Raw genomic sequence first — 144,179 nt, 5'->3', positions numbered from 1 at the left:
TTTTTTTGGGGGGAGCGGTGGGGGGTTACTTGTTAAGTGGTGTAGTTTTTATTTTGTTTAAAAAAAGAGCTAAATTGCTTGAGGGCAATGCCCTACAAAAAAGTCTATTGCTGTAGTTTAGTGTCGGTATAGGTTTTTTATTTTGGGTGGGGTTTGGAAGAGGCATAACATTTCTTTTATTTTTGGTAATTTGATATTTTTTGTAATAAAAGTTTTTTGTTTTTTTTTGTAATGGTAGGTTTTTTTTCCAGTAATGTTTTTTTATTTTTCAAGTAAGGAAAAGGGCACAATTACATATGCGGCGTCGCCCGCAAAAGCTGGCGTCTGCAGTTTTTAGTCGGGTATTGCTATCACATATATCACGTATATTTCACCCATCGTCCGCTAATTTTACTCCCATAAACTAACATAGAACCTTGTCGCAAATCGGTATCACATATTCAGCCCCCTAACACCACCTAAATTAACCCCAATTACAAGTTACAATTAAAATAAAGTACCTAACATTACTTAAAAAAAATAAAAATCTAAAATTACAAAAAATAAAAAAGTCTAACATCACTGAAAATAATAAACCAAATTATCAAAAAAAAATTAAACCTAATCCGTATGAAAATAAAAAAGTCCCCCCAAAGTAAAAACACCCCCTTATCTAAACTAAATTACCAATAGCCCTTAAAAGGGCTTTTTGTAGGGCATTGCCCTAAGTTAAACAGCTCTTTTACATTTAAAAAATACTAAGTCCCCCCTAACAGTAAACCCCCAAAATAACAAAACCTAACACTAAAAAACCTAAACTACCCAATGCCCCTAAAGGGGCATTTGTATGGACATTGCCCTCAAAAGGGCATTCAGCTCTTTGACTGCCCTTAAAAGGGCATTCAGCTCTTTTACAAGCCCATTAACCCCTTAATGACCAAGGACGTACGCCACACGTCCTCAAAAAAAATACAGTTAATGACGAGGACGTGTGGCGTACGTCCTTGGTCTGGAAAGCAGCTGGAAGCGATCCTGCTCGCTTACAGCTGCTTTCCGGTTATTGCAGTGATGCCTCGATATCGAGGCATCCTGCAATAACCCCCCTTGGCCATCCGATGCAGAGAGAGCCACTCTGTGGCCCTCTCTGCACCGGACATCGGTGGCCGGTATCGTTGGTGGGTGGGAGCAAGTCTGGGAGGCGGGTGGGCGGCCATCGATGTGCCGAGTGGAGTGGAGGGGGGAGGGATGGGGGGCGGGACGGGCGGGAGCGCGCATGGGAGCGCGCGCGTGCACGGGGGGTGGCGGGCAGGCGCGTGCACGGGGCGGGAGCGGGAGGGAACCGCTACACTACAGAAAAATTAACTGTGAAAAGTAAAAAAATAAAAAGTTTTTAAAGCTGTAAATAAACAGCTAAGGGATCTGGAAGGGGTGGGGGGTTGATCTTGGGGGGGGGGAGCTACACTACAGAAAAGGACATTTTTTTTAAAAAAAAGGCACATTTTTTTACTAAACTGGGTACTGGCAGACAGCTGCCAGTACCCAAGATGGCGCCTATTAAGGCAGAGGGGGAGGGTTAGAGAGCTGTTTGGTGGGGGATCAGTGAGGCTGGGAGCTAAGGGGGGATCCTACACAGCAGCATATGTAAATATGCTAAAAAAACACACACAAAAAGCCCAAATATAGCTTTTATTTTAGTACTGGCAGAGTTTCTGCCAGTACTTAAGATGGCGGGGACAATTGTGGGGTGGGGGAGGGAAGAGAGCTGTTTGGGAGGGATCAGGGGGTCTCATGTTTCAGGTGGGAGGCTGAGCTCTACACTAAAGCTAAAATTAACCCTGCAAGCTCCCTACAAGCTACATAATTAACCCCTTCACTGCTAGCCATAATACACGTGTTAAATGCAGCGGCATTTGGCGGCCTTCTAATTACCAAAAAGCAACGCCAAAGCCATATATGTCTGCTATTTCTGAACAAAGGGGATCCCAGAGAAGCATTTACAACCATTTGTGCCATAATTGCACAAGCTGTTTGTAAATGATTTCAGTGAGTAACCTAAAATTGTGAAAAATTTAACGTTTTTTTTAATTTGATCGCATTTGGCGGTGAAATGGTGGCATGAAATATTCCAAAATTGGCCTAGATCAATACTTGGGGTTAAACTCACAAGGATGAACAGTGGCACTACTTGGACTTTTCCTCTAATGGTAATTCCAATCCGGAGGTGAGAGTTTAATTAATTATACTGTGTATTAGAGGAAATGGTGCTTGTACACAAATATAAATATGAACATCAAGGAAGAATGGTATAAAGGATACCAGACTTCCCAAAGTATGCACTTACAGCACTCTGGGTCTAAACTAAGGGTTGGGATTCCTCAACAGGATATTAAAATATAACTTTTATTGGTATTAGAATTAAAAACCAAAATTGTTTGGTTAATACATACACAATTAAAATGTGCTCCAGTGCCCAAATCAGTGTAATAAATTCCACGTTAGATCACAATTTATGATAATTCGGCCTGAATAAATTCACCAGTAATAGTGATCTAAATAATCCAGTAAATCAAGTAGGTAATGGTTACCACTATAGTATTAATCTAGATAATAGAGCTAATGTAGAAGTTCTAATCCAGGTAGTGTAATCTCAGCTTAATAGACTTATGCTATCATTGTTAAGTGTACAGTATAATGGGTGATATCAAAGTTATGAGTATTTTATATTAATAATAACTATCAAAGAATAGGGGTAATAGTGAATTAAATATTCACAAAAAAGGGTTTGATCAGTTATAACCTGGGCTATAAATTTAGCCTGTGTATTTGTATAAATAGCGATGTGTGCGTGCTTGGTGCTACTATAGTTTTCTATATTTCATTAGGCGCATATTCCTAGAAGTTGGAATACGGTTATTGTCAAGATAAACATAGTTCTGTGTCGCCCAGACCTCCAATCTAGCCAATTATGTTCAGTTAGAGTTATTGAATAATTTAACCCTGGTTAGTCAATACAGCAAATGCTGCAAAAATACTATGGCTCATATTAATCGGTCTTCCTAAATTTTGGGCATACACTCCATAGAAAACTTGGTCTGCAATTATTCTGGCGCCTCCCAGATTATATTGATTGATAAATGTCCTAAGGTTTATTCACAGTACCATAGGTTATTAGGGGTTAATGTACAGCAAAATTGCCAGTGTGTGGGAGTTCAAATTATGTGCCTTGTGGCACAGCCAATGTTATGATTCACAAGTATTACAATTCTCATTCATTGGTCTGTAAAATCTTGTGGTACACGTTCATTCATATACTGGGTTTATAATTCTAGTTAAGTTTGGCACATCCCACTTTCAATAAATGCTTTCTATGATTCAGTTTGTGTTAGGTATCAGCGGTATAACATCTAGTCATATCGAAAGCTCTGAAAGCTGTGTTTGTAGTTAAAGTTAGGTCTGGCACAACCCAGATTATATGAAAAAAGCTAACTGTCCATTAGTTTCTAATACGAATCACCATTGTAACACACATTCATTCCCAACATTCGATTTGACAATAAAAGTAAATATAGTCTGGCACAACCCAGGTTTTATAAATAATGATTATCTTACAGTTTATGGTTAATTCGCAACTGTGTTGCAAGTTAATATATAAGTTTCAGTTTGAGCGCCGTGTGGCACAGCAAACGCTGTGACTATCAGGCAGTATCAATCACACTCATAAGTCTGTAAGGTCTTACAATGCACGCTCATTCATACAACGGTTTGGTAGTTTAAGTTAAAACTGGCACAACCCAGTTACTATAACAGTATCAACCGCGTAGCATATAATTATTGAAAAGACTTAGTTAGCAATTAATGAAATAAAGTCTGGCACAACCCAGGCTGTATGAATATAACTTGTTATTGTATATAAAGTAAGAAAGGTATATTAACTATAAGCACCGTGTAAAAAGTCCCTATTCGGTACACTGACCCAGATAGCTCAAATGTCTATGATTAGCTCTGTAGTTGCGGTAACCCTACACTCCACATGATTTAGCGGTACTGGGCTTGTTTAAAATACATAAGAAAATGGAGCGTGAACAAGTTCAACACTCTCCCCTGACGCGTTTCGCCCGATTGGGCTTTATCAAAGTACTTGGGGTTGTCTACTACAATACACTAAAGCTAAAATTATCCCTAAAAGCTCCCTACATGCTCCATAATTAACCCCTTCACTGCTGGGCATAATACACGTGTAGTGCGCAGTGGCATTTAGCAGCCTTCTAATTACTAAAAAGCAACGCCAAAGCCATATATGTCTGCTATTTCTGAACAAAGGGGATCCCAGAGAAGAATTTACAACCATTTAAGCCATAATTGCACCAGCTGTTTGTAAATAATTTCAGTGAGAAACCAAAAGTTTGTGAAAAAATTAGTAAAAAAGTGAACGATTTTTTGTATTTAATCGCATTTGGCGGTGAAATGGTGGCATGAAATATACCAAAATGGGCCTAGATGAATACTTTGGGATGTCTACTAAAAAAAAATATATACATGTCAATGGATATTCAGACATTCCTGAAAGATATTAGTGTTCTAATGTAACTAGCACTAATTTTGAAAAATAATGGTTTGGAAATAGCAAAGTGCTACTTGTATTTATGGCCCTATAACTTACAAAAAAAGCAAAGAACATGTAAACATTGGGTATTTCTAAACTCAGGACAAAATTTAGAAACTATTTAGCATGGGTGTTTTTTGGTGGTTGTAAATGTGTAACAGATTTTGGGGGTCATAGTTAGAAAAAGTGTGTTTTTTTCAATTTTTTCCTCATATTTTATAATTTTTTTTATAGTAAATTATAAGATATGATGAAAATAATGGTATATTTAGAAAGTCCATTTAATGGCGAGAAAAACGGTATATAATATGTGTGGGTACAGTAAATGAGTAAGAGGAAAATTACAGCTAAAAACAAACACCGCAGAAATGTAAAAATAGCCTTGGTCCCAAACGGACAGAAAATGGAAAAGTGCTGTGGTCATTAAGGGGTTAAATCCTTAAAGGGATAGAAAAGTAAAAATGTAACTTGCATGATTCAGATAGAACATGTAATTTTAAGACACTTTTAAATTGACTTCTATTTTAAAATGTGCTTTGTTTTCTTGATATCTCTTGTTGAAAATGAATACGCACATATCATACACTAGTGGGAGCTGCTGCTGATTGGTGCCTGCACACATTTGTCTCTTGTGATTGGCTAACTAGATGTGTTCAGCTAACCACCAAATAGGTACTCACCGCTCCTGAAGTCCGGCAGAGAAGGTCTTCCAGGCGGTGAAGTCTTCTTGGAGGCGGCAATATCTTCTTTCTGTGCGGCGACCTCTTCTATCTTCATCTTCATCCAGCGTGGAGATCCTCTTCGTAGGATCGTTGCCACACACTGAGGATTGAATGCAAGGTACCCGTTTAAATATGGGGTACCTTGCATTCATATTGGCTGAAAATTCAAATCAGCCAATAGGATGAGAGCTACTGAAATCCTATTAGCTAATTCAAATCAGCCAATAGGATTTCAGTAGCTCTCATTATATTAGCTGATTGTTGGTGTGTTGGTTTAGGGGTAAATATAATAGTTTAGTGCAACTGTTGCTCCAGCCAAACTCTGAGCGTTAAATGAGATTGCATTTGAGCGATCGTATTTACTTTCAACTTGTTATATGAGCGGACATTGCTGCTCAACATTGTCCATAGAAAATATGGGGAGTGTAATTTACCACAAGTTCGCACAAACTAATTTGTGGTAATTTAAACAGCGCGCCACTTGTTATATGGATTAGAGCGTAAAGAACACTGTGATCTAGTGAACCTGTTTACGCTCCTCACACTAATGATAACGTTCCACTCATAATCATGTGTATATCACTCACCAAATCACTCTGTAGCTTATAGTAAGCTCATGGTTGGTGTACTTTTTATTATTCCTTTTAAAATTCCTCTATAAGTAATTTTAGTTTGCTGGGGTCCATAATGGACCCATAGAGGAATTAAATATATGGAAACAGAAGTCATATCCCACTATACCCAATATACCTTAGTTCTGTGCAACGAGAGCATGGGTGTTATCATTATTATGATGCTTAACTCCTTTATTTTGCAGTACATCTGAAAAAACTGTAAGTCTATAGGCCCTTGTGTGAGACCATTTAATTTAACGTCAGCATGATCCGATTTCAGAGCGTATATATATATATATATATATACATAACTCCTACCGCTACATACATACATACATACACATTGGATTCTGTAATATCCCTATATAACTCGCTCTATTCATAAGAGAGCTAGCTTTGGTGTTTAAATTTATAATATATGACCCGTACGTAGCCTAAAGAAGACTCACAGTATTACATTGTTCAGCTTATCTACAACTATGTCTTTCCACGCATGCTCCTACCAGCCCAAGGCCCTTTAAATCCTCTATAAGCCTAAGTCTATATGCAGGGAGTAAACTACTTCACATGTCCAATGACTAACATGAACACAGACACACTAGCGTAACTCATGTGAGACATAAGCATTGCTATTCGTATGCATTGGCATGCCCCTCTTAATTATGATAAGGTCTAAGATTTCTATATACCCTGAACTAGCCCTGGCCATTTTACTTACTGGAAAATATCTACTTTGGAACTAGGACACGCCCTCCTCCCCTACACCCCTAATACATAAGCGGCTCTTGTCCGCTGTACCCCTTCCCTTAATATTCCACACAACATTCAGCTTATCATACACTTGTATATTCATATATTTGCCCTAAGTAACTACCATTTGTCATAACATTCACAATAACACTGGTCCAAGACTGGCCAACGCACTAGTTACTTTACATTTCTGTTTTAAAAGAAAAATGAGGTTTCATCTATGTTTGTCTAGTTTCCTTTTCTATTGTTACTTACGTTTCAGACATCTAGTGTTGTAAAGAAGGTCTAATTTAATCATTTTCATATACAGGTAGACACTGTTACTTAGTCGCTTCTAATGTAATAGAGTTTTGTACAGCCTGTAAGTTATATATATTCAATTGCATACCTGTCTAATGGCCAGATTACGAGTTTTGCGTTAGAGGCTATGCGGTGCTAACGAGCAGTTTTCTCTCACCGCTCACTTACCTACAGCGCTGGTATTACAGGTTTTTACAAACCCGGCGTTAAAAGGCAAGAAGTGAGCGTTAAGCAAAATTGTGCTCCTTACCGCACTCCAATACCAGCGCTGCTTAAATCAGCGGTGAGCTGGTTGTACGTGCTCGTGCATGATTTCTCCATAGGAATCAACGGGGAGAGCCGGGTGAGAAAAAGTCTAACACCTGCAAAAAAGCAGCGTAAAATTCAGTAACGCAGCCCCATTGATTCCTATGGGGAACCCCAATCCCGAGTCTAAACACCACTAATCTTACACTTATTAACCCCCAATCTGCCGCCCCTGACATCGCCGCCACCTGCATTATACTTATTAACCCCTAATCTGCCGCTCCGGACACCGCCGCCACCTACATTATATGTATTAACCCCTAATCTGCTGCCCCCAACATCGCCGACACCTACATTATATTTATTAACTCCTAATCTGCTGCCCCCAATGTCGCAGCAACCTACCTACACTTATTAATCCCTAATCTGCCGTCCCCAACGTCGCCGCCACTATAATAAACATATTAACCACTAAACCACCGCACTCCCGCCTCGCAAACAATAGTTAAATATTATTAACCCCTAATCTGCCGTCCCTAACATCGTCGCCACCTAGCTACATTTATTAACCCCTAATCTGCCGCCCCCAACATTGCCGCCAGTATACTAAATGTATTAACCCCTAAACTAGGCTGACCATATTGCCGCTTTAAAAAGGGACACATATGAAAAATACATATGTCAGGGTTCTTATACAAAACATTTCTTTAAACAGCCCTGAAAAGAGCCCTGACATATGTGTTTTTCATATGTCCCTTTTTAAAGTGGCAATATGGTCACCCTACCCTAAACCTAAGTCTAACCCTAACCCTAACACCCCCTAACTTAAATATAATTACAATAAATCTAAATAAAAATTAATATTATTACCTAAATAATTCCAATTTAAAACGAAATACTTACCTATAAAATAAACCCTAAGCTAGCTACAATATAACTAATAATTACATTGTAGCTATCTTAGGGTTATTTTTATTTTACAGGCAAGTTTGTATTTATTTTAACTAGGTACAATAGTTATTAAATAGTTAACTATTTAATAACTACCTAGCTAAAATAAATACAAAAGTACCTGTAAAATAAAACCTAACCTAAGTTACAATAACACCTAACACTACACTATAATTAAATAATTTTACTAAATTAACAACAATTAAATAAATTAAATTAAATTAGCTAAAGTACAAAAAACCCCATTAAATTAAATTTAACTAGTGTTTGCGAGGAGGGAGTGCGGCGGTTTAGGGGTTAATATGTTTATTATAGTTGCGGCGATGTCCAGAGCGGCAGATTAGGGGTTAAAAAATGTATTTTAGTGTTTGCGATGCAGGAGGGCCTCGGTTTTGGGGTTAATAGGTAGTTTATGGGTGTTAGTGTACTTTTTAGCACTTTAGTTATGAGTTTTATGTTACGGTGTACCATAAAACTCTTAACTACTGACTTTTAAATGCGTTAGGGATCTTGGAGGCAGAGGGTGTACCGCTCACTTTTTGGCCTCCCAGGACAGACTTGTGATATCAGCGCTATGGAAGTCTCATAGAAAAAAAGACTTTACGAAGTTTGCGTAAGTTGTTTTGCGGTAAGGCCAAAGAAGTGGGCGGTGCCCCTAAACTTGCAAGACTTGTAATACCAGCGGTAGTAAAAAAGCAGCGTTAGGACCTGTTAACGCTGCTTTTTCAGCCTAACGCACAACTCGTAGTCTAGCTGTTATATTTTACCTTTATACTGTTATGCACAAAGCACACATATACCTGTGAGCTTTAATAATTTCTGCCTGAAAAGTTATTATATGTTCCTTTATTGTCTGGGCGGAAAATATTGTATACTTTTTTTTTTATGTACCATACAAAAACCTCAATAAAAAAATATTTATTAAAAAAAAAAAAAAAGAAAACAGTAATGCAAAATAATAAAAAAATAAAAATGAGAAAAGCTTTAAAGTAGTGAGACTCAACTGCAAGACAGGATACTTCACAAGCTTGATAGAAAATTAATTATTGCTTTTCCACATTGCAAGTGGTTCTCATTTGATTCACAAGATACCATGTATTGCACACAACAATATACAGGGCCAGATATACAGCCCAGGTGCCTGTAGGCACCAAAATCTAAAGCGCCCCCCACGCGCTCCTGGTTCACATGTATGAACCTATAGATACAGCCTTATAGAATTCTGATTTTCTTTTACAGTAGCTGCTAATTTTGCCACATAAATTGCAGTCTATGATCTATAACAAAACACAGTATTTACCAGTATGATGAGATTCCAGTCAGATCAGTATTTGTTTTTATATAATTTATACAAGAAAAGTTTTAGAAACTTTGCTGACCAAGCCTGCAATGTGCACAATCAACCAAGGGTCAGTTGTTTTATAAAAGTGTGTTTATCCTGTGCAACAGCCCTTGTATTTTGTATTTTAGCAATAATATTCATACCTATGGTATTTTATATGAAAGATTACACTCTGACTGTACAATCTGTCATTTTGATTTTGACAGCTGCTGCTGCAGCTGATACATGCCCACTGTGCACTCAGAGCACACTGTAATAGTGCACAAATAGTGTGCACTTAGAGCGCTCTGTGATAGCGCACATATAGTCACTCACTGTTACTCCCCATAAAAAAACCAACCCCCACACACTTACTCTCAGGCCGCTGTCTGCATTCACTGGAGAAACAGATCGGACCGTCCAGCATGGCGGCCATCTTTGTTTAGGGCAAAGTTACTATCTACTATGGTGAGTGAGGGTAGAGGTGTGCAGAAAAGGCATATGGAGCAGAGAGACAGGCACCCCTCTATGGAAGGCGCCTGTAGGCACATGCCTACTCTGCCTAGTGGTAAATCCAGCCTTGACTATATATGTTAATGGCTGAAAAATATAACTATTGGAAAGATGAAATGAGCCTCAATTAATATCGAATATGATCTTACCTTATTAGGCCTCGCAGTAACCGAACAGGAGTTTATGAATCTAGCACAAAGATTGGAATTAATTTATAAAAAAAAATTACTCAAGCTGCTTTCCAATAAAGGCACAAATCCCCAAATCCAAATTTTAAAATTCAGAATTATTCTGAAATCTAGACTTTTTCATTAATATTTTTTTTAAATGCAAATATTAAAAATTACCATTTCTCCCTGCCAGTAAGTCACAATCTCCTCTTTCTGCTTTTTTTATTCTAAAATGCAAACAATAAACTATATTTAAAAAGAACAACTATTACCTTTCTGATTACAGTACTACTTTATATACAAAGCTATAATAATGATATAAACCTAACTTTAGATTGCATATGTATAAGCTGTGTTATGAAATGTAAATATTGCCTAAATAACATATTATTAATTTATATTCAGCTAGATTACGAGTTTGGCGTTATGATTGAAAAAGCATTGTTATGGCCCATAACATTGCTTTTTCCCTAACGCCGGTATTAAGTCTTGTAGGTATAGGTTTACCGCACACCTTTTTGGCCGTCACGCAAATGTCAGTATCGCATGTTTTAAAAAGTCCTTTTCAATGGGACTTCCATAGCGCCAGTATTACGAGTTTTCCTGGGAGGCTAAAAAGTGAGCGGTACACCCTATAACGACAAGATCTGTACCGCCATCTAAAGTCAGTAGTTATGAGTTTTACGTTACAAAGCTGTACCACAAAACTCATAACTAAAGTATTAAAAAGTACACTAACACCCATAAACTACCTATTAACCCCTAAACCGAGGCTCTACCGCATCGCAAACACTATAATAAATGTATTAACCCCTAATCTGCCGCTCCGGACCTCGCTGCCACTATAATAAACTTATTAACCCCTAAACCGCCGCCCTCCCGCATCGCAAACACTATTTAAATATTATTAACCCCTAATCTGCCGTCCTCCCACACCGCCGCTAACTCTACATAAATATATTATCCCCTAATCCTAACCCTAACGTAACCCTAAGCCTACTAATGATATGCAATTTAAACATACATGTATGAGATGCCTAGTACTCGACCTACCTCCAAATTCACATATGAGACCACTCTTGGGCCCCAAGCAAAAATATATCAAGTTTAGGAGGCTATTGTTATCTGGAGAGACCACTTACGGACCTCAATGACAAACCTCTTTTTATATTTAAGATAGATTTACATGAATTTAAACGTATAGCAATTTTCATCAAGTAGATGAGATAATTAGAGTATAACCAATATATATAATGCTATGTAAAATATAGAATAATGTTCACTTCCTATATTGATAAGCAGAGTTTGAAGTAGGGTATTTAAGTTCAACATTTGCTTCCTGTAGTGATAAATGAAATCGGGAGTGGTATGTTTGATCTAGTGCCTTGATAGGGGCTACTATACACTGTGATAGAATCATATATACAGCTGAGATGCAATAAAGATCAGACCTGCTGATCTGGATGGTCAAACAGAATTTTTCTCTTGAATGTTATGTGGGAATTAAAGCTTAGGAAGTGAGGGATGTGATAATTAGGTTGCGGTATAAACGAGACAAACCGCGTATTAAGCCCCTCTAAAATAGAGGGTACATTATTATGGATGTGGGGGGGGAGGTCATTGAAATGTATGAAGTGATCCATATTTTCAATATTCTATATATTGACCTCAAGATGATTGTGGTTTATGTGGGTTGTCCCAACTTCTTCATCCTAGGGCTAAGGGAATGAGTGTGCAAACACCCAGCATAGCCTTTCAAACATAGAGACAGTTGTGAGCAACCGAAATTACAAAGAGACGCTCTTACTCGTGCCACTGCTGAAGAGAGTTAAGAGTACAGTTAAGGGCGGGCTGCAGGGTAAATATATATGGTAGAATGTGGTAGGGACTGTAGTATCGGTATGTATGCTAACTAATATATTGATGAAATAACAAACATAGGATAGGAAGCAATGTTACTCCACGCTGAAATTAGTATCTATTCGAGTCTAGGGGAGGAGTTATAAGCTTGCAATAGGCAGGCACAAACCTATTAGGTATTGCTATTAGTAGCTAGTTATCTAAAGGGGTCTTGCCTTTGAGAATATATAAACAGGGGAGCTTCTCCTCACACCTATGAGGTACAGAGTACACACTTGGACATAAAAGATATTTGAGTTTGCAGAAAGGTGTAAAATACATTTGCTATGAGTGGGTAGTTCCTATAGGGAGAACAAACGCTGAAGCAGCTAAAAAACAAAAACAAAAACCTTAGTATGCTCTGCTGCCTAGGCATGGGCCCTATACCCAGCAACAGGCACATACTTTATTGAGACTGACACCCACACCTTATGGGGTATAAGAACTGCTATAGGCGGAGTACTTAATTGAAGGTGTAAATGTTCCTGCTGGGAGGGTGTTAGGTTTTAACATTACTTTTTCTTTTCCCCATAGACATCAATGGGGCTGCATTACGGAGCTTTTCATTCCGCGATAGCAGGTGTTAGGCTTTTTTTTGCCGGCTCTCCCCATTGATGTTCATGGGGAAATCGTGCACAAGCACGTCAAAGCAGTGCTTTATTTTGGTGTGGTATGGAGCTCAACGCCACCATATTGCCCGCACAAGCCTGCTTTTTGTAAACCTGTAATAGCAGAGCTATAGGGAGGTGAAATAACGCCACTTAAAGTGATTGTCAATTTTCCTCTTTCTCATCATAAATTTTGATTGTCAATACGCTTGCACTATAAACCGCAATCTTTATTTTTTTTTAAATCATGCTGTTATCTTTTATTTTTAAATAATACTTAGCTGCGATTTCAGGTTCAACTCCTCCCATCCATGATTTCCGGCTTGAAAGGTCCTTTCGTTATAGACCATTCTCATCACGCTCGATTACGTATTACAGGAGCGCGCTCCCGCGGGGAAATCAATCTGCGCATGTGTTTCAACTCTGATTGCAATATGCGCTTGCGTGGCTTGTTCTGTTACTGTAAATCAAAGAGTAGGGACCAAAGCGCATGCGCTAAACACGAACGAGCACGGAATGTGGATGACACTGAGTTATGAGACGCATGCGCAGTTGCATCGGTTTAATCGCGTGACGTAAATGAAAAAGGGGCAGGACGCCACGGGGTACGATCTCTAATTTGCACAGCGGTCTGTCAATCTAATGCAAAAAGAGGGACAAGATGGCGGTCGGAGGATTAGTGTAAGAGAAATCTGTTTATAAATGCTTCGTTACCTGAATAGAGCGATATTATAAAAAATTGATGAATGAAACTAACCTTTATTTTTATAGATGAAGACATTAAGCAAATACATAAAGCGTGACTTTACATACACTTTAATGCCGCTTTTGTGGTGGTCGTTAAAATCCCTATAGCGCTCAAAACTGGTAATCTAGCTGTATGTCACTTATAAACTATTTTAAAGTGCCACAAGTTTTTTAATGAAATAATCAAAGCACTTGTAAGAAAATAAGACACTCGAACAGAACCAAATTTTTCTTATTTTTTTTCATTATCTTCATTATTATTAGTCATCTTTTTTCAATATATCATTATAATTCTATCATTATTATTTATAAATTGCTAGCATATTCCATAGCACAAGACAATAGGTGCCTAGTTACAGAGTGACAAAGATAAAGCTATATGATTTATAAAAATATTATAGTAATATTGAGATTCTATTAGACGTGCATAGACAGATAAATTGCAAATTATGGAAACATTATTATTTTTTAATTTTCCTAATATTCATTAAAGAAATAGTTTAGTCAAAATTAAACTTTCATGATTCAGATAGAGCATGCAATTTTAAGCAACTTTCTTATTTACTCCTATTATCAATTTTTCTTCGTTCTCTTGCTATCTTTATTTGAAAAAGCAAGAATGTAAGCATAGGAGCCGGCCCATTTTTGGTTCAGAATCCTGGGTAGCACTTTCTGATTCAGCAAGCGCTACTCAGGTGCTGAACCAAAAATGGGCCGGCTCCTATGCTTACATTCAAATAAAGATTGCAAGAGAATAAAGTAATGGCTAGTGCTAATGCTACAAGCCAGCAAAAGCACATAAATATATTATTATTTTTTAATGGGGTCAGGACTGGCCAAGACAAAAGCGAAGCTTACATACTCATTGGTTGACACAAGAAACAATCAACTGACAAGGACTTTGTTAAATTAGTTGAATTGTGGAAACATTTATCGCCACAAACAAATCAATTACATTTTCTTTTTGCATGCATTTGTTTTTTTTATAATTTTCAGAAAAAAATTACAAATATAGAAACATGTGTCCTCTTCTACATTTATCAGAAAATAAATGCACATGTCTAGATACTAACATAGGTATATAAACAAGATCTTGGCTGTACAAACATAAGAGAAAAGGGACGATGGGCAAAGTTCAGTAAAGTCTAGTTACAATGAGTTATGTATAATGATATGCTAGTATGATTATTGCATCACACAACCTGACCACAGAGAGAAAGATTCTATAAAGTAGCAACTCTTTTTTAGAGTAAGATTATATTTATATTCCCTAGTGATTTTTTTCAATCTCACCTTTAGGTACAAGAGAAAACCACAGAAAAATATTTATCACATTTATTAGTGATTGCCTTATAGCAACATTAAAACATACAGGAGCAAAAAACAGTCAAAATCTTGCATTTCGGCATTCACTGTAGTCAAAACTGTGACCCCCATATCTGAATTCATGTTTTAAAAACAGTTCACTCTGATTGGCTACAAGTTAAAAACAATTATCCAATCATCACCTTAAAGGGACATTCAAGTCAAAACTAAACTTTCATTGTTTAGATAGAGCAGACAATTTTAAACAACTTTCCAATTTACTTCTATTAAGAAAATGTGCACAGTATTTTTATATTTAAAGGGCCAGCAAACCCACCAAATATTGTTATATAATTCTGCACATAGTGCAGAATTCTATAACATCTGCCTAGTGCCAGCTTTCTAAAGCAAAGGAAAGAAGAGATATTTGCCTACGAAAATTATTTTTACAGACCGCCGCTCCTTGCTCTATAGAGCGCGTCTGTTTTTTTCCTAAGTGCATCGGGCATGCTGCCTAGAATCCTCTAGAAGGTCTCTTCTTTCTAGGGTGTCTATCCTTGAATGAGTGCTGCTAATTAGATTTTTCAGGTATGCCCTTTGTTTAAAATGACTGGATAACTCATAGCTGTCTTCCAATGTGTTATTCTGTTTGTTTCTAATAAATTGGCCCCTGGCCACTGATCTAAACACACTTTTTGGATAGCAGCTACATGCATGCAGTAGCATATTTCCTGGCTCGATATGTACTTTACCATTAGTCATACCTCTCATCAAAGTTACATCCAGATAATTTATGGAGTATTGTCCAAATTCTCATGTGAACTGTATTCCTATCTTCTTATCATTCAGAAAGTGGACAAAAAGCTTAGCTTCCAGCTCACTTCCTCCCCATACAAATAACAAATAATCTATAAATCTTCGAAAATATATGATTTTGTTTTTGAGGGGGTGATTACATCCATAGATGTGGGACAGCTCCCACCAACCCATAAAAAGTTTAGTGTATGAGGGGGCAAACTTAGCCAACATTGCTGTCCCTCTCTGGAGATAAAGCACCCCCTCAAATTTTTAAACGTGTGTCAACAGAAAATTGGTCGCTTTTAATACTGCAAAACCCCTCATCATATTCAAGGACCCTTTTTAAGAAAAATTGTATATATTCTAGGCCGGCTGAATGTGGTATGGAGGAGTACAATGATCTAACATCAACTTTCACCCAGTGGTAAGATGTTTTAAAGATAGATTCAGATAGAGAATGCAATTTTACACAACTGTTTTATTTACTCCTATTATCAAATTTTTGTTCTCTTGCTATCTTTATTTGAAAAGCAAGAAAGTAAGCTTAGTATCCAGCCCATTTTTGTTTCAGCACTTGGGTTGCGCTTGCTGATTTGTGGCTAAATGTTGCCACCAATAAGCATGCCCTATCCAGGGTACTGAACCAAAATTGGGCCGGCTCCTTAGCTTAGATTCCTGCTTTTTCAAATAAAGATACCAAGAAAACAAATTGATAATAGAAGTAAATTAGAAAGTTGCTTAAAAATGTATGTTCTATCTGAATCATGAAAAAAAACGGGGCTTAGTATCTCTTTAAGTTGTTTCGTATAGCTCAAATAACTAGAGTCTGCAAAATGGCATCACGCCACTGTGACATATGCTCCAAAAGAGACCCAATTCCACATACAATGGGGCGGCCTACTACCTTTTTCAAGCCTCTATGCACTTTAGGCAGATAATTGAAAATGGGAATTATGGGTTTCTCTGCATATAGAAATAACCCTATTCCACACCATCATCCACGATCATCCAAGAGTTGCTTTATCTCCCTTTGGAACCTAGGGGTAGGATCGAAATCTAAAATCACATACTGAGATGAATTACTCAATTGTCGTAAAGCCTCCACAACAACCAAGTCCATCTGATTTAACACTACCACTGAGCCCCCCTTATCGACGGCCTTAAAGACCAGATCCTGATTTTCCCTTAGACTTTTCTATTTAAATTCATTCTGTCCTTAGATTTCACAGTACTGTCCCTACAGGAGCCAGTCAAATGCATTAAAGGGACAGTCAACACTTCCGTTAACATTATTTGATATTGAAAAATAAAAACCAAAGATCCACCTGCACTAAACCCCTTCTGCCTTGCAGACTTGCTTCTGTACTAATCAAATCAGAATCCAATCCTCGGTCAGAAATTGCAAGCGCTTGCAATTTCTGACCGAGGATTGGATTCTGATTTGCTGATCATTTGAAGAAGAAGGCAGCTACGTAACGGTGGGGGGAGTTCGGCTGCCATTTTTACCTGGTATTAGAGAAGATAGCGATGGTGATTAGTACAGAAGCAAGGCGGCAAGGCAGAAGGGGTATAGTGCAGGCGGATCTTCGGTTTTTATTTTTCAATATCAAATAATGTTAACGGAAGTGTTGACTGTCCCTTTAAGTCTTTCTTAACTATTTTTTTTTAATTTTTCCAAAATAGGACCTCTGCTAAGTATAGGGTAGAAAGATGACACCTTTTTAAATCTGAGAAAATAATTAGTTCCCAGTGATGACATAACAGGATCATCAATTCCCCCCTGTACCAGCAATTCATCTAAAAAGAGGTTAGAAGAGAAAAGAAGGCACCACCATAGTGCACAATCAGTGGTTCATTCACGCAGTTAGGGCAGATACTACAATACTTACAGGATGTAAGACACTTGAGAAGTGCCACAAATGCCTCCTGGGCTCTTACAAGTTGTCCCTTCAACTTTCTCCGGTAATATTGTCCAATATGTAGTATCCTAAAGAGCTGTAAGGATTTGTCGCTCCCTGTCAGATTTCAAAGCAGAGATCCTTAGAACCAAAATGATAGTCCAATTGCAGTACCCCCCGTGTGGTATAAAGGACTAGATCATCTGTATTATGACCAAATCTGTCTTTTTAATACCATTTTAAACAGACTGTGCTCCACGACTTTTTTAATATCCATCAAACAGATTTGGTCATAATACAGATGATCTAGTCCTTTATACCTCTTGGGGTATACACCACACGGATGGTACTGCAATTGGACTATCGATTTGGTTCTAAGGAACTCTCTGCTTTGAAATCTGACAGGGAGCGACAAATCCTTACAGCTCTTTAGGATACTACATATTGGACAACATTACCGGAGTAAGTTGTCTGGACAACTTGTATGAGCGCAGGAGGAATTTGTGGCACTTCTCAAGTGTCTTACAATCTGTAAGTATTGTAGTATCTGCGCAAACTGTGTGAATGAACCACTGACCGTGCACTATGGTGGCACCTTCTTCTTTTCTCTTCTAACCTCTTTGTAGATCTTCATCTTGAAATAATCAGCAAGATTCGGAAGAAGCTGCTTGACGCTAACACTTTGAGATCAATGGATCTTTATTATCTCTGATTTGGGACATTATCATTCTTTGATATAGATAAGTTGTCCAATTACCATTTTTATATGTTTGTGTATTAACTTTGTTATTCAACTCACATTATTTGCTAACACTTAGCACTGCAGTATATTGTATGATATCAGACATTTGAAGGGTGGTTGTTTTATCACATTACAATACCCTATACTGTAACAATTTTGTTACTTAACTCACCTCATTTGCTATCACTTAGCACTGTAGTTTATTGTATGATAATAGCAATTTAAAGGATTGTTGTATCATGACAATATAATACTCTTTACTTATTATTGGTATTAGGGATTTTGGCGCATCCAACTTATATATTGCACATATACATATATATTTTGATTTTAGCAATTCATCTAAGTATGATAAACTACAGGCCTCCCCAAACAAAAGGGAGCTCTTAAAAGGGGCAGTACAGTAGGTGTTAGTGGACGGAACCTTGTTGCAGATATCCATTGTACTATAACAAAATGTTTTTTTAGAGTTAAATCATGTACCAACCTATTTACATAACCCAACATCTAAAAGAGACTGAAATTCTGAGAAGGCACAAAAGTAAGTCCTAAACTCAAAACCCTAATTTCAGTCTCTGTCAGTTGGACAAATTGATGACTGTGTTTATCTGTTATTCGTTTGTGTTCTCAATAGGTTGATACATGTTCTTATTCTAAAAAAATATTTTGTTAATAGTAATAACTAGTATTTATATAGAGCCTTTCTCCCAGTGGGACTCAAAGCACTTGCTCTCGGAATTCACCAAATCGGCAGCTGAATAGTAATAGCTGTTATTTTTACCCAATTTAACGGTACTCATTTTATCGACCTCGGAAGGATGAAGGGCTGAGTCGGCCCTGCCGGGATTTGAACCTGTGACCTTGGATCTTTTAAAAAGGCTTTTGTTTGTTGTAGTCAGGGCATTTACTAACTGAGCTACCTCACCGGCAATGGATACCTGCAATGATTACCTAACAGAGACAATCAGTCTGGGTTGCAGATATGCGTATAGAAAGAGTAAATCTTTGGATAATCTTCTATCCCCTACACAACAGAGAAATCCATCTCCAAGTGATAGTTTATGGCTGCACTTTAAGGGTGTTTTCAGGTGCAGCTCTATAGGATGTAAAGCATGTAAATATGCCACACCAGGGAAAACATTTATGAGTATGGTTACTAGGGAGGTACCCCAACATAGGATTTGTGCCAGTTGTATGTCAACTTATGCCATATATCTACTGACATGCTTAGAACGTTAGGTTCAAAATATTGGTCTTACGACAAAGGAAGTGTGCACCAGGATACAGGAACACATCTCTAATATTTAAAAAGGATAATTTTCAGCCCCAATAATTTAACATTTTAAAAATATGAATAATAAGATGGCCGATACACTTAGATGGACCATTATAGATATAGTGAAAGCAAAATCTAGAGTGGGAGATGCATATAGAATTTTGGAAAAAAGAAGGAGGTGTTCTGGATTCATAGATTAAAAACTAGAAAACCATTTGTGTTTGAAGTCAGAATATGATGTCATAAATTTCTGGTATTAATACAAGTAAAACTATTAATTATGGGTTGTTAGGTTTTTTGACAGTGAATAGCTCAAGATTCAGTAGGATTTGATAGATAAAGATGGTTATAGGAATATTAGAATAAGTGAAATAAACAGTGAAATAAACAGTGAAATAGATAGTCACATTGATGCATAGATACGTTTGTGAAGACAATGATGCGCATAATAAATAATTAATGTATATATTGTCTAATATAGAAGCACAGTTGCCACAATTAATATATCTAGATGTGTATAGAGTATAACTAGTTGTCAATTTATTTCAAGTATATAGGTTACAGTTGTATATTAGGTTTATCTGTAGCTTTAAATAAGTAGTTTTACTCGTTAGGGGAGGTAACATGGACATTACATACATGGAGATAAGATAATGTGGAATTTAGATTACGGTGATGAATGGAGAATCATTTTTACCTTTTAGCCAATCAGAGTGAACTGTTTGTTTTTTTAAATCATGAAGTCAGATATTGGGTCACAGCTGTGACTATGGAGAATGCCGAAACGCATCAGCTGATCCCATCTGACTCCAAGATTCGGATTGCTTTTTGCATGTTTTAATGTTGCTATAATGCAATCACTAATAAATATTAAATTTTATATAAACTATCAGATGCTCCCCGTGTAGAATTTGGATACACACTATACACACAGACTATGTACATACATACTACACACATATACTGTATACAGACAGCATGTTCAAAGTTCTTTTTAAAAAAAATCTCCTGTGTGAGAAAACTTTGCAAATACAAGATTTATGTTGGTTTATAATTATATATATTTTAAATATTATTAATGGCAATTTAATATTATCTGTGATGCCGCAAATATGACACAATTTAATGGCATTTTTTTCCTTTTCCCAAAATGCAGGATTATAGTAAAGTGAATAGCGTGATCAGAGAGTTGTGATTTTCCAAAAACCCTGTGTCGCTCTTTTGAAAACAAATACAATAAAACACACAGCCACTGACAAGCAATCTTAGAAGAGGGAGCCCGTGCCTGGTTTGGGATACAGAATGTTGTGAAGAGTGGTTTTAGAACAGGTGAGTCACTGACTACCCATTGCAAATGTGCATATACTGCACAGCAATGGTAAAATATTAACAATGTTTACTGTCCCTTTAAAAAAGGATATGTGTTTTACAAATGTTATCATTTGCGAGAGTGCAAGTCCCAATAAATCTTTCTGGGACCTGTATCTAATCCAGAAAGCAGAGGAAACACAATAGTGTACCAGTGTTTCAGCTCTTAATTATAGAAGCAGGTGACAAAGTATGACTCACACACCCCAGGGCTTTGAAAAAAAACTCAAACAGGCAGTCCTCAACTTCCTCTGTCAGAATCAGAGAACAAACAAAGCAGCAGGATACTATTCACCATATAATTATGAAATGTATATATATATAAAAAAATCACAGTTATTCAATATACAGCAAAAGACAACCACACAGAGCTTAAAGCAAGTAAAGTTAGTTTGTATCAATATAGTTACTTGTAACAACAGATGGAAACACATTCACTATGTAGTATAGCTAGATCCTTAATCCTAAATGTTCAATGACTCCTTAAGCCATGCCCGTTACGTGTGGCATTGATCCACTACTAATATAATGATCATTTCACCAGAATGATGGATTTTTCAAGGATGACCTTGTGTTTTCTTCTCCTATCTTTTATGTCACACTGTATACCAGGCCTGCCCTTTGGGAAGGGCAAGAGGGGCACATACCCCAGGCCCGGTGCTTTGGTGGGGGCCCTTCATTGTCATCAGGTGTGAGGGTATGAGTAGGTGTAATGTACATACTGTATTTAGTTTAAGAAGAAGTGGTTATGGTAAAATGAGGCGTAATATATAGTGTAATTCTTTATATAGGTAATACTGAATGTTAGGACCAGGTGGGCCATACAGGGGGCATGGTATACAGGAGATGGGAATAAGGGAGTTAGGCTAAGGAGCCCCACAAATGTGTCTTGCTCAGGGCCCCACAAATGCTTAGGGTCCTGCTGCATACTATCACTGGTCGATGCTATTTCATTAACCTTTAAGGTGATTTATTCCATAGTTGTCATGAAAAGAGACACACAAGTTTAGCATGAGTATTATACCACATGACAATGAGTCTCTGACTGCCTAGACAGAACAGGCAAATAAAGCTGTTAGAAAGGCAAACACATCCCTCTGTAACCCATTTCCAGACCTGCTAATTCTAAAAAAACCTTTCATAGTGTGAACCTATTTTCATGTTTGATGACATCACATAAATTGTTGTCTTATAACAATATGTATTGCAAAAAGTAGAAAGCTGCACTCCACACTCTGATGATGCAATATACAACCTGTTTAAAGGGACAATATAGTATATAAAAAATCCTTAATGTGTTTCCAATTATTTTTGTTTACTAACTGCAGTCTTATAACAATATGTATTGCAAAAAGTAGAAAGCTGCACTCCACACTCTGATGATGCAATATACAACCTGTTTAAAGGGACAATATAGTATATAAAAAATCCTTAATGTGTTTCCAATTATTTTTGTTTACTAACTGCAGAGTATGCATTGTATGCAGATTTATTTGTGTATATTTAATAGCCGATGTTGTGTTTTGAAGCCACAAACTAATAAAATGGGTTGAGCTGGTAGGTATAATCAGATCTCATCACTTTATCACATTGTCTACATATACCTGCTTCTTTATCTTGTATCTGTCCGTAAGCCAAAGACCAATACTTGGACAGAACAATGGAAATGTAACATTTTATATACCTTAAACCACACTAGGAGTGTAATTTCTTCTGCTGGCTGAGTTTACACAGCTTATCTATAGATTGGACCTAAGTTAAGAAACTTTTATAATAGGTGGGGATACCACAGGCTAAATAAACTATTTCAAATGCCAATATAAGGGTAAAGGAAATATTTGTAAAAAAATGTAATACACTCCAGAAGGTAAAGTGGATCATTGGCGACAAATTAAATTTTTAAGTAAATTGTCTCTTTAAGTACAGATGATGTCTTGGCCGAAGATTAAGTGGAAAAATATTATATATTTATATCTACTATATAGTATACTTTGATTATGACCTATAGCTAATTTATCAATTATTAAAATACGCAGCAAATATAAATTTAAAATAATGTAATAGAATATTTAAATAAATGTCCTAACAGAGAATGTTATGTTTGAATATTCAAATTAACATATAATATAAATTGTTACAGCAATTAATGGAAACCAATGCTAGATTTATTATATAGCTATGCTATTTTACTGATGATCACCCAATAAGACAACAACAAAATTTGCCTCTGTTTTCATAGTGTGAAAATAATTATTCATAGTGTAATCTGGGGAAGACACTCAAAGTAATGTGTCACACTACCTCACAATGTGACTAGATGGCTATTCATTTCTTGTGCTTACCCTTTGTGTTTCTCAATCCTTACACAGTGTGATGAACATTATTTGTGTATGTATTAATTTATTTATGTTATTGGAGCAATTTTATTAGAAAAACAAGTAGTATAAGGAGAACCCCCTCCCTAATAACAAATTAAACAACAAACAAAAACAAAAAAGGTTTACTCTATCACTTTAAAGGGAAATAAAAACACCTGGAGATTGTAATATAAAATGTTTAATTATGTGATTATGTGGAGTAAAAAATCTTTGCAATATATTCTCTTGTTTATTTTGCCTCCTTTTTCTGTGATTTACATCTGAAAATTGTGGGTTTCCCAAGTCTGAGAACTTTGGTACGCACTCCTCAAATAAGGCAAATGTTGGGGGAGTTTAACCTCAGAAGACCAACATCAACAAGTTGTCAATCTCATCTGAAAACTTTCTTATTATGTTAATATTTTGCAAGGCAACAGAAAAGTCCTGTAATTCTAAATGGTAATGGATGCACTCCAGCATCTCTGCGCAATGGAAATGCTTAATATACAAAGCTACCGTTAAAGTGAGAAAAAATACCTTTTGTACATTATTGGGATAGTTTACAAGTGACGTGCTAACTGTTGCACGCAAGCAATATCGGGTTTTTGTGCGCGTCAGAAATAGTGTGCATATTACAAGTAAACATGATTGTGAGAGTGCAATTGCATTTTATGATTGGCGGGTTAGCATGACTGAAACCCTCTCGTAAAAAATTGCACTAAATACAACATAAATACATTTAAAAATACAGTTACACTCATTCATATAAACACTATCTGATAAAAATGATTCATATAAATATTTTTAAAAAAAGTTATAAGGGTTTAAAGGTATATGATAAGGTGTTTTACTGTAACAGGTTATAATGTGTATGTATATATATATATACTGTATGTATATATATATATATATATATATATATACAGTATATATATATATATATATATATATATATATATAAATATATATATCCTCCTCGTGTATCTGCACTCTCATGCGTCTTATATTTTAATAGTGTTTAACAAAGTCTAAACTGGACAATACGGCTAGAATCATAGACAGAGTAGCTAGAATGCACATATCTGGTAAAAACGGCATCTACACAATCTAATTAAATGTTTTCCTCTAATCCAAATATACTAGTATAGGACACATTACTTAGGCATATAGCGCGTACCCCTTATAGATTATCAAGGATTGTGGCGGTTTTCATGTCAGAAGTGTTAGTCCGTGGGTAGAGCATAAGTCTTTGATGCTAGGCAACATATCATTTCCATATTGGGATTCACTGTTACACCTGTGAGCCTGTTACGTCTTGTACTCGAGTTGCGTAGCAGTGTAGCATGTGTGCCGTTTTGGCTCGCCCCTCTCAATGTTGTACACATGGCTAATTAGCATATATGTAACGTGTGAGTCTATGGCTGGTATTGTTACTTGTGTGAGTCAATAAAATAGCCTGCTAGTATCTGCATATATGGTCAGTCCAAATATAGATGTGTGAGAGGTCGAAGAGAGAGTCTGCATAATATATCTTGGAGTTTGTTTGCTAGCAATTGATCCCAAGTTAAAAAATGCTGTATGTGTCACTCAACTAGGACGTATAGATCCCAATTGGATATCTGCCAATATATTAATGTCATAATAATACACCCAGTCCTACATGTCTAAATTGACTGGCTTTTCTGTAGGTGGCAATATGTATGTGAATGGTTTGCATCCTATAGCCAGCAAAGTAGTTGTGGCACAGAAGGGATCATACACTATGTCAATATACTGTGTACCATATTAGTCGTCTATTAAGAATACATAGTAGAAATACATAGTAGAGCTAAATGTATAAACTGAAAGGGCTTTACAATGACAATGGGATGGGATGATTACAATAGCGCATATGTGTGGCCTATATGTGTGTGATCCCTACACAGGTGCACGTTGATACATACATAAGATATCTTACTTACATTATGTCATAGAATGTATCTGTGTGCCAGACCCTCTCCTGTGAGTTATATCAGACCTCATAAAAAATAATCCTCGGTCAGATCGTTAAAAAAGGGCAATCAGAGATGTGTGATTTATAGATACTGTACTGGTATAATCATGATAATAGCAAGGTTAGATAAACCTATTTTAAAGCAATTACTGTAATTAAAGGGATCTGGAGTATATGGTTACGTTTTTACAGATCCATGAGTTAAGTACTTTGGATACTTGTGTCAGGTCCATTAAGACCGAAAAACTGACCTCATATACACAATCATTGGTCAAGTGTTTAACAAATGGCAATCAAGGTAATATGTTTTGTCCAAGGTCGTCTTATCCAATGCCACATATGTAGCAATACACATGGTTTCATTCTGTTTGTGGTAAATCTCTCACCCCTTAATAAGCCACCTCAGTCTCAGGATGTCATATATAAGCAGTCCATGTCTATGCTGTCCATCGTCAACCCATAGTGATGTCTATTTCCAATCCCAGGCAAGCCCAATTATAACATGGAGCGAGCAGTGGTATGGAACCCCAGCCAGAGGCTTCGTAACATCAAGATTATTTGGTGGTACTCACCTAAAGATGTGGGGTTACATCGAGTATCAGAGGAAGCAATGCCAGTGATTGGACATATTCAGACAATGAGGGTGGAGGGTACCAAGTTTCTAGATCCAGCAAGATTCAAGTTGTAGAAGGGCTCTATCACCACCTTGTTTCAGAGTAGGGACGTGATCGATAAGGATAAACCTTAAATCAGTTACCTTATGTTTGGCTGTTGAGAAATGTCTGGCCACTGGTTGGTCAGAGGTGCCCTTATCCAACTCAGTCTGGATTGCAGATCTATGGTTGGCCATTCGGGGATTATCTGTGGTTTTATCAACATAGAATCGGCCACAGCAGCAACTCAGGAGATATATTACATGGCTGGTTGTGCATGTAATGTAGTGTTTGATGGTATATTTCTGGGTGGTATGCGGATGTCTAAAGATTTTACAGGGGATCATTCTGCTGCAGATTGTGCATCCAGTGCATCTAAAGCAACCTGTTTTTGTTGATTTCCGCCATTGTTTCTTTTGGTAGCAGTGACTGGGGTCAGTGAGCATCAACAGATCCCTTATGCTTCTACCACATCTATAGCCCATAATAGGTGGCTCCATATGTCTCAAGGGTAGTGAGGTATAATTTTACAGAATCTACCATCTTTCTTATATGGTGTCAGCTAGTTCTCTCTTCTCATGATTAAATGTGGTGGTAAATATCATCCTGTTTATGGTCTTTTCTATCCTGGTCACCAGTTTCTTGTCTTCATTGTTTGTAGTTATTTCCTGTATCAGCTCTTCTATTAGGTTTTCTTTGTAGCCCCATTCAAGGAACTTGTTAGCTATCATCTTCAATTGTTGTTCACGGTTGGTGACCTCAGTGTTATTCCTCATTACCCGTACCATTTGTGATTTAATGATAGCTTTGTGGGTATGTGGTGGGTGATTACTTGTAGCGTCAAGTAAAGAGTTTCTGTCAGTGGGTTTCATGAATAGAGTTGCATATAATCTCACATGTTTCTTCTAGATTCTTAGATCCAGGAAGTCTATGAGTTCGCAATCTTGTTTCATCTCAAATTTAATAGGGGAATCTAGGTTTTTAAGGTGTTCAACCCATGTGGATAATGTTTCTGAATAACCTCTCCAAATAATGAACACATCATCAATGTACCTTCTATAAGTATTGATGTTCTCATGGTTGTACACTCCCATTGTTTCCTTTTCATATTGCCCCATGTACAGATTGGCATAGGCTGGGGCGACATTTGAGCCCAAAGCCACCCCCATCATTTGTTGGTCGAAATTTCTTTCAAATCTAAAGTAGTTTAACTTCAGGCACATCTCTAGTAGTTTTAGTAGAAAGGGGGTTGGTGGTCCCACAAAGGGGTAGTGTGTTAATGCAGTCTGTATTGCCTCTAGTCCATCAGCATGTGGAATAGCTGTATATAAGCTACTCACATCCATAGTGACCAAGAGTTCATCCTCTCCACTTCATTTATTGAGTCAAATATATTAATCAGATCACCAGAGTCTCTTAGATAGGAGTCCATCCATCTTACCAGCAGTTGTAGTTGTACATCTATGTATTATACCAGGGGTTGTAGCAGAGAGCCCCAGGCAGACACAATAGGTCTGCCGGGTGAATTGAGTTGGTCTTTATGGATCTTAGGTAATGTGTACAAGATGGGGTATATAGGATGCTGTGTGGTTAGAAATTAATGTTCATCCTTATTTATCCACTCATTATTCAGTCCTTCATGTAGTAACAAATCGATTTCATTCTTGAAGTCCCTAGTTGGATCCCATGTAAGACTTTTGTAGGTTTGATTGTCTCCTAGTTGTTTAAGAATTTCCCCTCTGTATTGCTCATAATCCATAATCACTATTGCTCTACCTTTGTCCGCAGCTCTTATAACTATATTAATGTCAGTGGATAGTGATTTAAGTGCTTGTCTCTCTGTCTTAGAAAGATTAGGTATTTGGGTATCAGGAGTTTTCTTATCTGTATCTTTGGAGATCAGTCTTGTGTATGTTTTAATACTTGCACTACTGTTTACTGGTGCATATTTGCTCTTAGGCTTAAACCTTTTGTTTCCAGTCTCATTCTGGTTGTGACCAAAATGTTCCTTAAGTTTAAGGTTCCACTGGAATTTATGTATGTCTAGGTAAGATTTAAAGTCATCACTTTTATAGGTGGGGATAAAAGTTAAGCCTTTGTTTAGGAGGCAAATCTCAGAGTTATTCAATGTCATATTACTGATATTGATCCCAATATCAGGGCTTGTGATCTGAGTGGTAGGGGGGGCTTCCTCCCGCAGTAGTTGACCCTCCACGGGTGCAGACTCGGCCTCTTATATTGCTGCCTGATCTGGTTGTTACCCCTAAAAAAGAGACATAAGACTGTGTGTCTTGCTGTTGTTGTGGGTAGACACCCTCTGTGTCAGATCCGAAGCTGCTATCGACAGTGTTAAGGTACCTGGATCTGTAATAACGTTGTCTCCTCGGTCTCTGGGGTCCCCTCTGGATCTGTAAAAACGGATCCCTTTGATTACAGTAATTGCTTTAAAATAGGTATATCTAACCTTGCTATTATCATGATTATACCAGTATCTATAAATCGCACATCCCTGATTGCCATTTGTTAACAATCTGACTGAGGATTATATTTTATGAGGTCTGATATAACTCTCAGGAGAGGGTCTGGCACACGGATACATTATATGACATAATGTAACTAAGATATCTTATGTATGCAAAAGAAAGAGATTCAAGAGTTCCAATTTTAGAAGAATCAAATGGCTTTATTAAGGATAAAATCCAAAGGTATACCAGCACGGTAACAGAGAGACAGCTGGCCCTACTAGTTTCGGCGGTGTGCCGTAATCTAAGACCTGCTGTGTATTTACAAGTGGGTGTTTAAAAGTAACTCTCTACACAATCATTGGCTACAGAGGGGTTAGAAATACCACTCCCCCTTAACCCTTGCCTGGGTGAAAACAAATGGAGGAAATTATCAACATAGATGTAGACAAATGTAATATAATACATAAGTTGAAATACATACATTAATAAGAGTCAAATTAATTAGAAGAGGGGGGGAGAAAGTTTTAACATTAATAATCTACAACTAGAGCTGCATGTCATATTAGAAAATAACAATAGTTTTGTTACCAGAAATGGATTAAATATATACAAATATGTACAATAGTATGAATAAATCAATAGCGAGCAAAATAAACAAGTTGAAAATTGAGGAATACAATTGATGAATATACAATCCATTCAGCAAGACAAGAACACATTATGACATATATAACTACAGAGCCTGGTTATGCTAGAAGACCAATACAAAAGATGCAATCTAATGAAGACAAATCCTCAAGTGTAGTGGTACATAATGGGGTACTAGAGATAAACCATTGAAGTTATAAGCATAAGAGAGTCAAAATTAGGACTTCTCAAATATGAATAGCTAGGTACCCTCATATTTACCAATACAGGAACAATCAAAATACAATGCATAAACAATATATATTATTTTTATTATTTAATCAAATCTAATAACCAAAAAGCCCTAACAGTAAAGATATGAACACATGAGATTGAACCTAAAACAACATAATATAATGTTGTATTTATCTCGATTATAAAAAAAAAAAAAAAGGGGGAGTGGTATTTCTAACCCCTCTGTAGCCAATGATTGTGTAGAGAGTTACTTTTAAACACCCACTTGTAAATACACAGCAGGTCTTAGATTACGGCACACCGCCGAAACTAGTAGGGCCAGCTGTCTCTCTGTTACCGTGCTGGTATACCTTTGTATTTTATCCTTAATAAAGCCATTTGATTCTTCTAAAATTGGAACTCTTGAATCTCTTTCTTTTGCTTATATTTACGGACTACAAGGAGTCCGTTCATTCTCAAGAGCCCACAGAGCCTCTACTCCTATTGGTTCTTTACCTGCCGTTTAGTGTTCCCCCTTGTGATAGCTGAAGATTTGACCGGCGCCGGAGCGATCTGATTGGATAAGCCTCACACACCCCCTTTCGGCATGTTCCGATGATGACGTCAGACGCCCAGAAGACCAGAAGACTTGGGTGGCGTTTAGAGGAAGGCACGTCTAGTGTATAATTCCGCACAGGAGCTGCGGTTCACCGGGATGACGAAACCTGTGACCTGGAAGCTGCCATCACGTCTAGAGTGAAACTTACAAGTGAAGCTGACTATCAGTGGGGTGAGTGTAGAGGCTTATACCCTCTGTCTTTTCTTCTCATACCGTTTGAATGTGAATTACCTCCACTTGCGCTGAGATAATGGACTTGTGCTTTCCATGGGGACAATACACATTATAACACTTTAACGGCAGGTTTTTGTTTTGGAGTACTTACATAGCCATCACTTTGAGTTACAGTGACTGTGAACCCTGGGGAATATTACTGTGATATTATATCTTATGTATGTATCAACGTGCACCTGTGTAGGGATTACACACATATAGGCCACACATATGCGCTATTGTAATCATCCCATCCCATTGTCATTGTAAAGCCCTTTCCGTTTATACATTTAGCTCTACTATGTATTTCTACTTTGTATTCTTAATAGACTAATACGGTACACAGTATATTGACATAGTGTATGATCCCTTCTGAGCCACAACTACTATGCTGGGTATAGGATGTAAACCATTCACATACATATTACCACCTATAGAGAAGCCAGTCAATTTAGACATGTAGGACTGGGTGTATTATCATGACATCAATATATTGGCATATATCCAATTGGGATCTATACGTCCTAGTTCAGTGACAACTACAGCGTTTTTTAACTTGGGATCAATTGCTAGCAAACTAACTTCAAGATGTATTATGCAGACTCTCTCTTCGACCTCTCACACATCTATATTTGGACTGACCATATATGCAGATACTAGCAGGCTATTCTGTTGACTCACACAAATAACAATACCAGCCATAGACTCACACGTTACATATATGCTAATTAGCCATGTGTACAACATTGAGAGGGGCAGGCCAAAACAGCACACACGCTACACTGCTATGCAACTCGAGTACAAGACGTAAAAGGCTCAGAGGTTTGACAGTGAATCCCAATACGGAAATGATATGTTGCCTAGCATCAAAGACTTATGCTCTACCCACGGACTAACACTTCTGACATGAAAACCGCCACATTCCTTGATAATCTATATGGGGTAAGCGCTATATGTCTAAGCAATATGTCCTATACCAGTATATTTGGATTAAGGTGAATACGTTTAATTAGATTGTGTAGATGCCGTTTTTACCAGATATGTGCATTCTAGCTACTCTGTCTATGATACTAGCCGTATTGTCCAGTTTAGACTTTGTTAAACACTATTAAATGTCTGGAATGGTTACCTGCTGTTTATAAACACTGGAAAATAATGATACACAATGGTAATCATATGTGACATATGCTGATGACAATTGCTGATAATGAGATGTTGAAGTTAAGTTAATTTATTTTTGTTTAAGAATACATTCTTCTGTATTTAGTGTACACTTGTAACCAGGCAACTGTTCTTGGGTTGCCATGGTGACACAGTTTTGGCGCAATTTTTGAACTAATTAGGGGTGGGACTTAGCATATTTTAGTTGCACTTATATTATTCTTTTACTGTCTGGTCTGAGGAAGGGGTCTGCAAACCCTAAACGTTACCACAGAATAAACAACTCATTATTTATCTAAACCCAGCGAGTGCAGTCCCTGCTTTGAACTTTTATATATATATATATATATATATATATATATATATATATATATATATACAGGGAGTGCAGAATTATTAGGCAAGTTGTATTTTTGAGGATTAATTTTTATTATTGAACAACAACCATGTTCTCAATGAACCCAAAAAACTCATTAATATCAAAGCTGAATAGTTTTGGAAGTAGTTTTTAGTTTGTTTTTAGTTATAGCTATTTTAGGGGGATATCTGTGTGTGCAGGTGACTATTACTGTGCATAATTATTAGGCAACTTAACAAAAAACAAATATATACCCATTTCAATTATTTATTTTTACCAGTGAAACCAATATAACATCTCAACATTCACAAATATACATTTCTGACATTCAAAAACAAAACAAAAACAAATCTGTGACCAATATAGCCACCTTTCTTTGCAAGGACACTCAAAAGCCTGCCATCCATGGATTCTGTCAGTGTTTTGATCTGTTCACCATCAACATTGCGTGCAGCAGCAACCACAGCCTCCCAGACACTGTTCAGAGAGGTGTACTGTTTTCCCTCCTTGTAAATCTCACATTTGATGATGGACCACAGGTTCTCAATGGGGTTCAGATCAGGTGAACAAGGAGGCCATGTCATTAGATTTTCTTCTTTTATACCCTTTCTTGTCAGCCACGCTGTGGAGTACTTGGACGCGTGTGATGGAGCATTGTCCTGCATGAAAATCATGTTTTTCTTGAAGGATGCAGACTTCTTCCTGTACCACTGCTTGAAGAAGGTGTCTTCCAGAAACTGGCAGTAGGACTGGGAGTTGAGCTTGACTCCATCCTCAACCCGAAAAGGCCCCACAAGCTCATCTTTGATGATACCAGCCCAAACCAGTACTCCACCTCCACCTTGCTGGCGTCTGAGTCTGACTGGAGCTCTCTGCCCTTTACCAATCCAGCCATGGGCCCATCCATCTGGCCCATCAAGACTCACTCTCCTTTCATCAGTCCATAAAACCTTAGAAAAATCAGTCTTGAGATATTTCTTGGCCCAGTCTTGACGTTTCAGCTTGTGTGTCTTGTTCAGTGGTGGTCGTCTTTCAGCCTTTCTTACCTTGGCCATGTCTCTGAGTATTGCACACCTTGTGCTTTTGGGCACTCCAGTGATGTTGCAGCTCTGAAATATGGCCAAACTGGTGGCAAGTGGCATCTTGGCAGCTGCACGCTTGACTTTTCTCAGTTCATGGGCAGTTATTTTGCGCCTTGGTTTTTCCACATGCTTCTTGCGACCCTGTTGACTATTTTGAATGAAACGCTTGATTGTTCGATGATCACGCTTCAGAAGCTTTGCAATTTTAAGAGTGCTGCATCCCTCTGCAAGATATCTCACTATTTTTGACTTTTCTGAGCCTGTCAAGTCCTTCTTTTGACCCATTTTGCCAAAGGAAAGGAAGTTGCCTAATAATTATGCACACCTGATATAGGGTGTTGATGTCATTAGACCACACCCCTTCTCATTACAGAGATGCACATCACCTAATATGCTTAATTGGTAGCAGGCTTTCAAGCCTATACAGCTTGGAGTAAGACAACATGCATAAAGAGGATGATGTGGTCAAAATACTAATTTGCCTAATAATTCTGCACACAGTGTATATACCAACCGAAAATATGCACTCACAGGACTTTTTAAAGGTGAAGTAAATGAATTACTTTATTAGGAAAGTTTTCGGGGATCTAGTCCCCTTCGTCTTCGTTTTCGGCTGTCCATTGTGGGAGAAGCTGGTGTTTGGATGCTTATATATATATATATATATATATATACATGTCTAAATGTGTGTATGTTTGTATATATATATATATATATATATATATATATATATATATATATATACCTGTATGTATAGCTGTGTATACATATGTATATATATATTACTGTATATTTACTGTATTTATTTTACATTCCAGTATTATTTACATACAGGATAATGTAAGTCTTGGAGTGCAGTTCCCTTCCATGTTTTGTATTTTCTATGGGTGATTACAGCCACCTGTGCACCCCTTCTTTGTTCTCAGTTTGTTTAGCTTTGTGAGCTTGCATGATGGTGTGCCTGTGTTAGGGACTCAGGCTAAGGAAAGGACCTTGACGTGGTGCCTGAGCTTTCCCATTTGGCCAGATGCGGTGACTAACCTTTCCAGTTGTGATTTTATCTTAGCTGTGAGATAGCTGGTGAGTGCTGGGTGTTTCTATGTGTTGTATTACTTTTTATTTGTAATCTCCCTTGGTTCTTGCACCCATTCCGGACTGGGGTTAACTGCCTGTGGCTCTGGTGACATCACAGCTTTTTTGGAGTGCTATTTAGCACCCAGGGCTGGATGTTACTGAGTCACAGGATGTGTACCTGATCCGGTCTTGGAGTGCAGTTCCCTTCCATGTTTTGTATTTTCTATGGGTGATTACAGCCACCTGTGCACCCCTTCTTTGTTCTCAGTTTGTTTAGCTTTGTGAGCTCGCATGATGGTGTGCCTGTGTTAGGGACTCAAGCTAAGGAAAGGACCTTGACGTGGTTCCTGAGCTTTCCCATTTGGCCAGATGCGGTGACTAACCTTTCCAGTTGTGATTTTATCTTAGCTGTGAGCTAGCTGGTGAGTGCTGGGTGTTTCTATGTGTTGTATTACTTTTTATTTGTAATCTCCCTTGGTTCTTGCACCCATTCCGGACTGGGGTTAACTGCCTGTGGCTCTGGTGACATCACAGCTTTTTTGGAGTGCTATTTAGCACCCAGGGCTGGATGTTACTGAGTCACAGGATGTGTACCTGATCCGGTCTTGGAGTGCAGTTCCCTTCCATGTTTTGTATTTTCTATGGGTGATTACAGCCACCTGTGCACCCCTTCTTTGTTCTCAGTTTGTTTAGCTTTGTGAGCTCGCATGATGGTGTGCCTGTGTTAGGCACTCAGGCTAAGGAAAGGACCTTGACGTGGTGCCTGAGCTTTCCCATTTGGCCAGATGCGGTGACTAACCTTTCCAGTTGTGATTTTATCTTAGCTGTGAGCTAGCTGGTGAGTGCTGGGTGTTTCTATGTGTTGTATTACTTTTTATTTGTAATCTCCCTTGGTTCTTGCACCCATTCCGGACTGGGGTTAACTGCCTGTGACTCTGGTGACATCACAGCTTTTTTGGAGTGCTATTTAGCACCCAGGGCTGGATGTTACTGAGTCACAGGATGTGTACCTGATCCGGTCTTGGAGTGCAGTTCCCTTCCATGTTTTGTATTTTCTATGGGTGATTACAGCCACCTGTGCACCCCTTCTTTGTTCTCAGTTTGTTTAGCTTTGTGAGCTCGCATGATGGTATGCCTGTGTTAGGGACTCAGGCTAAGGAAAGGACCTTGACGTGGTGCCTGAGCTTTCCCATTTGGCCAGATGCGGTGACTAACCTTTCCAGTTGTGATTTTATCTTAGCTGTGAGCTAGCTGGTGAGTGCTGGGTGTTTCTATGTGTTATATATATATATATATATATATATATATATATACCTATACCTGTATATCTATTCTTATAGATATACAGGTATATACATATATATATATATATATATATATATATATATATATATATATATATATATATATATATTTTATATTAATATTATCATATATATATATATAGATACTGTACATATATATATATATACATATATGTATATAAATATATATTTAATAAATAAAATCAAATTATTTTCTATGTGAAGAACATAGGAATGTAGTCGAGTTAGCGCACATAAATAATTAATAATCTTACATCGCATTATTGAAATATTACATATAAAATATTAAAAATAAGTAATAATATTTATTACAAATTTTTATAGATACTGTAATATATATATATATTACAAGGTTACTAACGATCTTCTTTCTGCTAAAAATAATGGCCAATACTCCCTACTTATCTTACTTGACCTCTCAGCTGCCTTTGACACAGTTGACCACCCCCTCCTCGCACAGACCCTTAGCTCTTTTGGCCTCTGTGACACTGCTCTTTCTTGGATTCACTCTTATCTTTCTCACAGGTCTTTTTCTGTGTAATTTGCTGGTGACTCCTCCTCTCCAATGCCTCTGTCTGTTGGAGTAGTTCAAGTATCTGTTCTGGGTCCTCTACACTTCTCCATTTATAATTCTTCACTGGGTAAACTTATCAACAGTTATGGCTTCAAATATCACCTCTATGTTGATGACACCCAGATCTACCTCTCCACCCCCCACCTAAAGATTAACATGTCCAAGACTGAGCTCCTTCTAATCCCCCCTCAAGCTCTACGCCGACTTCTGACCTTTCTATCCCTGTAGACGGCATCACCATCTCCCCATCGCCCCAAGTCCACTGCCTCGGAGTTACACTTGACTCAAATCTATCCTTCGTCCCCACATCCAATTGCTTTCTTCATCCTGCCACAACCACCTACACAATATTTCCAAGATTCAACCTTTTCTGAGCACTAACACTACAAAGCAAATAATCCACTCCCTTGTTATTTCCTGACTTGACTACTACAATAACCTACTTACTGGCCTTCCTCTTTCCAACCTCTCCCCCCTTCAATCCATCCTAAATGCCTCTGCCAGGCTAATCTACATTTCCCGTTGCTCTGTATCTGCTGCACCTCTCTGCGAGTCCCTTCATTGGATCCCCATTCACAGCAGAATTAAATTCAAAATTCTCACCCTTACATTCAAAGATCTCACCAACGCCACTCCCCACTACCTATCCTCTCTAATCAAAAAGTATACTCCCGCCCGCCCACTAACATCCAACAATGACCTGCTCCTTGCATCTTTGACTATCACCTCTTCCCATGCTAGACTGCAGGACTTCTGTCATTAACCCTTTGAGTGCTAAGCACTTTCCCACCTGGGTGCTAAGTTTTTTTTTACCTTTTTGTATTTATTATTTTCAGGTCCCCAAGACTTACACCATTGGAAAGGTTAGGTGATTACCTTTCCAACGGTGAGTCTTAGGGGTCTGTAGCTGCTTAGATGACTGAGATACAGGCTTCTAAGCAGCATGCCCCCTTTCCCTATACTTTGTATTGCAAATTTTTAATAAAGTTGCGCGGTGACGTCATCACGTCATTGTGCATGACGTCACCACGCAAAAGGTGAAGCCCCGGCGATGCCTGTACCTATGCAGGCCCGATTGCCGGGGTAGGAGTGGGTGGGAGCCCCCAGATCTCCCTCAAGGTGGGAGAGTGCTAGTGACGGTTCTGAGCCATCGTTAGCACTAGAGTGGGAAACTCTGCGACGGCTCAGAGCCGTCGTTATCACTCAAGGGGTTAAATACAAGTCTCTTGTATCTCCTCTAGAACATTTGGGTGTGAAACAATTTAACCACAAGATTAAATATTAAGGCTGCAGGGGGTATAGGTAGATGACCTCATCTTCTACTATCTATTCCTACTTTTTTTTTAAAAAAATCTTTCTTTACCCCTATCTGGTGCTTTGTTCTACATTGATGACATTACAATAATTTGGAATGGGTTAGATAGTCTGTCACTGATATAATATATATATATATATATATATTTTTTACTATAAACATTTTTGTATTTAGTTAGATTAAAAATGAAGGCAGTCACAGAAGGAAACATAATTGTAAGCATGTATGATGTGGTCACTTAAACCCTTTAGATAAAATATTAACTCAGGGTTATTTTCTCAAAGTAAGAAAATACTGCTCTGAAGGGGAAGACTTTAGAACAATGCCAGAATAATACTATAATGTTGACGTACTATGAGAGCTAAGCTATTTTTTTTTTTTAAAAAAACAGAGCTCAGATCAAAATGGCCCCAGACAAAAAGCTGCTCTGTAACTACTATGCCCAAATAAAATTAAACACCCAAGTGAACTACATATCCAAATATATACCTCAGACAAAACCCTTAACTTCCAACTCTTTAGTTAACCCAGTATCCACATCAAACCTTAGATCACACACCTATTCCCCCCAAAACATTCCTATCTTTGTACCTGTTTCTCCAATAAACTTTTGAATCATATTTGGGTGCTTCTGATCTGTACATTTGGAATTGTGTTTAGGAGTTGGCCAGTGGCTTCTTACAGCGTATACTCTTCTGCTGGACCAGTGTTGTTGGGGTTTCTTCACCCACTCTGTCAGCTCCATACCCAAATCCGACTTCAGATCTGCCCCTTTAGAGAGTAGGAGAGAGTTACTATAATATAGAGAGAGAGAAAGTTAAGAGAATGAGACAGTGGTGAGAGAGATTGATACATATAAAAAAGACAATTATATATATATATATATATATATATATATATTTAGAGAGAGAGAGAGAGAGAGAGAGAGAGAGAGAGAGAGAGAGAGGATGGGGGGGAATAGAAAGGAGAGAGCAGAGAGAGTAAATATGAAAGAAAGGAGAAAGTTAACAGAGAGAAAGATAGAGAAGGAAAAATTGGAGAGAGAAAAGTTGAAAAAAAGAGAAAAATAAAAGAGAGTTAAGTGAAAGAGGAGAGAGTAGAGTAAAGTGAAAAGGTAGAAAGAGAGAAAGTGGAGAGTGAATAGAGAGGGTAAAGAAAAGAAGAAGAAAGAGGTGAGGTCAATTGGAGATTGGGGAAAGAAGAAGAGGAGAGAGAGGAAAAAGTATTGTCAAACATATAAAGAGAAAAGAAGGGAGAGAGAGAATGGACAGAAAGAAGATAAAGAAAATAGAGGCAAAAATTTAATGAGGAGAGAGAGAAAGAAGGAGTGAGAGAAAGAGAGTAAAGAGGGAGAAGAAGAGGAAAGGAAAAAGGAAAATGAGAGAGTGGAGAGAAAGTCAAGAGGGAAATAAAAAAGAGAGAAGAGAGAACAGAAAATAGAGAGGAGAGAGTAGAGCGAAAGAAAGGATGAGATAATAATTATTAACAACAATATACAGTATAGGGCAAGAAACGCAAAAAATAATCCTAATAATATTAATTCATATTATGTTTTCGACCTAGTGTTACATAATTATAGTCATTAGCAACAGATATATACATTATTTTCCGTCTAGAATCTTAATGCATTTTTTCCACTTCTTTTCCTTTTCCCCTTCTTTCTTCCTTTCATAGTATAATAACATAAAACATTAATTACAGCAATATACAATCTAGGTCAAGAAATGCAAGGATAATCTTATTGGCATTAAATTCATATTATGTTTCCGGTCTAATGTTATATAATTATATTAGCTAACAAAAGATATAAACCTTTTTTCATCTTGAGTCTTGTTGTTTTTTAATTATAATATATATATATATATATATATATATATATATATATATATATATAAAAGTGTGTGGGGGGGGATGGTCCTGCAACTCTCCCTCACAATCCCCACCAACATCTACATCCCAGGGGCCATTAATACCATGCTACCGGGAACACATCACTCAAAATTAGACCTTCAAAATAGGTGGTCCTATGGAATTGCTTAGTAAGTATGTATTGCATGGACAAGGGGTAAGACTGAATAATTTTCAGCCATTTCTTAAACAAAAGAATAATTTGTTTATTATGCAAGATGGATTTATTATATTGTTCAAAATTAATTTGGGACTTCATTGCCATAATAAACGCAGCTGTCCAATTCTTCCAATTTTTCAGAATCATAATAGTTAGGTACATCCGCAATCTTATACAGAAAAAGAAAATGTTTTGATTCTATGGTAAATGCATCAAAATAGTTTTTATTCAGCCAGTAATTAACTTTCTGCCAAAATTGTGAGATTTTTAGATAAGACCAAAAACAATGGAGAGCATCAGCTGCTGGAAAATTACATCTGTAGCAGCTGCCATGACAATTTGGTGACCATTTAGCCAGTCTAAACGGCGTAATATAAGCATTATTAATTCTTTTTATATGTGATTCTTTCCAAGAGGAAGAGAGGGGGGCCTCACGGACCCATTTGATGGCAGCTTTAATCCGATCAATATCAATATCTACAAAAAATCTTGTCCAGTATATAAAAATCTTATCCAAACTTAATTGACCTTGTTTTGCCAGCAATATTTTATATAGTAATGCAATTGAGTGATTCCCTACACTATAAAGGTTAATATAGTCACTTATTTTCCCAAAATGTTCCTCTAGCTGACCTAATTGTATTTTCTTAATAATAATTGCAATTGCAGATAAGCATAAAAATTATTATTATGTATATTATACTGTGTGGTAATACTATCAAAGGATCTCATTCTATGACTCCCCTCCATGGTTTGAGTTATGGTAATCAAACCTTTCTGTGCCCACCTATTGAAAATCTCTGACTCTATCCCAGGGGGAAATTCCGGGTCACCTCTTATAGGTAGAAAAACAGATAGACGAAAATTAATATTCAAAATAACACAAGCTTTAACCACATTATATATACTGAATAGTACCTTAATATTCTCTGGAAGCTGTGTGTGTGGGCAGTGCATAATGGCCTTAAGAGAGTAAGGAAAAATTAGCTTTTCTTCCATGAAAATGTTAATCAGATAATCATGAGACGTTGGGCAGTCTAACGCAAATCTTGCAAGTATTGAAATATTGTATGCTCTAACATCAGGAAAAGTGAGACCACCAAGATCAGTCAACTGCAAAAGTTTAGATATAAAAAAGGGAACTTTCCCTTTCCAGATAAATTTAGCACATTCCCTATAAAAATACTTGTTATCCTTATTTGATATAAACAAAGGCAAATTATTCATAATATATAATAACTGTGGAAGAAGGATAGACTTAATAAACATTACGTTTGCAGATTTAGAGATTGCATTAGAAAAAAATGGTGTATAGTTGAGTTTGTGCCACATATTGGGATCTTTGTGCAAGTTAATTCCCAAATATCTAAAGCTCTCTACTTCTTTAAAGTCATGCTGGATATAGTTATCCTTATTTTTATGTTTCCAGACCTTCAGTTTCATCAGCGTTAATTTTATAACCAGAGAATGAGCTAAAGAGCTCAAAGATCTTAAGGGCCTTAGGAATATTTTTTTTTGTGTTTTTAAAATATAATAACAGGTTGCCTGCATATAGTGATAAAACATGTCTGATTCCCAAACTTATTCCCTGTAGTTCTTGTCTAAGAAGAATCGCTTTGTCAATTAAAACCAAAGCAAAATCTTGTTTGGATATTATTTTATATTTTCACAATTTAGTCCAAAAATGTTCTAAGATTAAATATGTTCTACGGATATTTTTAGTTAGAGACCTCCAGCCCATAAAACTGGATTGATCCGGATGAATAATTTAATTTAAAACTATTCTAAGTCTGTTAGCTATAATAGAAATGAGCATTTTGTAATCTGTGTTTAACAATGAGATAGGTCTATATGACCCAGGGTCTAGAGGGTTCTTATCTTTTAAAAAAAATTAAGGTTATAATTGACGCCGAGAAATATTTCGATATTACTTGTTTTTTCACATAATATTCATTAAATAAATTCAATAAAATGTTAGATATCTCTGTTTTAAGTATCCTATAAAACTCCATAGGGAGTTGATCTGGCCCGGGGGCTTCCATAACTTCCTCTAGTGTAATAGGGGCATTTATTAGGTCAAGTTGAGATGCGAGAACTTTAGGAGTATCATTCTTGTTCCAGAAAATCTCTTTATTATATATGTTAATTTCTCTTGATGCATAGATATTCTGATAGAAGTTTAAAAAAAAATCCTCTTATATATAAGTTCTGTAAAATGGTTCCTCCCGTCTTTAATACTTTCAATGGTATTATTTTTTTTTCTGGCCTTATCAAGTCTAGATAAATATTTTGCGGATTTACCATAATGTCCCTTATATATGGCCTTCATTCTAATCTCTTCAAGTGTCATTTTTTGTTTAAAAAAGAGATCCCTATTCTGCCGAGCCATCTTATACGTATCCCAACATTTTTTGAATTGTGTGTTAATATATTTTCTGTATGCATTCTTAACCTCATTTGAAAGCTGAAGCTCACGCGCTCTAAATTTCTTTTTAGTTTTAATCATATAGGCTTTGATCTCACCTCTAAAATAAGCTTTCCCTGTCTCCCAGAAGATCTCCAATTTATTGACATATACAATATTATCATCTCTTAATTCCCTCCATTTATGTCGCAACCAGTTTTGGAATGGAACATTATTAATTAAATGTTTAGGAAAATAAAAATTAGCTGTCGGCTCAATTTGTGGTGATCTAAGTGGGAGCTCTAGGGAAATTATAGCATGATCAGAGATAACTATATTGTGTAGTTGAGCCTTACCTTCCAATTTAAGCAAAACATTAGATATTAAAAAAAAAATCAATCCTAGAGAAAGACCTATACGATCTAGACTCGCAAGTATATAATTTAATATTGGGATTTTGAATACACCATATATTATGCAGTTTAATGATTTTACAAATTTGTGAGAAAAATTTAGATTTTTGGGGTAAGTTGGTGGTCTTCCTGGGAGAAAGTCTGTCAAGAGTCAATAGGGGGATCAGATTAAAATCACCTGCTAGGATTAGTTTTTGATCAATATATTTAGAGCGCCTAGTTGTAATTGTGTTCCAAAGATCACAGTCAGTACTGTTGGGTCCATAAATATTACAGAATGTATATTTTTCCCGAGCGATTTCAATGCTGAACTTCGGTATATAAAATATTATAACTAAGATTTTGGTTTATTAAAAACGCCACTCCTTCCTTCTTCCTGGAACACGCAGATGCTATAACCTGACCTACCCATTTGCTTTTAAGTTTGGCAGCTTCTTCCAATTTTAAGTGCGTCTCCTGTAATAGCACTAAATCAGTATTATATTTAGCTAAATGTTTGATTATTAAGTTTCTTTTACTAGGAAAAGCCATACCTCCTACATTCCATGAGAGACATTTAATCATATCCTTCATTTTCTAATTAGTAAAAATAAAAATTGTGATAGCAATCCTAGGGAGAAAGATGTGGTGGGGAGGGGAGGAGGGTGCAGGGAGAGAAAAAGAGAAAAGGAGAGAGAAAAAAAATAAAAATAAAAACAAAGTAACCCAAATCCCTGGTAAGGGCCTGGCCTAAGACATACATTGTAGCTTTGTCAAAGATCATATAGCTAAGAATTATTTACGTTAAGTCAGAGTACATTCTTCTTTTTACAAAATTTCTTAGCTTCTGCACTATTATTCAAAGTAGTAGAGGCTTCATCTTCTTCTATTAAAAAGTTTAGCTGGGTAGAGGAGTCTAGCTTTATAGCCTGCATAAATCAATTTTGTGCAAAATGGGGAATAGTTCTTTTCTTTTAGCAGACATTTCACTAGAATAGTCCTGAAATATTAATATTTTAGACTCTCCTAAGGTAAAGTTACTCATTTTTCTGTAGAGCCTACAATTTAAGAATTTAACCATTATAGGTCTATTATAATTGAACTCATTTGTGCTAGTCCTAGTAGGTCATACTCTGTGTGCCCTTTTAATAGCTAGTGGCAAGTTATTTTGTGACATGCCTAGAGCGAGAGGGTATCTGCCAGATGTATTAGATCAGCGTATTCTCTGTTTTCAGGCAGGCCTATAATTTTTAAGTTGTTCTTTCGAGAGCAGTCATCTAGCTAATCTAATCATATATTTTATCTTGAAAGGAAGGGAGGAAAAGGGCGACTCCTAGTACAAATCAGTCTGGTATTTCTGAATCAATTTGCTCCCCCAGTAATACAGGTACTCACGTTTTCCAAAGCACCCAAATGGTGCAAATGACACCTACTGGACAATTCTAGTGGCCAAGTACACATAACCCTTGGCGTCCCAGGTGCGTGTGTTGCAACTTGACACTGGTGTGCGGCAGCAGGTAAGATCAAGCAAGGAGACTCAAAATCTTGCTTAGTAGTAAAAATTATTATTTATGTTAAAAAGACACAAGAAATATAAGGTACAATCATATAAAAAAAATGTACTAATTGCTACACGTTTCTCGGCGTCTGCTGCGCCGTTTCCTCAGGCATATAGTACATAGATCAAACAGAGTCTCCTATAACACAAACCACTACCAATCGGAAGTAAGTTACCTCCGTATCAACAGGTGTTAATCAGCAAGTATGTTGCGAACCCAAACTAATGTCTGAAAGATCTCATTTAAACACAAACAACTATCGATCAAGACTTTCATTCCTAAATAAAAAAATACTTTTTAAATATCATTACGCTGTCCTGACTATCGATTCCATTAAAATATAACTAAACAATATCTATGGCTCATTGCTAACGACATCTAAAAAGATCGTGGTTATCGTTGTTGGATAATACAATATATTCTATACACAGTATTGACAGCATCCATTCTATGATACACTGTTGCCCGTATCATCAAATAATAGAAACATCTAGTATGTGGACCGTAAGGAAAAAACGACAGTATAATAGTAGGTATAGACATGATGACATAGTGAGTTATAGCAGCCTATCAGATTTTGAATGTAGAGTGATGTAAGATGTGTCTACCCACATAATAGATAACATAATATGTAACATAGGCCAATCAGGTAAGAAAAAATTGACAGGAAATGGGTCCTCCAACCCGACGCCAACAATTATTCTCTAACAAAAATAATAATAACAATAATCTAATTTTTCGATACAAATAATAAAATGAACAAAGGAAATATCTAAGAAAACTATGGTGGTGATTGAATACAAATCGCTTAAAGGGGGTATAAAGTAACAACTCTGAATCAAAGAGTTAGAACTGCAAGCCGTATAAGGGAATATAATTGATAAATAATGAATACTAAATGCATATCACATGATCATGGAGCAACAGTGTATTTACACAAAGTATTGTTATATTGTTATAATGATAATAAATAAACAATGCATACAATTATATATATAAAAGGTCGACACCATTTCTAATCAATAGAATAAACCAAACATAATAGAATTAGGGCTGACATGCTTATGGTCATATCACACAATTGGGCAGCCAAACTCTAGAAAAAAACGAACAATGATATATTGCGATAATATCATTTGGGCCTCAACAATCAATATCTAATAGTATACAATTAATTAAATAATACACAATTATTTTATATGTTGATAATATTACATGGTCACCAAATTAATGTTGTGACAATGATAGTTGACAGTGTCAGAGAAAAGGGAAATTATATACTCTAATGATCTAAAATAATGTATACTAATCTATAATGATATATATGTAGATGTTACAAAGTATCAAAAATATTGTGAAGTGATAATAATCATAATAATGTGTATCAAAAAATAATGATTTATTAGTGGTAAGGTGTGTGACCCACACCATTGATGTGTTGGTTACTTATGTGAATTGATAGTAACAACAGTGACTGATAATGATAACATGTAATTATAATAACCAACCAAATAATGACTTTAAATATGTGAATGGTGAATATTTTAAGTGAATGAGATAAATTAATTAAAAAAGATTAAGTGTGAGACTGTAAACTCATTTAATCCATCAGGGTATAGAGATCCAAATGTATAGATCCAATATGTCTTGCGTTGGCAAAGCCTAGACATTCTATTTAGAGACTTATTATTGGTAATGATTTCTAACGGTGTAATTTTCATTTGACATTGTCCAATACCATGTGCCTGTGTATGGTGCCTAGATGTGCTATATTTGTCTGAACCTCTTACTATGCATCTAAGATGTTCAGACCATCTTTGTCTTATTTCTCTAGAGGTGCGGCCTATATATTGTAGGCCACAAATGCAGGAAATACACTACACCACATATGTGGAGTTACATGTGATTCTTTGTACTATCTGAAAAGTTTCGCCTGTATTAAAGGCTGTAATGAATGTTGATCCATCTGTTATGTAATGGCATATATGGCACCGGCTGTGTCTGCATTTATATGTGCCCATCTTTAATGTGTTATTTGTTTTGGAAAACGTTCCCAAATTAGTTTTTTTATAATTAATACCCCGTCTACACATTACGATTTTACTTGGGGCTAGTTTTTCTTTCAAAGTGGGTGTATTATAATTATCACGTTATCATTATCAGTCACTGTTGTTACTATCAATTCACATAAGTAACCAACACAATGGTGTGGGTCACACACCTTACCACTAATACATCATTATTTTTTGACACACATTATTATGATTATTATCACTTCACAATATTTTTGATACTTTGTAACATCTACATATATATCATAATAGATTAGTATATATTATTTTAGATAATTAGAGTATATAATTTCCATTTTCTCTGACACTGTCAACTATCATTGTCACAACATTAATTTGGTGACCATGTAATATTATCAACATATAAAATAATTGTGTATTATTTAATTAATTGTATACTATTAGATATTGATCGTTGAGGCCCAAATGATATTATCGCAATATATCACTGTTCCGTTGAGTTTAGCTGCCCAATTGTGTGGTATGACCATAAGCATGTCAGCCCTAATTCTTTTATGTTTGGTTTATTCTATTGATTAGAAATGGTGTCGACCTTTTATATATATAATTGTATGCACTGTTAGGCTGCTATAACTCACTATGTCATCATGTCTATACCTACTATAATACTGTCGTTTTTTCTATACGGTCCACATACTAGATGTTTCTATTATTTGATGATACGGGCAACAGTGTATCATAGAATGGATGCTGTCAATACTGTTTATAGAATATATTGTATTATCCAACAACGATAACCACAATCTTTTTAGATGCTGTTAGCAATGAGCCATAGATATTGTTTAGTTATATTTTAATGGAATCGATAGTCAGGACAGCGTAATGATGTTTAAAAAGTAATTTTTTTATTTAGGAATGAAAGTCTTGATCGACAGTTGTTTGTGTTTAAATGAGATCTTTCAGACATTAGTTTGGGTTCGCAACATACTTGCTGATTAACATCTGTTGATAGGGAGGTAACTTACTTCCGATTGGTAGCGGTTTGTGTTATAGGAGACTTTGTTTGATCTATGTACTATATGCCTGAGGAAACGGCGCAGCAGACGCGGAGAAACACGTTGCAATTAGTACATTTGTTTTTATATGATTGTACTTTATATTTCTTATATCTTTTTAACATAAATAATACTTTTTACTACTAAGCAAGATTTTGAGTCTCCTTGCTTGATCTTACCGCTGCCGCACACCAGTGTCAAGTTGCAACACACGCACCTGGGACGCCAAGGGTTATGTGTACTGGGACACTATAATAGTCCAGTAGGTGTCATTTGCACCATTTGGGTGCTTTGGAAAACGTGAGTACCTGTATTACTGGGGGAGCAAATAGTTTCAGAAATTCCATACTGATTTGCACTAGGAGTCGCCCTTTTCCTCCCTTCCTTTTTTATAGATTTTGGAATCCACCTCTGATTCTAGAAGGAGCAGCCCGCTACAGTGCACAGTTTGCTGGGACACTGCAAGATCCCAGACCGCTCTCTTAGACATTACCTCTGCCTTCATATATTGTGAGTATATTCATCTATACATGATCGTTATCTAATTGACATATTGGCTACACTAGGAGGCGCCCTTTCTTTTTCCCTTATATATTTTATCTTGCATTGATTTAAGTTGTTTACACTGAATATCTGAAATCTGCACCTGCCTAAGAAGTGTATCTTCAACCACTGACACCCTATTCTCGACTTCTGTAAGTCTACTTGCGAATTGTCTGATTTCTGTAGTTAAATTAGTCATTTGAGATTTTAATCATTCAAATTGAGGTAAAAAATATCTGATAACTGACTTACTATAGGTTGTACATCCGATTTTTTTGTATCATTATCTCATTAGACATGTCTAAGTGTGTGTCCGTTTTTTAAAATCTTTTTTGATAGGCATAGTCGATGAATTGTGTTTATAGTTGTGATAGCCTGTAACGCAACGTCAGTCCTGCACACGTAAAAATGACGTGTTTTCATGGGACTTCCATAGCGCAGCCATAACGAGTTTTGCAGTGAGGCTAAAAAGCTTGCGTTGCACCCTATACCGTCAACATTCGTTTCGCAATCTAAAAGCAGTAGTTATGAGTTTTATGTTACAGTTTTGTAGCGTAAAACTCATAACTAAACTGCTACAAAGTACACTAAACACCCATTAACTGCCTATTAACCCCTAAACCGAGGACCTCCCGCATCGCAAATACTATAATCTGCCGCTCCCGACATCGCCGCCACTAATAAAATGTATTAACCCCTATTCCGCCACTCCGCCACCACTGTAATAAAGTTATTAACCCCTAAACCGCTGCCCTCCCGCATCACAAACACTATTTAAATATTATTAACCCCTAATCTGCGGTCCGCCCACATCGCCCCCACTATAGTAAAGTTATTAAGCCCTACACCGCTGCCACTATAATAAACCTATTAACCCCTAAACCACAAGCCCCCCACAATGAAATATACCTTACTAAATTAAACTATTAACCCCTAAACCTAAAGCCCCTACATTGCAATAAACTAATTTAAACTAGTAACCCCTAAACCTAATGCCCCCCTAACTTTAGATTAAAATTACAATTTCCCAATCTTAAATTAAATTAAAACTTACCTGTCAAATTAAAAAAAACTAAGTTTAAACTAACAAATAAAATAATATAAGTATTAAACTAAAATTAAACTAACTACCAATTAAATTAAACTAAAATACACATTAAAAAATCCTAACACTACTCTAAAAATTACAAAGTATCTAATTACAAAAAATAAAAAAGACTAAATTACAAAAAATAACAAACACTAAATTACGAAAAATAACAAACGAAATTATCCAAAATAAAAAAGAATTACACCTAATCTAATAGCCCTATCAAAATAAAAAAGCCCACCCAAAATAAAAAACCCTAGCCTACAATAAACTACCAATAGCCCTTAAAAGGGCCTTTTGTAGGGCATTGCCCTAAGTTAAACAGCTATTAACTGTAAAAAAAATACAAAGACCCCCCAACCAACCCCCCAAAATAAAAAACCTAACTCTAACAAAAACCTAAGCTACCCATTGCCATGAAAAGTGCATTTAGCTCTTTTGCTTTGCTCTGAAAAGGGCATTTGGCTCTTTTACGAAAAGCCCAAACCCTAAACTAAAAAAACACCCACCCAAAAAAAAACTATCAGTAACCCCCGAAGATCCATTTACAGTTTTTGAAGTCCCGCATGAACGATCTTTATCCAGGTGGCGAAGTCCTCATCCAGGCGGTGAGAAGACTTCATCCAGGTGGCCTCTTCTATCTTCATCCAGACGGCGAAGTCCTCATCCAGGCAGCAAGAAATCTTCATCCAGACGGCCTCTTCTATCTTCATCCAGGCGGCATCTTCTATCTTCATCCCGGCGGCACAGAGCGGGTCCATCCTGAAGACATCCGGTGTGGAGCATCCTCTTCATACGGTCGCCGCCGTACACTGAATCTTCAATGCAAGGTACGCAATTCAAGATGGCGTCCCTTGCATTCCAATTGGCTGATTTGATTTTGGAAATTCAAATCAGCCAATAGGATGAGAGCTTCTGAAATTCTATTGGCTGTTCAAATTAGCCAATAGGATTTCAGTAGCTCTCATCCTATTGGCTGCTTTGAACAGCCAAAAGGATTTCAGTAGCTCTCATCCTATTGGCTAATTTGAATTTCCAAAATCAAATCAGCCACTAGGAATACAAGGGACGCCATCTTGAATTGTATACCATGGGCTAGATTTATTAACGCCCTACGGCTGCAAGTTCTCACAAGAACTTGCTCGCCGTCATTTATCAAGCAGCGGTCACCAGACGCGTGATTGGCTGTGCGCAGGCAGGGGGCGGGATTGCACGCGAGTGCAAAATTGCGCTTGTGTGCAATGCCGAATACCTGCGGGTATTTTCGCCCCGCCATAGGCGAGCTGAGGCGTACAGGGGCGCGTATATGCATCCCTGTACGCCTCAGCTTTAATAAATCTAGCCCTTTGTATTGAAGATTCATTGTATGGCGGCGACCGTATGAAGAGGATACTCTGCGCCAGATGCCTTCAGGATGGACTCGCTCTGCGCCACCTAGAAGAAGATAGAAGAGGCCACTTGGATGAAGACTTCTCGCCGCCTGGATAAGGACTTTGCCACCTGGATGAAGATCGTTCAAGTGGGACTTCAAAAACTGTAAGTGGATCTTCAGTTTTTTGGTGGGGTTTTTTAGTTTAGGGTTTGGGTTTTTTGTAAAAGAGATAAATGCCCTTTTCAGGGCAACGCAAAAGAGCTAAATGCCCTTTTAAGGGCAATGCCCATTGTGACAGATCCCCAGGTACCCCAACTGGGTAGCTCCACCAAAGGGGTCCTTCCACTGCCTGGAACAAGTGGCTATGTAGCCCAGGAATGTGATTCTAGCAGGAGCCCACCTAAATCACTAGACAGACTAGCATTCAGGTGAAATAAGAACTGATTTTATTGGGACAAACACACATGTTTTATACATACAACTCATCTTGATAAGACGTGAGACAATGCCACAGTTTTCCAGCCATTCCTGCCCCTCCAGACAGACTGGAGCTGGCCATAGCAGCCATGGTCCTACAGATTCCCAGTAACCAGGGGTGGCGGTTTTCGGGGTGATCCCGGGGGAGCGGCAGCACTTCCAGGGTATTATTTTAAAGCTCTCGGTCCCCAGAATCTACAGTCCAAAAAGCGACATGATCCGTGGCTGGGGACCGGAGTTATGCTGGTTTAAACATCCACCTGGAAGTCCAGAGAGAATATGGGTTATAGGGGGGAACCGGAACCCCCGGTTCCCAAGGGAGCTCCCTTCAGGCAATGAATCACCCCACCTCTGGCCCACCCTGAGAGGCAGCAAACCCCAGAAGAGCGGAGCTCTGGGACTAAGGGCCACTGGAGCAACCTGGATCAAAGGGCACCGGTAATCCTGGATAATGCGGCCGACGGGTAGTTCCAGGGGTCCGGCCTGCCGAAGGTGAAAGTGGCAGCCAGCGACCAGCTCTTCCAAGACGACATTCAATACACAAAACAACGGGAGCAGAAGGTCTGGAGAATCGTGTTTGCTCTGAGGAGCCCAAAACCGCCGAGAGACAGCAGGGGTGATGCTATAGGGGGTAAGGGATCAATTCCTGCAGCCCAGTATCCGTGACAACTCCTCCCTTCCAGTTCGGCAGACCCGGCTAGATCCACATATGGGTCGGCCAGGGGATGTCTGAGGAATTTATGCCACTTCAATCCACTGGGAAAGTCTGTCAGCATTCCCATTGCTTTTTCCCGGTCGGTACTGAATGTCAAAATTAAATGGCTGCAGGGCTAGGCTCCACCTCAACAGTCTTCCATTGTCCCCGGAAACTCAGTTGAGCCATACAAGGGGATTATGGTCAGTGAGGATGGTGAAGGGTCTTCCATATAGGTAGGGCTGCAACTTCTTCAAAGCCCATACCAGCGCTAGACACTCTTTCTCGACCGCCGCATAGCCTACTTCCCGGGATAGCAGTTTTCAACTGAGGTAGGCAACAGGGTGGTCCTTTCCTTCCTCGTCTGCCTGGCTTAGTATGGCCCCCAACCCAAAAACAGAGACATCTGTGTGGACAGAAAAGTGTTTGGCTGGGTTAGGAGCGGCCAGTACTGGACCAGAGATTAAGGCAGACTTAAGACTCTGGAAGGCTTTTTCACACTCGGGGGACCACAGGACCTGTTGGGGAAGTCGTTTACAGGTCAGGTCAGTCAGTGGTTTGGCAAGGGTGCTGTAGATGGGGACAAACCTCCGGTAGTAGCCTGCAGTACCAAGAAAGGCAAGGACTTGTGTTTTGGTCTTGGGGTGGGCCAGTTAGCCACTGCCTCAACTTTGGCCGGTTCGGGTCGCTGCTTACCGCAGCTGACTCGGTCGCCCAAGTATTGAACCTCCGAGCGCCCAATGGTACACTTATCTAGCTTCAAGGTTAGGCCGGCGGCTCAAAGACGATCTAAGATGATGCCTAGGTGGACCAGATGGTCCTCCCAGGTCTCGCTATAGATGGCAATGTCATTCAGTTATGCACAGGCATAGTCCTGGAGGCCATCTAACAGGCGGTCTACCATTCTTTGGAAAGTGGCTGGGGCGTTCTTCATTCCAAACAGCATGACCTTAAACTGGTATAAGCCAAAGGGAGTGATGAAGGCAGACTTGGGGATGGACTCAGGGTTGAGGGGGATTTGCCAATAACCCTTGCATAGGTTGAAGGTGGTCAGGAAGTGGCCCCGGGCGATTCAATCTAACAGGTCATCTACTCGGAGCATGGGATAGGCGTCAGTGGTGGTTCTGTTGTTGAGTCTACAGTAGTCAACGCAGAACCGGATAGTTCCATCCTTCTTGAGTACTAACACTACCGGGGAGGCCCAGGGACTGTTGGACGGCTCAATGACACCAAGATCCAACATTCTCCGGAGCTCCCGGTGCATACTTTCCCTGATGGCCTCTGGGACCCTGTAGGCAGCCGGTCACAGGGGGGTTTGTCCTGGGATCTCCACAAGGAGTCGCTGGACCTGCCATTTCTGTCCAGGCTCTAACCTGTCATCTAGGGATATGTCATCCACACCCTGGGGGGTGTCAGTGGGTCCAGGAAGCTCCGGCATTGGAAGACTTTCAGAGTCCTCCACTGCCGGTGCACAGATAGTGGCCACATCTCTGGGTCTTTCTATGTATGCCTTCAACATGTTCACATGAAAGGTCCGATGGATCCTTACATCTGAACACTTTGCTACCAGGTATGTGGTGTTGTTCAGTTGTTATACAACCCGGTAGTGTCCTTGCCAAGAGGCCTGCGGCTTGTCTGTTTTGACAGGCTTAAGGGCAAGGACCTTCTGTCCCACTATCAGGGTTTGGGTACGGGCATTGCGATCATACCATCACTTCTGTTTGTGTTTGGAGGCCTGGAGGTTCTCACAGACCTGGGCAGCCAGGTCCTGCAGCCGGTCCCTGAGCTGGAGTACGTACCCCACAACAGAGTGCTCTTCCCCCCTGTGGCTCCCTCCCTGTGGGCTCGTACCAAATCTAGCGGGCCCCTAACCTTTCGACCATACAGTAGTTCAAAGGGGGGAAAGCCTGTGGATTCCTGAGGCACCTCTCGATATGCAAAGAGGAGGTGCTGCAGGAATTTTTCCCAGTCCTTGTGAGTGGCCGAAAACATCTGAAGCAGTTGCTTTAGGGTTCCGTTAAACCTCTCACACAGCCCATTCATCTGGGGATGGTAAAGGGCGCTGTGTAGGGGTTTAATCCTGCACAACTTCCAGAGTTGTTGAGTGATTTCCGCAGTGAACTTTGCTCCCTGATCGGAAACCACTTCCCAAGGTAAGCCTACCCTGGTGAATATCCGGAGCCCTGCATTTGCTATGGTCTCCGCCTGGATATTGGCCAAGGGGATTGCCTCTGGGTATCAGGTGGCATAGCCTACCACTGTAAGGATGTGTTTCTTTCCTGAGGGGCTGGGCCAAGCTAATGGCCCCACAATGTCTACTGCTGCGCGGCTGAAGGGTTCATCAATAATGGGCAGGGGATGGAGGGAGGCTTTCGTATGGTCTCCCGTCTTTCCTACCTTCTGGAAAACCTCACAGGATTTACAGTATTCTTTAATATCGGCTGTAATGACTGGCCAGAAGAAGGTTTGAGTCAAGAGGTGGTGGGTCCTTTGCTTTCCTAAGTGGAAATGCCCTATTTTCAGCAGGTTGGACCGAAACTTCTTTGGTACGACCAGCTGGCGTTTGGGCACCGGTCCTTTTCTCCTCTTGGAGATCCGGTACAGGAGCTCGCCCTCCCACTGGAACCATTTGTCTCTGGGGCCCTGGGCGTCAGCACCTACTTGGTCTCGGTAAGGGGCCAGGGTCGGGTCGCTCAAGGTCTCTTTTGCGAAGTCAGAAGGAGTTGCCCAGAAGGGGGTGTCGGCAAGTTCGGGTTTAGTGGGGACGGTCAGTCGGGGTAAGGTAGGTGTCAGGGCAGTAGGTCTTACCTGGGTCCCCAGAGTTGGTGAGGTGGCTTAGCATCTGGCCTGCTGGCGGGTAGTCATGGGGCAGGTGTCCGGAGAGGTATTCCCAAAAAGGCGGAGACAAGGTGGCCAACAGGACCTCGGCAGGGTTGTTTTGCATAAGCCCCACTTCTACATTGCAGGCGTCGGTTTTCCAATCCAAATGGATCCAGGCTGTAGAAACCATCAGAACAGCACCTCCCGCTACCCCTACAGCAAGGGTCCATCCAGTGCGACCCGAGAGGAGAACGAGGTGGGGCTGAATCAAAGAAACGCTGGCCCCGGTATCCCTCATTCCTTGAGCTGCCTGCCCATTGACCCATACCTCTTGACGATGTTGCTGTCGGTTGTCTTGGTCCACTGAGTTGACGTGGTGCAAGACACCCACTTCTTCTTCTGGCCACTCAGCATACGGGTCGGAGCTTGCTGTATAGTTACAATGGGCTGCGGCCTGGTAGGTGCGGGCTGGAGGAGCTCCCCACGAAGTTGGGATGGGGTTCCTTGGCGGCTGGGCTGGGGGGTTTCTTTGTCTTGTTGGGCAGTTCCGTATCATATGGCCGGGGTGTCCACACCCATAATACCCCCGGGGATTGCTGCCTCTGGTCGGGTAGACAGGGGGTGACCGGGTCTGGGGCTGCCGCAAAGCTGTTGGGGGTCGATCTGGAGCGGAGCGGGTTGCTGGCCGGAGATCTGTGGCCACCTGGTGCTGGGCATCCACATACTGATCGGCCAGTGTGGCGGCTTGGTCCACTGTTCTGGGTCCCTTGTCCTTCACCCAGTCCCTTATCTCTGCTGGGGTGCGGTTGTAGAACTACTCCAGGAGCATGAGTTGAACAGCTTTGTCTAGGGTGGTGATGTGGCACCCAGTAACCCAGGAGTTCAAGGACTGAGCTAAGCAGTGGACAAACTCGGTATAAGGCTGCTCCTCTTGTCTTTGTAGTCCCCTTAATCTTAGCCGGTGAGCCTCCGGTGTGAGTCCATACTGGGCAAGGATGCGCTCCTTCACCCGGTCATAGTTGTCTTGATCTCTGGAGGGGACAATGTGGAAAGCCTCCAGGGCCCTACCGGACAGTTTCCCAATTAGGATAGTAACCCTATCGGCATCAGTGACCCCATGCATCCGGCACTGTGTCTCGAACAGCTGTAGGTAGCGGTCAATATCCTTGCTCTCATCATCCTGGAATGCTCAGAAAGCCCCGTGAGATAGTTCTTGGGCCGGGAAGGGGGGTCCAGTGAATCCAACATGACCCCCCCCATAGACTTCTGAAGCTCCAACACATGTACCTTGGTGGCATCAGTCAATATCGAGTAATAATCTCCTCGGGAGGGGGGTAAGATCGGACATTGTAGTTCCTTGAGTGGAGGCTGTACTAGGCCATCCCCCGCTTTGGTCACTGTCCAACCCACCAGCCTGCTCACTAGCCCGATCGTCCTCCATCAGTTAGGCTATGAGCACTGCCTTTGTCTTGTTGCCAGCGACTTTCCCTCTAGCCTGCAGCAACGTTCTCAATTCTTCCTTCCGGAGCCCATGGTACTGCTCCATCCAGCAAGATCTTCAGTTGGTGGTTTGGACGTTCCAGGTAGATGGAAGCATCCCAAAGGGGTCCTTCCGCTGCCTGGAACAAGCAGCTATGTAGCCTAGGAAAGTGATTCTAGCAGGAGCCCACCTAAATGATTAGACAGACTAGCATTCAGGTGAAATAAGAACTGACTTTATTGGGACAAACACACATCTTTTATGCATACAACTCATCTTGATAAGACATGAGACAATGCCACAGCCATTCCCGCCCCTCCAGACAGATTGGCACTGGCCATAGCAGCCATGGTCCTACAGATTCCCAGTACCCAGGGGTGGCGGTTTTTGGGGTGATCCCGGGGAGTGGCAGCACTTCCAGGGTGTCATAAAGCTCTCGGTCCCCAGAATCTACAGTCCAAAAAAAAAACGTGATCCATGGCTGGGGACCGGAGTTATGCTGATTTAAATGTCCACCTGGAAGTCCAGGGAGAATAGGGGTTATAGGGGGAAACGGAACCCCCGGTTCCAAAGGGAGCTCCCTTCAGGCAATCACCCCATCTCTGGCCCACCCTGAGAGGCAGCAAACCCCAGAAGAGCGGAGCTCTGGGACTAAGGGCCACTGGAGTGACCTGGGTGAAAGGGCACCGGTAATCCTGGATGATGCAGCCGACCGGTAATTCCAGGGGTCCAGCCGGCCGAAGGGGAAAGTGGCGGTCAACGACCAGCTCTTCCAAGATGACATTCAATACACAAAACTATGGGAACAGAAGCTCTGGGGAATTGCGTTTGCTCTGAGGAGCCCAAAACCGCCAAGAGACAGCAGGGGTGAGGCCAATGGTTAGCTTAGGTTTTTTTAGATAGTTTTTTTTTATTTTGTGGGTTTGGGGGTGGGTGGTTTGTAATTTTAGAGGGGGGTTGTATTTTTTTTCAGGTAAAAGAGCTGTTTAACTTAGGGCAATGCCCTACAAAAGGCCCTTTTAAGGGCTATTGGTAATTTATTATAGATTAGGTTTTTTATTTTGGGGTGTTTTTTAAAATGGGTATTAGCATTGTATTATTTTTGATAATTTGTGTAATGTATTTTTTTCGTTTTTGGGGTGGGTTTTTATTTTTAGATTAGGGCTTGGGCATTTCATAAAACAGCTGAATGCCCTTTTAATGGCAGGAAAAAGAGCTAAATACCCTTTTAAGGGCAATGCCCATACAAATGCCCTTTTCAGGGCAATGGGTAGATTAGGTTTTACTTTATTTTTATTTTGTGGGTTTGGGGGTGGGGTTTGTATAATGTTAAGGGTGTTTGTTTTGTAGCAAAAGAGCTGTTAACTTTAGGGCAATGCCCTACAAAAGGCCCTATTAAGTTGGTAGTTTATTCTAGATTAGGCTTTTTTATTTTGGGGTGTTTTTTTTTAAAGGGTTTTTTATTGTTTTGTATAATTTCGTTTGTTATTTTTTGTAATGGTAAGTTTTTTTATTTTTTGTAATGTTAGGTTTTAGTGTAAGGTAGGTTAGGTTTTATTTCACAGGTAAATTTGTATTTATTTTAACTAGGTAGTTAGTAAATAGTTAACAACTATTTACTAACTAGTCTACCTAGTTAAAATAAATACAAACTTACCTTTGAAATAAAAATAAAACCTAAGCTAGCTACAATATAACTATTAGTTATATTGTAGCTAGCTTAGGTTTTATTTCACAGGAAAGTATTTAGTTTTAAATAGAAATTATTAGACTGTAGACAGTCTTGAGAAAGGCCCAGGGAAGGGCCGAAACGCGTTGGCTATTGTATGGTAAGCCTTATTTCAATTGTATATAGGAATTATTTAGCGTTATTGCACTATTTTGTGTTTGTTTTCCACAGGTACACTGGGAATTCATGCTCTATTTTTGTTTATACCTTTTTTAATCTTCTCATTTCTTTTTGTGGATTTTTCTTGGATAAACTTTGTACTACACTATATTTTTGGATAAACTGTTTAATATACCAAAACACAGGATTCACCGATTTTGACAGAACTTATCTGTGTAATTAACCTTCAGTACACATTTGGAATTTTTATATTTTTTATTTTCTCACAGGAAGTTTTTTCTTGGCACTTCACCATGTATTTTAATTTTTAATTTTTATCACCGAATTCAACATCACTGTTGACACATTTTTATATTTTAACATTAACTATTTTTCCTTTTTTTTGGACACAGTCACACAGACACTTATATTCATAGGAGAGACACTATCTAGGATTTATAACTGATTAAAAGACTAGGAATTTTTAAAATATTTTATCAATAACGAGCCATTCTAAAACTACGCCACTCTTTCAGAGAACCATATCCTATTGGCCTAACAGGATTACCAAAGTCTGTTTTTCCAAGTGTTTTATCTGCATAATTTTCAAGGTTATTGTGCATTGTGATATGTATTGATTTTTTATGCAACATGTATCCATGTATTTTTAGTTTTATGTGATTTTTATCCGGTATAATTCTATGTGATTTTATCTGTGATATTATATGTGACATTGTTTTAACCATTTTAAACTGGTCGCTATTGGACCATCCACTGTCTGTGATTAATAAATTTGTTGAAACCATAGCAACGTAGTTATCCTCTGCCCAGTTTGAGGCGCTCCTCAGACCCCACTATTACCATTAAGTTAATAATTGTAAGTTTAATTTAGGCCTATTTTAATTATGTTAAAGTTAGGGGGTGTTAGGGTTAGGTTTAGGGGTTAATATATACTTTAATTTAGGTTGTTGCGATGTGGGGGGCTGGCGGTTTAGGGGTTAATAGGTTTAATTAGTGGCAGTGATGTGGGAGGCCAGAGGTTTAGGGGTTAATAACTTTATTTAGTGGCGGCGATGTCGGGGAGCGGCGGAATAGGGGTTAATAGATTTATTATAGTGTGGGCGATGTTGAACGATGTTGGGGTGCAGGGGAATAGGGGTTAACTTTAATATAGTGGCAGCGATGTTGGGGGCAGCAGATTAGGGGTTGATAGCTTTATTTAGGTGGCGGCAATATCGGGAGCGGAAGATTAGGAGTTAATAACATTAAGTAGGTGGCGGCAATGTTGGGGGCAGCAGATTAGGGGTGTTTAGACTCAGGGTTTATGTTAGGGTATTATGTTTAAACATAACTTTATTTTTACCCATAGACATCAATGGGGCTGCGTTACGGAGCTTTTCTTTCCGCGATCGCAGGTGTTAGGTTTTTTTCTGATCTGCTCTCCCCATTGATGTCTATGGGGAAAGCATGCATGAGCACGTCAAAGCAGCGCTTGTATTTTGTGCTGTATGGAGCTCAACACAACCATATCGCACGCACAAGCCGGCTGTTTGAAAACTTGTAATGGCTGTGCTATAGGGGGTTAAATAACGCAACTTTTGTTGCATTCGTTAATTTCCCTATAGCATGCATAACTCGTAATCTAGCGGAATGTAGCATAAATATTGAGACAAATGCAGGTTATTGAACCCAATCCTGCTATTAATCTTAATAGGAGAATATTTAAGGGTGGATATTGTGGAGATACAATTTAAGTGAAATCTTTTTCTATAGAGGGTGGGTATAAGAATACTTATTTATCTGTATATTAGATGTTACAAAAGGGGGAGGAGAGGCACAAATGGAGAACAGCTTTTGTAGTCACAATCAATTTAAATTTACATATCAGTTTTTAACAAACCTTGGGTACAAAAATTTGTTTGATTTATATATCAAACTTAGCCCCTTCCTTTTCTCTCTGTCTTCCCTTCTATACAATATGACAGGCATTAGTCACTGGTTCTAACATATAATTTTTAACAGTCAAAAAAAAATCTCACTGCTCACATCCAATAACATTAATATAGTAGCCTATATTATCAGTCCTCTGTTACCAAGCTGCAATGGAATTTTGTTATTCACCAAAGGAATTTTTTTGTTATTCAGTACCCTGAGAGAGAAAAAAAGAAACTTATATGAAACCTCTCTCCAGATATATAGCCTTAGGTATATCAGTGAGGGGTAAATATATTCCTTGAGATCTTAGTCAAGTATAATGGCTTGTTTTAGCGAATGTCTTGTTCAGCTTAATTTGTAACAGTTAAATCCAGTTGCTAATTATTTCATAGCAAGGGGAAAGGTGAAACAAAAACAATTCTACCACAGACAGCAACAACAGTATGAGAAATATAGAGCTGGAGAGTTCAATGTAGTATAGGATACATGCGCTTTGAGGACTTTCCTTGTCCTATCCCCATATCCCCAGTCTGTGTACAGGCGTTGTTCTTAGAATAGTGCAGTCTTCCAGCTTAGCCACAGCCTTAGGCGCCCTGCTAGAGATTTCTCTTCAGCTGAGCGTCTGATAGGAAATGTTGCCACACGCCGTAACACCCAGCTCTTATCCGACATGAATCCAGGCTCAGGACTTGCTATCCAACTCTGCAGAACGTCTGCTGGATTATCCTGTTGGCGCCAGGCTTTCTCAGAGCTGAGGGCACGGCTCTAGCGAACGAGCCTTCTTCAGCTTTGCTGGCTTCCGAGTCAAGCTCCACACACAGAGTGCTGGTGTCCTAGGGAGGATAATTCCTCCAACAACGGACAAAGTGACTAGGGGTAGTTAGTCTACGAGCTCTGTCATTTAGCTCCACTTAGCTCCTCCCACCAGAAGCCAGTTTGGTTGAACATTTTTAATAATTTAAATTCATTTTTAAAATATTTTATATTTCAATATTTCAATAACACGCCTTAAGTTTACTAAACTTTCATGTGCGCTACCCCGACCCAGTTAAATCTAAATTGTGAAACCTGATGTGCAAAATTAATATTTTACATACCTATGTTCTTCACATATGTATATGTATTTTTTATTGTTAAATATCTACTTATATACATATATATCTGATAATGTTATTAAGCTATACCTATATATCTATAGGAATAGATATACAGGTATAGATATACATATATATATATATATATATATATATATATATATATATATAAAAAATATGTATATATAATAAAAAAGGATATTTTCCTGTAAGTGAAATAGGTACATTAAATATAAAGTAAAACACATAAATACATATGTAAACACATCCATTGAATTCTCAAATCAAAGTTTTTTATTGAGGTATTTCGAAATACTACAATTACGCTATGTTGACATAGATTGGATCTGCAAAAAATGCATACATGTTTTCAAAGAAATGCTCAAAAGGATATAACAAACTAAACAATAAAATAAAACAGAACATAGTTTTCCACCTATAAACTCCTGATTAACAAATCTTAAGGCAATTAATGAAAAGTATAAACAAAATTGCCAATCAGGTATTCTGTAATATCCAAACATGTCTTAAAGGGATAGGAAAGTCAAAATTAAACTTGCATGATTCAGATAGAGCATGTCATTTTAAGACACTTTTAAATTCACTTCTATTTTCAAATGTGCTTCGTTCTCTTAGTATCCCTTGTTAAAAAATGAATACGCACATATCATACACTAGTGGGAGCTGCTGCTAATTGGTGCCTGCACACATTTGTCTCTTGTGATTGGCTAAATAGATCTTTTCAGCTTCCTGTCAGTAGTGCAAAGCTGCCCCTTCAGCAACGGATAACAAGAGAATGAAGAAAATTTGATAATAGATTAAATTGGAAAGTTGTTTAAAATTGTATGTTCTATCTGAATCATAAAAGAAAATTTTGGGGTTTACTTTCCCTTTAAAGTGCAGAAAATGATATGATACCTCTTTTTCTGAGATTATAATATTAAACTTCACTCCCTGATTATTAAATTGCCTTGTAGGGTGATAATTTACAGACAAATTATGAGGAATGAGGAGTCGAGATAATTTGAGTAAGAAGGGAATAATAACAAGTTGTAAGACAAGTTTCCTCACTTGACATAGAAGGAAACTCTTGTACCTAATGAAACATATAGTATAGAAGAGGAAAATTAGCATTTGGAGTAGTCACTTTTGGACCTAGCGTTAAAGTAAAAACTAGCTACTGATATATTAAATGAGATAAAAGAAAGTGAAAACGGAAATTGAATACAAACATCATCTGATAATGGTTTATTGTGTAAGAGAGAATAATGTGTTCTGTATGATTAATACAGCTTTTACAATGAGGTTAGGCCATGTTAACATGCTGTAATAAAAATAAGTAGATGAGTTAAAACATAACAACTGTCCCAAGAAGGTCAAGTAATGCTATCAAAATGTGATAAAATATGGAGAATTTCTTATAAATATGGAGATAGGAGTAAGAACAGTATCTTGCTACTTATTACTTACAGCTGGTCAGTCTGAACTGGGTTATTCAATTCACTAAGGCACTAAGGCATGTCGTGCCAATGTTCAAGCGGGGGCTCATAACTATTGATAGCCAGTCCAAGGGACAGACTGTGTTGCAGGGGGTGGGGAAAATTAAAATGATAGATACCTCTGCAACATTAAAGATAGAGGTCATAATAACCTAGGCAACTATTAAAATATGCCCTTTGCCCTGAGTAGAGGTTAGCTATGAGAAGTGATATGGGCAGGGTAGTAACATATTGATGGGCAGCTAGCTGTATTTATGGAGGTGTAATGTATGTATACTTTTTGGAAAGGAATAAGCGAATTGATGAACGATTATTAGTGTTTCCCCTGAGTACTACGCTAACATATATATATATATATGCTGCTATGCCATTAACCTACGGCCCTATGATGATCTGAGGGAGATATGCGACAAGCATGAGTAAACATTCTGTGTAAATTACCTCCCAAAAGACAATTTGAGCTATATTAACATTCTCACATGTACAAATTAAGTAACAGTATATGCATATATATTAAACCTCACCTTAAACCTACAATAAGGGAATATATTAATGATGATAGAGATGATAATGTAGAGACACCGTGGGTTGAAATAAGAGTGAGGAAATAAAAATCTATAAAATATATTACTAGGAACATGCTACAAGGCCCCCCAACAATAGTGACATGGAGGAAACACAACTACTAATCCAAATAAGAAAAGCTGCTAATAATATCAGTGCTGTAATTTTAACTACTCCAACATAAACTGGGCCAATGAAACTAATAATACAGCTAAGGGATTTTTAAATGCTCTCAAAGATAACAATTTGACAATTAATAGAGAAGCCAAATATAAATAAAGCTATATTGTATTCAGTGTTACCAAGATTCCACAAATATTCTCGCACAGAGAAAGTATGTTTGCGCTACAATGAGTGGCTAAATTAGTATCTGGCTGATGTTAAAAACAGGTGATTTAATACATATAACAAATGTTTTACACATATATCTGCATATATTGCAATGCAGACCAAATGGTAGCGAAAAAAAGCATAGCACACTAAGTATAAACAATGAGCGGTGAATTATACAATCAATACGAACATCAGCAATAACAGTATTGCCAAAAAATTCAAAATAAAAGGTTCCAAAGAATAAGAGGGAAAAAGAGCTATTGTATAGGGGGGTTCCTTGAATATAAAATAAATCCCAATCACTAAGGCCTAGATTTAGAGTTCGGCGGTAGCCGTCAAAACCAGCGTTAGAGGCTCCTAACGCTGGTTTTGGCCGCCCGCTGGTATTTGGAGTCAGTGATTAAAGGGTCTAACGCTCACTTTTCAGCCGCGACTTTTCCATACCGCAGATCCCCCTACGCCATTTGCGTAGCCTATCTTTTCAATGGGATCTTCCTAACGCCGGTATTTAGAGTCGTTTCTGCAGTGAGCGTTAGAGCTCTAACGACAAGATTCCAGCCGCCTGAAAATAGCAGGAGTTAAGAGCTTTCTGGCTAACGCCGGTTTATAAAGCTCTTAACTACTGTACCCTAAAGTACACTAACACCCATAAACTACCTATGTACCCCTAAACCGAGGTCCCCCCACATCGCCACCACTCGATTAAAATTTTTAACCCCTAATCTGCCGACCGCCACCTACGTTATACTTATGTACCCCTAATCTGCTGCCCCTAACACCGCCGACCCCTGTATTATATCTATTAACCCCTAACTTGCCCCCCACAACGTCGCCGCAAGCTACTTAAAATAATTAACCCCTAATCTTCCGACCGCAAATCGCCGCCACCTACGTTATCCCTATGTACCCCTAATCTGCTACCCCTAACATCGCCGACCCCTATGTTATATTTATTAACCCCTAATCTGCCCCCCTCAACGTCGCCGACACCTACCTACACTTATTAACCCCTAATCTGCCGAGCGGACCTGAGCGCTACTATAATAAAGTTATTAACCCCTAATCCGCCTCACTAACCCTATCATAAATAGTATTAACCCCTAATCTGCCCTCCCTAACATCGCCGACACCTACCTTCAATTATTAACCCCTAATCTGCCGACCGGAGCTCACCGCTATTCTAATAAATGTATTAACCCCTAAAGCTAAGTCTAACCCTAACACTAACACCCCCCTAAGTTAAATATAATTTTTATCTAACGAAATAAATTAACTCTTATTAAATAAATAATTCCTATTTAAAGCTAAATACTTACCTGTAAAATACATCCTAATATAGCTACAATATAAATTATAATTATATTATAGCTATTTTAGGATTAATATTTATTTTACAGGCAACTTTGTAATTATTTTAACCAGGTACAATAGCTATTAAATAGTTAAGAACTATTTAATAGTTACCTAGTTAAAATAATAACAAATTTACCTGTAAAATAAATCCTAACCTAAGATATAATTAAACCTAACACTACCCTATCAATAAAATAATTAAATAAACTACCTACAATTACCTACAATTAACCTAACACTACACTATCAATAAATTAATTAAACACAATTGCTACAAATAAATACAATTAAATAAACTATCTAAAGTACAAAAAATAAAAAAGAACTAAGTTACAGAAAATAATAAAATATTTACAAACATAAGAAAAATATTACAACAATTTTAAACTAATTACACCTACTCTAAGCCCCCTAATAAAATAACAAAGCCCCCCAAAATAAAAAATTCCCTACCCTATTCTAAAATACAAATATTACAAGCTCTTTTACCTTACCAGCCCTGAACAGGGCCCTTTGCGGGGCATGCCCCAAGAATTTCAGCTCTTTTGCCTGTAAAAAAAAACATACAATACCCCCCCCCCAACATTACAACCCACCACCCACATACCCCTAATCTAACCCAAACCCCCCTTAAATAAACCTAACACTAATCCCCTGAAGATCTTCCTACCTTGTCTTCACCATACCAGGTTCACCGATCCGTCCTGGCTCCAAGATCTTCATCCAACCCAAGCGGGGGTTGGCGATCCATAATCCGGTGCTCCAAAGTCTTCCTCCTATCCGGCAAGAAGAGGACATCCGGACCGGCAAACATCTTCTCCAAGCGGCATCTTCTATCTTCTTCCATCCGATGACGACCGGCTCCATCTTGAAGACCTCCAGCGCGGATCCATCCTCTTCTTCCGACGACTAGACGACGAATGACGGTTCCTTTAAGGGACGTCATCCAAGATGGCGTCCCTCGAATTCCGATTGGCTGATAGGATTCTATCAGCCAATCGGAATTAAGGTAGGAATTTTCTGATTGGCTGATGGAATCAGCCAATCAGAATATAGTTCAATCCGATTGGCTGATCCAATCAGCCAATCAGATTGAGCTCGCATTCTATTGGCTGATCGGAACAGCCAATAGAATGCGAGCTCAATCTGATTGGCTGATTGGATCAGCCAATCGGATTGAACTATATTCTGATTGGCTGATTCCATCAGCCAATCAGAAAATTCCTACCTTAATTCCGATTGGCTGATAGAATCCTATCAGCCAATCGGAATTCGAGGGACGCCATCTTGGATGACGTCCCTTAAAGGAACCGTCATTCGTCGTCTAGTCGTCGGAAGAAGAGGATGGATCCGCGCTGGAGGTCTTCAAGATGGAGCCGGTCGTCATCGGATGGAAGAAGATAGAAGATGCCGCTTGGAGAAGATGTTTGCCGGTCCGGATGTCCTCTTCTTGCCGGATAGGAGGAAGACTTTGGAGCACCGGATTATGGATCGCCAACCCCCGCTTGGGTTGGATGAAGATCTTGGAGCCAGGACGGATCGGTGAACCTGGTATGGTGAAGACAAGGTAGGAAGATCTTCAGGGGATTAGTGTTAGGTTTATTTAAGGGGGGTTTGGGTTAGATTAGGGGTATGTGGGTGGTGGGTTGTAATGTTGGGGGGGGGTATTGTATGTTTTTTTTTACAGGCAAAAGAGCTGAAATTCTTGGGGCATGCCCCGCAAAGGGCCCTGTTCAGGGCTGGTAAGGTAAAAGAGCTTGTAATATTTGTATTTTAGAATAGGGTAGGGAATTTTTTATTTTGGGGGTCTTTGTTATTTTATTAGGGGGCTTAGAGTAGGTGTAATTAGTTTAAAATTGTTGTAATATTTTTCTTATGTTTGTAAATATTTTATTATTTTCTGTAACTTAGTTCTTTTTTATTTTTTGTACTTTAGATAGTTTATTTAATTGTATTTATTTGTAGCAATTGTGTTTAATTAATTTATTGATAGTGTAGTGTTAGGTTAATTGTAGGTAATTGTAGGTAGTTTATTTAATTATTTTATTGATAGGGTAGTGTTAGGTTTAATTATATCTTAGGTTAGGATTTATTTTACAGGTAAATTTGTTATTATTTTAACTAGGTAACTATTAAATAGTTCTTAACTATTTAATAGCTATTGTACCTGGTTAAAATAATTACAAAGTTGCCTGTAAAATAAATATTAATCCTAAAATAGCTATAATATAATTATAATTTATATTGTAGCTATATTAGGATTTATTTTACAGGTAAGTATTTAGCTTTAAATAGGAATCATTTATTTAATAAGAGTTAATTTATTTCGTTAGATAAAAATTATATTTAACTTAGGGGGGTGTTAGTGTTAGGGTTAGACTTAGCTTTAGGGGTTAATACATTTATTAGAATAGCGGTGAGCTCCGGTCGGCAGATTAGGGGTTAATAATTGAAGGTAGGTGTCGGCGATGTTAGGGAGGGCAGATTAGGGGTTAATACTATTTATGATAGGGTTAGTGAGGCGGATTAGGGGTTAATAACTTTATTATAGTAGCGCTCAGGTCCGCTCGGCAGATTAGGGGTTAATAAGTGTAGGCAGGTGTCGGCGACGTTGTGGGGGGCAGATTAGGGGTTAATAAATATAACATAGGGGTCGGCGATGTTAGGGCAGCAGATTAGGGGTACATAGGGATAACGTAGGTGGCGGCGGTTTACGGAGCGGCAGATTAGGGGTTAAAAGTGTAATGCAGGGGTCAGCGATAGCGGGGGCGGCAGATTAGGGGTTAATAAGTGTAAGGTTAGGGGTGTTTAGACTCGGGGTACATGTTAGAGTGTTAGGTGCAGACGTAGGAAGTGTTTCCCCATAGGAAACAATGGGGCTGCGTTAAGAGCTGAACGCTGCTTTTTTGCAGGTGTTAGGTTTTTTTTCAGCTCAAACTGCCCCATTGTTTCCTATGGGAGAATCGTGCACGAGCACGTTTTTGATGCCGGCCGCGTCCGTAAGCAACTCTGGTATCGAGAGTTGCATTTGCGGTAAATATGCTCTACGCTCCTTTTTTGGAGCCTAACGCAGCATTTGTTTGAACTCTCGATACCAGAGTTAAATTTATGGTGCGGCCAGAAAAAAACCCGCGGAGCGTTAACAGCCCTTTTACCGCCGAACTCCAAATCTAGGCCCCTGAGAGACAAATCTACAAGTAAAGTATTTCAATCTTACTTACACCGAGATAGTGTTGTAGTGTGTCCGCATGGTGATTATCCCCTCTAATGATGTATCGCATCCGGAGTGTCCACTTGTCCGTATTCATGTGCCGGTACCTCAAGGCAAACTACGGAAGCTCACAGGGGGCTTGAATAGAGCAGCACGTTTTGGCTGAAGATCGCCTTTCTCATGCTCTATTAGTTTAACATTTCCTTGCTCTTACATACACTGCAAATTATTTAAAGCCGTAGTGCCAAAGTTCTACACTGTATATTTAAATAATTGCATCCTAATAACGGGGTAGAACTGATCTACAGTATATATATATAATATAAAAATATATAAAACTATATATAAAAAAATATAATAAAAAACAGAATTTATGCTTACCTGATAAATTACTTTCTCTTGCGGTGTATCCAGTCCACGGATTCATCCTTTACTTGTGGGATATTCTCCTTCCCTACAGGAAGTGGCAAAGAGAGCACACAGCAGAGCTGTCCATATAGCTCCCCCTCTAGCTCCACCCTCCAGTCATTCGACCAAAGGTTAGGAAGAAAAAGGAGAAACCATAGGGTGCAGTGGTGACTGTAGTTTAAACAAACATTTTTTACCTGACTTAAATGTCAGGGCGGGCCGTGGACTGGATACACCGCAAGAGAAAGTAATTTATCAGGTAAGCATAAATTCTGTTTTCTCTTGCAAGGTGTATCCAGTCCACGGATTCATCCTTTACTTGTGGGATACTAATACCAAAGCTTTAGGACATGGATGAATGGAGGGGACAAGACAGGTACCTTAAATGGAAGGCACCACTGCTTGCAAAACCTTTCTCCCAAAAATAGCCTCCGAAGAAGCAAAAGTATCAAATTTGTAAAATTTGGAAAAAGTATGCAGTGAAGACCAAGTCGCTGCCTTACAAATCTGTTCAACAGAAGCCTCATTTTTGAAAGCCCCTGTGGAAGCCACTGTTCTAGTAGAATGAGCAGTAATTGTTTCAGGAGGCTGCTGGCCAGCAGTCTCATAGGCCAAACGGATGATGCTTTTCAGCCAAAAGGAAAGAGAGGTAGCAGTTGCTTTCTGACCTCTCCTCTTACCAGAATAGATAACAAACAAGGAGGATGTTTGTCTGAAATCCTTGGTTGCTTGTAAATAGAATTTTAAAGCATGAACGACATCAAGATTGTGCAACAGACGTTCCTTCTTCGAAGAAGGATTAGGACACAGAGAAGGAACAACTATTTCCTGGTTAATATTCTTGTTAGAAACAACTTTAGGAAGAAAACCAGGCTTGGTACGCAAAACTACCTTATCTGCGTGGAACACCAGGTAAGGTGAATAACACTGTAAGGCAGATAATTCTGAAACTCTTCGAGCAGAAGATATAGCTACCAAAAACAAAACTTTCCAAGATAATAACTTAATATCTATGGAATGCAAAGGTTCAAACGGAACCCCTTGAAGAACTGAAAGAACTAGATTTAGACTCCATGGCGGAGCCACAGGTTTATAGACAGGCTTTATTCTGACTAAAGCCTGAGCAAACGCTTGAACGTCTGGTACCTCTGCCAGACGCTTGTGTAAAAGGATAGACAAAGCAGATATCTGTCCCTTTAAGGAACTAGCTGACAATCCTTTCTCCAATCCTTCTTGGAGGAAGGACAATATCCTGGGAATCCTAATCTTACTCCATGAGTAACCCTTGGATTCACACCAACCCAGATATTTCCGCCATATCTTATGGTAGATTTTCTAACACCACATTCACTTTACCCTCCCGTAGAGAGACCCTAGTGCTTAGAGCCGGCAAAGAGAATGACTGGGGGGTGGAGCTAGAGGGGGAGCTATATGGACAGCTCTGCTGTGTGCTCTCTTCGCCACTTCCTGTAGGGAAGGAGAATATCCCACAAGTAAAGGATGAATCCGTGGACTAGATACACCTTGCAAGAGAAAACAAATACAATTTGGAATATTATTTTAAAGTATATGATTAAAATGGGTCTATATCAAAAGACCGAAGTACACAAGGCTGCCGTAATCCCTAAATTCTAAAGACCAAAATGTAAAAATACAGACACAACATAATCCCGAATTTTAAAATGCCGAAAAATAAAATCTCTAGCTTGTAAAATACTGAAATCCTGAAAGCAGTCCATGGGGCATATGTATCAAGCTCCGAATGGAGCTCAGTTATGAGCTCTGAGCAGGCGGACAGACATCGTCACAATACAACCCGATCGAGTACGATTGGGTTGATTGACACCCCCCTGCTGGCAGCCTATTGGCCGCGAGTCTGCAGGGGGCGGCGTTGCACCAGCAGCTCTTGTGAGCTGCTGGTGCAATGCTGAATACGGCGAGTGTATTGCTCGCCGTATTCAGCGAGGTCTGTCGGACCTGATCCGCACTGTCGGATCAGGTCTGACAGACCTTGATAACTTGGAGCCCATATCTTCACTATTTTTTCCCCTCTGCCTGTAGGGTTCAAGAGGGCGCACCTCCGATCCTTTAGCATCCACCCCAAATGAACCTTGAAGACAAAATGATAGTGAAGATGGGGACATCACAGCACATCATATCTATAGGTTTTTTAAGTTTAGGGATTTTGTTCTTTCTGCATTTTGATTTTCAGGATTTTAGACATTCAGGATTATTAGCTTTCTGGATTTCAACATTTTGTTTTATGGTATTAGGGATTTTGAGTTTCTGTATTTTTATTCCCTCCCGATTAAAATAGTTATAGAGGGTTCTAGTTGTTAATGGTGTTGTCAAAGAGCATTGATACATTTTACATAGTCTGACATATAGAAACAATTGCAGGAGGAAAGATATGCAATAAAAAATGTATGCATTTAGCAACAAAAACTTAAAAGATTGTACTATATGTGTAGCAAATTAATCATGTAAATGATATCCCACATCTAATTCCTGATTAAGGCCAAATGGTTGGAGTGTTTTTAAGAGAAAAACAAATTTTTCTTCCTTTTTAAGAGTTCGTTATGGGAATCATCTCCCCTCCAATTTCCTTTATGTTTTTCTATACCTAAATAGGAGAAGTGGTTAAGATTACACAAAGTGAAGTGTTTAGCAACAGGGAGATCTTTGTTTCTTTCAAGATTACAATTCTTGATTGAACAAATGTGCTCCCTTATTCTGCCACATAGGGGTCTTTCCGACTCCCCTACGTACTGAAATCCACATTTGCATTGTATTAGATAGATTACATTTTTGTCTGTACATCTGATCATATTGTTGATTTTATAGGACTTGCCTGTCGCATTGGAAACAATTTCTCTTTGTTTTTTTCTATCAGCCAATAGAATGCCAGCTCAATCCTATTGCCTGATTGCATCAGCCAATAGGATTTTTTCTACCTTAATTCCGATTGGCTGATAGAATTCTATCAGCCAATCGGAATTGAAGGGGCGCCATCTTGGATGACGTCATTTAAAGGAACCTTCATTCTTCAGTTGGCCGTCGTTTGAAGAGGATGCTCCGCGACGGATGTCTTGAAGATGGAGCCACTCCGCGCCGGATGGATGAAGATAGAAGATGCCGTCTAGATGAAGACTTCTGCCCGTCTGGAGGACCACTTCTGCCCGTCTGGAGGACCACTTCTGCCGGCTTCGTGGAGGACTTCGTCCCGGTTGGTTGAAGACTTCTCAAGGTAGGGTGATCTTCAAGGGGCTAGTGTTAGGTTTTTTTAAGGGGGGATTGGGTGGGTTTTAGAGTAGGGTTGGTTGTGTGGGTGGTGGGTTTTAATGTTGGCAGGGTATTTGTATTTTTTTTTTTTACAGGTAAAAGAGCTGATTACTTTGGGGCAATGCCCCACAAAAGGCCCTTTTTTAAGGGCTATTTGTAATTTAGTGTAGGGTAGGGCTTTTTTATTTTGGGGGGCTTTTTTATTTTGTTAGGGGGATTAGAGTAGGTGTAATTAGTTTAAAATTCTTGTAATTATTTTATTATTTTCTGTAATTTAGTGGGGGGTTTTCGTACTTTAGATAATTTATTTAAATTGTAATTAATTGTATTTAGTTTAGGTAATTAATTTAATTATAGTGTAGTGTTAGGTGTAATTGTAACTTAGGTTAAGTTTTATTTTACAGGTAAATTTGTCTTTATTTTAACTAGGTAGTTATTAAATAGTTAATAACTATTTAATAACTATTGTACCTAGTTAAAATAAATACAAAGTTGCCTGTAAAATAAAAATAAACCCTAAGCTAGCTACAATGTAACTATTAGTTATATTGTAGCTATCTTAGGGTTTATTTTACAGGTAAGTATTTAGTTTTAAATAGGACTAATTTAGTTAATGATAGTAATTTTATTTAGATTTATTAAAATTATATTTAAGTTAGGGGGTGTTAGGTTTAGGGTTAGACTTAGGTTTAGGGGTTAATACATTTAATATCGTGGCAGTGACGTTGGGGGCGGCAGATTAGGGGTTAATAAATGTTGGTAGGTGTCAGCGATGTTAGGGCAGGCAGATTATGGGTTAAAAATATTTAACTAGTGTTTGCAATGCGGGAGTGCGGCGGTTTAGGGGTTAATATGTTTATTATAGTGGCGGCGATGTCCGGTTCGGCAGATTATGGGTTAAAAACATTATTTTAGTGTTTGCGATGTTGGGGGGCCTCGGTTTAGGGGTTAATAGGTAGTTTATGGGTGTTAGTGTACTTTTTAGCGCTTTAGTTAAGAGTTTTATGCTACGGCGTTGTAGTGTAAAACTCTTAACTACTGACTTTTAAATGCGGTATCAGTCTTGACAGGAGAGGGTGTACCCCTCACTTTTTGTCAGACTCATACTGGCGCTATGCAAGTCCCATTGAAAATATAGGATACGCAATTGACGTAAGTGGATTTGCGGTATTTCCGAGTCTGGCCAAAAAAGTGAGTGGTGAACCTGTCATTTCAAGACTCGTAATACCAGCGGGCGTTAAAAATCAGCGTTGGAACCTCTCAACGCTGCTTTTTAACCCTAACGCACAACTTGTAATCTAGCCGTTTGTGTTTAATTCTGTAGGGGACAGAATAATTTTTAGATTTCTGGCCTTTTTGTATACAAACTGTGATTTGTTAGGTAAATAATTTCTCATCACTCTTCAAAATCCCCCAATGTTTTTTTTTAAAAAACAAAATTCAGTAAAAAAAATGTTCTCACTATATTTCATTATGAAAGGTATAAAAAGAGGATTTTTTTCTTGATTTTTTTTAACTCAGTGTTTACTGTTTTCCCTTGTTTTAGTTCTTTTCTGTCTCTCTTTCGTATCAGATCCCTTACTTCTTCTATCTGGTTCTCCTTTTACCCTCGTTCTAAAAAACTTATTCTTAAGTATTCCTGATTGATGTTCAAAATCTATATAATTTCTAAAGTTCTTCTTAATTCTCAAGAACTGTCCCTTGGGAATGTTTTCCTTCCATTTTTGGTGATGGCAACTTAATTGATGGATATTTGCAACAATTTGTTTGAATTAGGTTTTAGAATGTAAACTATTATCTTTAACAAAGATTTCCAGGTCTAAGAAGTAGATCCTAGATCTACTTTATTCGCAAGTGAACTTTAAATTTAGGTTGTTATTATTCAATGAGTCTTCAAAATTCTTCAAACAATAAATCTGTTCCCTGCCAAAACACAAGAATATCATGTATATAACGCTTGTAGGTAACCAGGCTTGCTCCAAGTGGGCTTTTGTAGAGGAAGTTATTTTCCCAAAGTCCCATAAACAGATTTGCGTTACTTGGAGCAAACCTGTTACCTATAACTGTTCTTTGTTCTTGGTAATAGTATATTCATATGAGAAGAAACTGTGTGTTAATATAAATTCAATGGCATTTAGGAAAAACATTTTATGTTCTTTTTTTAAAGAAGTATCTTCTTTTAAAAATACCTCACTGCTTCTATTCCATCCCCATGTTCTATACAGGTGTATAGAGAAGTTAAATTGCAGGTGACTAACAAGTAATCTTCCTGTCATGTAAAATTATCTATGAATTTTAAAACATCTGTAGAGTCTTTAAGGAAGGAAGGCAGTTGTAAAAAAATGTCCAAATATTTTGACAAATTGTCTGTCAATGATTCAATCCCGGAAATGATGGGCCTTCCAGGGGGATTAATAAGGGATTTATGCATGCGCAAGAGACTTTACAGAGGCCCTAGAGGGTCAAAAAGTTAACTAGTGCAAAACATAAAAACGTAAGTTAAAACATAAGTTACCACTTACAGAAACCTCACCATTCCCAGCATATAGGGTCATGTTCAAAAATAGCAGAGTACTGTATGCATATTGTATAGACCTATATTTTGATCTGTTTTCTTAGTCATATTATTCACACGTAGTTTTTGCCTTGCAATTATGTGTTATGCATCTTAGTGTCAGTGTGCAGCAGAGATCACCACTAGAAATGGACCCACGGGATCAATCACCTAAAGTTTACACCGGTCCAAATATAGCCAACAACTGGCACATGTACCTCGCATAAATATTAATCATATACTTTACTCATATATACTGTTCAAGTGGAGTCCCACCACAGAGAGTTTATACATGGTCGCCTAGCAAACAGATTTAACACAAATGGGGACATATCCGAAATCGCCAGTTTGGACGGTACCGTAACGAAGAAGCTTAGTATAAACTGACGTCCCTGCTAATATTGACTAGATGTTATAGTGACCCTTTTCAAAACAACCAGATGTATACAAACCAGATGGATAAAAACTATCATAATAAATCCCAAGTGTGAAGGCTTTTAGTCCCTTATCAATCCGCAATTTCATTCCGCCTTTGACCAGCTGTTAATGAATGTACTTAAAAATTAGAACCAACCATTATAACAAAACACCAATGTGTAACTATATGTGACCAAATTTATATATATACACACACACAGGGATAGGCCATATTGATACAATAACCTTACTGTACAGTATTGCAACTACCAATTCTTAAAAAAAGCTTTACCCAGGTCACAGTTCATGCGGGTGACCAGAAACAACAGTGATCAGGTAAACAAACAGACACAGCTGGTTGAGATGAGAAACAAGTTTGAACAACGTGGATATAAGAACCAGCACTTGACGTCAGCCTACACTGAGGCCACCAGGACAACACAGATGGAGGCACTAAGTAAACCGGTACCTGAAACACCACAGAATGAACGGATGATACTAACTACTACATTTACCCCGGATAAAGTTGTCCTGCCAAAAATACTGTGAGATCATTGGGACATTGTATCTACTGATAAGAGACTTTCCTGTGATTCCATGGACTTACCGATCGTTGGTTATAGGAGGGCGGCCTCCTTGCGAGATCATTTGATGCGACCTGATAACAGATTAAGTTACAGGTCCAAAACATGGTTAGACACCACCAAAAATGGGTGCTTCAGATGCAGTGGATGCACCACATGCAGTGGGATGACCCAGAGCAAGTTTTTCACACATCCTTGGACTAATAAAAGATTTGTTATTAGGCATAGGGTCACATGCACCACAAATTACATTATATACATGATACATTGCCCCTGTGGCAAATTCTATGTCGGTAAGACACAGGACGATGCCCGTACTAGGATGGCCAATCACAGGTCAGCCATTAGGGCAGCTCTCAGTAGCAGCAAATCGGACCAGCCGGTTGCCAGGCACTTCCTCCAGACACAACACAAAAATACTGATTTAAGATTCATCATTATAGACCACATTCCACCACTCTCCAGAGGAGGTGATAGGGGTAGGCTGCTACTGCAGAGGGAAAGCAGATGGATCTTCACATTGGATACGTTGGTTCCTAAGGGACTGAATGTTAATCTGGATATGCAATGTTTTCTATAATGGTTGTTCAAATGATTGGGTTTGCTTAATAGCTGCCATTTGTTACATACATAATTATTCATCTAGGGCATACCGGTCATAGAGTCATCAAATGTGGCTTCTGCTCATAATGTGATACACTGGCTTTTAAACCGGTTGGGTTTACTTACCATTCTAGATTTCACTTACGACTATTGAGGTTCATGGTCTGTTGATGTACACATTGGGTCCATAAGTCGAGGTCTTATGAACAAATATGAACAGGTTGTGGTTTGATAGGGTTTTTTTGTCAATTAGACTGTTCCACTGTGATGACATTACTCTATCTTTCCCAGCACTGTATGTTGCTGTCCTTGGTTACTTTATAATCCCGAATTGGTAGTTGCAATACTGTACAGTAAGGTTATTGTATCATTATGGCCTATCCCTGTGTGTGTGTATATATATAAATTTGGTCACATATAGTTACACATTGGTGTTTTGTTATAATGGTTGGTTCTAATTTTTAAGTACATTCATTAACAGCTGGTCAAAGGCGGAATGAAATTGCGGATTGATAAGGGACTAAAAGCCTTCACACTTGGGATTTATTATGATAGTTTTTATCCATCTGGTTTGTATACATCTGGTTGTTTTGAAAAGGGTCACTATAACATCTAGTCAATATTAGCAGGGACGTCAGTTTATACTAAGCTTCATCGTTAAGGTACCGTCCAAACTGGCGATTTCGGATATGTCCCCATTTGTGTTAAATCTGTTTGCTAGGCGACCATGTATAAACTCTCTGTGGTGGGACTCCACTTGAACAGTATATATGAGTAAAGTATATGATTAATATTTATGAGAGGTACATGTGCCAGTTGTTGGCTATATTTGGACCGGTGTAAACTTTAGGTGATTGATCCCGTGGGTCCATATCTAGTGGTGATCTCTGCTGCAGTAGCGGTAAGCACACTGACACTAAGATGCATAACACATAATTGCAAGGCAAAAACTACGTGTGAATAATATGACTAAGAAAACAGATCAAAATATAGGTCTATACAATATGCATACAGTACTCTGCTATTTTTGAACATGACCCTATATGCTGGGAATGGTGAGGTTTCTGTAAGTGGTAACTTATGTTTTAACTTACGTTTTTATGTTTTGCACTAGTTAACTTTTTGACCCTCTAGGGCCTCTGTAAAGTCTCTTGCGCATGCGCAGTTGCGCAGAGGAGACGCCACACGCACTAGCAGGATCAGCACCAGGTAATTCACATAAATTGTCTGTTCACTTTTTGTTGTGTAAAGTCTGAGGACGGTGGCAACACCGAAAACGTTCACCTGAGTAAAAAAGTTTGGTGATTAATACGGAGAGTGCCTTTCTTGATTTTCTTATATTATATATTTAAAGTGCACCCCGGAGGTTGCAGGCTAATAGTGAGTGTATATATATATACAATTTCCATGATTTTTTTTATTTCTAAATAATTGGGTGTTTGGATCAGTAATTTCATTTTGATCTATCAAATAACTGAAGGACACAGTAATATTTCAGTAGTGAAATGAGGTTTATTGGATTAACAGAAAATGTGCAATATGCATCAAAACAAAATAAGACAGGTGCATAAATTTGGGCACCCCAACAGAAAAATCATATCAATATTTAGTAGAGGCTCCTTTAGCAGAAATAACAGCCTCTAGACGCTTCCTATAGCCTATAATGAGTGTCTGGGTTCTGGATAAAGGTATTTTGGACCATTCCTCCTTGCAAAACATCTACAGTTCAGTTAGGTTTGATGGTTGCCGAGCATGGACAGCCTGCTTCAAATCATCCCACAGATATTCAATGATATTCAGGTCTGGGGACTGGGATGGCCATTCCAGAACATTGTACTTGTTCCTCTGCATAAGTGCCAGATAGATTTTAAGCAGTGTTTTGGGTCATTGTCTTGTTAAAATATCTAGCCTCAGCATAACTTCAACTTTGTGACTAATTCCTCAACATTATTCTCAAGTATCTGCTGATATTGAGTGGAATCCATGTGACCCTTAACTTTAACAAGATTCCCAGTACCGGCACTGGCCACACAGCCCCACAGCATGATGGAATATCCACCAAATTTTACTGTGGGTAGCAAGTGTTTGTCTTGGAACGCTGTGTTCTTTTGCTGCCATGCATAACACCCCTTGTTATGACCAAATAACTCAATCTTTGTTTCATCAGTCCACAGCACCTTATTTCAAAATGAAGCTGCCTTGTCCAAATGTGCGTTTGTGGCATGTGTGCAGAAAAGGCTTATTCCGCAACACTCTCCTATACAGCTTCTCCTTGTGCACTGAATTGTTGAACGATGCACAGTGACACCATCTGCAGCAAGATGATGTTGTAGGTTTTTGGAGGTGGTCTGTGGGCTGTTTTTGACAATTCTCACCATCCTTTGCCTCTCTGATATTTTACTTGGCCTGCCACTTCTGTCCTTAACAAGAACTGTGCCTGTGGTCTTCCATTTACTCACTATGTTCCTCACAGTGGACACTGACAGCTTAAATCTCCGCAATAGCTTTTTGTAGCCTTCCCCTAAACCATAATGTTGAACAATCTTTGTTTTCAGGTCATTTGAGAGTTGTTTTGAGGCCCCCATGTTTCCACTCTTCAGAGGAGAGTCAAAGAGAACAACAACTTGCCACCTTAAATACCTTTTCTCATGATTGGATGCGCCTGTCTATAAAGTTCAAGGCTTAATGGACTCACCAAACCAATTGTGTATTCCAATTAGTCAGTGCTAGGTAGTTACAGGTATTCAAATCAACAAAATGACAAGGGTGCCCAAATTTATGCACCTAATTTTTTTTTTATAACTTTATTTTTATTAAGATTCACAGGCATATAAAGACCACATTCAAAATACAGTGACATATTTCACAGATGAGTAATTATTTTGCAATAACAGATTACATAGCAAAAAAACAAAGAATAAAAGAAGCCTATTTCACAGATGATTGATTATCTGGCAAAAACAGATTACACAAGAAAGAGTCATTAACCAAAAATGCCTAGTGAACCCTATTCACATTTTTTAAGAACTTAACTTTTTAGCGTCTATGACACCCTAGGTTGAGCCTTTGTCCCAGGGTGGAGTGCTCTTTGATTTAAGAAGAGAAAACAGGTTAAAACATTAAAAACAAAACAAAACAAACTTTGCTATGTGTCTTATCAAACTATGTGTCCAGCATGAATTAAATATAATATATCATTGGCCAGAACTCACTTTCCATGTCATTCCAAACCTCACCCATATGGGATCCCTCTACCAAATGTTCCATTCTCCTCTGAGAGTCGCTTCCAGCATGTATGTCGTGTTTTTAAAAGGATAGAGGATTTGCCTCTGAGTGGGGAGATCTAGCAACTCCAGAAAGAGTCTCCATTTCAGAATGAAGCGAGCTATTCTAGTGTCAACATCATAGAGGGTGTCACATTGTTCGTACATCAAAGACTTCAGTACCATTTGCTTTAAGAAGTTGATAGAGGGGGAGTTAGTATGTAGCCATTTACAAAAGATGCACTTTCTTGCCAGAAGTATTATATTAACTAGAAGTTTCTTATCTCATCTCGGGACTGTCAGCTGCTCTAAAAATATCACTTGTGTATGGGTAAGTGTGATAGGAGCATGCATGATCCTAGAAAGCCAGAAAGAGACCCGACTCCAGTATCTACAGATTTTGGGACAGTACCACATATAGTGCAGAAAGTCTGGGTTTGGGTAAGAACATTTTCCACATACATTTGAGAAGTCTGCCCTCCACTTACTCAGTCTGCTAGGTGTAAGGTAGTCCTGATAGCTAACCCGTATTTGGGACTCTCTAAGGTAAGCAGCCAAAGTCGCAGACCAGGTATAAGTGAGACTGTCCAGTATAGTCTTTTCGGAGGTAAGCATTGGTAGTGTCCTACGCCAAGTATCTAAGAGGTGTGGTAGCATAGTAGCGGCCTTAGTGTTTATTAGTTCACTATAGATTGAGGAGATAGTGTAATTGTGGGCTTGGAACTGAGCTATAGTGCGCGCTAGCGGTGGAGTGGACCAGAATGTCTTGCAGTGCAATAAAATGTAGTTGATATAATGTCTGGCTTGGAAATAGGCAAATCTGTTGGTGTGAGGAATTTGGAACTTTCTGCATAACTCATCAAAGGGTAAAACAGCCCTAGCTGTGTAATCTAGCATTTTATCTATGTTATCGACACCCAAAGCCTTCCACATCTGGAAGACCGGGTATAATGTGCCAGGTCGGAATCTCGGGTTCCCCACCAGGGGGAGGTATTTGGTACTACCGTGATTCCATCCAAGAGCCTTGGCCATAGATCTCCACCCAAGGAGCACATCCCTAAACATAGGATGGTTTAATATGTTTGTAGGCAGCTCTGGCATGTGGGAGAAAAGCAGGGGATATTTGAGGCAACGAGGCCTCTTCCAATTGGACACTAGAGAAGTGCTGAGTATTCAGGGTCCAATCCAGTGCCAATTTTGCCAATGAGGCCCAATTGTAATACAACAGGTTTGGTAATCCCAGTCCCCCCCGTGAGTAAGGAAGATATAGTTTGTGTGCCCCAATACGTGGCTTACCGCCCCTCCACAGGAAAGTTCTCATTGTGGCATTTAAAAAAGCTATGTCTTTTCGTCGGAGTAATAGTGGGAGCATTTGTATGGGGTATAAGATTTTGGGCAGAGTCATCATTTTGATAATGTGAACTCTACCCATTAGAGATAAAGCATGTTTTGCCATGCCGTCAATTCTGTTTTAATTTGTTGGATCAAAGGAGAAATATTTTGAGAGTACCAGTTCTGCGGGTTCGCTGAAATGTGTATGCCTAAGTAGGTTAAGTAATCAGTTACTGGTCGGAAGGGACAGTGCTCGGGGTAGTTGTCAGATCTTCGGTACAACCACAGGATTTCAGATTTTGAAACATTTATCTTGTATCCCGAGAACTGTCCAAACAGATCGATAGCGTCTAGAATAACTGGGATGTGCAACTGAGGGTTGGAGACAAAAAGTAGCATGTCATCTGCGTATAGGGCAATTTGAATCTTATGGGAGGCAATTTCTATTCCCAGGAAAAGAGTTCTTAGGTGTACTGCCAAGGGTTCTAGTGCCAAATTAAAAAGCAGTGGGGAAAGAGGGCATCCTTAGCGTGTACCTCTCTGAAGAGGGATTGGGGGGGAGTAAAGATTGTTTATCAACAGGTATGCTACCGGGTGGGAGTATATGTTCATGAGGAAAGCAGTGAAATATCCTGAGATACCAAAAGCCTCCATAGAGTGGAAAAGATGTGACCACTCCACTCTATCAAAGGCCTTCTCTGCGTCGAGCGACAGCAGGAAGGCCTCGGGAAGGGACGAGAGAGTTCCCTTTTGCTTAGCCTGCGAGTAGTGTGACACCGCGTGGAGGACTTTGATATATTCGTGACCGACGAGCGAGTGGGAGTAAAACCTGTTTGATCGGAGTGTAGGACGTGGGGGAGTAAGTGTTTTAGCCGGTTCGCTAAAAGCTTGGTGAGCAGCTTATAATCAACGTTTAAAAGGGATATGGGTCTGTAAGACGCCGGGAGTGTGGGGTCCTTACCCGCTTTGTGAATAACTGTAATATTAGCTGCAGAGAAGCTGGTAGGGGGGATACTGCGCCCTGTAAAATAGTCGTCAAATAGAGTGGTGAGAACCGGGGTAGTTTGGTCCGAGAGCATCCTATAAAATTCGGTAGGAAGCCCATCAGGGCCTGGTGTTTTTCCCAGAGCAAGAGACTTAATAGTCTGGGTGACTTCTACTGGGGAGATTGGGGAATTGAGACTGTCTAGCTGATCCTCAGTAATCGTGGGAAGTGTAAGGCTATGCCAAAACCATTGATGTGCCTCATTGTGGGGTGGTTGAGATTGATATAAGTTGGTGTAATAGTTTGTGAATTCAGTTACTATCGCAGACATATCATTAGTTAATTGGCCCTGGTTCTTAATGGCTGGCACCCCTCTGTTTGCTTGTTTAATTTTGACCAAGGAGGCCAGAAATTTTCCAGCCCTATTACCATGCCGCAAGAAAAAGCCCTGGTTCCTGTTTTCTCTACGTATAGTGGTCTGTAGCATGTAAGTATCTCTCTCCTTTTTAGCCGTGAAGTAAGAGGTTCTATTCTGTGTAGTGGGGGATTGACAATATTGGGCGTATGTGTTGGTCAGCTGAATGTTATAATGTTCTGGAGACGTTTCTGTTTGGACAGGTAGGCAATTATGTCGCCTCTAAGGACTGCCTTAGCTGTTTCCCAAAAGAGGGTTGGGGAGGATATGTGTGTTCGGTTGTTATTCATGAAGTCATCCCATTGCCTCTTCAGATACATTATAAAGTCAGGAGACTTTATAAGATGTGTTGGGAATCTAAACACCCTCTTATTGGTCGGCTGGGGAGAATATGCAACAGTCAGAAAAATTGGGGCGTGGTCTGAGACCGTCAGATTGGCAATTTTGGCTTCTGTAACTAGCAGTTCTAAGGAGTTAGAAGTTAGGAAAAGATCAATGCGAGAGAGTGAATTGTGTGCTCGCGATGTGCAAGTATAGTCCCTGCCCGCTGGGTTTCGTCTTCTCCAAATGTCTTGCAGTCCCAAAGAGTCATACAAAGCCCTAAAGACCTTGGTCGGATAGACCGTCATGGCCCTACGGTTACAGATCAGGGATGGACCCGAAGGGTCTCTAAATCTGTCTAGGGTGGGATTGGACGTTAGGTTGAAATCCCCTGCTATGATAATTTTGGTGTCTAAGTGTTGAGCTAGGGATTTGGTTAGGGATCTCCAAAACACAGGTGCTCTGTGGTTGGGACCATATATGTTACAAAAGGTATACCAATCTTCCTGCCATCTCAGTCTAACAATAAGAAATCTCCCCTCTGGATCTATTATCACATTCCCTAGTTGGTAATCTAGACCTTGCCGTATAAGGATCGCTACCCCCCTGCTAGAGCTATTGTGAGAGGCATATAGGATCTCTGAGATCCATTTGGCTTTAAGCTTTTCGTGTTCAGAGGCGGTTAGGTGCGTCTCCTGTAGAAACATGATTTGTGCGTGTGTTTTTTTTAAGTATGCCAAGATAGTTTTCCTCTTAATGGGAGAGTTAATCCCCCCCACATTCCAGGAACATATTTTTATTGTCATTCAACTACTATAAGAGCTATATATCTCCCTGCCTTTGGCACGCCCGTCTCTAAGTGGAGTGTGACTGAGATGGCAGAGTAGCATACGTTGGATGTAATGGAACATGCTACATGAGGAAGCGGGGAGAGACAGGTGTAAAGGCCCCTCTCAACAGCATGGAAACAGGGACAAAAGGCATACATCATCAAAAGACAGAGCTTCCCATGCATCATGTACATAAAAACATTATAACCTAGTACAGTAGCCCTCACTAGCTGAGAGATGTGGACATTAATAAGAACATTGACATTCTCGAAGACTACAGTATCACAGCTGGTCAGCTGGACACTTCTTTGAAGCGTAAGACACATGATATATGATTTCCAATTAGTCGACACACATAGCAAAAACATAACATATATACATAAAACAACCAGGACATCTACATTCCTGAACTTTTTCATACGATACCTATCCATTTAGATATCTTCTTGCGTCCATAGAATTAGGTCTGAGGCATAAATTCACTACCTCAGCAACATATTATATACAAAACCCACAGAGTCACCGGTTGGTTTACCTTGGTCAGCCAGGAGAGTCCCTCCTCATTGGGGAGAGGTTGGCAGGAGTATCTCTTTCTTGGTCTAGGTAGTCTTGCGCCTCTCTGGGGGAGTCAAAGAGTTTGAAACCCTTTGAAGTGCGAAGCTTGAGGCGTGCAGGAAAAGCCTGACGTTTCTCCTTGTGTAGAGAGCTACAAATCGGGGCAAAATCTTTTCTCTTTTTGGCAACTTCAGCAGAGTAATCTTGAAAAATGTAGATACGCTTTTCATCATATAGCAGCATTTCAACCTTCCTGTATGCCTGAAGGAGCTGGATCTTTGATTGAAAATTAAGGTATTTAATCTTCACCCCTCTGGGAGAGGGTTTTTTCCCATCTGCAGGTGGTCTGATGCCACCAATGCGATGAGCTCTCTCGGTATGTGGTCTGAGGAGATGCCCAAGAGATTGGGAAGAGAGTGCTCAGCGAAGTAGAGTAACAGACTCAGGCGACCCCACTAATCGGACATTGTTCCTGCGTAAGCGATTCTCTAAGTCATCAAGTTTTTGATGCAGGTATTCATTTTGGCGGAGCAACTTTTTAACTTGGATAGAAGAAGTATGGTGATTATCCTCCAGATCAGAGATTCGTTGCTCTGCCCCTGCCAATCTGGAATTGAATTGCTTGACTTCTGACATTAAGTTGTCCATTCCTTTTTGAAGGATGTCTAGTTTAGTCAATAGTAGAGAGCTTATTTGTTGTTCACTTGAATTGGAACTCCCAGGTTCTTGGGTGGGGGTGGATTTAGTAGGAGAGCTCTGCTGTTGGGTGTCTGGAGGCTGTTTGTGTTTTTTCTCCTGTTGGGATTTATTTCTGCTCGACATTTTCGGGGGTGCCAAAAATCTGTCCATAGAAAGGGACGAAGAAGTCTGCAAGGGGTTAGAAGGTTGCATATACCCACGTATCTCTCCTCAGGGGGCGTGCCACCACTGGGCCTTGACGGGAAAAGGAGAGAGGATATGACCCGCTCCAAGCTTTGAAGCGGGAAAGGAGGAGGAGAGATACTGTCTTTTCATGTTACCGTACCTGCAGCAGTTCAGGCCGCCCCGTCAGCACATGGGATCTTTAAAGCAGTGTTATATGTGCTGGCACACTTGCCACAAGGTAGATACACAGACAAAATCTCGTTTGCTATAGAAATGGTGGTTAGACTACCCAGATAGCTCTCAAACAGGACAGTCCATTGCTTATGCGTGATTATCCGGTCTCAGTGACCATGTATTAATATCAAGATAGTAAGAAATAAAGCTTTTCTAGTGATACAGGCAACTTCCAGAACTTGCACAGTGTCAGGGTGGGGATGGTGCAAGAGAACACAGCAGTTATGTATATTTGTCATTCAATGCGTGCAGTCCAGACTCCTCGCTTCTAGCTGTGTACCCTAATTGCGTCTGAAAACAACTCCCAGAGACAGAAAGGTTAGGCCTGACCAACCAGGTTACGCAAACCCCTCCAGCAGCTTAGGCCTGTCGCCCTTATAAAGGAAAAAGTTCTTATGGTCTATTAATCACACAGGTAATTAGTCAGTCTGTGGAATGTGATGGGGCCGGGGCTTGCTTATATTAACAAGTTGCGTGCTTCAGTTGTTACCCCCCTTTATCTTGAGTGTTCACAGGTGTCTCTTATCTTAAGCATTGCCACAATTATTACTCACTAGTCCCTGCCGTGCTGCCTGGGTGTTCCGGATGCCAGCTCCAGTTCTATAGCGTGTCGGTCAGCAGAGGGCAATTCCAGAGCCAAGCCCCGGTCCTCCAGTGCCCTCTCAGAGATTTGGCCGCTTCTGGCCACTTGTTAAAGCAATCCGCTTGCTGCGGTCAGTGTCCCTTCTAGCTGGGAGCCTCTCTTGCTCGCTGTTATGGTGGTTTGTGGTCCGGCGGGTCCGGCGAGAGCAGGGGGTAATCTGGCTGAGGGAGTATAGACACTCCACGAGGGGAGCCAAGTTTCACACTGGCGGCTGGTTTCTGCAGTGTCTCCGGTGGCGAGGTCCGATGTTAATACACCTCTCAAACCGCGGCATCAGCGGTATACGATGCCTCCAGGCTAAACTGGGTCTTACGATAGCCAAGGAAGAGCTTGGGAGCCAGTGTGGGGTTTAAAATATGCAGTTTTTCCCAAGTTATGCACGGAGCTCCGTGCAAGCACATCCACACTGTAGCTCCGCCCACCGGAAGTCCCATGCACCTAATTTTTAATTTCGTTTTGATGCATATAGCACATTTTCTGTTAATCCAATAAACCTCATTTCACTACTGAAATATTACTGTGTCCTTCAGTTATTTGATAGATCAAAATGAAATTGCTGATCCAAACACCTAACTATTTATAAATGAAAATCATGGAAATTGTCAGGGGTGCCTAAACTTTTGCATATGACTGTATATATATATATATATATATATATATATATATAATTATTTATATTTTGTATTAAGATCAGTTCTGCCCCGTTATTAGGATGCGATTATTTAAATATACAGTATAAAACTTTGGCACTACCGATTTAAATCATTTGCAATGTATATTAGAGAAAGGAAATGTTAAACTAATAGAGCTTGAGAAAGGTTATCTTCAGCCAAAACGTGTTGCTCTATTCAAGTCCCCTGTGAGCTTCTGTAGTTTGCCTCGAGGTACCGCCACACGAGTACGGACAAGTGAACGCGCCATATGCGATACATCATTAGCGGGGATAATCACCATGTGCACACACTACAACACTATCCCAGTGTAAGTAAGAGTGAAATACCTTACTTGCGGATTTGTCTCTCTTGGTGATTGGGATTTATTTTATATTCCAGGAACACCCGGTATCCAATAGCTCTTTTTCACTCACGGAAATTCCAACGGATAATTATCCAATTATTCTTTGGGACCTTTTATTTAGAATTTTTGGCAATACTATTATTGCTGATGTTTGTATTGGTTGTATAATTCACCGCTCATTGTTTATACTGTTCAAACTCAGTGTACTATGCCTTTATTCGCTACCATTTGGTCTGCATTGCAATATATGCAGATATATGTGTAAAAAATGTTTTATATATATTAAATTACCTGTTTTTAACATCAACCAGATACTTATTGTAGCGTAAAGGAACTTTCTCTGTGTGAGAATATTCGTGAAATCTAAATATCTTTTAGAGGAATTTAGGGATTCCCTGTTTTTATACCTCTTGCCTTTAGTATAAGTTCCACAGCGCAAAAACATCTATACCATTTTTTGCTAGACATTTAGTGCTATCAAAAAATAAAGAAATAATATCAAACATAGAAGTCAAAGAACCTTTGGGTGACAGTGATCATGACATAGTCATGTTTGAAATCATTTTCTATATATAGTGTTAAAAGGGTTCAACTAAGACTTTTAATTTTAAGAGACAAAATGCAATATTTAAGGAAATCATTAAATAACATATATTGGGACAAGGTATTCTCTAATATTCTCTAATAAAAATGTAAAACTTTGTTAAATAAACACATCAACACATACCACATGGTTATAAAAGTAAAAGAAATAAATCCAAGCCAATGTGGCTTAAGAAAAATGTGTTAAGAAAAATTTAAAAAAAAATGTAAGGAATTTAAATTATTCAAAGAAAACAATACAAAAAAAACAATACCAGTACATAAATGACAAAAAATGTAAGAAGGAAAATATAGGTACATTAAAATGTATGAAGGGTAGCATGATTAACAGCCAGTGACAAGGAGAAGGCTGAGGTACTAAACCAGTTATTTTCTTCAGTATACACAAGAGAGTAGAGAGGAACCAATACTTTGAAACAAACTAAACATACAAGCCCATACCATTAACTGGGCGTAACGCTGATGTGGTGCCACTTTTTAAAAAGCTAAGCAGAGCTGATCCAGGAAGCTTTAGACCAGTCAGTCTGAAATCATTAGTGGGGAAGATACTTGAAGGGATTATAAAGGATTATACTGATGAGTATATGCGTGTAAACAAGATTATGAGTTCAAGTGAGCATGTTTTTATGAGAAATAGATCATGTCAAACTAATCTAATTAGATTCTATGAGGAAGCAAGTAAAAATATAGATAAAGGGGAATCAGTTTATGTGATATACTTGGATTTTGCAAATACATTTAATAGAGGTCTATACCAAAAGACTGAAGTACACAGGACCGAATGCCGCAATCCCAAAGTTCTAAAGACTGAATTTTAAAAATACCGATACAACATAATCCCAAATTTTAAAATTCCCTAAAAAATAAAATCCCTAACCAGTAAAATCCCGAAAGCAGTCCTTATCTTCACTATCTTTTTCCCTCTGCCTGTAGGGTTCAAGGGGGCACACCGCCGATCCTCTAGCATCCACCCCAAGTGAGCCTTGGGAAATGAGTTTTATAAGGGGGGCTTCGCTCCCCTTGAACCCCCAGGCGGAGGCAAAATGATAGTAAAGATGGGGACATCACAGCACATCATATATATAGGTTTTTTTAAGTTTAGGTATTTTGATTTTTGGAATTTTGTTCTTTCTGCATTTTGATTTTCAGAATTTTAGAGATTCGGGATTACGATCTTTCTGGATTTCAACATTCTGTTTTATGGTATTAGGGATTTTGAGTTTAGGTATTTTGATTGCCTCCCATTTAATATAGTGCCTCATGAGAGATTAATGTACAAAATTAAAGGACTTGGATAGCTAAATATGTTAGCGCATGGATAAATATCTGGATAAAAGGCAGGGAGCAACGAGTAGTAGTAAATGGATCATATTCAGATTGGACAAAGGTAGAGTCCCCCACAATTAGTACTGGGCCCAGTTCTTTTAAAACAATGTATTAATGACTTGGAGCTGGGATTTAATAGCAACATCTCTATTTTTGCAGATGATACACAGTTGCGTATGGTCATTATTTCAGTGCAGGATGAATGGGCAGGTAAATGGAAAATAAGATTTAATGTTAAAAAATGTAAGGTCCTACATTTTGGAAGTAAAAATAAACCGGCAACCTATTACTTAAATGGGACTAGACTTAGCAAAACAGAGAAGGAAAGAGAATTGGGAGAATTTATAGATAACAAGCTAAAGATGGGTGCACAATGCAGGGTAGTGGCTTCTAAGGCTAATAAGATACTAGGATTTACTAAAAGAGACATTGATGCAATTGAGGAGATCATAACTTTTTCCCTAGTAAGACCTCACCTTGAATATGGAGTGCAGTTCTGGAGACCAATCTCAAAAAATGACATTACAAACTTAGAAAAAGTTCAGAGAAGGGCCACAAAACTAATACATGGAATGGAGAATTTAAGCTATGAGGAGAAGTTGGCCAAAATGGATAAAAGGCTCTTGATTAGTGGCATGATTACTTTATAAAAATATATTCAAGCCAAGGTAGCAAAACCCTTGTTGGCAATCACAGAGGTCAGATGTTTCTTGTAGCTGGCCAACAGGTTTGCACACATCTCAGGTGGGATTTTGTCCCACTCCTCTTTCCAGATCCTCTCCAAGTCATTAAGGCTTCGAAACTGACGTTTGGCAACTCGAACCTTTAGCTCCCTCCACAGTTTTTCTATGGGATTAAGGTCTGGAGACTGGCTAGGCCACTCCAGGACCTTAATGTGCTTCTTCTTGAGCCACTCCTTGGCTGTGTGTTTTGGTTCATTGTCATGCTGGAATACCCATCCACAACCCATTTTCAATGCCCTGGCTGAGGGAAGAAGGTTCTCACCCAAGATTTGATGGTACATGGCCCCGTCCATCGTCCCTTTGATGCAGTGAATTTTTTCTGTCCCCTTAGCAGAAAAACACCCCCAAAGCAGAATGTTTCCACCTCTATGTTTGACGGTGGAGATGGTGATCTTGGGGTCATAGGCAGCATTCCTCCTCCACCAAACACGGTGAGTTGAGGTAATGCCAAAGAGCTTGATTTTGGTCTCATCTGACAACAACACTTTCACCCAGTTCTCCTCTGAATCATTCAGGTGTTCATTGGCAAGCTTCAGATGGGCCTGTACATGTGCTTCCTTGAGCAGGGAGACCTTGCGGGCGCTGCAGGATTTCAGTCCAATTGTGTTGCCAATTGTTTTCTTGGTGACTATGGTCCCAGCTGCAAACAAACTTAGAAGCGGTGTGCTCTGTCTTACCCACTGTATATATTTGTGGCACACAGGAGAGTGGGGATGATGTCACATTTTGTGGCTATGTGCAGAAGTCGCCGTCTTCACCTCCAACGCCAAATAATGATACAAATACAAAGAGAGTCCCAAGCACATACCACATTGTAAGGTAAAATCTTCAAAATGTATTCCAAGCCGTTAAAAACATATAAAGTGTACAGCCATCAAAAGCACGACGACAGACAATGCATAGGAAGAAAAGCTGGGATCCTATGCAGCCATGTTTTGTGCTCGCAAGCACTAGTTCACTGCTCCCATCTGTCTTGAGATCATTGACATGATCCTCCCGTGTAGTTCTGGGCTAATTCGTCACCGTTCTCATGATCATTGAGACTCTACGAGGTGAGATCTTACATGGAGCCCTAGACCAAGGAAGATTAACAGTTATTTTGTGTTGCTTATTATTATTTGCGAATAATTGCACCAACTGTTGTCACCTTCTCACCAAGCTGCTTGGCGATGGTCTTGTAGCCCATTCCAGCCTTGTGTAGGTCAATCTTGTCCCTGACATCCTTGGACAGCTCTTTGGTCTTGGGGGAGAGTTTGGAATTTGATTGATTGATTGCTTCTGTGGACAGGTGTCTTTTATACAGGAAACAAGCTGAGATTAGGAGCACTCCCTAAGAGAGTGCTCCTAATCTCAGCTCGTTACCTGTATAAAACACACCTGGGAGCCAGAAATCTTGCTGATTGATAGGGGATCAAATACTTATTACACTCATTAAAATGCAAATCAATTTATAACTTTTTTTAAATGCGTTTTCCTGGATTTTTTGGTTGTTACTCTGTCTCTCACTGTTCAAATAAACCTACCATTAAAATTATAGATCATTTCTTTGTCAGTGGGCAAACGTACAAAATCAGAAGGGGATCGAATAATTTTTTCCACAACTCTAAAAGCATTCCTGATCGCCTGGCATCTGAGAGCCTGCTGAATATTAGGTTTAAATTAGATAGTGTCAGGGTGTGCTAAAGCCATCTTCAGTACCTTTAAAGAGACATTTTATGTAAATTTGTATAAGTGCCCAAAACTGAATGCAGTGTTATCTGGTGTATGTAACTATGTCACCTTGCTATGTAAAACATTTATACATGAATAAAAAGAGAGAAGCGCTCAACCTGGAAACGAACAATAGCATAATAGCTTGTTCTATGGCTAGTTACCACCCAAGAAGCAGCCTCTTTTTGCTCAACATGTGCCTTTCAAAGAGAATAACTTTCCTGAAGCATATCAGTCTGATCCTGACTTCACAGTACAGTCCAGCCCCGAAATACCAGGCAATCCCTCTCTGAACGAGAGAAACAGCAAAACCCCAGACGTACATTTCAGCCTATTGTGGGCCTTGTCAGTGAGGTGCAGCCATATCCCTCTAGGCACACTGAGCAACGGGTCCACACCTGGATTCCCGCATCACACTTAGGGAGACTTCCCAAAATGTCATAATTTGCATAAATAACAAGAGAGAAGCGCTCAACCTGTAAACGAACAATAGCATAATATCTTGTTCTATGGCTAGTTATCACCCAAGAAGCAGCCTCTTTTTGCTCAACATGTGCCTTTCACAGAGAAGAACTTTCCTGAAGCATATCAGTCTGATCCTGTCTTCACAGTACAGTCCAGCCCCGAAATACCAGGCAATCCCTTTCTGAACGAGAGAAACAGCAAAACCCCAGACATACGTTTCGGCCTATTGTGGGCCTCATCAGTGAGGTGCAGCCATATCCCTCTAGGCACACTGAGCAACGGGTCCACATCTGGATTCCCACATCACACTTAGGGAGACTTCCCAAAATATCATAATTTCCATAAATAAAAAGAGAGAAGCGCTCAACCTGGAAACAAACAATAGCATAATAGCTTGTTCTATGGCTAGTTACCACCCAAAAAGCAGCCTCTTTTTGCTCAACATGTGCCTTTCACAGAGAAGAACTTTCCTGAAGCATATCAGTCTGATCCTGACTTCACAGTACAGTCCAGCCCCGAAATTCCAGGTAATCCCTCTCTGAACGAGAGAAACAGCAAAACCCTAGACGTACGTTTCGGCCTATTGTGGGCCTCGTCAGTGAGGTGCAGCCATATCCCTCTAGGCACACTGAGCAACGGGTCTACGTCTGGATTCCCGCATCACACTTAGGGAGACTTCCCAAAATGTCATAATTTGCATAAATAAAAAGAGAGAAGCGCTCAACCTGGAAACGAACAATAGCATAATAGCTTGTTCTATGGCTAGTTACCACCCAAGAAGCAGCCTCTTTTTGCTCAACATGTGCCTTTCACAGAGAAGAACTTTCCTGAAGCATATCAGTCTGATCCTGACTACACAGTACAGTCCAGCCCCGAAATACAAGGCAATCCCTCTCTGAACGAGAGAAACAGCAAAACCCCAGACGTACGTTTCGGCCTATTGGGGGCTTCGTCAGTGAGGTGCAGCCATATCCCTCTAGGCACACTGAGCAACAGGTCCACGTCTGGATTCCTGCATCACACTTAGAGAGACTTCCCAAAATGTCATAATTTGCATAAATAAAAAGAGAGAAGCGCTCAACCTGGAAACGAACAATAGCATAATAGCTTGTTCTATGGCTGTTTCTCTTGTTCAGCGAGGGATTGCCTTGGGTATTTCGGGGCTGGACTGTACTGTGAAGTCAGGATCAGACTGATATGCTTCAGGAAAGTTATTCTCTGTGAAAGGCACATGTTGAGCAAAAAGAGGCTGCTTCTTGGGTGGTAACTAGTCATAGAGCAAGCTATTATGCTATTGTTCGTTCCCAGGTTGAGCGCTTCTCTCTTTTTATTTATGCAAATGATGACATTTTGGGAAGTCTCCCTAAGTGTGATGCGGGAATCCAGACGTGGACCCGTTGCTCAGTGTGCCTAGAGGGATATGGCTGCACCTCACTGACGAGGCCCACAATAGGCCGAAACGTATGTCTGGGGTTTTGCTGTTTCTCTTGTTCAGAGAGGGATTGCCTGGTATTTCAGGGCTGGACTGTACTGTGAAGTCAGGATCAGACTTATATGCTTCAGGAAAGTTCTTCTCTGTGAAAGGCACATGTTGAACAAAAAGAGGCTGCTTCTTGGGTGGTAACTAGCCATAGAGCAAGCTATAATGCTATTGTTCGTTCCCAGGTTGAGCGCTTCTCTCTTTTTATTTAAACATGTATACATGATCATGCTAGTAGCCTGCGGCCATGAAGGTGAATGATACTTACATATCAGCACCTTCTTCTACTGTGCTCACCTTAGCTGCAGAAGACTGCTTCCAGGGGATGGGCCCATTTGTGCCAAGGATCTGTAAAGAAGCAGCACATTGTAGACCAGGGGATTGGCGGACATGCCAACAATTCACCTAGGAGGCTGGTGGCATCTCCACACTGGTACATTTTCACTGAAGGGTTGAACTCCTGTCCACTCCTCTGCCCTTTTTGTAGATTCTCTGAGGAGGATAATGGGTCTCAGATCGAGAACCGCTTTAAAACAACGTAAGGATCAGCACTTCAAATTTCACTATCACTCCTTGCTGGAGGCATAAAAAAATGAGGGATCATGGTAAAATGGGAGGGATTAAAGTTCTGTTATGTTGGGCTTTTGACTCCTATTAGACTGGACATAAATCCCACAAGTGATGGCATGTGGACTCTAACCATCTTATGAAAGAAAGAAAAACACCATCCAGAAGTCTACAAAGCCTTCAGATTTTCATTTTACTCTCACCAAATTATGTCAGCAGAACGCTGTTTTCAACTTGCATTCTATTATACAGGAATAGAAAAATTATAATTTGTGCAAAGTTTCCACTGATCTTATTAATAGCTATTTGAACTGTCATATAACCTGCACTGTCAATTATCTTGGAAAACAGACATATATACTTTTATGACACTCTTTTTTGAAGCTTGGAGATATACATCACTAACTTCAAGGTATTTCCAGAGCCTGATATTAGCCCTTTAGAACTATAATACTTTATATGGTTGATTGATAACAATGTTTTTCCAATTCAAGAAACGGAGGTCATCAACAAGATAAGCAGCCTTAGTGAAGAAATATACTTTTAAGTAATAATGCCTCGGAACTATTAAGTATGGTATTAAAATATCTGTTGCGGCCTAAAGACTTTGGGCCAGATTACAAGTGGAGGGTTATGTAACACTCCTGCTCAAGCGTTAACTGTGCTATAAGTTAGATTTTTGCGTGTATAGAGTTACGCTCATATTACAAGTTAACACGATAATCCAACGCTCGTAAAAAGCCGAACTTACAATATTGCATGCGCAATATTCCCCCCAAATGAAAAAAACAAACACCCTCCTCGCGAGCAAACCCGATCGCCTATCCTCAAGGGTGCTAACCCGACATGAAAATATGAATATTTCTAATTCCAGTGTCCTTCACATAGCAGATTATGTTCCATTTATTCATAAATACATATATATATATATATATATCCAACCAAAGTGATGAATCCAACGGACGGTATCCGTACTCCCCAGGAACTTCACAAAGTCCGTTTTGGCTTTGGCTACCATTGACAAAGGCTCCTGTGAGAGCCAAAACGTTTGGTTTACTTTATACTATTAAATGGATTGAAAATCCTGCTGTGCCTGCTGTGTGAAGTTCCTGGGGAGTATGGATACCGTCCATGGGATTCATAACTTTGGTTGGATGTACATTTGTTTGGCAGTGCACTAGGTGGTTGTTTGACTGGAGTGTGCCGTTTCCACACTGAACTTTATATATATATAATAGATAAGCAAAAGAATGCACTGTCCAGGATATTTATAGCCATCATCTTTAATGTAATGTTTCAGGATTTCACCCCCTTCGTCAGACACCACACAATTGACAATATTGTACTCACCCTCACTTATATAACATTTGAAAGAGTAGACGCCGAGCTGTGACTCCAATCTGCCACTCCCGCACAGTGATGTCATTAGGTGGCGACCTGACGGCTGATCACATTACTATGTGAATAAAACATAAACATAATAATCTGATATGTACACAAAACATCCACAATGTAGGTTAAGCAGAAAACCTGCTTAATTATGTTTTTGGTACAATATATATATATATATATATATATATTTATGATTATATATAGGTATAGATATTTACATATATATATGCATATATCTCCTATGTGCAGAACATTGGAATGTAAAAATATTGACAGTAAATACACAGTATAACACTTTATTAAATATAATTATTGCATAAATATTATTTTACACATTTTCATCTACTTAACTGCAAAGAGCTCCAATGCACTTCTATTTATGTCTATATATGTATACATATGTATTTATGTGTGTATATATGTCTGTAAATACATTTATACACATATAAATATCTAAATATATCTGTACACACATATAAACATATATGCATATATACATCTTTAGACATTAATACAGGGAGTGCAGAATTATTAGGCAAGTTGTATTTTTGAGGATTAATTTTATTATTGAACAACAACCATGTTCTCAATGAACCCAAAAAACTCATTAATATCAAAGCTGAATAGTTTTGGAAGTAGTTTTTAGTTTGTTTTTAGTTATAGCTATTTTAGGGGGATATCTGTGTGTGCAGGTGACTATTACTGTGCATAATTATTAGGCAACTTAACAAAAAACAAATATATACCCATTTCAATTATTTTATTTTACCAGTGAAACCAATATAACATCTCAACATTCACAAATATACATTTCTGACATTCAAAAACAAAGCAAAAACAAATCAGTGACCAATATAGCCACCTTTCTTTGCAAGGACACTCAAAAGCCTGCCATCCATGGATTCTGTCAGTGTTTTGATCTGTTCACCATCAACATTGCGTGCAGCAGCAACCACAGCCTCCCAGACACTGTTCAGAGAGGTGTACTGTTTTCCCTCCTTGTAAATCTCACATTTGATGATGGACCACAGGTTCTCAATGGGGTTCAGATCAGGTGAACAAGGAGGCCATGTCATTAGATTTTCTTCTTTTATACCCTTTCTTGCCAGCCACGCTGTGGAGTACTTGGACGTGTGTGATGGAGCATTGTCCTGCATGAAAATCATGTTTTTCTTGAAGGATGCAGACTTCTTCCTGTACCACTGCTTGAAGAAGGTGTCTTCCAGAAACTGGCAGTAGGACTGGGAGTTGAGCTTGACTCCATCCTCAACCCGAAAAGGCCCCACAAGCTCATCTTTGATGATACCAGCCCAAACCAGTACTCCACCTCCACCTTGCTGGCGTCTGAGTCGGACTGGAGCTCTCTGCCCTTTACCAATCCAGCCACGGGCCAATCCATCTGGCCCATCAAGACTCACTCTCATTTCATCAGTCCATAAAACCTTAGAAAAATCAGTCTTGAGATATTTCTTGGCCCAGTCTTGACGTTTCAGCTTGTGTGTCTTGTTCAGTGGTGGTCGTCATTCAGCCTTTCTTACCTTGGCCATGTCTCTGAGTATTGCACACCTTGTGCTTTTGGGCACTCCAGTGATGTTGCAGCTCTGAAATATGGCCAAACTGGTGGCAAGTGGCATCTTGGCAGCTGCACGCTTGACTTTTCTCAGTTCATGGGCAGTTATTTTGCGCCTTGGTTTTTCCACACGCTTCTTGCGACCCTGTTGACTATTTTGAATGAAACGCTTGATTGTTCGATGATCACGCTTCAGAAGCTTTGCAATTTTAAGAGTGCTGCATCCCTCTGCAAGATATCTCACTATTTTTTACTTTTCTGAGCCTGTCAAGTCCTTCTTTTGACCCATTTTGCCAAAGGAAAGGAAGTTGCCTAATAATTATGCACACCTGATATAGGGTGTTGATGTCATTAGACCACACCACTTCTCATTACAGAGATGCACATCACCTAATATGCTTAATTGGTAGTAGGCTTTCGAGCCTATACAGCTTGGAGTAAGACAACATGCATAAAGAGGATGATGTGGTCAAAATACTCATTTGCCTAATAATTCTGCACTCCCTGTATGAATGTATATCTATATTACAGCCCTTTGTCTGCCTTTTTTTTCTAACACCTATCTTTGAGCCCTTATAACTTTTTTTGTAATACCCGTTGCACGCAAACACCTGCGATAAACCCCTTATCGCTCGTACGTTACTGTTAGCGCTCCACTAATAATCTGGACTTTTATTGGGCTACCTTGCAGGTAAATTAAGTGTTCGTGTGCAAAGGTTATAGTGATTTCATAAATTTAGGACTTTCTCTAACTTGGAATGCAATGGCCATAAAGTTGGGTGTGGATTCTCTGAGCTGGTCCTACAGCATATATAGGTCTAGATTAGCGTATATAGGCCTAGTGGATCGCTAATTTATCACAAGCCCATCAACAGGCAAATTCACTAATTAAGAATATTCTTTATTAAAAACTGCAAAAAGCAGTTATGAGGGGTTAAAGTTGGTGAGTGAAAATTTCCTTTAGATAGCGGTCTACTGTGTGTTCCCTGTAAAATATAGGTATATGAATATATACATACAGTATATATTTATGTGTTAATATACACATAATATATATATATATATATATATATATATATATATTAACATAGTTGTGGGAGTCTGCACTTACATTTCTCATATGCAGCTACCAGGGTATCAGGATCCAAAAGTCTTTATTCACTTAGTAGAGAGTAAATCCGCACTCACTGGATTTTCAAAGGCAAACAGTCGTTTATTTTAGTGTGACGTTTTGGGACATATGTCCCTTCCTCAGACAAACAGTTTTTTTGGATCCTTCATTGGGATCCGAAAGGAAGTAGGAGGCGGTTCATAGGAATCGTCTCTTTTTGGAGCTGGATTGATTCTTGTGAAAGATCATCACACTAAAATCTGTGCAAATCCAGATCTTTGTATGTTGATGTTTCACAACAATTCCTAAACGATTCACAATTTATTCCTACGAACCGCCTCCTACTTCCGCATTTGGATCCTAACAAAGGATCCAAATACACATCCCTAATATATACACAATAACACACACATATATATATTACCATTGCATGTACTGACTTACTTACTAACTTACTGAGTCCTCTGATAATGAATCCTAATAGTTCACACAGAAGGTCCAATGATCTAAAGCTCTCCGCTCTGGTTAGGTGATCTAAGAAGTCTTGTCAGTACTTTGAGGTCCTTCAGACAATTTTATGAAATCAAATGTTAACTTAATAGCTTTTTACCTTACTATGCAGATTCTGGATGTGAAGGAGAAACACATACATCACAATATCATGCTCAAAAAAAGCCGCCAAAGATTTGCAAGATTTCTCTCCACGCTAGCAGGTTTTGATCATCAGGCTCAGAGAATGATACCTACAAGATAGACACATCAAGCATGATTAAGTTCCTGTTTCCTTAGACACATATGTAACTATAGCAATATATTTTACCCCCTGACATTCTTAGAAAGTGATAAGCTTATGTGATAAGACTAAGGGGTAGATTTATACAATGTCGGGCGGACATGATTGCTGTCCGCCACCTCAGAGGTGAAACTTAGGGGTAGATTGCAGCATCCGCTGCTTGATACATCTACCCCTAAATCTACTTTTTGCTTGCTTTCCAAAAACATTTGCTCTATATGCCATCAGCAGATACATGCTGAAAGGTAAACATAGATATCATTTTTATCATAGATGATCATTTAATTACTACACGTGCATTCAGATTTGGACAACCAAAAAAAAATTAAGTTGATTAATTTGTGCAGTTTGAGCTATTATTGTAAAGGTGGGAAAAAGCATTTCTGCAGGTGGGAAAAGCTTCAAAAGTTCAAATTTATACCATTCAATATTGATTCAGCAATGTCCTTTGCGGTTGATTGATTGGGGCCGATTTATCAAGCTCCGTATGGTGCTTGATGCCCTTTGTTTCCGCGTGAGCCTTCAGGCTCGCCAGAAACAGAAGTTATGAAGCAGTGGTCTAAAGACCACTGCCCCATAACCTGTCTGTCTGCTCAGAGGCGGCGGACAGAAATCGCCAGAAATCAACCCGATCGAATACGATTGGGTTGATTGACAGCCCCTGCTAGCGGACGATTGGCTATGCAATGGAATGCAGAGAGCGTATGCTGTCTGCATTTAACGATGTGCAGCGGACATGATCCGCAATATTGGATCATGTCCGCTCGCACTATGTTGTGTTAACCATTAATTACATTCACTTTTGTTCTTGGTCAGTCCTCAACCCATTGGTCAGTCCTGAACTAGCTATTACTTTAACTTTAAGTTAAAAGTGATAATAAAGTAAAAAAAAAACATTTATAATTCAGATACATTATTCAATTTTTAACATTTCCATTTATATTATCAAATTGACTTTGTTATCTTAATATCCTTTGTTGAAGACTTAGGTAGACTAATATGAGCTTTAGTGCATGCACATGTCTTTAGCATTCTATGGCAGGATTGTTTGCAAATATGTATTACAGTGCTATAAACATTTTCGCCTAGAATTACTCTTTCAAGGAACATAAAACCATATGTTTTTCTTTTGTGATTCACTAGGGGATTTAGCTGTTGGCTACACATATATGTTTCTTTTCATTGGCTCACCTTATGTGTTCAGCTAGTTCACAGTAATGCATTGCTGTTCTGTCAACACAGGATACCAAGATAATGAAAGAAATTTGATAATGGAATTAAATTGGAACATTGTTTAAAATGGTATGTTCTACCTCAATCATAAAAAAAACCCAAATGGATTTCATGTCACTTTAAATGGATAGAAAGGTCAAAATTGAGATGTATACAAAGAGAGAAGCACTCTACCGGGAATGAACAACAGTTAAACAGCTAGTTCTATGGCGATTCACCACCTAGGAGCAGCCTCTTTTAGCCCAGTTCTGCTTTTCACAAAGGAAAACTTTCCTGAAGCATATCAGTCTGATCCCGCCGAGTAAGGTCAGCCCAGCCCAGAAATACCAGGCAATTCTCCTTTATACAAGGAACATGACAACCCCAGATGATGCTACAGGATATTTCTTCTCTGTGAAAAAGGCATAGAGGCCTATTTATCAAGCCGTCAACCGCAAATACGCTGGAATTCCGCAGTGTAATTGTGGAGAGCTTGATTCCCCTTAGTTATCAAAGCCTACAGACCGGCAAAAGTAGAATTTTGTGACGTAACATACGATCCGCCAGTCTCAGTCCGACACAGATCGATGCTTACGTCACTACAGATGTTCCGAATCCAAATTCGGCACTATCTGACTACTTTTGCTAGTTATCAAATAACTACCAGGTACGCTTGCCACTATTCTGGCCCAGCGTACCTGGTTTTCATATGCCATAGGAATCAATGGGAGTCGGAAAGCAGCGAAAGCTTATGTTCACTGCTGCCAGATATCCTATTGATTCCTATGGGAGAATAAAAGTAAAGTTTACACCTAACACCCTAACATAAGCCCCGAGTCTAAACACCCCTAATCTGCCGCCACCTACATCGCCGCCACCTACATTATACTTATTAACCCCTATTATAATAAAATTACATTAAACTATATTAAATTAATAATTAATCTAACCTAACTTATAAACTAAAATTACAATAAACTATATTAAATTAATAATTAACCTACCCTAACTTTTATAATAAAATTACATTAAACTATATTAAATTAATAATTAATCTAACCTAACTTTTAAACTAAAATTACAATAAACTATATTAAATCAATAATTAATCTACCCTAACTTTTACATTAAAATTATATTAAACTACAAATTAAATTAACTATATTATATATTTAATCACCTAACCTACTCAAATAATTTAAATCTACACTAAAAAATTACTAAGTTACAAAAAACTAACAACTAAGTTACACAAAAAAATAAACACTAAGTTACAAAAAATAAAAAATAAATTATCAAAGATTTAAACTAATTGCACCTAATCTAAGGGCCCTATGAAAATAAACCCCCCCCCCAAATAAAAAAACCCCTAACCTACAATAAAATTTTGTGGGGCATTGCCCCAAAGAAATCAGCTCTTTTACCTGTAAAAAAAAAAATACAAATACCCCCCCAACAGTAAAACCCACCACCCACACAACCAACCCCCCCCAAAAAAACGAACTAAAAAAACCTAAGCTCCTCATTGCCCTGAAAAGGGCATTTGTATGGGCATTGCCCTTAAAATGGCATTTAGCTCTATTGCAGCCCAAACCCTAATCTAAAACTAAAACCCACCCAATACACAATTAAAAAATCCTAACACTAACCCCTGAAGATCGACTTACAGTTTTGAAGATCCGACATCCATCCTCTAAGAAGCCGGCAGAAGTCTTCATCCAAGCGGCCAAAGTCTTCATCCAAGCCCGCAGAAGTCTTCACCCAGACGACATCTTCTATCTTCATCCATCCGGCGTGGAGCGGCTCCATCTTCCAGACATCCGATGCGGAGCATCCTCTTCTTACGACGTCTTCTTCGGAATGAAGGTTTCTTTAAATGACGTCATCCAAGATGGCGTCCCTTAGATTCCGATTGGCTGATAGAATTCTATCGGCCAATCGGAATTAAGGTTGAAAAAATCCTATTGGCTGTTGCAATCAGCCAATAGGATTGAGTTTTCATCCTATTGGCTGATCCAATCATTTGACATCTGAATTCATTTGACAGATTTCCACAGCTAGAGGGTGTTAGTTCATGTGTGTCATATAGATACCATTGTGCTCATGACCGTGAAGTTATTTAAGAGTCAGCACTAATTGCCTGAAATGCAAGAACTGAAATAAGGGGGCAGTTTGCAGAGGCTTAGATACAAGGTTATCACAGAGGTAAAAAGTATAATAATATAACAGTGTTGGTTGTGCAAAACTGGGGAATGGGTAATAAAAGGATTATCTATCTTTTTAAACAATAAAAATTCTGGAGTAGACTGTCCCTTTAAGTCTTCGCTGATATTATACATACCACCGCCAGCCAGCTCTATGAGCAACCATAATATGTGAATCCCAATCCTCCATTCACAATGGAAGTATACTGCAAAACTGTTTCTAGTTACATTTGGAATGCACCCATGCACATTTCAAATTTGACTTTTACATCCCTTTAACAAAGGATACCAAGAGAACCCAAAAAAATGATAATAGAATCAATTTGGAAAGGTCAAAATTTCATGATTTTTTTCTGTGGCAAACAATTTGTCTGAAACAAATTTTTGTCTGTGTAAATATCTTTTAAATACTAATACAGTACAGTGGGGCAAAAAAAGTATTTAGTCAGCCACCAATTGTGCAAGTTCTCCCACTTAAGAAGATGAGAGAGGCCTCTAATTTCCATCATAGGTATACCTCAACTATGAGAGACAAAATGTGGAAACAAATCCAGATAATCACATTGTCTGATTTGGAAATAATTTATTTGTATATTATGGTGGAAAATAAGTATTTGGTCACCTACAAACAAGCAAGATTTCTGGCTCTCACAGACCTGTATCTTCTTCTTTAAGAGGCTCCTCTGTCCTCCACTCATTACCTGTATTAATGGCACCTGTTTGAACTTGTTATCAGTATAAAAGACACCTGTCCACAGCCTCAAACAGTCACACTCCAAACTCCATTATGGTGAAGACCAAAGAGCTGTCGAAGGACAGCAGAAACAAAATTGTAGACCTGCACCAGGCTGGGAAGACTGAATCTGCAATAGGCAAGCAGCTTGGTGTGAAGAAATCAACTGTGGAAGCAATAATTAGAAAATATAAGACATACAAGACCACTGATAATCTCCCTCGATCTGGGGCTCCACGCAAGATCTCACCCCTTGGGGTCAAAATGATCACAAGAACGGTGAGCAAACATCCCAGAACCACACGGGGGGACCTAGTGAATGAACTGCAGAGAGCTGGGACCAACATAACAAAGGCTACCATCAGTAACACACTACACCGCCAGGGACTAAGATCCTGCAGTGCCAGACGTGTCCCCTTGCTTAAGCCAGTACATGTCCGGGCCCGTCTGAAGTATGCTAGAGAGCATTTGGATGATCCAGAAGCAGATTGGGAGAATGTCATATGGTCAGATGAAAATAAAGTAGAACTGTTTGGTAGAAACACAACTCGTCGTGTTTGGAGGAGAGAGAATGCTGAGTTGCAATCAAAGAACACCATACCTACTGTGAAGCATGGGGGTGGCAACATCATGCTTTGGGGCTGTTTCTCTGCAAAGGGAACAGGACGACTGATCAGTGTACATGAAAGAATGAATGGGGCCATGTATCATGAGATTTTGAGTGCAAACCTCCTTCCATCAGCAAGGGCATTGAAGATGAAACATGGCTGGGTCTTTCAGCATGACAATGATCCCAAACACACCACCTGGGCAACGAAGGAGTGGCTTTGTAAGAAGCATTTCCAGTCTCCAGATCTCAACCCTATAGAAAACCTTTGGAGGGAGTTGAAAGTCTGTATTGCCCAGCGACAGCCCCAAAACATAACTGCTCTAGAGGAGATCTGCATGCAGGAATGGGCCAACATACCAGCAACAGTGTGTGACAACCTTGTGAAGACTTACAGAAAACGTTTGACCTCTGTATTGAGATGAACTTTTGATATTGACCAAATACTTATTTTCCACCATAATTTGCAAATAAATTCTTTCCAAATCAGACAATGTGATTGTCTGGATTTGTTTCCACATTTTGTCTCTCATAGTTGAGGTATACCTATGATGAATATTACAGGCCTCCCTCATCTTCTTAAGTTGGAGAACTTGCACAATTGGTGGCTGACTAAATACTTTTTTTGCCCCACTGTATTTATAGAAAAATAACTAAATGTTTTTTTAAGCTATGTATTATCTTTACCATCAATTATCACTGATATCAACATCATGTAAAATATATGTTTACATATATATTTGAAATACAGTATGGGCCAGATTACAAGTGGAGTGCTAAATACCGCTTTCATGAAATCGATATTTGTGCCCCACTAAGTAATACCAGTGCACGCTTATGTGCGCTGGTATTACAAGTTGACAGCAATACGAACGCAAACTTATGTACACATTGCTTGGAAGCATTGCGCTCAAGAGAGCAGGCTTCCTTAGGCTCAAATAGGAACATCGTTCTCATGCCGTGAGACAAGACAGAGAACCTAGCGCAGCGAAGGGTGTAAGCAACGCAGAGATGGCAGCAAATTGTAAATATATATGTATATGACTATATTCATATATATTTATGTGTTAATATGTGTACATACACATATTAACACATAAATATATATATATATTAGCATTTACATAAATATTTACTGGCAACACACAGTTCCCATAAACTGCAAAGTAAAGGCACTTTTCAGTGCCGTTTTTTTCAAACACCCCACAGCCGCTCCCTTTAGACCCCAAAAACTGCCTGGTGCAGTTATTTTATTTAAAATAAAGATGCTACTATCTATTTTTTAATAAAGTATATCACAAATGATTTTTGGGAAATTTGGTGGACATTTATAAAATGAACCAGAGATCTGATCTCTAGTTAATTTTTTAAGTTCTAATTGCTACCGCGAGCTCGCAGTAGCAATAACCAACCACTTGTAACGGCTGGTTATTTCTTGCGTGCCCGCAAACGGGCACATTTGCGATAAATTAGCACTTCCCTTGTAATCTAGCCCTATATGGGGCATAAAAAATAGTTCCGCCTTTTTGGCTCAGGGATAAAGTGTAGCTCCTGGTACACGGTTGGACAGATTGTGTTCGAGCATGGAAGGTAAATGCACCCTGTTAGAAATGTATAGGTGTTGCATGGATAAAATGAAGTTAGACTGCTAGCATGAGATTCCTCCAGCTGCACTATGGCTTCAAGGACTTCACTTATTATCTGTATATTACTGTTCATATCCATTTGCCACTGATGCTTCAATAATCTGTAAGTAGTGTTATAAATTTTCTAAAATAACATTATAATCTTCTGTTTGAATAGCAACATCTGGAGGAATGGAAAAATGTGGTTGCATAAACAAACAGGGTAAAGCATCAACTTTCATGGGTGGAACATTTGTGTTTAAATATAGACAACATAGGTGATGGCATCATCAGTCCTGGAGACCAAAAACTTTTCTTTCAAAACTCAGATAGCTCATCCAATTAGCTTCTAACAATTTTGTTTCATTCTCTTGGTATCCTTTATTGAAGGGCAGCAGATCTACTGGGTGCTAGCTGTACACATTGGTAAGCCAATGATAAGAGGCATATATTTGCAGCCACCAATCAGCTGCTATCTCTCAACTTCTGAGCCTACCTAGGTATTCTTTTCAACAAAGGATACTAAGACAACAAACCAAATTACATAATAGAAGTAAATTAGAAAGTTGTTTAGAATTGATGTCTCTATTTGAATCATGAGTTCCATGAGTTTTCTTTCATGATTTAGAGAGAGTATGCATTTTTAAACAACTTTCGAATTACGTCTATTATCACATTTTCTTTGTTCATTTTGTATCTTTTGTTGGAAAAAGCTTACAAGTCTGCACGTGTCTACAGCACTGTGTGGCAGCAGTTTTGCAAGAATGTTCTCTATTTGCAAGATCATCAGATGGTAGCACTATCTCCTGACATGTAGTGCTCCAGACACCTACCTAGGTGTCTCTTCAACAAAGAATACCATGGGGATAATGCAAAATTTTAGGTTTCATATCCCTTTAACTCTTCATCAAAGGAGACACTTCACCAAAGGAGACACTACTATTGAAGACACTTGAGTTGACATCATTACCAGTGGTGACACTTGTGTCAGTATAATAAGAGCTGGTAGAAAGAGAGGTTCTTTTAAAACAGGTGAATGTCTTGCCAGTGACACAGGTAGCATAGTGTGTGAGTTAAGGGTTGTATACCCTGTCTGGAGACCAATTAGAAGAAGTTGTGGTACAGGAGATCAATTGTAAATAGAATATGAGGGTGGTTCTTCTAAAAAGGCAAGAAAGCCCCATGTGCTGGGAATATTTTCATGTGACTCAGTCAGAAGAAGATTCTCTCCGTTCCTCCCCAACATCCACCCCCTGCCTGAAAAATACAAGAAGTAAATCCACACAGATAATTGACTAGGAAAAGGGTTAAAGGGACACTGAACCCAAATATTTTCTTTTGTGATTCAGATAGAGCATGCAATTTTAAGCAACTTTCTAATTTACTCCTATTAGCAAATGTTCTCCATTCTCTTGGTATCTTCATTTGAAAATCAAGAATGTAAGTTTAAATACCGGCCCATTTTGGTGAACAACCTGGGTTGTTCTTACTGATTGGTGGATACATTCATCCACCAATAAACAAGTGCTGTCCAAGGTTCTGGACTTTCTTTTTTTAAATAAAGATAGCAAGAGAACAAAGAAAAATTGATAATAGGAGTAAATTTGAAAGTTGCTTAAAATTGCATGCTGAAAAGGTTTAATTTATAAATGAAAAAAAAGCATTTCTACTGCTACTTTGAAAAAAACATGGTACAGAATAGTCAATAAAGATGACAATAAACTCTTTTTTATGCAATAAATACAATGCTATAAAACAAGTAGTTTGGGTTTTTCATTTGTAAATTCATGCATTTGAAGCATAAAGCGTATTTGCTAAAGGGACATCCCGGTCAAGATTTAAATGCACATAGATGACTTAGCAAAAATGCTTCTATTAAAAGTTATAACTGTTTTAGTGTTAACATTTTTCTCTGCATGTGCATGTGAAGCATTACTAGATATTTTAAATGCTGCAGCTGCTCATAGTGTCAGTGGGGTTTGTATCATGTCAGCAATTAACAAATTGAGTCATTTGACAGATGGTACAAGCACCTTAGGCTGTCTGAGCAAGTGCTGTGTTTAAAATGCTGGTGCACGGTGCATACTTAAATACACATTTGAAACAGCTATAGTTTTTATTAGAAGAATTTTTACTAATGCATCATGTATATTACAAAAATGATTCAATTCAAATCTGAAATGTATCCATGTGGATTTCAATTTGGGCTGGAATGTCCTTTTAACAGTGATGCAAATTAGGTTTTGCCAGATTAGCCAATCAAGTGTTACCTCCTAATAAGAGATATTAGAGACATTAGACAGTAAAGTCAAAATTAAATGTAAATGGAATGGATGGAGCATAACATTTTAAACAACGTACTGTTATCAATTTTGCTTAGTTCTCTGAGCTCAGGGGCATGCACGTGACTATCCATCTGGCAAAAGTGCTTGCAAAAATGTTTATAGCAGTGTTACATATAGTTACAAACACTGCTGTCATAGAATTCTAAAGACGTATACACACTTCTAAGCTTCTATCAGCCTACCTAGGTTTACTCTTCAATAAAGGATACCAAGGGAACAAAGTAAAATTGATATAGAAGTAAATGAGAAAGCTGTTTAAAATTGCATGCTCTAGATGAATCATGAAAGTTCAATGTTAAATTTACTGTCCCTTTAATGAAAATATGTGCTCGTCTTCTATCATCCTCTTCTCTGCAACTAGTTGGGGTCTCTAATTTTAAAAATTTTGATTTTGAAATTGAGACCATGGTTTGGTATGGTGCTTTGGTGATCTAGAAATGGCATTAGGGCAGGATGTGGATGTTTTGGAATTAGCATTCACATAAAACAGTGAAATCGTAATTACCAATCCAGGCTGCCAGTTCAAAGCAAGGAATGGACATACCGCACAAAATACAAGCGCTGTTTTGACGTGCTTGTGCTTGCTTTCCCCATAGACATCAATGGAGAGCGGGTTAGATAAAAAACTAACACCTGCGATTGCGGAATGAAAAGCTCTGTAACGCAGCCCCATTGATGTCTATGGGGGAAAAAAAAGTAACGTTTAAACCTAACACCCTAACATAAACCCCACATATTAACACCCCTAATCTGCCGCCCCCGACATCGCCGGCACCTACATAATGTTATTAACCCCTAATCTGCCGCTCCCATTATCGCTGCCACCTAAATAAATCTATTAACCCCTAATCTGCCGCTCTTGATATCGCTGCCACCTAAATAAATCTATTAACCCCTAATCTGCCGCTCTTGATATCGCTGCCACCTAAATAAATCTATTAACCCCTAATCTGCCGCTCCCGATATCGCTGCCACTATACTAAAGTTATTAACCCCTATTCCCCTGCACCCCAACAATGCCTACACTATAATAAATATATAAACCCCTATTCTGCCGCTCCCTGACATCGCTGCCACTAAATAAAGCTATTAACCCCTAAACCTCTGGCCTCCCACATCACTACCACTAAATAAACCTATTAACCCCTAAACTGCCAGTCCCCCACATCGCAACAACCTAAATTAAACTATTAACCCCTAAACCTAACCCTAAACCTAACTCTAACACCCCCTAACTTTAACATAATTAAAATAGAGCTAAATTAAATTTACAATTATTAACTAAATAATACCTATTTAACTAAATACATACTTAACTGTGAAATAAAACCTAAGCTTAGGTTTTATTTTTATTTCACAGGTAAGTTTGTATTTATTTTAACTAGGTAGACTAGTTAGTAAATAGTTATTAACTATTTACTAACTACCTAGTTAAAATAAATACAAACTTACCTGTGAAATAAAACCTTAGCTGCCTTACACTAAAACCTACCATTACAAAAAATAAAAAAAACCTACCATTACAAAAAATAACAAACGAAATTATCCAAAACAAAAAATATTCCTATTCTAATACCCTTTAAAAAAAAGAAAATAAAGAAGGGCCTTTTGCAGGCCCTTAAAGGGCCACTAAACCCTAAATTTTTCTTTCATGATTCAGATAGAGAATACAATTTTAAACAACATTCCAATTTACTTCTATTATCTAATTTGCTGCAATCTTTAGATATCCTTTGTTAAAGAAATAGTAATGCACATTGGTGAGCCAATCACATGAGGCATCTATGTGCAGCCACCAATCAGAAGCTACTGAGCATATCTAGATATGCTTTTCAGGAAAGAATATCAAGAGAATGAAGCTAATTAGATAATAGAAGTAAATTAGAAAGTTGTTTAAAATGGTATTCTCTATCTGAATCATGAAAGAAAAAAAAAAGGGTCTTTTGTAGGGCATTGCCCTAAATATAACAGCTCTTTTCCTACAAAAGAAAAACAAACACCCCCTAACAGTATACAAACCCCCACCCCCCAAGCCCACAAAATAAAATAAAGTAAAACCTAATCTACCCATTGCCCTGAAAAGGGCAATTGTATGGGCATTGTCCTTAAAAGGGCATTTAGCTCTTTTTTCCTGCCCTTAAAGGGACACTGAACCCAAACATTTTCTTTCATGATTCAGATAGAGCATGCAATTTTAAGCAATTTCATAATTTACTACTATTATCATTTTTTCTTCATTCTCTTGCTAGCTTCATTTGAAAAGCAAGAATGCAAGTTTAGAAGCAGGCCCATTTTTGGTTCACACCTGGGTTGTCCGTGCTGATTGGACAGCACCAATAAACAAGTGCTGTCCAGGGTTCTGATCTAAAAATAGCCTGTTTCCTTAGCTTAGATGCCTTCTTTTTCAAAAAAAGAAAGCAAGAGAACGAAGAACAATTGATAATAGGAGTAAATTTGAAAGTTGTTTAAAATTGCATGCTCTATCTGAATCATGGAAGAAAGTCAGCTTTTAAGAAATGTCCAACCCCTAATCTAAAAATAAAAACCCACCCCAAAACGAAAAAAACTTTACACAAAATAACAAACAAATTATCCAAAATAATAACAATTATTCCTATTCTAATACCCATTTTAAAAAAATAACACCCCAAAATAAAAGAAACCTAATCTAGAATAAACTACCAATAGCCCTTAAAAGGGTCTTTTGTAGGGCATTGCCCTAAAGATATCAGGTCTTTTTCTAAAAAAATACAAAGACCCACTAACATTACAAACCCCCACCCCCCAAACCCACAAAATAAAAAAACACTATCTAAAAAACCTAATCTACCCATTGCCTTGAAAAGGGCATTGCCCTTAAAAGGGCATTTAGCTCTTTTAAGAACTGCCCAATCCCGAATCTAAAAAAAAAACACCCAAAAACCCCTCTTTAAGTACTCACAGTTGCTGAAGTCCTGCTTGAAGGATCTTCATCCCAGCGGGTCCATCTTCATCCAGACGACTCCATCCTCATCCAGGTGGCATCTTCTATCTTCATCCCGGCGGCGTCTTCTATCTTCATCACAGCGACGCGGAGCGGGTCCATCCTAAAGACATCCGGTGCTGAGCATCCTCTTCATACGGTCGCCGCCGTACACTGAATCTTCAATGCAAGGGACGCAATTCAAAATGGCGTCCCTTGCATTCCTATTGGATAATTTGATTTTGGAAATTCAAATCAGCCAATAGAATTAGAGCAACTGAAATTCTATTGGCTGATCAAATCAGTAATCATTCTAATTATACACAAATATAAGTAATATAATTACATAGACTAGTTTATGGTAATCAGTTATATGTGTTATATTCCCTGACAATTATAATACGCAATATTTGGGTGTAGAATTATTCTGACACTGTTAACTTTATAGTACTGCTTTTGGGATTTAACACATTAACCAACTACATTGATAACCAATCCGTAATTATCTATTTGTGTCTATATACACAATCTGTATTTTTTCCACCTATGATCTATTAACATTAAATAATTGGGTGGTAACTAGCCATAGAACAAGCTATTATGCTATTGTTCGTTTCCAGGTTGAGCGCTTTTCTCTTTTTATTTATGCAAATTATGACATTTTGGGAAGTCTCCCTAACTGTGATGCGGGAATCCAGACGTGGACCCGTTGCTCAGTGTGCCTAGAGGGATATGGCTGCACCTCACTGACGAGGCCCACAATAGGCTGAAACGTACATCTGGGGTTTTGCTGTTTCTCTCGTTCAGAGAAGAATTGCCTGGTATTTCGGGGCTGGACTGTACTGTGAAGTCAGGATCAGACTGATATGCTTCAGGAAAGTTTTTCTCTGTGAAAGGCACATGTTGAGCAAAAAGAGGCTGCTTCTTGGGTGGTAACTAGCCATAGAACAAGTTATTATGCTATTGTTCGTTTCCAGGTTGAGCGCTTTTCTCTTTTTATTTATGCAAATTATGACATTTTGGGAAGTCTCCCTAACTGTGATGCGGGAATCCAGACGTGGACCCGTTGCTCAGTGTGCCTAGAGGGATATGGCTGCACCTCACTGACGAGGCCCACAATAGGCTGAAACGTACATCTGGGGTTTTGCTGTTTCTCTCGTTCAGAGAAGAATTGCCTGGTATTTCGGGGCTGGACTGTACTGTGAAGTCAGGATCAGACTGATATGCTTCAGGAAAGTTTTTCTCTGTGAAAGGCACATGTTGAGCAAAAAGAGGCTGCTTCTTGGGTGGTAACTAGCCATAGAACAAGCTATTATGCTATTGTTCGTTTCCAGGTTGAGCGCTTTTCTCTTTTTATTTATGCAAATTATGACATTTTGGGAAGTCTCCCTAACTGTGATGCGGGAATCCAGACGTGGACCCGTTGCTCAGTGTGCCTAGAGGGATATGGCTGCACCTCACTGACGAGGCCCACAATAGGCTGAAACGTACACCTGGGGTTTTGCTGTTTCTCTCGTTCAGAGAAGAATTGCCTGGTATTTCGGGGCTGGACTGTACTGTGAAGTCAGGATCAGACTGATATGCTTCAGGAAAGTTTTTCTCTGTGAAAGGCACATGTTGAGCAAAAAGAGGCTGCTTCTTGGGTGGTAACTAGCCATAGAACAAGCTATTATGCTATTGTTCGTTTCCAGGTTGAGCGCTTTTCTCTTTTTATTTATGCAAATTATGACATTTTGGGAAGTCTCCCTAACTGTGATGCGGGAATCCAGACGTGGACCCGTTGCTCAGTGTGCCTAGAGGGATATGGCTGCACCTCACTGACGAGGCCCACAATAGGCTGAAACGTACATCTGGGGTTTTGCTGTTTCTCTCGTTCAGAGAAGAATTGCCTGGTATTTCGGGGCTGGACTGTACTGTGAAGTCAGGATCAGACTGATAGGCTTCAGGAAAGTTTTTCTCTGTGAAAGGCACATGTTGAGCAAAAAGAGGCTGCTTCTTGGGTGGTAACTAGCCATAGAACAAGCTATTATGCTATTGTTCGTTTCCAGGTTGAGCGCTTTTCTCTTTTTATTTATGCAAATTATGACATTTTGGGAAGTCTCCCTAACTGTGATGCGGGAATCCAGACATGGACCCGTTGCTCAGTGTGCCTAGAGGGATATGGCTGCACCTCACTGACGAGGCCCACAATAGGCTGAAACGTACATCTGGGGTTTTGCTGTTTCTCTCGTTCAGAAAAGAATTGCCTGGTATTTCGGGACTGGACTGTACTGTGAAGTCAGGATCAGACTGATATGCTTCAGGAAAGTTTTTCTCTGTGAAAGGCACATGTTGAGCAAAAAGAGGCTGCTTCTTGGGTGGTAACTAGCCATAGAACAAGCTATTATGCTATTGTTCGTTTCCAGGTTGAGCGCTTTTCTCTTTTTATTTATGCAAATTATGACATTTTGGGAAGTCTCCCTAACTGTGATGCGGGAATCCAGACGTGGACCCGTTGCTCAGTGTGCCTAGAGGGATATGGCTGCACCTCACTGACGAGGCCCACAATAGGCTGAAACGTACGTCTGGGGTTTTGCTGTTTCTCTCGTTCAGAGAAGAATTGCCTGGTATTTCGGGGCTGGACTGTACTGTGAAGTCAGGATCAGACTGATATGCTTCAGGAAAGTTTTTCTCTGTGAAAGGCACATGTTGAGCAAAAAGAGGCTGCTTCTTGGGTGGTAACTAGCCATAGAACAAGCTATTATGCTATTGTTCGTTTCCAGGTTGAGCGCTTTTCTCTTTTTATTTATGCAAATTATGACATTTTGGGAAGTCTCCCTAACTGTGATGCGGGAATCCAGACGTGGACCCGTTGCTCAGTGTGCCTAGAGGGATATGGCTGCACCTCACTGACGAGGCCCAAAATAGGCTGAAACGTACGTCTGGGGTTTTGCTGTTTCTCTCGTTCAGAGAAGAATTGCCTGGTATTTCGGGGCTGGACTGTACTGTGAAGTCAGGATCAGACTGATATGCTTCAGGAAAGTTTTTCTCTGTGAAAGGCACATGTTGAGCAAAAAGAGGCTGCTTCTTGGGTGGTAACTAGCCATAGAACAAGCTATTATGCTATTGTTCGTTTCCAGGTTGAGCGCTTTTCTCTTTTTATTTATTAAATAATTGACCTCCAGGCATTTTGCCTGATTCAGGAGGAATAGCAGAGCTCACTATATGATACTTGTTTTTAAAAAAACATAATCACACACATTTCATCTACACTTGTTTTTAAATGGTGGCATGGTCCACAGTTTTTATATTTATATGATTAATAAATGTTATGTTTTATGAACAAATTATTGTATTCTCTGTACACATAATGGTCTTCACCACCTTATTCTCCATGGTGATATAACCTGTAAGTTGGCCAACACAATGCTTCTTTCTCCTTATACTTTATTATAAACAGCCAATAGAATGCCAGCTCAATCCTATTGGCTGATCCAATTGGGTTTCATGCTCTCACATAAAGCAAATAATTTAAAATTGATGCAGTTGCCATTTATCTAATTAAGCCTGCATGTATCTTAATAATTACATTTTTTTTACCTCACAATGCACCAGTTTTTAAATTTAATGTACCCAAATGTTTTTTTAATGTAGTTTAGTAAGTTCATTATTTTAGTCTCTTCCAGGCCCATTTTTAAAAAATATATTCAGTCTAAATTTGGAAAAACACTTTTCCAGATTTATTTAATTTAAAAAAATCCACAGTGATGCATAGATTATACTTCACCACAAATAACAGGACGTAAATGATGTGCCCTTCAGGGAATTCATTTCTTAGTGCTTGGCTGATATGTTATCTGTAAGTTTTAGTGAATCTAGGTCATTTATGCATAGTTATTATAAGCATGAAAATTTGTATACTGTTTCATGAAATTATTTTGTTGATTAGCAGACATGTTTAAAGTGTTTGTTATTTTAACTAAGAAAAAATAATCTGAGACAGTAAAATATTAGGAGTCTATTCCAAGAAAGCCAACTGTCTGACTTTTTATCTGAAAAAAAAACAATTAATTTGTTTCCTTCTCTTGTTATCCTTTGCTGAAATGTTTATCTAGGCAAGCTCAGGAGCAGTAGAGAACCTTGGTTCTAGCTGTTGATTGGTGGCTGCATATATATATCGATTGTGATTGGCTCACCCATGTGTTCAATAAGAAACCAGGAGCTGCTCCTTCAACAAATTATGCCAAGAGAATGAAACAAATTAGATAATAGAAGTAAATTAGAAAGTTGTTTAAAATTGTATTCTCTATCTGAATCATGAAAGAAAAAAAATTGGGTTTCATGTCCCTTTAAGTTGTTTTGAAACAGTGTTTTCCTAATGGAATCATTTAAAGCTTCCTTAGTTTTTTATACAAGTTTACACAGTGCAAAACTGAGGCATCAAAAGAAAGAAAGACATTCAATGATCACTCTAAACTTACTTAAAAACCAAGGCCCTACCAAGAAAACAAGCTTTAAATATTAAACCTAATGTTTGAATGACTGAATGACACAGAAATCTGGAATGCTTTGAGCATTTTTAAGAATGGCTGATTCAATTATTTCTTAGCTACAGATCTCATTTATAGGAAAGAGAAACATTGAAAAACAGAACACATTTTGTTTTTTTAAATCTTAAATTATATAGTGTTGGAAAACAAAATAGATAATGCTTAAATCTATCAATTACAAACTGAAAACAATATTTATATTTTTTATTTTATAAACAATCATATTTCCAGTGTAACTCTCCATAAAAAATGTGCCAAATGTGTATAATTTATTTTTATGTTATGCTAGTATGTGCCAAATGTGTATAACCTTTTATTAATGTTCTGTTAGTATGTGCCAAATACGGTATGTATAACCTTTTATTAAAGTTTTGTTATTATGTGCCAAATTTAGACACCATCTACCTTCTTAGGGCTACATTACAATATAAATACATATGTATATGCTTATACACATACAGTATATATGTATGTGTTTATATGTGTATATACACATATAAGCTACAGATCTCATTTATAGGAAAGAGAAACATTGAAAAACAGAACACATTTTGTTTTTTTAAATCTTAAATTATATAGTGTTGGAAAACAAAATAGATAATGCTTAAATCTATCAATTACAAACTGAAAACAATATTTATATTTTTTATTTTATAAACAATCATATTTCCAGTGTAACTCTCCATAAAAAACAGAATTTATGTTTACCTGATAAATTACTTTCTCCAACGGTGTGTCCGGTCCACGGCGTCATCCTTACTTGTGGGATATTCTCTTCCCCAACAGGAAATGGCAAAGAGCCCAGCAAAGCTGGTCACATGATCCCTCCTAGGCTCCGCCTACCCCAGTCATTCGACCGACGTTAAGGAGGAATATTTGCATAGGAGAAACCATATGGTACCGTGGTGACTGTAGTTAAAGAAAATAAATTATCAGACCTGATTAAAAGAACCAGGGCGGGCCGTGGACCGGACACACCGTTGGAGAAAGTAATTTATCAGGTAAACATAAATTCTGTTTTCTCCAACATAGGTGTGTCCGGTCCACGGCGTCATCCTTACTTGTGGGAACCAATACCAAAGCTTTAGGACACGGATGAAGGGAGGGAGCAAATCAGGTCACCTAAATGGAAGGCACCACGGCTTGCAAAACCTTTCTCCCAAAAATAGCCTCAGAAGAAGCAAAAGTATCAAACTTGTAAAATTTGGTAAAAGTGTGCAGTGAAGACCAAGTCGCTGCCCTACATATCTGATCAACAGAAGCCTCGTTCTTGAAGGCCCATGTGGAAGCCACAGCCCTAGTGGAATGAGCTGTGATTCTTTCGGGAGGCTGCCGTCCGGCAGTCTCGTAAGCCAATCTGATGATGCTTTTAATCCAAAAAGAGAGAGAGGTAGAAGTTGCTTTTTGACCTCTCCTTTTACCGGAATAAACAACAAACAAGGAAGATGTTTGTCTAAAATCCTTTGTAGCATCTAAATAGAATTTTAGAGCGCGAACAACATCCAAATTGTGCAACAAACGTTCCTTCTTCGAAACTGGTTTCGGACACAGAGAAGGTACGATAATCTCCTGGTTAATGTTTTTGTTAGAAACAACTTTTGGAAGAAAACCAGGTTTAGTACGTAAAACCACCTTATCTGCATGGAACACCAGATAAGGAGGAGAACACTGCAGAGCAGATAATTCTGAAACTCTTCTAGCAGAAGAAATTGCAACTAAAAACAAAACTTTCCAAGATAATAACTTAATATCAACGGAATGCAAGGGTTCAAACGGAACCCCCTGAAGAACTGAAAGAACTAAATTGAGACTCCAAGGAGGAGTCAAAGGTTTGTAAACAGGCTTAATTCTAACCAGAGCCTGAACAAAAGCTTGAACATCTGGCACAGCGGCCAGCTTTTTGTGAAGTAACACAGACAAGGCAGAAATCTGTCCCTTCAGGGAACTTGCAGATAAACCTTTTTCCAATCCTTCTTGAAGGAAGGATAGAATCCTAGGAATCTTAAACTTGTCCCAAGGGAATCCTTTAGATTCACACCAACAGATATATTTTTTCCAAATTTTGTGGTAAATCTTTCTAGTTACAGGCTTTCTGGCCTGAACAAGAGTATCGATAACAGGATCTGAGAACCCTCGCTTCGATAAGATCAAGCGTTCAATCTCCAAGCAGTCAGCTGGAGTGAAACCAGATTCGGATGTTCGAACGGACCCTGAACAAGAAGGTCTCGTCTCAAAGGTAGCTTCCAAGGTGGAGCCGATGACATATTCACCAGATCTGCATACCAAGTCCTGCGTGGCCACGCAGGAGCTATCAAGATCACCGACGCCCTCTCCTGATTGATCCTGGCTACCAGCCTGGGGATGAGAGGAAACGGCGGGAACACATAAGCTAGTTTGAAGGTCCAAGGTGCTACTAGTGCATCCACTAGAGCCGCCTTGGGATCCCTGGATCTGGACCCGTAGCAAGGAACTTTGAAGTTCTGACGAGAGGCCATCAGATCCATGTCTGGAATGCCCCACAGCTGAGTGACTTGGGCAAAGATTTCCGGATGGAGTTCCCACTCCCCCGGATGCAATGTCTGACGACTCAGAAAATCCGCTTCCCAATTTTCCATTCCTGGGATGTGGATAGCAGACAGGTGGCAGGAGTGAAACTCCGCCCATAGAATGATTTTGGTCACTTCTTCCATCGCCAGGGAACTCCTTGTTCCCCCCTGATGGTTGATGTACGCAACAGTTGTCATGTTGTCTGATTGAAACCGTATGAACTTGGCCCTCGCTAGCTGAGGCCAAGCCTTGAGAGCATTGAATATCGCTCTCAGTTCCAGAATATTTATCGGTAGAAGAGATTCTTCCCGAGACCAAAGACCCTGAGCTTTCAGGGATCCCCAGACCGCGCCCCAGCCCATCAGACTGGCGTCGGTCGTGACAATGACCCACTCTGGTCTGCGGAATGTCATCCCTCGTGACAGGTTGTCCAGGGACAGCCACCAACGGAGTGAGTCTCTGGTCCTCTGATTTACTTGTATCTTCGGAGACAAGTCTGTATAGTCCCCATTCCACTGACTGAGCATGCACAGTTGTAATGGTCTTAGATGAATGCGTGCAAAAGGAACTATGTCCATTGCCGCTACCATCAACCCGATCACTTCCATGCACTGAGCTATGGAAGGAAGAGGAACGGAATGAAGTATCCGACAAGAGTCTAGAAGTTTTGTTTTTCTGGCCTCTGTCAGAAAAATCCTCATTTCTAAGGAGTCTATTATGGTTCCCAAGAAGGGAACCCTTGTTGACGGAGATAGAGAACTCTTTTCCACGTTCACTTTCCATCCGTGAGATCTGAGAAAGGCCAGGACAATGTCCGTGTGAGCCTTTGCTTGAGGAAGGGACGACGCTTGAATCAGAATGTCGTCCAAGTAAGGTACTACAGCAATGCCCCTTGGTCTTAGCACAGCTAGAAGGGACCCTAGTACCTTTGTGAAAATCCTTGGAGCAGTGGCTAATCCGAAAGGAAGCGCCACGAACTGGTAATGTTTGTCCAGGAATGCGAACCTCAGGAACCGATGATGTTCCTTGTGGATAGGAATATGTAGATACGCATCCTTTAAATCCACCGTGGTCATGAATTGACCTTCCTGGATGGAAGGAAGAATTGTTCGAATGGTTTCCATCTTGAACGATGGAACCTTGAGAAACTTGTTTAAGATCTTGAGATCTAAGATTGGTCTGAACGTTCCCTCCTTCTTGGGAACTATAAACAGATTGGAGTAGAACCCCATCCCTTGTTCTCTTAATGGAACAGGATGAATCACTCCCATTTTTAACAGGTCTTCTACACAATGTAAGAATGCCTGTCTTTTTATGTGGTCTGACGACAACTGAGACCTGTGGAACCTCCCCCTTGGGGGAAGTCCCTTGAATTCCAGAAGATAACCTTGGGAGACTATTTCTAGCGCCCAAGGATCCAGAACATCTCTTGCCCAAGCCTGAGCGAAGAGAGAGAGTCTGCCCCCCACCAGATCCGGTCCCGGATCGGGGGCCAACATTTCATGCTGTCTTGGTAGCAGTGGCAGGTTTCTTGGCCTGCTTTCCCTTGTTCCAGCCTTGCATTGGTCTCCAAGCTGGCTTGGCTTGAGAAGAATTACCCTCTTGCTTAGAGGACGTAGCACTTTGGGCTGGTCCGTTTCTACGAAAGGGACGAAAATTAGGTTTATTTTTTGCCTTGAAAGGCCGATCCTGAGGAAGGGCGTGGCCCTTACCCCCAGTGATATCAGAGATAATCTCTTTCAAGTCAGGGCCAAACAGCGTTTTCCCCTTGAAAGGAATGTTAAGTAGCTTGTTCTTGGAAGACGCATCAGCCGACCAAGATTTCAACCAAAGCGCTCTGCGCGCCACAATAGCAAACCCAGAATTCTTAGCCGCTAACCTAGCCAATTGCAAAGTGGCGTCTAGGGTGAAAGAATTAGCCAATTTGAGAGCATTGATTCTGTCCATAATCTCCTCAAAAGGAGGAGAATCACTATCGACCGCCTTTATCAGCTCATCGAACCAGAAACATGCGGCTGTAGCGACAGGGACAATGCATGAAATTGGTTGTAGAAGGTAACCCTGCTGAACAAACATCTTTTTAAGCAAACCTTCTAATTTTTTATCCATAGGATCTTTGAAAGCACAACTATCCTCTATGGGTATAGTGGTGCGTTTGTTTAAAGTGGAAACCGCTCCCTCGACCTTGGGGACTGTCTGCCATAAGTCCTTTCTGGGGTCGACCATAGGAAACAATTTTTTAAATATGGGGGGAGGGACGAAAGGAATACCGGGCCTTTCCCATTCTTTATTAACAATGTCCGCCACCCGCTTGGGTATAGGAAAAGCTTCTGGGAGCCCCGGCACCTCTAGGAACTTGTCCATTTTACATAGTTTCTCTGGGATGACCAACTTGTCACAATCATCCAGAGTGGATAATACCTCCTTAAGCAGAATGCGGAGATGTACCAACTTAAATTTAAATGCAATCACATCAGGTTCAGCTTGTTGAGAAATGTTCCCTGAATCAGTAATTTCTCCCTCAGACAAAACCTCCCTGGCCCCATCAGACTGGGTTAGGGGCCCTTCAGAAATATTATTATCAGCGTCGTCATGCTCTTCAGTATCTAAAACAGAGCAGTCGCGCTTACGCTGATAAGTGTTCATTTTGGCTAAAATGTTTTTGACAGAATTATCCATTACAGCCGTTAATTGTTGCATAGTAAGGAGTATTGGCGCGCTAGATGTACTAGGGGCCTCCTGAGTGGGCAAGACTCGTGTAGACGAAGGAGGGAATGATGCAGTACCATGCTTACTCCCCTCACTTGAGGAATCATCTTGGGCATCATTGTCATTGTCACATAAATCACATTTATTTAAATGAATAGGAATTCTGGCTTCCCCACATTCAGAACACAGTCTATCTGGTAGTTCAGACATGTTAAACAGGCATAAACTTGATAACAAAGTACAAAAAACGTTTTAAAATAAAACCGTTACTGTCACTTTAAATTTTAAACTGAACACACTTTATTACTGCAATTGCGAAAAAACATGAAGGAATTGTTCAAAATTCAACAAATTTTCACCACAGTGTCTTAAAGCCTTAAAAGTATTGCACACCAAATTTGGAAGCTTTAACCCTTAAAATAACGGAACCGGAGCCGTTTTGAACTTTAACCCCTTTACAGTCCCTGGTATCTGCTTTGCTGAGACCCAACCAAGCCCCAAGGGGAATACGATACCAAATGACGCCTTCAGAAAGTCTTTTCTAAGTATCAGAGCTCCTCACACATGCGACTGCATGCCATGCCTCTCAAAAACAAGTGCGCAACACCGGCGCGAAAATGAGGCTCTGCCTATGCTTTGGGAAAGCCCCTAAAGAATAAGGTGTCTTAAACAGTGCCTGCCGATATTATTATATCAAAATACCCAGATAAAATGATTCCTCAAGGCTAAATATGTGTTAATAATCAATCGATTTAGCCCAGAAAAAGTCTACAGTCTTAATAAGCCCTTTTTGAAGCCCTTATTTACGATCGTAATAAACATGGCTTACCGGATCCCATAGGGAAAATGACAGCTTCCAGCATTACATCGTCTTGTTAGAATGTGTCATACCTCAAGCAGCAAGAGACTGCTCACTGTTCCCCCAACTGAAGTTAATTGCTCTCAACAGTCCTGTGTGGAACAGCCATGGATTTTAGTGACGGTTGCTAAAATCATTTTCCTCATACAAACAGAAATCTTCATCTCTTTTCTGTTTCTGAGTAAATAGTACATACCAGCACTATTTCAAAATAACAAACTCTTGATTGAATAATAAAAAACTACAGTTAAACACTAAAAAACTCTAAGCCATCTCCGTGGAGATGTTGCCTGTACAACGGCAAAGAGAATGACAGGGGTAGGCGGAGCCTAGGAGGGATCATGTGACCAGCTTTGCTGGGCTCTTTGCCATTTCCTGTTGGGGAAGAGAATATCCCACAAGTAAGGATGACGCCGTGGACCGGACACACCTATGTTGGAGAAAATGTGCCAAATGTGTATAATTTATTTTTATGTTATGCTAGTATGTGCCAAATGTGTATAACCTTTTATTAATGTTCTGTTAGTATGTGCCAAATACGGTATGCATAACCTTTTATTAAAGTTTTGTTATTATGTGCCAAATTTAGACACCATCTACCTTCTTAGGGCTACATTACAATATAAATACATATGTATATGCTTATACACATACAGTATATATGTATGTGTTTATATGTGTATATACACATATAAACACATAAATATATATGCATATATTTATGTATATATATATATATTTAATTTGCTGCCCAATGCTGCACAAATTACCCCCTGCGCTGCGCTAGGTGCTTTGCCATGTCTCACGGCATGAGAACGAGGCTCCCATTGGAGCCTATGAAAGCTCGCTCTTGTGATCGCAAGGCTTCCAGGCAATGCGAACGTGAGGTCGTGTTCGCATTACGCCTAAATTGTAATACCAGCCCACATTTACGTGCGCTGGTGTGATGGGAGGTGATGTCACTGGATGGGGGCGTGGCTTATAGCCGTTATTGTCTATGTCGCAGTTACTAAGTTAGATGTGTTGTACAAGCTGTATACTTCTATGCTCTGCAATAAAATAGCGTTGTGCCATCTATGCTGTGTCCTGCATCTCATGATATGGTGTCAGAAGTACTTGCCTGCGCTTCTGTTTTCTGAGTAATAACGATGTCGAAGTTTACCCCACTTGAGCTTCTTTATTTCTCTCAGTCTGCAGCTTGACCCACATGTCATCAGCGGTTTCAACGCTTCTGGATTGCTTCCAAGCTGGACAAAGAGAGTGGTGAAGTACAAGTTAATTCTCTTTCATACTCTATGGGAAAATATGTGGAGCCAGTGAGGTGAAAGGCACAGTGTGATCGGTAGACCAAGGGCAACAGATAGGCCCAGAAACGGATGGGCGCAGCAGGCTCACTGCACGCGGTGTAACCGTACCCATGATCAGAATTTCGTATGCCCCGCTAAAGATAAAAGATGTAGAAAGTGTAACCGAATGGGTAATTTTGAAGTAGCTTGTAAAACTAAATACATTAAGGAGATGCAGGTGGATAGTGACCAGGAGGGTCAAGATGTGTCCTTTGTAGGGTCTGTTGTTGAATGGACTCGTTCAAACGAAGATTGGCGTTTACCCTGTAATGGGAGCTAAGGTTGCCTTCAAGATTGATACGGGAGCAGACATCACTGTCCCTTGCAGCATTCATGAAACTGCCTCAAGAGGCTCAGCTGGCGAATGTTACAACAAAAGTTTATAGTCCTGGTGGCCGTATCGATTGTGTGGGAAAATTTCTTGACAGCTGTGAGTACAAGCAGAGGAAATTCCCCATGTGGGTACATGTAATTAGAGGTCAGTGTGTTAACAACCTATTGAGCAGGAAAGCAGCCTGTGGTTTGGGCCTTGTCGCCAGAGCTAATGAGATTTTGGAAGACATTTTTGGTATATTGGGCCTACTGAATTGAAACTCAGTCCGTATATCACTTAAACGTGATGCAGTCCCATACAGCATTACCACTCCTCGTAGAATTCCGTTCCCGCTCATGCCTCAGGTGGAGAAGGAACTTTTGCGTATGAAGAATATGGGAGGTATTGAAGAGGTTGTTGAAGCAACTGACTGGTGTGCCCCCATTGTGCCTGTTGCGAAGAAAAACAGGAAGGTACGCATCTGTGTAGACTTGAAGAGGCTGAATGAGGCGGTGAAGAGAGAGAGATATGTGCTGCCGAGAGAACACAATGTCTGAAGATATACTAAACTTCAATATAGCTGATCCCTTAAATATAAACCCTCACTCCCTGAAGGTATACAAATGATTAGATTACAAACTATAGATAGGGACAGCGCTCATAAGCTATTGAAGGACCCGCTAGGGGACCCACTATGGATTAAATGAGTATGTGTGTTTATCTGATTATTAAAATTAAAATTCTAGGGTATAAAATATGCTCTGATTATACAAATGTGATGTTATCCTTGTTCTAATAATAGTAAATACACAAATCAATTACAAGTTAATTTATAAATAAAGACTTTCGCCACATATTTTTATTGTTACTACATATATACATTGAAATATTTTTATTTTTACTTTAATTTGCATTTTTCACTTTTTTCATTTTTTATATATTTTTTTTTATTTTTTTATTTTTTATTTTTTCCATATATTTTTTCACATTCTCTCTTTTTCAAAGAGCATTTTGATAATTAGATTTTTTACCACTTGGTCCCATATAGGAATTTGGTTATGTATACAGTCAAATATATGTACCATTAAAGTCTATGAATTAATCATGAGCTATTGTATGTTTATATATATTCTCATCAATATCATTATTTAAAGTGAATGTCAATTTTCCTGTTAACGAATCCTCCAAATGCTTTCTTTTATACATATTAGTTAAACTACCACTTTATTTTCTTTGAAAAATAAACGAATAATTATATATTTTTCTTTCAAATTTGATTCAGTTACGTACCCAAACTCCTCCCAGTCATTACTCCCTTCTTCTCCCTGGTGTGACGTATAGAGCGGTCCCACCCGCTCTGTACGTGTACTTCAAGCACGCTCCCGTCTACATCTTCAATTGCGCATGCGTTTGTTAGCAATACACATCACCGCCAATATACATAAAAATGTTAAAATGCAATACATTTTAGGGGCCACTAAAGTGAGCATAGCAAGAGGCTGTTAGAAGCCATATCCTCTCACAACTGCCACTGTGATATCTTCTCCGAACTAGGTATAAGTATGGTAAGTGCGCATGCGCGAAGTGTGAACGCGCGTCTAAACATAGATGAAGATAGGTTTTAACGCATGCGTATTTAGATTCTGTGACGTTTTGAAATCGAGATTGAATCCCCCGTGGTTGAATCTATGATTGGTTAAAAGAGTGCATCTAAACCTGTCACTCAAATAGCGAAGATGGCGGGTGGAGGAAGCATAGTGCGATATAACTGATAAAAAGCTAATTTTTGGCGTAAATATAGCAGTCATTGAAAAATGATGAATTAAACTTCAACTTATTTTTTATGCACATTAGTGTGGCGTTCTCGGGGGGTGGTGACTTTACATTCACTTTAAGAGCATTTAGGATATATATTTTATTTTTATTTTAACTATTTTTATCAAATATTCAAAAATGAATTTTATATATTAACTTGTACTTGATTTGTGTATTTACTATTATTAGTACAACGAGGATAACATCACATTTGTATAATCAGAGCATATTTTATACCCTAGAATTTTAATAATCAGATAAACACACACACCCATTTGAGCGCTGTCCCTATCTATAGTTTGTAATCTAATCATATGTGCTGCCGACACTTGAAGACATAGCTCCGAAACTGCGGTAGTAGCGGTGAAGTTCTTCTCTACACTGGATGCTTCCAGCGGCTTCTGGCAGATACCTCTAGATCCACAGTACCGCAAACTGACTACCTTCATTACACCGGTAGGTCGGTTTTGCTTCTGCAGACTCCCCTTTGGGATATCCTCTGCTCCTGAAATCTTTCAAAGAGAGATGAGTTCCCTCCTAAGGGACCACAGGGGCACGGCAGTCGTCATGGACAACATTTTAATATATGGGTCTACATTGGAAGAACATGACCAGCGATTGAGCTGTGTGCTGCAGACCATTAGAGAGTCCGGGCTAAAATTAAATAAAGAGAAATGCCATTTTAGAAAATCTGAGTTATGTTACTTTGGGCATATCATCAATAGAGATGGCATCAAGCCGGACCCTGATAAAATCCTTGCTATTGAACAGATGAAAAGTCCTTCTGATGTAAACGAGCTGAGACAAATATTGGGCCTTGTGAATTATGTGGGCAGGTTCCTTCCAGATTTATCAACAGTACTACACCCTATCACAGAGTTGTTGAAGAAAGATGCTGCCTGGGTCTGGGGTCCTTCACAGGAAGAAGCTATTGTACAGGTCAAGTACTTGTTAGGGTTCTACAACCCTTCTAAAAAGACTGTGGTTAGTGCTGATGCAAGCAGTTATGGGCTAGGGGCCGCCCTCCTGCAGCTGAATGAGAATAAACTACAGCCCATCGCCTACTGTTCCCGTACACTGATGGCTGTTGAGTCGAAATTTGCCCCCAATTGAAAACAAATGCCTGGCTGCAGTTTGGGCCTGTGAGCGCTTCCAGCGTTACTTAGTGAGTTTAGAGAAATTTACGGCTAGATTTGGAGTTTTGTCGGTAACGACCCGAAAAACTAACGCCGGCTTTTTTCTGGCCGCACCATAAAAATAACTCTGGTATTGAGAGTCCACATAAAGCGTAGAGCATTTTTAACGCAGCTTCAACTCTCGATACCAGAGTTGCTTACGCAAGCGGCCAGCCTCAAAAACGTGCTTGTGCACGATTCCCCCATAGGAAACAATGGAGCTGTTTGAGCTGAAAAAAAACCAAACACCTGCAAAAAAGCCGCGTTCAGCTCCTAACGCAGCCCCATTGTTTGCTATGCGGAAACACTTCCTACGTCTGCACCTAACACCCTAACATGTACCCCGAGTCTAAACACCCCTAACCTTACACTTATTAACCCCTAATCTGCCGCCCCCGCTATCGCTGACCCCTGCATATTATTATTAACCCCTAATCTGCCGCTCCGTAAACCGCCGCTACTTACATTATCCCTATGTACCCCTAATCTGCTGCCCTAACATCGCCGACCCCTATATTATATTTATTAACCCCTAATCTGCCCCCCACAACGTTGCCTCCACCTGCCTACACTTATTAACCCCTAATCTGCCGACCGGACCTGAGCGCTACTATAATAAAGTTATTAACCCCTAATCCGCCTCACTAACCCTATAATAAATAGTATTAACCCCTAATCTGCCCTCCCTAACATCGCCGACACCTAACTTCAATTATTAACCCCTAATCTGCCGACTGGAGCTCACCGCTATTCTAATAAATGTATTAACCCCTAAAGCTAAGTCTAACCCTAACACTAACACCCCCCTAACTTAAATATAATTTACATTAATTAACTCTTATTAAATAAATTATTCGTATTTAAAGCTAAATACTTACCTGTAAAATAAATCCTAATATAGCTACAATATAAATTATAATTATATTATAGCTATTTTAGGATTTATATTTATTTTACAGGTAACTTTGTATTTATTTTAACCAGGTACAATAGCTATTAAATAGTTAAGAACTATTTAATAGCTAAAATAGTTAAAATAATTACAAAATTACCTGTAAAATAAATCCTAACCTAAGTTACAATTAAACCTAACACTACACTATCAATAAATGAATTAAATAAACTACCTACAATTACCTACAATTAACCTAACACTACACTATCAATAAATTAATTAAATACAATTCCTACAAATAAATACAATTAAATAAACTAGCTAAAGTACAAAAAATAAAAAAGAACTAAGTTACAAAAAATAAAAAAATATTTACAAACATAAGAAAAATATTACAACAATTTTAAACTAATTACACCTACTCTAAGCCCACTAATAAAATAACAAAGCCCCCCAAAATAAAAAAATGCCCTACCCTATTCTAAATTACTAAAGTTCAAAGCTCTTTAACCTTACCAGCCCTGAACAGGGCCCTAAGAATTCAGCTCTTTTGCCTGTAAAAAAAAAAAATACAATCCCCCTCCCAACATTACAACCCACCACCCACATACCCCTAATCTAACCCAAACCCCCCTTAAATAAACCTAAAACTAAGCCCCTGAAGATCTTACTACCTTATCTTCACCCTGCCAGGTTCACCGATCCATCCTGAAGAGCTCCTCCGATGTCCTGATCCAAGCCCAAGCGGGGGGCTGAAGAGGTCCATGATCCGGCTGAAGTCTTCATCCAAGGGGGAGCTGAAGAGGTCCATGATCCGGATGAAGTCTTCATCCAAGCGGGAGCTGAAGAGGTCCATGATCCGGATGAAGTCTTCTATCAATGGCATCTTCAATCTTCTTTCTTCCGGATCCATCTTGCAGACCTCCGACGCGGAACATCCTCTTCTCCCGACGCCTACTAGCCGAATGACGGTTCCTTTAAGGGACGTCATCCAAGATGGCGTCCCTCGAATTCCGATTGGCTGATAGGATTCTATCAGCCAATCGGAATTAAGGTAGGAATATTCTGATTGGCTGATGGAATCAGCCAATCAGAATCAAGTTCAATCCGATTGGCTGATCCAATCAGCCAATCAGATTGAGCTCGCATTCTATTGGCTGTTCCGATCAGCCAATAGAATGCGAGCTCAATCTGAGTAGCTAGTTTATTTAATTGTATTTATTTGTAGGAATTGTATTTAATTAATTTATTGATAGTGTAGTGTTAGGTTTAATTGTAACTTAGGTTAGGATTTATTTTACAGGTAATTTTGTAATTATTTTAACTATTTTAGCTATGAAATAGTTCTTAACTATTTAATAGCTATTGTATCTGGTTAAAATAAATACAAAGTTACCTGTAAAATAAATATAAATCCTAAAATAGCTATAATATAATTATAATGCAAGAAGGAAAAAGAGGGCGCCACAATAGCGTAATATTGTCTGGTAATGTGAGCAACAGTGTATACACAGGTAGTGTGCTTACCAGAACAAGAGGCACTGTGCTGTGACCAGTGCGTGATAGCTTGCTAGCACTTAACAGTGGCTAGTACACTGGAGAGATAACGTTCCTTGGAGTCTTTTCTGGTACCCCCTAGGCAACCTTTTCTTGGTACTAGTAATTTCAAATGGAATATCGGACTTGGCGTGTTGTTGTATTGTAATGGAATACCACAAAGCACGGACAACTTCTTGATTAAAAAGGCTTTAATATGACACGTTTCTCAACCCCAACTGGGTCGTTTCCTCAGATAAAAGCGAATAAAAATGGTTACATTTACTAGCATTATATACACATTGTGTCTTTAAAAACAGGAAGTTGTCATAAGATATTTGTCCAATAGGACTACATTTTCAATTGTAAGAGCCCAATTTTGGCTGTCAGCTGTTGCAAATTACAATACATACATCAAGAAAAAATCCTTTATACAAATGATATACAAAAAGACAATATAAATAAAGCAATAAAAAAACCCTTTGTAGGGAATTTGTGTATTTTTTATATAAAATTGTTGCAATCTAACTAACTACTGACATAATGGAAAAATATAATAAAATAAACAAACCCTTTATAAGGCTTTTTTATATATATTTTTTTTCATGAAATTGTTACAACCTGACTAACAGTAGGCGTGCTAAAGACCTGTATCTATTTATGGATTGATATTAATACTAAAACTCCTTGTTGTGTGTTAGAAACCTATGGCCATGCAAATAAAAACTATTTTTGTGTATGGCCGATATAGGATTTCTTAAACTGCGTGTAAGATCAATGAAAGACCTATATGGTGGCCCCGTTGGTAACCTATGAGATTATGATTCTGTAACAAATAATTAAGAGCAGCTTGACTAGAATGTGATATTTGTCAGGCTAATGTGAAATGTTTTTACACTATGTTTCCTAAAAAAATCTTGTTTAATCTTTGGATGTCGCTGTATTCAATATCTACTACTAGCAGCCAGGTGTGGTATGAGGTTCCGTATTTGAAAAGCTCCAATTATGGTATACCTGATAGCTTGATAGTATGAAAATAGGTGGATGTATGAACTTGTGTTTAGTAGCAGAATATCTGCTTGTAAGTGAAATGGTGTGTATGTATATATAATGCAAAAAAATATATAATGGAGTGTTTGAAATATGTGTGTTTGTGTGGAAAATGTATGTTTGACTTATCACTGCTGTGAAGTAAATAAATATAATAGAATAAGGATATTAGAATACAATGGTTGCCTATGAAATCACATTACATTGTAAACGTATAAATACCAATGTTAGGAAGAAAAAATGGGGGTCATAACGTGTATGCTATGATCACCATGACAGTGAAACTGCCAGTTGTATATGTAAACAGTGATATTGTTGTAAATAATTAGTGTAAATGCAGGGAAAAAAAGAAGAAAGAGTCTAACATGTGTGAAAACAAACTCATAAACAAGGTTGAAAATGGATATGGAGTTTGGCATGTAAGAAAACAAACTTGTGGATATATGTAGGTGTGGACTAATGTTTGTATGCATATAATAATCAGAAGTTTCTGTAGGACCTAAGCATTTAGAGGGTGTAGGAATGTTTATATCGATCAATGAAAGGTGGGATGAAAAAGAATTGGTGAAAAATAAAAGTGAGGATCCATCAATTGAAGGCTGCCAAATCCAAATTTGCGTTAAGCCCATAAGGATATAGTGTCTTCAACCGATAGATCCAATATGTCTCACGTTGTCTGAGTCTATTGAGTCTATTGTAATCCGAGCTCTTGGGAATGAAGTCAATAGGGATATATTTATAGATATATGGGTTCCCATTATGTTTGGTTAAACAATGATTGGGTATACTATGTTTGATTTTGTTTTTTTTGGAATTTTTGCAGTTGCGATGGTGTTCTCCCCATCGATTTCTCAACTTCCTGGAGGTGCGGCCTACATATTGGAGGCCACATATACACTCCATAAGGTAGACTCTGAAAGATGAATTACAATTGAAAAAGATGGGGATCTGAAATGACTCGCCTGTTACTGTGGACTTAAAAATTTTTGTACCAGACCTTATAATTTTGCATCGATATAAACATTCCTACACCCTCTAAATGCTTAGGTCCTACAGAAACTTCTGATTATTATATGCATACAAACATTAGTCCACACCTACATATATCCACAAGTTTGTTTTCTTACATGCCAAACTCCATATCCATTTTCAACCTTGTTTATGAGTTTGTTTTCACACATGTTAGACTCTTTCTTCTTTTTTTCCCTGCATTTACACTAATTATTTACAACAATATCACTGTTTACATATACAACTGGCAGTTTCACTGTCATGGTGATCATAGCATACACGTTATGACCCCCATTTTTTCTTCCTAACATTGGTATTTATACGTTTACAATGTAATGTGATTTCATGGGCAACCATTGTATTCTAATATCCTTATTCTATTATATTTATTTACTTCACAGCAGTGATAAGTCAAACATACATTTTCCACACAAACACACATATTTCAAACACTCCAAACACTCCATTATATATTTTTTTGCATTATATATACATACACACCATTTCACTTACAAGCAGATATTCTGCTACTAAACACAAGTTCATACATCCACCTATTTTCATACTATCAAGCTATCAGGTATACCATAATTGGAGCTTTTCAAATACGGAACCTCATACCACACCTGGCTGCTAGTAGTAGATATTGAATACAGCGACATCCAAAGATTAAACAAGATTTTTTTAGGAAACATAGTGTAAAAACATTTCACATTAGCCTGACAAATATCACATTCTAGTCAAGCTGCTCTTAATTATTTGTTACAGAATCATAATCTCATAGGTTACCAACGGGGCCACCATATAGGTCTTTCATTGATCTTACACGCAGTTTAAGAAATCCTATATCGGCCATACACAAAAATAGTTTTTATTTGCATGGCCATAGGTTTCTAACACACAACAAGGAGTTTTAGTATTAATATCAATCCATAAATAGATACAGGTCTTTAGCACGCCTACTGTTAGTCAGGTTGTAACAATTTCATGAAAAAAATATATATAAAAAAGCCTTATAAAGGGTTTGTTTATTTTATTATATTTTTCCATTATGTCAGTAGTTAGTTAGATTGCAACAATTTTATATAAAAAATACACAAATTCCCTACAAAGGGTTTTTTTATTGCTTTATTTATATTGTCTTTTTGTATATCTTTTGTATAAAGGATTTTTTCTTGATGTATGTATTGTAATTTGCAACAGCTGACAGCCAAAATTGGGCTCTTACAATTGAAAATGTAGTCCTATTGGACAAATATCTTATGACAACTTCCTGTTTTTAAAGACACAATGTGTATATAATGCTAGTAAATGTAACCATTTTTATTCGCTTTTATCTGAGGAAACGACCCAGTTGGGGTTGAGAAACGCGTCATATTAAAGCCTTTTTAATCAAGAAGTTGTCCGTGCTTTGTGGTATTCCATTACAATACAACAACACGCCAAGTCCGATATTCCATTTGAAATTACTAGTACCAAGAAAAGGTTGCCTAGGGGGTACCAGAAAAGACTCCAAGGAACGTTATCTCTCCAGTGTACTAGCCACTGTTAAGTGCTAGCAAGCTATCACGCACTGGTCACAGCACAGTGCCTCTTGTTCTGGTAAGCACACTACCTGTCTATACACTGTTGCTCACATTACCAGACAATATTACGCTATTGTGGCGCCCTCTTTTTCCTTCTTGCATTTTCTAGCTTTTCCCCACTCTCTGGGACCAAGAGGAGCTGCCTGCCTTCACGCTACTATTGCATTTCAGAAGAAAAACATCTACCATTGTTTTCCAGAAGAAAAACATTGAAACGGATTCACAGAAATCTTCCTTTTTTCAAGGACACACTCATTAGCCGGTTTACGGTAGAGTTACACACTGACTTTGTTTGCTAACAAATATATATGTTTTATGTTTGTTTTTCAGCGCGCTTTCTTTATCCCCACCTGGGATAATTTATATAATATAATTATAATTTATATTGTAGCTATATTAGGATTTATTTTACAGGTAAGTATTTATCTTTAAATAGGAATAATTTATTTAATAAGAGTTAATTAATTTGGTTAGATGTAAATTATATTTAACTTAGGGGGGTGTTAGCGTTAGGGTTAGACTTAGCTTTAGGGGTTAATACATTTATTAGAATAGCGGTGAGCTCCAGTCGGCAGATTAGGGGTTAATAAGTGTAGGCAGGTGGAGGCGACGTTGAGGGGGGCAGATTAGGGGTTAATAAATATAATATAGGGGTCGGCAGTGTTAGGGGCAGCAGATTATGGGTACATAAGGATAACGTAGGTGGCGGCGCTTTGCGGTCGGCAGATTGGGGGTTAATTATTGTAGGTAGCTGGCTGCAACGTTGTGGGGGGCAGATTAGGGGTTAATAAATATAATATAGGGGTCGGCGGTGTTAGGGGCAGCAGATTAGGGGTACATAAGGATAACGTAGGTGGCGGTCGGCAGATTAGGGGTTAAAAAAAATTATTTGAGTGTCGGCGATGTGGGGGGACCTCGGTTTAGGGGTACATAGGTAGTTTATGGGTGTTAGTGTACTTTAGAGTACAGTAGTTAAGAGCTTTATAAACCGGCGTTAGCCCAGAAAGCTCTTAACTACTGACTTTTTTCCTGCGGCTGGAGTTTTGTCGTTAGATGTCTAACGCTCACTTCAGAAACGACTCTAAATACCGGAGTTAGAAAGATCCCATTGAAAAGATAGGATACGCAATTGACGTAAGGGGATCTGCGGTATGGAAAAGTCGCGGCTGAAAAGTGAGCGTTAGACCATATTTTGAGTGACTCCAAATACCGGCGGTAGCCTAAAACCAGCGTTAGGAGCCTCTAACGCTGGTTTTCACGGCTAACGCCAAACTCCAAATCTAGACCAAAACACCTCTAAGATGACAGAGACTTCTGATAAGGCTGCTCAGGTTCAACGTTCAGGCAGTGCATGTGCTGGGGAAAAACTGGTAGTGACAGATACACTTTCCAGGCTCCCACTGGCTGCTGCTGAAGAATCTTCAACTGAATCAGATGTGAAAGTGTATGTGGATTCAGTTCTGGCATCAAAATCCATTTTGTCAGGGAAGCTAGAGCAAATAACGGCATAAAGCTGAAACGCGTAAGCCTGCAAGCCCTAGGGTACCTATGCTCTCACTGGTTTACCTTTGACCTCCTGTTTTTAAACAGATTTCTTTCAATAAATGTTATGTTTTACGGAGACTGACCAAAACACCTCTAAGATGACAGAGACTTCTGATAAGGCTGCTTAGGTTCAACGTTCAGGCAGTGCATGTGCTGGGGAAAAACTGGTAGTGACAGATACACTTTCCAGGCTCCCACTGGCTGCTGCTGAAGAATCTTCAACTGAATCAGATGTGAAAGTGTATGTGGATTCAGTTCTGGCATCAAAATCCATTTTGTCAGGGAAGCTAGAGCAAATAACGGCATAAAGCTGAAACGAGTAAGCCTGCAAGCCCTAGGGTACCTATGCTCTCACTGGTTTACCTTTGACCTCCTGTTTTTAAACAGATTTCTTTCAATAAATGTTACGTTTTACATTTTAAACTTTTTGCTGAACGCTCTATTGGATCTGTATACTTAGCCTGCCTGAGTGGTTCAGCACCCTGCAAGGACCCCCACTCATTTTTGTGGTTTGCTCCTGAAGTTGAGGGGATACCCACGTCTCGATTCGGCTGTATGAGGATATCTGTTCCATACTCCATTGGCTTACTTACACTTGGTAAGACAGCTTGATAAACTGATACATATTTGGCATTTGCTCCGTATATAGGGAGTCTCACGAGAGGATTACTGAGGATTTCCTTGATTGGCTGAGACCTGTGAGCACGACATAATCGTCATCCTGTACCGGACACGCCCCCTTATTGACGGAGTGGATTCCATGGGGCAGATACAGTCTATCGTCAGGACGAGGGACTCCAGCAGAACGGAGAAAATCGGGACTTGATCCTTACCGTAAGTCATACGGACTTTCCTCCTAGGTAGTGAGACACCTCATTGCATATACGGCCACTTACATCAGCCTCACCATTAACTCCTATGAACTGATATATGCCATATATAGGGAGTGTTTCCTGTGGGTGCTATCCCTTCTATTCAGTTGAGTGTACTAGCTATCTATGTGCTCTCTAAGAGGTGGGTCCTTTATCTATATAGCTGTGCTTCAGTGACCTCTCTCCTATATGCTTTTTGGTTATTTGGTCAAATAAGAAAGGAGACACGTTTAGATACAGACCTTCAAGAAGTTATTGAGTACATCAAATAAGGTTGGCACGAGAGCCGGGCAGCCTGGATATCTTTAAGTTCTTGCCAGTTAGAGAGGTCGCAGCTCACGGAGCTGGATGGGTTGGTGCTGTTCCAGGACTGCATTGTTATTCCTGTTAGCATGCGGCAGGAGATGTTAAGCAAGTTTCTTGATGGCCACTTGGGCATTACAAAGTGTAGGTGGCCTGGGATCAGTTCCAACATTGCAAGTCACGTGTCAAAATGTGCCTTTTGCCACGAACGCCGGCCTACTCAGAAAAGGGAGCCCTTGATTTCTACTCCACTGCCTGCAGGCCCATGGTAGAAAATAGCTGCTGATTTGTGTGAACTGCACGGGAAAAAGTACCTAGTCATGATTGACTACTATTCCAGGTATTTGGAGATTGTACCCTTGAATGAGATCACCAGTCAAGCCGTTATCATTCATCTTAAGAGCTTGTTCACCCGGTGGGGCATACCAATGGAGTTAGTGAGTGATAACGGAATGCAGTTTGCTTCCATGGAGTTCAGTTCTTTCAGCAGTGAATATGATTTTGTCCATTCTACACCAAGACCACATTACCCGCAGGCCAATGGAATGGCTGAAAGGACAGTTTGAACAACAAAGTTCCATTTGAAGCATCTGTACCGTACCTAGCTCTCTTGGCCTATAGGGCGACTCCCATCCAAGCCACGGGTTTTAGCCAGGCACAGCTGATGCTAGGACCTCAGATTCGCACCACTTTACCCTCTGTGGGTGTCTTCCAGCCGACCAGCTCTGTTCCTCAGGATGAGGTCCTTAGGAGGGATGAAGAGGCTAAAAGGGTTTATCGATTCTTGTACGACAGAAGGCCCTTACAGGAGCTGAATGTGGGGCAAAGTGTCAGAGTTAAACTGGATGATGAGAAGAAATGGAAGACGCCTGCTATGGTAATTGGACGCTATTCAGAACCAAGATCTTATGAAGTCCTTACTGATAGAGGGACAGTCACACGTCAAAATAGAAGACATCTTCAGCCAGTACCTGAGAGTTTGGGACTGGATGTCTTGATAAAGCCCATAAAGCAGTGAAACACGTTGACTTACAGAGCATCCAAACTGAATTATTGAAAAGCTGGGAAGCCTACTTTAACCCCGAGAAGTTTACATGGTAAACAGAGGGCAAGAGGGAAAAGGAACTTTATTTCACAACGGCCGTTGCTACTTTGTATTCAGCAATACTTTTCTCCTACTCTTGACATTTAGGTGACGTCACGTGTCACAGAGGATCAACAGACACCGATTGAGTATCACCTCATTCACCCAACAGCCGGACATAAACACCCTGGAGAGATACCAGTGGAGTCCAGGTATTGTTTGTTAGGTACAAGAAAGTCGACACTAGTTTGGAGTGAAGCCTTAAAGAGGGATTGTATAAAGGAGCTGAGAAACATAAGACTGGTAAGATTGTTGCATACATACAGCCGGTAACAGCTTTCTACACACCTTCAAAGTACTACTACGTAACATCATTGTAATATTTTTTACATCGCTTAAACCAAAAAGCATTAAATCCTTATGCTTTTATGTTCCTGCTAAAATCTAAGAGTAAATAGAACTGCCATATATATATATACAAAGTTCTACTTTTGAAAAAGTCCTCTGAAGAAAAAACAAATGGATAAGTGTGTGGTGAATTCTATAGCCTGTAATCTACAAATAAGACTTTTTAATTTCCTGATTTGGGATGACATATTGAAATCAAAGTGGTTACTCTTTTGCACAAATGTTTTACTGCAACTTCTTATTGCAATTATAGAAGTCCAAACTATAGAAGTTGAAACCCAAAAGGGGTTAAACATTTTTGCACAATTTTTATTGGATCAACACGTAATTTTCTGTTATATATTTTAAGGGAGACGTCCCGATTTACTTGTACAAATAAGTCATATACATGTTTTAAAATTTGGGACATTGTGTTTTTTAATACTGAACATATACTTCTCTACTATAAAGGTATTTCTAGAAGTGATTTGTTAGAGCCTACAACAATAAATTTGTTTTTTATACAATATTATCCTCCTGGTATCTTTGCTAATCTAGCACTCTGTTCCTATCCCCACCTTTTTTACTGTTACAATTTGTATCTATCTGGGAAGAGATAGATTGGTATAGAGCTTGAAGATACCTAATTGAATCGCTAGAGCTATATTTTCTTTAAATATTTTTACTGGATGCTTCAGAGCCACCGCAGGTGGGATCCCGTTTTAAGAGAAGTGCCTTCCCCTCAGCAAGATCACAGTGGGGATACTTCATTGCTTCCAGAAGACTCTCAATCACCTTCTTCTGTATCAGAGGACAGTTCATGTAAAATGACGTCAAGTGGAAGAGTGGTGAAACTTCCAGCCCTATATTGCCATTAGCACTAGTTAGAGCAGGGACCAGAAGAATGGTCAGAATAATCCCATGGTCACTACGGACTAGGGTAGTCTACCCCAATGTTCAAGTCAGGATTGTGTTTCTTGTTGTTCATATATATTCTCTTTAACTTGTTATTTGTTATACTCTAAATATTTATTTATTTATTTCTGTATGCTTCTTGTATACCTTGTTATTTGATGTACTCTAAAAAAAAAAAATAATAAAAAAAACCCAGTGTTGTACCTTCTATGCTGTGTCCTCCATCTCATGACAGCTGGTATTACTGAATGGAGCTCAAATATTGCGCTCATGAAAGCGTTTTTTTGTGCTCCACTTGTAATCTTGCCCTTAGTAAGACTTTGCATAACCCTAATATTTTAATAAAAGCACATTATATTTGTGCCTCTTAAAGGGACAATAATCACATCGTAATTAAAAAAAAAATTTCCCTACAGGATTGCAATAAATTAACAAAGCAGGATAAGAGATAAGGGTTAAGAATTAACATTGTGTCTGCAGTAATTGTTTTTCAAAAGCCAAACTTCACCCACTTGCCTTGTCTCAAGCACCAATCAGGAGTTGTTATTGGGTAGACAATGCTAGCCATGGCCATTTTGTTAGCAAAATCTTCATTGTTTAGCAATTCCACATCTGATAATCTCTGCAAAACCTCATGTGGGATATATATGGGGAGATACTGTATATGGCAGTATTAGGCTTTTCCAGTTGGTGTGAAATAAGTATATTGAATTGTACATATAATTAAACATTTTATGCCTAAATCTTAAAGTGTTCCTTTAATGGGACAGAAAGCCATCCTAAAAAAATTTGAGCTAGATTACAAGTGGTGTGCTAAAGTTAGTGCGCACAATATTGAAATATCGCACCCGTGCTAACTTGCATGCGTATTACATGTTGAAAGTAAATGTGTTTGTTTGAGCAACAAAAAGTTTGAGCAACAAAAGTAGCGTGTGTAAGGTTTGCAGGACTTAAGACCTTGCATAAAGGGTTAGAGCAAAAATTAAAGTTGCACTAAACACAATATAAATAAATTAAATTTAATTAAAATAAAGTGTTACACTCATATACACACTATCTAATAGCATTATTCATATACATATTAACCCTTTGGCTGCTAAGCCATTTCCCACCTGGGTGCTAATATTTTCTTTTCTTTTTTTTCTTTTTTTTTCTTTTTGAAATTTTTTTTTTTAACTTTTTTATTTTTTTTACAGACTCCCAAAACTTACACTGTTGGAAAGGTTAGGCGATTACCTTTTCAACAGTGGGTCTTGGGAGTCTGTAACTGCTTAGATGCCTGAGATACAGGCTTCTAAGCAGCATGCCCCTTCCTCCTATACTTAACATTGTTAAGTATAAATAAAGTTGCGCGGTGACGTCATCACGTAATTGCGCGTGACGTCACTGCGCATCACGTGAAGCCCCGGGGTAGGAGCAGTAAGGAGCCCCCAGATCTCCCTCAAGGTGGGAGAGTGCTCATGACGGCTCTGAGCCGTCATTAGCACCAGAGTGAGAAACTCTGTGACGGCTCAGAGCCGTCAGCACTGAAAGGGTTAATAACAATTTTTATAAGGGTTACCCACTTGATCCCTACAAAAGTTATCCTGTATACCGACTATTTTTACAGCGCTGCAGAATCTGTTGGCACTCTACAAATACCTGACAATAATAATAATAATAATAAGGGTTAAAAGGTTTGAATGGAAGGCCTATATGCTGTATATATGTGTGTGTGTGTTTAAATATGCATTTAATATGCATATATATATATATATATATATATATACTAGTCCTAAAGCCCGTTCACACGGGCCGTGTTGTGTTATATTTAATTTAAATTCATTCTCATTCTCTCTCTCTCATTCTCTCTCTCTCTCTCTCTCTCTCTCTCTCGTGCGCCTTCACTTGCCGGTCCTCGCGCTGCTTTGATTCACCCCTGCGCGTGCGATCAGCTGTGCTGCCCGGTCCTCGCGCTGCTGTCGGGTGGATGCGCGTGCGATCAGCTGCAAGTGTTTGTCTGAACTGCGCATGACGGCTTCAGACAAACTCTTGTCTTTTATAATATAGGATATATATATATATATATACATATATATATATATAACATAATTTATGTAAGAACTTACCTGATAAATTCATTTCTTTCATATTGGCAAGAGTCCATGAGCTAGTGACGTATGGGTTATACAATCCTTCCAGGAGAGGCAAAGTTTCCCAAACCTCAAGATGCCTATAAATATAAACCCCTCACCACACCCACAATTCCGTTTAACGAATAGCCAAGTAGTGGGGTGATAAAGAAAGGAGTAAAAAGCATCAACAAAGGAATTTGGAAATAATTGTGCTTTACACAAAAAAATCATAACCACCATAAAAAGGGTGGGCCTCATGGGCTCTTGCCAATATGAAAGAAATTAATTTATCAGGTAACTTCTTACATAAATTATGTTTTCTTTCATGTAATTGGCAAGAGTCCATTACATGATGGACTCTTACCCAAGATGTGGAACTCCAAGCAAGTCACTAGAGAGGGAGGGATAAAAAAAACCAGCCATTTTCCACTGAAGAAACTTCATCCACAACCCAAAATATAAGTTTATTCTCATAAATGAAAGGAAAAAACTTAAAACATAAGTAGAAGAATCAAACTGAAACAGCTGCCTGAAGAATTTTTCTACCAAAAACTGCTTGCGAAGAAGCAAATACATAAAAACGGTAGAATTTAGTAAATGTATGCAAAGAAGACCAAGTTGCTGCTTTGCAAATCTGATTAACTGAAGCTTCATTCCTAAAAGCCCACAAAGTAGAAACTGATCTAGTATAATGAGCTGTAATTCTCTGAGGCGGGGCTTTACCCGACTCCAAATAAGCTTGATGAATCAAAAGCTTTAACCACGATGCCAAGGAAACGGCAGAAGCCTTCTGACCTTTCCTAGGACCAGAAAAGATAACAAATAGACTAGAAGACTTCCTGAAATCTTTAGTAGCTTCAATATAATATTTCAAAGCTCTTACCACATCCAAAGAATGTAAGGATCTCCCCAAAGAATTCTTAGGATTAGGACACAAGGAAGGGACAACAATTTCTCTATTAATGTTGTTAGAATTCACAACCTTAGGTAAGAATTTAAATGAAGGCTGCAAAACCGCCTTATCCTGATAGAATATCAGAAAAGGAGATTCACAAGAAAGAGCAGATAATTCAGAAACTCTTCTAGCAGAAGAGATGGCCAAAAGGAACAACACTTTCCAAGAAAGTAGTTTAATGTCCAAAGAATGCATAGGCTCAAATGGAGGAGCCTGTAAAGCCTTCAAAACCAAATTAAGACTCCAAGGAGGAGAGATTGATTTAATGACGGGCTTGATACGGACCAAAGCCTGTACAAAACAGTGAATATCAGGAAGCTTAGCAATCTTTCTGTGAAATAAAACAGAAAGAACAGAGATTTGTCCCTTCAAGGAACTTGCAGACAAAACCTTATCCAAACCATCATGAAGAAACTGTAAAATTCTAGGAATTCTAAAAGAATGCCAAGAGAATTTATGAGAAGAACACCATGAAATATAAGTCTTCCCAACTTGATAATAAATCTTTCTAGAAATAGATTTACGAGCCTGTAACATAGTATTAATCACTGAGTCAGAGAAACCTCTATGATTAAGCACTAGGCGTTCAATTTCCATACCTTCAATTTTAATGATTTGAGATCCTGATGGAAAAATGGACCTTGAGACAGAAGGTCCGGCCTTAATGGAAGTGGCCAAGGTTGGCAACTGGACATCCGAACAAGATCCGCATACCAAAACCTGTGAGGCCAACATAAACAATTGCTGCATGATGATTTTGGAGATCACTCTTGGAAGAAGAACTACAGGTGGGAAAATATAAGCAGGTTGATAACACCAAGGAAGTGTCAACGCATCCACTGCTTCCGCCTGAGGATCCCTTGACCTGGACAGGTACCTGGGAAGTTTCTTGTTTAGATGAGAAGCCATCACATCTATTTCTGGAAGACCCCACATCTGAACAACCTGAGAAAACACATCTGGATGAAGGGACCACTCCCCCGGATGTAAAGTCTGACGGCTGAGATAATCCGCTTCCCAATTGTCTATACCTGGGATATGAACCACAGAAATTAGACAGGAGCTGGATTCCATCCAAGCAAGTATCCAGGATACTTCCTTCATAGCTTGGGGACTGTGAATCCCACCCTGATGATTGACATATGCCACAGTTGTGATATTGTCTGTCTGAAAACAAATGAACGGTTCTCTCTTCAACAGAGGCCAAATCTGAAGAGCTCTGAAAATCGCACAGAGTTCCAAAATATTGATTGGTAATCTCGCCTCTTGAGATTTCAAAACCCCTTGTGCTGTCAGATATCCCCAAACAGCTCCCCAACCTGAAAGACTTGCATCTGTTGTGATCGCAGTCCAGGTTGGACGAACAAAAGAGGCCCCTAGAACTAAACGATGGTGATTTAACCACCAAGTCAGAGATAGTAAAACATTAGTATTTAAGGATATTAATTGTGATATCCTTGTATAATCCCTGCACCATTGGTTCAGCATACAAAGCTGGAGAGGTCTCATATGAAAACGAGCAAAGGGGATTGTGTCCGATGCTGCAGTCATGAGACCTAAAACTTCCATGCACATAACTACTGAAGGGAATGACTGAGACTGAAGGTTCCGACAGGCTGCAACCAATTTTAAACATCTCTTGTCTGTTAGAGACAGAGTCATGGACATTGAATCTATCTGGAAACCTTAAAAGGTGACCCTTGTCTGAGGAATCAAATAACTTTTGGTAAATTGATCCTCCAACCATGTTTTCGAAGAAACAACAATAGTTGATTTGTGTGAGATTCTGCAGAATGTAAAGACTGAGCTAGTACCAAGATATCGTCCAAATAAGGAAACACTGCAATACCCCGCTCTCTGATTACAGAGAGTAGGGCACCGAACCCCTTTAAAAAGATTCTTGGAGGCCAAAAGGAAGAGCAACAAATTGGTAATGCTTGTCTAGAAAAGAGAATCTCAGAAACTGATAATGATCTGGATGAATCGAAATATGAAGATATGCATCCTGTAAGTCTATTGTGGACATATAATGCCCGTGCTGAGCAAAAGGCAGAATAGTCCTTATAGTCACCATTTTGAAAGTTGGTACACTTACATAACGATTCAAAATTTTCAGATCCAGAACTGGTCTGAATGAATTTTCTTTCTTTGGGACAATGCATAGATTTGAATAAAACCCCAGACCCTGTTCCTGAAACGGAACCGGCATGATTACCCCTGAAAACTCCAGGTCTGAAACACACTTCAGGAAAGCCTGAGCCTTTACTGAATTTGCTGGGATGCGTGAGAGAAAATATCTTCTCACAGGAGGTCTTACTCTGAATCCTTGAAAAATCTTAATCTGCCCCCTACCAGCTGAGCTGGAATGAGGGCCACACCTTCATGCGGACTTGGGGGCTGGCTTTGGTTTCTTAAATGGCTTGGATTTATTCCAATTTGAAGAAGGTTTCCAACTGGAAACAGATTCCTTGGGGGAAGGATTAGGTTTGTGTTCCTTAAGTTGTCGAAAGGAACGAAAATGGACGCTTTAGATTTACCCTTAGGTCTTTTATCCTGAGGCAAAAAAAACTCCCTTCCCCCCAGTGACAGTTGAAATAATCGAATCCAACTGAGAACCAAATAACGTATTACCTTGGAAAGAAAGAGATAGCAATCTAGACTTAGTCATGTTAGCATTCCAAGATTTAAGCCACAAAGCTCTTCTAGCTAAAATAGCTAAAGACATAGCTTTAACATCAATTTTGATGATATCAAAAATGGCATAACAAATAAAATGATTAGCATGTTGAAGCAAGCAAACAATGCTAGACAAATCAGAATCTAATTCTTGTTAAATTTTCCAACCAAAAAGTTGATGCAGCTGCAACATTAGCCAAAGAAATTGCAGGCCTGAGAAAATAGGCTTTCCTTTGATAAGATTCAAGTTTCCTATCTAAAGGATATTTAAAAGAAGTGCTATCTTCCATAGGAATAGTAGTACATTTAGCAAGAGTAGAGATAGCCCCATCAACTTTGGGGATCTTTTCCCAAGACTCCAATGTAACTGCTGGCAAAGGATACAATTTTTTAAACCTTGAAGAAGGAATAAAAGAAGTACCAGGCCTATTCCATTCCTTAGAATCATATCAGAAATAGCATCAGGAACTGGAAAAACCTCTGGAGTAACCACAGGAGGTTTATAAACAGAATTTAAACGTTTACTAGTTTTAGTATCAAGAGGACTAGTTTCCTCAATATCGAATATACTCCATTTTAAATAAATAAGTAGATTTGTCAGTGTCAATATCTGAGGAAGGATCTTCTGAAACAGATAGATCCTCATCAGAGGAGGATAATTCCGCATGTTGTCGGTCATTTAAAATTTCATCAACTCTATGAGAAGTTTTAAAAGACCTTTTACGTTTATTAGAAGGCGGGATGGCAGACAAAGCCTTCTGAATAGAATCAGCAATAAAATCTTTTAGATTCACAGGTATATCTTGTACATTAGATGTTGAAGAAACAGCAACAAGCAATATACTATTACTGATGGACATATTATCTGCATGTAAAAGTTTATCATGACAACTATTACAAACCACAGTTGGAGATATAATCACCACAAGTTTACAACAAATGCACTTAGCTTTGTTAACTTTGTTTGAACTGTTAACAGGCCGCAGGATTCCAACAGTGATTTCTGAGACAGGATCAGATTGAGACATCTTGCAAAATGTAAGAGAAAAAACAACATATAAAGCAAAATTATCAATTTCCTTATATGGCAGTTTCAGGAATGGGAAAAAATGCAATCAGCATAGCCCTCTGACATAGAAAAAAGGCAAGAGGCATATAGGAATGGGGTCTTAAATAATTAAATTATTTGGCGCCAAGTATGACGCACAACGTAACTGAAAATTTTTTGGCGCTAACAACATCATTAACGACGCAACCTTCTGCAAGGAACTCGGCGTCAACTAAGACGCCGGAAATGACGAATTTGTGTCACCGGACGTACCTTGGTGCCAAAAAATTCTTGCGCCAAGAATGACGCAATAAACTTTGGCATTTTGCGCCCTCGCGGGCCTAAGTTTGCCCGCGAAATTGAAAGAAAAAAAGCAGTTAATTTGAAAAAAGACTAAACCCCAGGTAAAAAAAAATCCTAAAAATAACCGAGTTTACGAGTATTGCGGTAACAGGGGTGCGTTTTTTTTATCCCGGCGTTAGCCGCAAAAACGTGAGTGTAGAGCAAAATTTAGCTCCACATCTCACCTCAATACCAGCGTTGTTTACGGTAGCAGTGAGCTGGCTAAACGTGCTCGTGCACGATTTCCCCATAGGAATCAATGGGGCAGAATCGGCTGAAAAAAAACCTAACACCTGCAAAAAAGCAGTGTTCAACTCCTAACGCAGCCCCATTGATTCCTATGGGGAAATAAAAGTTATGTCTACACCTAACACCCTAACATGAACCCTAATCTGCCGCCCCCTACATCGCCGACACCTACATTATATTATTAACCCCTAATCTGCTGCTCCGGAGACCGCCGCCACCTACATTATACTTATGAACCCCTAATCTGCTGCCCCCAACATCGCCGAACCCTGCATTATATTTATTAACCCCTAATCTGCCACCACCAATGTAGCCGCAACCTACCTACAATTATTAACCCCTAATCTGCCGCCCCCAAAGTCACCGCCACTATATTAAATTTATTAACCCCTAAACCTAAGTCTAAACCTAAGTCTAACACCCCCCTAACTTAAATATAATTTAAATAAAACGAAATAAAATTACTACAATTAATTAATTAATTAACTAAATACTTACCTGTAAAATAAACCCTAAGCTAGCTACAATATAACTAATAGTTACATCTAACTACAATTAAATACAATTAAATTAAATAAACTAAAGTACAAAAACAAACAAACACTAAATTACAGAAAATAAAAAATAATTACAAGAATTTTAAACTAATTACACCTAATCTAATCCCCCTAATAAAATAAAAAAGCCACCCAACCTCCATATATGGTGGGCCTGCCCAGTGTTGGAGGAAATGTGGAAGGAGGTTTTCGGACTATGTAAATCAGTTGGGATTGCTCTTCCAGAGGATCCCAAAATAGCACTTTTAAACATCTTCCCAAAGCAAACACCGAAAACTCATAGACAAATGGCTATATTCATATTTGCTGCCACCAAAGCCTCTATTGCAAGGAAGTGGAGGCAGATAGATTCTCCGGCCACATCTGATATTAAACAGACTATAGGTACCTATTCTGTGATGGAAAGAGGATTTTACCAACATTTGAATAAGATTGACTCATACTGGAAAATTTGGGACATGTGGGCCCATAGGCGAGGGGCCCCCTAGGGGCCCACAGATCACACTGAAGTCCCCGGATTTTGTCTTTCACACTCAGGCCCTCTAATCTGGAGGGAATCCCCCCCCAACAACCCCCCCCCCACCCCTCTTCTCCTTCCCTTTTCTCTCCTCTTTTTTTTTTTGTTGTTTTGTTTGTTTGTTTGTCCTCCTCTTCTTCCACCCTCATTATGTGCACATGGACCTCCCCCATGCTCTAGTCTTCCTAACAGCTCCACTTGCCGGATGAAAGGGAAGCCTAGATAGTGTAATAGGTTAGACATATTGGGTCTCACTTCCCTCTAACCAAAGGATGTGCCATACACGTTTTTTGCCCTGGTCCCCCACTCTCCGTGGAGGTAGAGTTCATCTACACATATTAGACAAGAGGCCTTTACTTTACCAGTCTTACATGAGAGATCATTTTCTAGATGCCATTGAATAATATGTTTGTGTCATGCGCAGGTAGGCCCCCCCCCCCAAAAAAAATAAATTGTTGCAATTACCCTAGAGATTTATTTAACTATAGAAAATCTGAGGTATTGCTATATCCAACTTGTTTTCTAGTGCTACAGTAAGAAACTTTGATAACGTTGTGTACTTGTATGCATATTCTTTCTGGATTGTAAGCTTTCTGTTGTATGTTACAAGTTATCTCAATAAAAATATATATAAATAAAAAAGCCACCCAAAATAATAAAAAATCCCTACCCTACACTAAATTACAAATAGCCCTTAAAAGGGCTTTTTGCGGGGCATTGCCCCAAAAGTGATCAGCTCTTTTACCTGTAAAAATAAAATACAATAACCCCCACATTAAAACCCACCACCCACACACCCAACCCTACTCTAAAACCCACCCAATC

The sequence above is a fragment of the Bombina bombina genome, chromosome 6 (genome assembly GCF_027579735.1).
Source record: "Bombina bombina isolate aBomBom1 chromosome 6, aBomBom1.pri, whole genome shotgun sequence".
Classification (NCBI taxonomy): Eukaryota; Metazoa; Chordata; class Amphibia; order Anura; family Bombinatoridae; genus Bombina; species Bombina bombina.
Note: the sequence above shows the minus strand (reverse complement) of the source record.